The sequence below is a fragment of the Engystomops pustulosus genome, chromosome 1 (assembly GCF_040894005.1).
Source record: "Engystomops pustulosus chromosome 1, aEngPut4.maternal, whole genome shotgun sequence".
NCBI classification, from domain to species: Eukaryota; Metazoa; Chordata; class Amphibia; order Anura; family Leptodactylidae; genus Engystomops; species Engystomops pustulosus.
Genome location: NC_092411.1, coordinates 193,998,745 through 194,142,087, shown reverse-complemented (window position 1 = coordinate 194,142,087; position 143,343 = coordinate 193,998,745). Strand labels below are relative to the sequence as shown.

The 143,343-nt window shown below is 40.3% G+C and overlaps 3 protein-coding genes across 6 annotated transcripts; all 3 read right to left on the bottom strand.

Moving 5' to 3' along the window:
* Positions 1 to 16,212: 16,212 nt before the first annotated feature.
* EPGN (epithelial mitogen) lies at positions 16,213 to 29,928 on the bottom strand. Its single transcript, XM_072126612.1, has 5 exons — positions 29,822 to 29,928; positions 26,022 to 26,090; positions 24,834 to 24,942; positions 21,951 to 22,106; positions 16,213 to 16,626 (listed from the first exon to the last, which is right to left on the bottom strand). The coding sequence occupies exons 1-5, from the start codon at positions 29,856 to 29,858 to the stop codon at positions 16,557 to 16,559; spliced, it is 441 nt and encodes a 146-aa protein (XP_071982713.1). The 5' UTR covers positions 29,859 to 29,928; the 3' UTR covers positions 16,213 to 16,556.
* A 16,334-nt stretch (positions 29,929 to 46,262) lies between these two features.
* Positions 46,263 to 107,657, bottom strand: MTHFD2L (methylenetetrahydrofolate dehydrogenase (NADP+ dependent) 2 like). Of its 3 annotated transcripts, none has more exons than XM_072126609.1 (8): positions 107,408 to 107,657; positions 101,149 to 101,345; positions 95,358 to 95,480; positions 66,231 to 66,383; positions 64,644 to 64,751; positions 53,960 to 54,052; positions 49,062 to 49,187; positions 46,263 to 46,832 (listed from the first exon to the last, which is right to left on the bottom strand). In XM_072126609.1, exons 1-8 carry the CDS (start codon positions 107,518 to 107,520, stop codon positions 46,720 to 46,722), a joined length of 1,026 nt encoding a protein of 341 aa, XP_071982710.1. In that variant the 5' UTR covers positions 107,521 to 107,657; the 3' UTR covers positions 46,263 to 46,719. The 3 variants fall into 3 exon arrangements, with proteins under 3 accessions (XP_071982710.1, XP_071982711.1, XP_071982712.1); XM_072126610.1 differs by having other exon boundaries at positions 101,149 to 101,333; XM_072126611.1 differs by lacking the exon at positions 53,960 to 54,052.
* Positions 107,658 to 116,050: 8,393 nt separating this feature from the next.
* Positions 116,051 to 133,397, bottom strand: G3BP2 (G3BP stress granule assembly factor 2). 2 transcript variants are annotated; one of them, XM_072117102.1, is made up of 12 exons: positions 133,138 to 133,395; positions 128,879 to 128,997; positions 128,553 to 128,634; positions 126,007 to 126,180; positions 125,411 to 125,501; positions 124,146 to 124,248; positions 123,563 to 123,743; positions 121,891 to 121,992; positions 121,509 to 121,611; positions 121,126 to 121,254; positions 120,365 to 120,483; positions 116,051 to 118,906 (listed from the first exon to the last, which is right to left on the bottom strand). In XM_072117102.1, the coding sequence occupies exons 2-12, from the start codon at positions 128,971 to 128,973 to the stop codon at positions 118,637 to 118,639; spliced, it is 1,449 nt and encodes a 482-aa protein (XP_071973203.1). In that variant the 5' UTR covers positions 128,974 to 128,997; positions 133,138 to 133,395; the 3' UTR covers positions 116,051 to 118,636. The 2 variants fall into 2 exon arrangements, with proteins under 2 accessions (XP_071973203.1, XP_071973213.1); XM_072117112.1 differs by lacking the exon at positions 121,891 to 121,992 and having other exon boundaries at positions 133,138 to 133,397.
* Positions 133,398 to 143,343: the final 9,946 nt, after the last annotated feature.

The following is a 143,343-nucleotide window of genomic DNA, read 5'->3' as shown; positions in this document are numbered from 1 at the left end:
TTGATGTGATAGAAGGGAACTCATGGAAGGTGTTGCCTGTGTCTGAACCGACCTTGTGTACCAAATTGATGTGATAGAACAGCAAACTCTTCCTGTTCTTCCTGGCTTTTTGAGTTTTACATCTTGAAAATGACAGGGCCTGCAGCCAGGATCTTGCCTAACTGCGTAGACCGAAACGTTGCATTTTTGAATTGGATTGCCATTATAAACCTCCACTTGTAATAAATAAAAAATTTATCATGTTCAAATGAAAACGAACAAGGAGTGCCAAGTATTCTTTTTGAGAAAATTGTCGATGGTTTAGTAGCCTACTCGAGCACCCGAAAAACTACTCTCCTAGAGTGACGTGTATTATCTCTACAGGTCTCTGCGTAGACCGAAACGTTGCATTTTTGAATTGGATTGCCATTCTAAACCTCCACTTGTAATAAATAAAAAATTTATCATGTTCAAATGAAAACGAACAAGGAGTGCCAAGTATTCTTTTTGAGAAAATTTTCAATAAATACTTTAGACAGCCAAAAAAGGATTCAAATAATTATTTTGCTGGAGCGTGCTTATTCCAAAGCTTTGTCTATACAGCTCTTTTTTCCACGGCCAAAGCAACCATGAATCCTTAATGCTGGTAATAGAAGCATTAAATAGGTATTGTGACAGATTACATGGCCAGTAGTGGCAAAGACTGTAGGATTTCATCCCTTGGTCACCAAACCTCTAATGCAGTTTTCAGGTGTGATCCATCCATGCTGAAAATATATAGACAGGACTGGGTGAGTAGGGAAGACGTCATCATCAGTGACTGGAAAGTAGAATCATCCTTTCCCTGTTGTTTCCCTTCAGTATCTTTAGTGGATTCCACTGGTGGTTACATTCTCCCTCCTCAGAAGAAATATCTGGTCTGGGTCATCAGATTTAATCTCTGTGAGATTTAATATCCCTATAAGCTAGAATCTGCAATAGAGGATGTCTGGAGATCTAGAAGAAACGGAGATGATCCATGATAGGAAGGCTTTGGCCTGGGATCTGTGTCCTGGGGCAAAACACAGGAGAATAGATATTAGACACATTCTCAATAGGCAATGGGTTAGGACATAACCTCTGCCTAGTTTTCCTCCTCTTTCCACCTCTCATAGGGGTCTGTGACAGCCGCTCAGGAGAGGACGTCTAGTGAAAACACAAAGGACACATTAGTTTGAGGTAAAGATGTGTACAGACAAGCCATATGCAGCTAACATCACTGTATGAGGAGTTCTGCTGCCTGGATATGAGAGGATCGCTCTTCAATGCCATTCATCTAGAGCAGACTATGGAAAACATACATATAAGCAGAACTTAGACATTCTGGTATGAGTCTGTTCTGTATCATTATTTCATTATTTCACTATATATACAGATAATAGATACCCGCACATTTCACCAGATAGAAGCCGTGGGTACAGTGTATAAACACACAGACCATGCTCATTACTTACCAGAGGCCGAGTGCATGCTCATTCCTTTCCAGAGGCCGAGTGCATGTTCATTTTTTTTTTTCTGTGTAGACACACAGGACCTGAACTCTTCTCTAATACCTAAGAGAAAAAGAAATACAAGGGGTTGTGTGTGTGCTCCGGCCTTATATTGGTGGAGTCAGCCAAGACACTAATTGTTTAATTGTGTACTACGGCTTGTTAACCTGTTCTCTTCTGAGTTGTTCTTAGAGGAAGAATCCCATATGTGTGCTGCCGAACGGACGAAAAGGAAAGTAGTTATATTTTTTTATATAGGGGCAGTATTATAGTAGTTATATTCTTGTACATAGGGGCAGTATTATAATAGGTATATTATTGTACATATGGGCAGTATTATTGTAGTTATATTCTTGTACATAGGGGGCAGTATTATAATACATATATTCTTGTACATAGGGGGCAGTATTATAGTAGTTTTATTCTTGTACATAGGGATCAGTATTATTGTAGTTATATTCTTGTACATAGGGGGCAGTATTATAGAAGTTATATTCCTGTACATAGGGGGCAGTATTATAGTAGTTATATTCTTGTACATAGGGGACAGTATTATAGTAGTTATATTCCCGTACATAGGGGGCAGTATTATAATACATATATTCTTGTACATAGGGGGCAGTATTATAGTAGTTATATTCTTGTACACAGGGGGCAGTATTATAGTAGTTATATTCTTGTACATAGGGGGCAGTATTATAGTAGTTATGTTCTTGTACATAGGGGGCAGTATTATAGTAGTTATGTTCTTGTACATAGGGGGCAGTATTATAGTAGTTATATTCTTATACATAGGGGGCAGTATTATAGTAGTTGTACATAGGGGGCAGTATTATAGTAGTTATATTCTTGTACATAGGGGCAGTATTATAGTAGTTATATTCTTGTACATAGGAGCAGTATTATAGTAGTTATATTCTTGTTCATAGGGGGGCAGAATTATAATAGTTATATTCTTGTACATAGAGGCCAGTACAGGTGGTCCCCTACTTAAGAACAACCGACTTACGGACGACCCCTAGTTACAAATGACCCTCTGGATGTTGGTAATTTACTGTACTTTAGCCCTAGGCGACAATAAACAGCTATAACCTTATTTAATGTGTCTGTAATTAAGATTTATTGTCAATCCTGGTTCTGATCACAACCCAAAATTTTTAAAATCCAATTGTCACAGAGACCAAAAAAAAAAATTTGGTCGGGGTTACAATTATAAAATATACAGTTCCGACTTACATACAAATTCAAATTAGGAACAAACCTACAGACCCTATCTTGTACATAACCTGGGGACTGCCTGTATTAGTAGATATATGCTTGTACATAGGAGCAGTATTATAGTAGTTATATTCTTGTACATAGGGGGTAGTATTATAGTAGTTATATTCTTGTTCATAGGGATCAGTATTATAGTAATTATATTCTTGTACATAGGGGCAGTATTATAGTAGTTATATTCTTGTACATAGGAGGCAGTATTATAGTAGTTATATTCCTGTACATAGGGGGCAGTATTATAGTAGTTATATTCTTGTACATAGGGGGCAGTATTATAGTAGTTATATTCTTGTACATAGGGGGCAGTATTATAGTAGTTGTACATAGGGGGCAGTATTATAGTAGTTATATTCTTGTACATTGGGGGCAATTTTTATTAGTAAAAACAAACAAAAATTTACAATACATTCTTGTCAGAATGAAAAATAAAACAATTATTTAACAGAGATCAAACACATCAGCAAAATAATGAATTTAGAGTAACTTCAAATTAAAAAGTCCATCACTGGTAATAAGGAAAAAAAAGAAATAAACAGAATTCCATGACATATAATCCATCACTGTAGATTTATGTTCCTCCATAACTGAACATTCTGGCTCTTTTTCCTAAACTCTAATGATTGGATCCACCTCAGCTCTGATAGTATCTGCGTGACTGCGGTCATGGGCTGGAAGGACTCATTATGGACGGACACTCTGGTCCTGGTGTGCCAGTGGTAGTACTTGGTTACTGTGATGATCAGGTACATGGTCCCCCTGTCGATGCCGGCTACCTGTGGTGTCACCCCATAGATTACATCAGGGTAGGTCAGAGACTGCAGTCTTGGTATCCTAAGCCTGCGGGACACCTCCTGCCATATCCGTCTCCCTCCTTGGCACTCGGTAATGAAGTGCTGCATCGTCTCCTCCTGCTGACAACCCAAGGGGCACATACGGTCTGAGACACTTAAAAACTTTAAATTACCCCTAACAAAAAGCTTCCCGTGCAGTGATAGCCAAGCAATGTCGAATAGTTTTGCAGGGAGCCTAGGACTATTGAGGAGCTTCAGACTTTTCTGCAATGTGGCCATTGTGCAGTCCCTCAGAGCTGGCTGTAAAGTATAAAAGGTCCTACAGACACTCATATAAAGGTCCTTCCTGGTCTTACTCTCCAAATAGGTCTTATTTATTCTCCACTTTTTCACACACCTGAGACCATACTCCAGATACTGGGGGAGGAAGCCAGGAGTCCATCGGCCCCTCTTGAGACTGCCGCCTCACACCCAAGACTCTGCAAAAGGCAATATCCAGTCCCTGACACTACTTACCCACAGGAGACCATTATTTGAGTCCAGGCTACCGAAATTAACTTTCAGAAACATGGAGTCAAAAAATACCCTTGGATTTAACATATCCAGCCCACCCTCTCTCCTCTGCAGGTAGGTGATCCCTCTTTTTACTGGGTTCAACCTGTTCCCCCATAAAAGTTGGAAGAACAGGCTAAAGAGCCGAGCGGAGAAAGATTCTGGCAAAGGAAAGACGACAGAGACGTAGAGGAAGACAGGGACCAGGTAAGTCTTCATCAGAGTAACCCTTTCTCTATAGGTCAGCCTCCAGTTCTTCCATCGCTGAACCTTTGCATTTCCAGCTTCCAACTTCTCTTCCCAATTTAGCTTGGCATTATCTTCCCTCCCGAATTTAACCCCAAGAATCTTAATATGGGTGGAGGCCTTGGCGAACTGTGGCAGATCAAAGCCAGGAGCAGTATCCAATGTCCAGAAAGCTTGACTCTTCTCAAGGTTGACCAGAGACCTGGAGGCCTCTGAGTAACTTCTGATGGCTGCAGACAACATCTCCACCTCACGAGGTTCAGATATCACCACAGTCACATCATCCGCGTAGGCGACTACCTTCAAAGGCAAGCAATGGGGGACCGGCACCCCCTGAAAATCACACCGCTGCAGTGACGCAGAAACAAATCTATGGCAAACACATACAACAGTGGACTCAGGGGGCAGCCCTGTCGCACCCCGGCCTCTACTCCGAAAGTGTCCCCCTGCCAACCATTGATCAGAGGAAAGCTCTTCGCCTCTCTATATAAAGTTCTCAGCCAATCTATAAATTGTCCCGGAATACCGTACTTTGACAAAGTTGCCCATAGATAATCGTGATCAACCCTGTCAAAGGCTTTAGCCTGGTCCAGACCTACAACATATCTCCCACACCTCAGAGCTTTACATCTCTCAAACATCTCCCTTATCGAGATGACTGCTCCAGAGATGTTCCGCCCTCTTACTGTGCCGTACTGAGAGCCTGCCAACAGTGCCGGGGACAAACAGACTAACCTAGAAAACAGAATTTTTGCCAAAATCTTCCGGTCAACATTCAAGAGGGCGATCGGCCTCCAGTTCTTGATGTCACTAGGCTCCTTACCTTTGGACAGCAGAATAAGGGAGGACACTCTCATGGATGGAGGCATCAGGTGATTTTCTAGACAATTTGTAAATACATCCACAAGAATCGGGGCTAAGAGGTCTCTGAACTTCTTATAGAATTCACATGTTATCCCATCAGGACCTGGTGCCTTCTTCAGATGTAACTTATCAATGGCCTCTTTAACCTCCTCCTCTGTTATTCCTGCTGTCAAAGGAGAAAAGTCCAAATCTTTAGTGTCAGGACCTGGAGTTGCCTCCAAGAATTGAGCCATTTTCTCTTTATCCAAAACCTTCTTCTGAAATAACTCAGCATAGTAGGATCTCACCACCCCCAGGATACCCTCCCGAGATTCCTGTAAAACTCCCTGGGAGTCAGTGAGACCTGTGATCGATTTCTTGGCCACACGTTCCCGGCAATTTTCATACGGATCAGGAACCCCCAGAGTCCCGTAATCCCGTTCTACAACAAGAGACGTGTAGCGGCTGTACTGATACTGCTTTATTTCAGATTTCAGTCGGTCTATCTTTTGTTTGTCCCCCCCTCCCGCCGAATACAGTGACTCCAATTCTTTCCGCAGCTTGAGATACTGGCTGTACTTACTCTTACCCTTCTTCACTGACAGTCTCTTTAAGAGGGACCTGATCTCCTCCTTGACGTTCTCCCACCAGTCAGATATGTTGTCATAGAAGTCTACTCTCTGGAGCTGGTCCTGAAAAAGGGAGTGGATACAATTCTGGACATAGACATCATACAGGATGCTAGAATTGAGCCTCCATAACCCCCGACCAATGTCCGAGCGGTTAGAGGCTCCCATACAAAAAATAACGCCAGGTGATCAGAATATGGGACAACTCTCTCGCTCATCCCACTAACAGTCTCTGAGGGACTCACAAACGCCATATCTATCCTACTGCTCCTGTCAGCACAGGAGTAGGTGTACTTGGGTTTCCTGCCACCCAGGGTAAACACATCACATAGATCGGCCTGTGATATTATGCTCTTTAGGACTTTGGAGTCTCTGACCACTGCTCTGCCCGAGGATCTGTCACCCGATGTCAAAGTAACATTGAAATCACCTGCCATTATCACAGGGATAGAGGTAAAAAGATATTGTTTCACCTCATTGAACAGCTGGATTCTCTCCGTCACTGTCTGTGGGCCATAGATGTTGATCAGCCGGAGCCGCCTACCATGGATGGTCACCTCTAGCACCAGGCACCTCCCCATAGCGACCTCCGTCAGCCTGTGCACCGTCACGTCTGTGGTGTTAAACAGTATGGCGACCCCGGCGTACGGTTCCACAGCCAGTGACCAGTAAGAAGGACCAGACCGCCACTCACGCTCAGCCTCACGGAGATGCCCTAAGGTGGTCAGACGGGTCTCCTGCAGGAAGATGACATCCGCGTCAAGATATCTCAGGTGGTCATATACTGCGTGTCTGGTCCTTCTTACTTTAATACTGTTAACATTGCTAGAAGCAACTCTTAGAGAGAATCCAGCCATCATAAGGAAAAAGAAAAACAGAGCAGCGACCCCCATCATCATGAGTCAGAGTCAGATTCCCTCTGCCTACCACCAGTCTCCATGTCTGACAGGGGGTCTCCAGCTTCAGAAGAAGGGGGCTTCTTTTTTGTCGGAGGGTCTTCTGTATCCCCGTCACACTCATTATCGATGCGTTCTAACTCACGCTCAAAATCTCCATCTGACTCTGATAAGACATCATATCTATTGGAAAGGACCATGACCCCGGCATCACCACTGGCTTTTTTCATGGTCTTAGACCCTGCACCATACTCTGTCTCAGGCTTACGGGAGGATTTGTCTTTTTTCTTTCTTTTGTTCTTTTTGGCCTCCTCATATTCGGTAGTAGATGTTATAGAGGCTGCTGCCTGAGGCTGGTCCTGAGTGACAACCTCCATATTCTGCTGAGTGCGGACTGCTCTCTGAGGTTCTGGCGCAGTATCACCTGACCCCTGCTGTACCTGCTGCCTAGTTAGTATTTGACCTGACATCAAGGCCTCCTCCTCTAAGGCGTCTGCCTCCTGTACTATCTCGTCATCAGAGAAATCCCTGGCGATGTTATGCCAGGCCTCCGGGCAATCCTTGTGTGGGTGGCCCATCTCACCGCACAGATTACACTTGACTGTCTCGCAGTTGGCGCTGAGATGGCCGACCTCCCCACACAGGTTGCACTTTACTACTGTGCATACTTTGGCCACATGACCGATCTTACCGCATCTAAAACACTTTCTCGGCTGCCCGGGATAGAAGCAGACGCCTTTCTCTCTGCCTATGAAGAAGCTGTTGGGGAGGTGCAGGGTGATGTTATTATACTGGCGTAACTTCACCAGAACCTTCCACCCCCCAGTCCAGATACCATCGGCGTCTCTATTCTTGGTGAGGTCTGACACAAGATCACAATGGCGCCTGAGCCACACCAGAATATCCTGAGGGGGAACAGACTCGTTCCAGAAGATGACATTAACCACCACAGTACCTGGCCTGGATATGGGGACAAACGTGAACTTACACCAGCCCTCAGTGTCCCCGAACCGGGGGAGTTTATCCCAGAACCTGTCCAGACTAGACATGAGCTTAAAGCTGACATCATAGCCCTGTCTGTCTGGAAGGTTGATGACCGCCAGGATATCATCAGGCGTGAACCCCATCTGGCGGCACAGGAGATCCCGCACCACAAACCTCCTATCTGGGAGATCTTCCTTTGCGCCTCTGTTCTTAAAGCGCACCACGTTCCTCCTCTTAAACGCCTGCCCGGAGTATTGTGCACTGGAGGTAAAGGAGGGAGCGCCGCGGCTCCAGGCATTTCTAGGAGGCTCTTGACGGGGTTCACTCTGGCTATTAGGGTGATGGTCTAATCTAGGGGGATCTGACTTTTTTGGGGGGCTTGATGTTAGAGGGGGGAAATCACATACATCATCCTGTACAACCCCCTGCGCCCCATCCACCTCTATGCTATTATTAGATGGTTGCATATCCCAGACAGACTGAGGGTCCCCTCCATCCCCCAACCCCTCAGGTTCATCAGAATGTCCCCCAGTTTCGGTCACAGCAGCACAGATCTCCTGGGACAGTGCATTAGTCTGACACACAGAGGAAAATGCTTTGTCTTGCTGCTGCGCAGTCACTGCTGGGACTTGTTGTACCACATCCTCGTGCTCCTTCTCAGTGACTGCTGCAGAGGTCTGCGGCTGATCCTGCGACTGTCCCTTTTGGAAGGAGAAACTAGCAGGTTTCAGTACAGGTGTTGTAACACGGGGCGCATCTGGGATCTTGGGTCTGGGGTCACAGCTCTGCTTCTGCTGTGAGAAGCGCTCCCTATTCCGATATGTCTCAGCCAGGGGTCCCATCTTCTCCAGAACACAGTCCATGTCCCTCACCACCTGTGCCAGCTCTATGCTCAGTGAGTGCAGCTTGGTGTCATACAGTCTCTTACTCTCTGGATGTGCAGTTTTCAGGTTATACATACAGTCTATCTGCATCTGCAGCATTTCCTTATGGTGGCTAAGCTCCCCCATCCTCCTTACCAGTCCTGGGATCTCCTCTGCTAGCCTCAGCTCAGGCGCTCGCACGGTCTCCTTCCCCTGCTGTGCTGGTCGGGGTGCTGCTCCAGGTGGGTTTGGAGCACCCGTCTCCTTTGCTGCTCCAGTCTTCCTGCTTGCAGTGGCAGAGCTTGAGGCCTGTTCACACTGTGCAGGGACACTCAGCGGCTTAGCTGTAGATCTGGTGCGGCCTGTGCAGGCCATGCTGGACACCACATCCTTCTGCAGTAAATTCTCTTGCAGGGTTTGTCTCTCCAGGGATGTTCTTCTCTGTCTGGGTGCAGGAGTGGGGGGCTGTGCACCTGCTGCTCGTCCTGCACTCACCACCTGTGCTGCTCCATGCTGGCCGGGCCTGGGACTCACTTCCATCATTGCTGCTTCACTCACTTTGTTTTCTTGTATCTTCTTTACAACAACCATATTCTGTTGACTTTCTTCCTTACAAAAGACTCTGGGATTTCCATCCCTTGTAGAAATTGTATGGGAGTTTTCTCCCGGTGTAGGCCTGGAAGCCTGGGCCTTGCTTGGGGAATCTCCCCACCCAGGGTGGCCCCGCCCTGGGCTCGCTCCAGACATCAGGAGACTCAGGAGCTCACACTGCACACAACCTCTCAGCAAGGGGGCAGTATTATAGTAGTTATATTCTTGTACATTGGGGGCAGTATTCTAGTAGTTATATTCTTGTACATAGGGGGCAGTATTATAGTAGTTATATTCCTGTACATAGGGGGGAGTATTATAGTAGTTATATTCTTGTACATAGTGGGCAGTATTATTATAGTAGTTATATTCCTGTACATAGGGGGCAGTATTGTAGTAGTTATATTCTTGTACATAGGAACCAGTATTATAGTAGTTATATTCTTGTACATAGGGGGCAGTATTAAAGTAGTTATATTCTTTTCACCTCAGGCAGCAAAAAGGCAAGAATCCGCCCTGTGAAGCACATAAGTATGAATACCTGTCTTGCTGGGCACTGTACTGGGGTCTGTCAGAGCCCCTGCGTGCTGCCAGTTATTCACAATTATTACTTCTTGCATGGGTTCAGACAATTTCCATCATCATTATTATCATCTTGTTTGCGCACTGTATTGTAGTCAGCTCTGGAGTCTATTGTACAAATGCAGTATTATGCTGTAGTGGTTTCTGGGGGAATTTCTGCTGTACTGTGTTTTTTGGCGCATTTAGGGTTTCGGTTAATATTGCGGCCCCCTGAAGGCTAGTGGTATGACAGTGTGGCCCTCGGACAGAAACAGGTTATGCACCTCTGGTGTAGATTCAATAGTTTTTGGTGTAGGGAAATGCTAATGTTTCCGAATAACAAGATATTATTTCCAACTTTGTGGGATCAGGTTGGAAAAGGCCCTTTCCTGTTCCACCATTCACAACGCAAAGTCATCAGTACTTCAGCCCTAGTGAGTTTATATTTTGTGACACTTGAAAAAGGTCTACAGCTTACATTACAGCATGCATTCCTTTGCTCTACGTTAAAGGTTAACCATAACTTTACATGACAAACTTATCTAGAAAACATACAGCACATTATAAAATTGCCATAATTATAACCATAAATATTTTTCATTACAGTCATATCCATTCACTTTACAATATCATTTTCTACAAACAAACCAATAGGAGGCTGCTGATTTTGAAGGAATTTTACTGTAATAATGGTAAGCAGTGTCGATACGGTTATCTGAATTTAGGGCAATAAACAACATTGAAACTTGCAAATTAAGTTGCATCATTTTTTCTTAACAACTATATTGTATTGTGCTGCATGTTCTGTTACGGGATACGTTATCTTTATCACAGTGACATTCTGCAAGTGGCTCCCCTAAGGTTTAAATTAAATGAAGCAGGGGTATAACAGTCGCGGTTGCAGGATGTGTAGCCACGAGCAGGCCCGACTCTTTCCAGGGATATACAATCAATTCTATTTGTGTCATTGAGACACACATATAATTGATTATCAGAGCAATACATGTGCAGAAACGTATCCGCACATTGCCTATGCGCACTGTATGGCACGGCCAGTGTCGGACTGGCCCACCAGAGTACCAGAGGATCCACCGGTGGGCCCCTGGCTCAACCCAATACTCAAACCCAGAGGTCCAACAGAAAACACCACAATTTGGAGGTTGCAGGAGTATATTTCCTGGGGGATAATGAAGAGTGGGCCCCCAAATTGATTTTCTCTGGTGGGCCTACAGAAACCAGTCCGACACTGGGCACGGCTGTAGTGTAACATCACACCGCCATGTCATACACTGTGCGCAGGCAGAACGTGGGTATGTTTCTCTTCCTTTGTTGCTCTGATAATCAATTCAATGTGTGTCTCTCTGTGTGTTCTGTGATATGTCTCTGTCTGCTGGAGAAGACACGGGGAGCATGGGGAGATAAGTAAAGCGATTTTCTCCCCAGTCAGTTTATTATAAGGTTGTGAGGGAAGAATAATATCTCCTAGCCAGTATACTATAAGGGGGGGAGGGGGGGGATATCTCTTGGGCAGTATATTATAAGGGGGGATAGCAATATACCATAAGGGAGGGGGATGGACCCTGGGCACTATACTATAATGGGGGGGTGGGTGGGGGTAAAGAAAAATGACTAATGGGCAGCATATTATAAGGGGGGGATAAAGAAAAATGGCTCAATAGCAGTATATTATAAGGGGGGAAGGGGTTAATAAAAATGGCTCCAAGGCAGCATATATAAGGGAAGGTAAAGAACAGTGTATTATAAGGAGGGTCATGGCAGTATATTATAAGAAGGGGGGTGGCTCCTGGGCAGTATATTATAAGGGGTGGGGGTGAATGGCTCCTGTACAGTATATTTTAAGGGGGGTAAATAAAAATGGCTCCTGAGCTATGCATTATAAGGGGGGATGGCTCCTGGGTTGGCTCCTGGGCAGTGTATTATAGGGAGGGGGGATTCTGGACAGTATATTATAAGGCAGAGTCAAGTTTATATGGTATATCTGTGGAGTGTATATATGATATATGTGTATCCTGAAGTATTCTGTGCGGTTTGGTGCTGGCAGCGAATGTTTAGGTAAATGGGTCCCTGATTCTAAGTTCACATCGGGGCCCATTGGGGTCTTGTTACACCACTAAATTGGAGTGTCATTCCATGAACAAGTACTAATAGCACAGGGAGTGTGCAGCAACCTTGCAGTGTAAGTATAATGTCCATGCCAAAGCGTCCTTCTATCTGCAGTTGACAGAATAGGTGGCGTTAATTTGTTTGTGTTTCTTGTGTGTGAAATGTGGCTTTGGTTTCTCTGTGTTTGGATTTGTTGAGCCACACCATACTCTCTGCAGTTTAGCCCTGTCCAGCAAATACTACTATGGACAGCTGCTCCAGTCTGCTACTGGAGGGGTGTCCAGGTACTGCATTATATACCTTCCTAATTCCATCAGACCTCGCTGGTTATTCAGTCTTTCCTCTGCTATCCAGTGTTTTTGCCATTTTGATGTTAGCTATTCTGTGAATTTGACCTCTGCTACGCCTTCCGACCATTTCATTGTTATTCGATTCTTTGCCACCATTTTGTTTTTGACCCGGTTTGTCTGACTCCGCTTGTCTGTCTGTATCTGTTGTATCTCCTGTTGTGACCCCGCTTTCCCTGACTTGTGTTGGTTTTCTTTGTACCAGTGTGAACACTGGTCTATATCCAAATTCCTGTTACCTGTCTACTCCAACATCCAGCAGCTGTCAGACGAAGTAAGTCTTCCCTGTCACCTTTTAAGCGTCACTCAGGGACCACTAGTTAGGTTCCTGATGCAGGCAGGGCCATATCCCGCAAGGAGGTTGCAGGCAGTAGCGTAACAACAGCTACTGCTGCTATAGAGCCCTCCTGCTGTCCCTGTCTGCCCACCTCATCCGCGGCCGCCCGACTCATCCTCATTTGCGGTCACCAGGTCCGCCCACTGGTGCATGATGTCTATATGTATGTATACAAATAATAGAGCACAATTTTCATTATTTATTACACCTGTACGAGCTGTGATTTATGCGCCTTTTCCAGTGCAGGAGCGGTGCAATGCCATGTAGTGGGCCGGTGCTGGGTTTTTGTGCCTATAGCCTGCACACTGCCTATAACCTCTATGGCGCAATTCTACACCTGGTCAGACCTGGGGCAGGCGAATCCAGGCGACACTATGCATCACTGCCTCCTGCCTGGATTTATCAGGAGGCTGGAAAGTGTTGCGGGGAAATGACAGCATCATGTATTGGTGCAATTAACGCCAGCATATGATAAATAACCCCTATGTGTGTATACATTTTGATTGAGAAGCCAAACCGGCTCCTTAGAATCTCCAAACTCCATAGGTAGACTTAGAGCAATACAGTAAATCGCCTTTTTTTATTCCAATAATTGGGAAGATTAAATTAAAGGATAACAATTAAGGAAGTTGAAATAGTAAATCTTTATTATTTCTGAATTGATAAAAATGTGCAAACAGCAGGTGGTATTACACAGACAGAAAGGTATCACCAATGTTACAAGGTACAATAACTGTGTATGACCAAAATGTTCAAATATACAGATCAATAATTATACATAAATGATAGGGGAAATTGTTTTTTTAAAAAAAAAAAAAAAACAACAGTGCATAGGTACAGGGAGGGTGAGTTTGCCACCCATTACCCAGTGTGAAAGCTAGTGCCAAGTTTGGTTGTGGTTGTGCTGTTGCTGGGCAGGTTCCTTACAGTAAGATTCTCTAACCCATACATTGCCTACTATCAGAGAGTTTTACAAACATTGTGCAAGTTGCCTCTTTGTGTGTAAAAACTTGATTTCATTTCTTTTCTGTGTCTGGCTGGTTCACAACACCTTCCACCTTTCAGGATTGTAAACCACTGAAAGGAATAAGATCCTGGCACAGTCTGACTACTTTAGATAGTTTACTCAAAGTAGATAGCATAATGGGGCATATTTACTAAAGGTCCCCGGACTGCGATTCCGCCAGGTTTTCCCGAATATTTCCGTTTTGCACCGAATTGCCACGCGTGCGATCGTTGCCGGCTTGCACGCGACAGAAATGGGGGGGGGGGGAGCGCTTGCCCGTCGGACAACCCACGTATTTGGAAAAGCTGCGGAATTTAAAAAACTAAATGTGTCACAAGATCACGCACTCACATGCACCAGGAAGAAGAAGGTGAACTCCGGTGGACCTCGGCACGGAAGCGATACCTGCAGGAAATTGGACGCATGACCTTAGTGGCGCCGGACCCGAATCCTTGTCGGACAGTGCACCACGGGATTGCGACAGGACCGGTTAAGTAAATGTGCCCCAATGTGTTCATCCAATCTAAAAAAAAAAAACCCCAAAAAACGATTCTTCACCTTCCATCGAGTTATTCAAGGTTAGAAATCCAAATATTTACTACATGATGTTCAACATTTCCATAGTGGTGCTCAGCAGTAATATAACCTCTGTGACCATAAAGCATTTGTTTGTTAAAAATGAAGAGAGTACCGACAAAGATTATCTTTCACTTGGGCAAAAACCTAGTGCCCCATCTTTATTGTGTCATATTGGTGATCCCACTGGAACATTTTTTTAACATTTTTATTAATTTTTCACAAAAGATATTAACAATATCAAAACAAATAAGACAGACAAACAACATAGAGAAAATGACACAAAAATGTCTAGTCCCAATTATTCTACAGAGAAGGTTCCTAATAGATTTTAGCTAGAGAGAGAACATATAGTTTAGCAAGTTTATAAAGTGAAATAATTACACCTTGGTCTCCTAAGTTTAATTACTAAGACATCTAACTTTGTTTTGTAGTTTTGTAGTTATCTTTTCATATCTAAGTAAGTAGTGAGTCTCTCAATTATATTTTTCAGGAGTGGGGGGTTTTGCACTATTCCATTTTAATTTTGATGTAAACTCGGCACGGGTGGCTGCAAAAAGCGTTTATCTATAATCCATCTTACTTTTATTTGGATTACTTCCCCAGCCAGATTCAGTAATGCTACCTCAGGACTAGGGTTGATCCTAATTCCAGATATTTTAGACAAAATTGTGAAAATACTCTCCCAAAGATCCTTTATTCGGGGGCAAGACCACAGAACATGGTAGATGTCCGCCATCATCCCGCACCCTCTCCTACATTTATCACTATATGTATTTAATACTTTAGAGATTTATGAAGGCAAGGTATATGGTTAATACAGACTACTGCCCTACCTGATGAATACAGGTAGGGCAGTATAGTAAATTTGCATAGTAAATTTCTTGTTAAGGTAGCCTTCCCATTTTGTCATATAACTTAATTTATACCTTATTTTAGTGGTTATCAGCTCTGAATATATGATAGAAATATCCCACAGGGACATTGAACACTGGTTACCAGATTCCTGCTAGCCACAAAAGAAAGAACACATGATTCTTTTCATTTCTTTATTTGGTGTTAAGCTTCAAAAATTGTGTTTGCCAACACAGTTGCTTTGCTTTATTCAAAGTTACATTACAGAATGTAACAGTATGTCCAATTACCATAAAATAACTCCCTGTTTACAGCGGGAATCTCAAAACAAATCCCAATATCCCACTCGGAGGAAGACATCAAAATCCTGGAATTAACATTGCAATCCCAGCCTGGATTATAAACAATCCCATACTCTCAACATATATAACTAAAAATATTAATAAATGTACAAAAAATTGTTTCTATGGTTTATACCGTTATGATCGAAAGCTATAATATGAAGTAAGCAAGTAGAAAAACATAGAGGGTCATTTATTTTTTCTTTTTTTTTCTATTATACTTGTGATTTTTCCACTCGCCTAGCAAAGTTAGACACTTAAGAATTTTCCAGATGTGGACAAATAGTGCAACTTTGGCGGAAATCACTCTTAAAACATTATAAATAAACCTCCAGTACCTATCATATGTAGGAAAAACTTTAGAAGGGGTTGCAGAAAAGTTTGCGAATTTCCTGTTTTGTAACCTGATTTGCAGCATATAGCATATTGGACTACAAAATCTATAAAATTCAGTTTCAGACAATCAAACTTTATAGTTTTTTGTGTTTAGGTTTTCTTTAAAATACAACCGGCAACATAAGTATAAAACTAACAAAAACTAGAACGTTTTTTCACATAATTGATAACGTTATAGTCCCCCTCTGTCCCTTTTCCATCTTCGCATGTTCTGACACAATGGGGCTCATTTAATAAGGGCCCGCAGACCGCACTTTCGTCGGACATCCCAGCAATTTCCGTTTTGCGCCACTGGGACAGGGATTTAAAGCGCCGGCTTTCATGCGACACAAATCGGGGGCGGACCGTCGGACGATCCGACAGATTCGGACACACCGTGGGACTTAAAAATTGTGTCGCAAGCCAAGCACTTACATGCACCGGGAAGAAGAAGGTGAACTCTGGCAGACATGAGCGGGGAAGCGACACATTGGACAATGCACTTTAGGGATCTCCTCCGGACCGGGTAAATAAATGTGCACCAATATCCTTGGGCACAGTGACATATCAGTAGTAGAGTTTCCATTCCCATGCAGAGATCCAGCTAAGAGTCCTTATGGCAATGTCCATATACAGAAATGTTTTAAAGCCAGAAAGCTCTTGTAGGATCCTTTTTCATTTGAAAGTTGCCTTGTCAGATATTAAGTAGTATTTCAGTAGTCAGACCATGAGTAGAGATAAATAATTCCACAGTCTCTGGAGTAGAATATTTAATGAACATTTTACATGAATTCTGTGTATTCGAATGGCAAATCTCTCAATTTACGTATGTTTTCTTTGTTCCTTACGGAGTTTAAACATTGACTTGTGATAGTTGTTCTTCTGTATTACATGTTTCATTATTTTGACGAGACTTTTTGCATCTAGAGGAAAAAAAATTTAAAAAGGCAGTTAAATTGGGGTTCACTGAACTACACACTTGTGTCTTAGTCTGGTTGCACATGAATTTATCTGGTGTTTGCGCTAATAGTGTGTTGCGGCTGCACTATCTACGCCGTGGCACAGTCCTGTGCAAAGAAAGGGCAAAGGGCATGTCCAACAGAAATGTGGCTCACACGCCTTGAACTGAGCGCACCAGAAAAAATCTGCTGCACACGGATCCTGCACATCAGACGCTAACATTGTGCGCCACATTCATGAAAACCGACACATGAATGTGTTGCCCACTGCTCATTATTGAGGCAAACTGCACATGTTAAATCTGGGCCTATTCGTTTGATTGGTAGGCATTGAAATAACATTTAACACCCCATATCAAACATAGAGTCAAAACCCTACATTGAAGCAGTGCTCATTTAAAAGGACAGCACGGACTGGACCACTGTTTATCTAAGACAGCTGCCTGCTGGCACCTTGCAATAGTTAGGGAAAAGTGTGATCATAATTGCTGTTATGTCCAATTAGAACCTGGTTCAGTGTGGATTAACGGATTGGGATATCCTTTTTGCCCATAGTACACCATACATGGAGACAGAGCTTATTTCCCACTGATTAGCTCTGGTCCTGACAAGGGTAGTACCATAGACGGTACCGTACATATATGCACCCCACATCCCCCACCCTGATGCATTTCTTCCAGATAGTGGAGTCATCGGGGGGGTCATATGTTGATGTTACAGTGGTTAAAGTAAATTACCAGGTAGTGAAAACCCCATTACTGGGGTGGCCAGAGAGTTATTTTAAGGTGTAAGTTGTCTGCCTTATCTAAATCGGGGGTTGATCCATATCCAGGATCAAACAGTGTCAGAACCCTGTATCAGACAGTGCTAGGAACCTGGCTCAGAGGACTTCTATGTGATTCCTGTGCTGTCACTAAAAATAACAGGCGTCCAATTCCCAGGATATTTAAAATGACCGGATATGGTATCTTGGTACCGTCTCCGTCTTAAACATACCATTAAGTCATCTGCTTGAGTTTTAAATTCCTGCATTGTGCTAAAATTCATCATCACTCTAAGTACTTCACCCTGGGGATCCTCTTACAAAGGGGTAGTGGGTAACTACTTTCCCATCTCAGTAAAGAGTTAGTAGAATAAGGCTTGCGGTAGATGGCGATGGCCCTGGAACAGATTTGAATACGTGGGGCACTATGGCTTCCCAACACAGTGCCCCTGAGTTGGTGGTAGACCCTCCCATTAAACTGGAAGAAATTATGGGTTAAAGAAAATCTCCGAAGATCCAGGGCCAATTTTTTATGTGCCTGGAACAGTGTTTCTCTAGATTCCAGAAAGTGTTCTGCTCCCTCAAGGTGCGTGTCATGAGGTATTGAAGAATACAAAGCTTCAACATGTATGCTGGCTAGCAGCATATCCTTGTCTACGTTGACTCCCTCAACTTGTCTAAGCAAGGCTGTTGCATTCCTGATATAAGTTGGAAAAGATAACACAAAGGGTTTCAATACCTTGTCCACATAGATGCCTACATTCTGGTATAAGGAGTTTACTCCCAACACAATTGGTCTCCCCTATAATGGGTAACAATACAAGACATATTTCCTTATAGTTGGGGGAGTACATGACCACAACTTTCCCCCCTTTATCAAATGGTTTAATAACTATATAGATTTCCAATTCCAGGGTACATTATTCTAGATACAAGATTAACAAACCGATCCACACAAGACACCCCTCTTTTGATGGTATCTTAGTGCTACCCTGAGGTCTGTGAAAGGCCCTTGCCATTATTAAACTGCATACTGCTCGCTGTAAAGCAGCAGCAGTGTTGTTTTCTACTAGTTAACGGCCACATCCACTCAATGTTACTTACCTGCTCTCTTCTCAGCTATTTAGTCACCTGACTTTCTGACAGGAAGTGGAGGGGCATGAACACAGGTAAGAGCGGAAGAGGAGAGAGTTTAGTCTTTTTAAATATCCTGGGAATTGGACGCCTGTTATCTTTAGTGACAGCACAGGAATCACATAGAAGTCCTCTGAGTCAGGTTCCCAACACTGTGTGATATAGGGTTTTGACACAGTTTGATCCTGGGTGTTATATGTTATTTTACTGCACACTAATCAAATTAATAGTGTTTCATGATTTTGCTGTTTTAGTGCATAAAATCTAACTTTAAAAAGTATTTTAAAACGTAAAGTATCTCTAATGACTGTAATTTTTTTGTCATTACAATTTTATAAAAGGTACCACAAAATTAAAACATTTTCTAAGATTAATTGTTAACTCCTCGTAATACCTGCAATAAGATTAATACAGATCCCGTTCATTGGTTACCAGGTATATCACTAGTCTTTGGTTGAGTGACTGCATTTATTCCTACATGCTAGCCCAGTCTAAGGATATAAGAGATATAAGGAGTCCTGATGAAGCCTACGTGTTAGGCGATACGCGTTGGGCGTTTATTCTTTTGTTGGACGGCTTCTGGTAACACTTTTTCATGTATTAGTCATCTTTTATGTCTTTTTGTGGCAATTTACCCAGTCGATCTACTACTGATGTGTTGGATTTACATTAAATATTATTGATTCTTATTTATTTATTTATTCCATCATTTACTACAGGCGGTCCCCTACTTAAGGACACCCGACTTACAGACAACCCATAGTTACAGACAGACCCCTCTGACCTCTGGTGAAGCTTTCTGGATGCTTTACTATAGTCCCAGGCTGCAATAATCAGCTGTAAGGTGTCTGTAATGAAGCTTTATTGATAATCCTTGGACCCATTACAGCAAAAAATGTTTAAACCCCAATTGTCACTGGGGCCAAAATTCTTTTTGTCTGGTTCTACAATTATAAAATATACAGTTTCGACTTACATACAAATTCAACTTAAGAACAAACCTCCAGACCCTATCTTGTACGTAACCTGGGGACTGCCTGTATATATATTTTTGTCACAATGATGTATGTATTTATTTATTTATGCTACACTATTATTGACCTATTGCCTGTCTATTGGGGTTCTTTGTAACCCAGATCTGTGTTTTTAAGTGTTATTAAAACAATTTTTTTGCTCAATAAAATATACATTTATGTCCTATATGCATCATTCTTCTTTTCCTCAATGTACATTCATATCGGAAGCAGTTTTTTCTCGATATTACCCTTTGCATATTGCATATAACAGTTTTGTTTATCCTGTCAATAGAGGGGAAATCTGTCAATTTATTTACTAAGTCTAACCACTTAGCAACTATGTAATATGTTCAGTGTTCGGTTTATGGCTCATAATGTGTATTATTGTAAATCTCCTTTTGACCTTTACATGGACAGTTACTTCATAAGCAAATTCTGTCTGCCATAAATACTGTATTTTAATGACCTCAGAAAAATGTGTAGAAGATAAAATAGACAAGAATGAACTATGCCTTTTGGCTAAATGTTACAGCTGTATATATAAAGGAGAGCTGTGTAACACTGTAGTGCCCAACTAGTGATCTATTTACAGTCTAAGATAATAATTCCACCACAAATCAGAGCGTTTTTAATCTGGGAAAAGAGTAGCACCAACATAAGTATAAAGTTATTTTTGACAGCTTAAAAATAAATGGTTCCTGTTACGTGTAATGAAAAATTAAGGCCAAGGTTTACTGAACTGTTATCAGGTAGAATGCAGAAGTTACCGTATTAATGAAGGCAACTTTTATCTTGCATTTCTGAGATGCAAATCCAACGCCTCAACAGCCAAGTTTAATATGTTCCTTCCAATTTGTATGCCATACATTTGTATATTTTGGGTATGACCTGTATTTTTCCAACTTGGGGAGGACAGTATGCTATTATTTATCTTCTTAGGCTAACAAATGCAACGTTCTAACCAAACTAACCAATCAAATTTTGTATAAATCAATGTGACTAGTATTCTGCATTTTCCGCTCTGAGGGCTTTATGTTTGACTTTAAGTGCTGGTGAACTTGTATTATGCATTTTTCAGCAGTTTTCCCCTTTTCAGGCTATGGGGGAGATTTATCATTAGGCTGGATTTTGCGCAGATGTCTATGTGTTAGACTGGCAGGTTACCAACAGTCTGATTTATGGTGCCGTGGTTGTGCAGTGTTGAATGCCTTCCTATGTGACTATGAGCTGTGTGTGTTGTATGCAAATAGACTGCACCAGGCACGCGTATGTTCAACATCTGCTCAATTTCTGCCTTTTTGCGATGTTTTTGCACAGGAAACTCAAACATAAAATTCAGCAAAAACTTTTAAATTGTGCAAAAACTTTCCCCCGTAGTAGCAATGAAACCACATACACCACCTCCTATGTGATGTAGTTTTGTGATTAAATTTGCATTCTTTTGAAAATTTTCAGTTGATAAATGTGGTGTTGCACACACTGTGGTGTATTTTTTCTCACAAAAAAAACGCAAAAAAGATGTTTGCGCAAAAATTTGCAATAATTGTACTTAGGGGGAGATTTATCATTACTCCTATGTCTCTCATTCTTTGTTGTTACAATGATGTCTGCCATATACTGCAGTGGATGAGAATAAGTTCCATAATGCTACAGAACAAATCCCATGCGTAAACCGACAGGTAAAAAATAAAATGTTAACTTTCTGTTAACTCCTCCGGAATTTTATAGTATTTGGAGAAGCATATAAAAATAAGTTGCTTTTTTATTTCTTAGAAATCTAGTGCTTCAGCTACAGCCGTAATCTCGGTCTCTTGTGTGAACCTTTAAGCCAGTAGCATGAAACGCACTAATAAACATGTGCCACCAGGTTCATAACAGAGACTTGGGTCCTCACTGGAGCTGCAGTGCTAAATTAGTGCGGGAGTTTAAAGGTGGCAAGGAAAGTATGATATACATTTATTTAATGTGATTTTATTTTGTACAGCGTATTCCTCATGGGAACAAAGGATAGTCCAATATTTCTGATTCTCAGTTCCCCTGAAATTTTTCATTCATGGAGAATAGGTATACAACTCCACCGTTGTGCTTTATTATATTCATCTGTGTGTAAGACCACACCTTAAATATGGGATCCAGTTTTGAGCTCCACTTACCACAAAAGGATATAATATGGATGACCCTATTACTAAGTGAAATGATAGGTCTTTTTTATAAGACTTGTTTAGCCTTGATAGAGAATGCCTTGGAGATGTGGTATGAATGTGTATAAATGTGAGGTCAGTAGAAACATTCTGCAGGCAAGTTATTATTTTCCAAAAACTACTTTCTGTACACAAACTTTTGCAAATATTATAACAGGCTGATTTCAAACCTACCTTTCTTTCTTGTAGAACCAGATTAAGGCAATTAATCCGGTGATCAGCAATCCTGCTCCGAGCCAAATGGCAAATTGTGTTGCATCTGTTTCTTTTACATTTATTGCTGATAAAATTAGGTGTTCACACCTTTCTCCTGTGAATCCAAAGTCACACCTACATAAAAACATATGAAAGGGTTTATTTATATCCACATAGTTGCCTTCTCCGTTCTTCCTGCTCTATAACATGCTAGGATTCATGTACCTCTTATTAAATTTAGTGCACTGTGTTCCAGCACATTACAAATGAAGCCATAGAAATTAACAGTATTACATAACTTGCTCTCTGACATCCAGGAAAAGGATTTCATAATTCCCATTCACCAAAACTCTGCCTGGTGATTGGCAGAGCAGTAGAATCACTAAGAACTTCCTGCGCATTAGTCTAAATCATTAAAGGGGTGTTCTCATTTTATTAAATAAATGTTATTGTTACATGATACAAAGTTGTACAATTTTACAATATACCGTATATACTCGAGTATAAGCCGACCCAAGTATAAGTCGAGGCCCCTAATTTTACCACAAAAACCTTGTAAAACCTATATATTTTTTACTCGAGTATAAGCCGAGTTTGGGTTTTCAGCACATTTTTTTGTGCTAAAAAACTAGGCCTATGCTCGAGTATATAAGGTACTTTTCTTAGTGGCTTTCTAGATTTCTGCTTGCTGTGATTCTGTTGAAAGTTTCTATTTTTACTTCCTGTGAAGAAAAATCGATCCCTGGTCATGTGATGTCACACAGGTGCAGGTTAGTATCAGGGAGAGTAATCAGATCTGTGTGTGTTATAACAAGCCTCTTTCTTTGAATTCTAAAACAGCCCACATAAAGCTAATACCCAAAGAGGGGAAGGACTTGCTAAATCCAGAATCTTATCGCCCAATATCCCTCTCTTGCCATCACTGATAGACAAGGCTCTGGTGGGCTTTATCAAAGGGAGAGCGGCAGTAATCAATATTAGAAAGGTCCTGACAGTTTTAGAGTACAGTGCCGTCCACAGCCAGGAGAGCACCCAGTTCTAGTGCCATTATACGCCGAAAAAGCCTTTGACAACATCAGGCGGCCCTGGCTGCGGAGGGCACTGGAAAAATTTGGGTTTTAGGGGTATTTTTCTGCACATTCATCAGAAACTTATACAATGTACCAGTTTTCAAGCTACAAAAAGGTACGCAACAGGGCTGCCCATTATCTCCACTACTCTTTGACATAGCTCTAGAGCCACTGGCTAGAGTATTAGATGGTTAGGAACTAATCAGGGGAATCAAGGTCGGAGATAGTGAAGTTAAACTAGCTATGTTTGCCTCTCTGGTGTCTCAGAGAATTTACTCCAGGCACGGAAAGTGTCCTCTACAGATCTTGGAAAGAATGGGGTGTTAAGATAAAAATACTCACTAACTGGGTATGTCACATTCACATACCACCAATTACATCACTTTTTTAGGGAAAGGGTAGCTGATGAGACAAAAGAAGCCTCTGAAACATCCTTTACAACTTTGCTAGGGACCCCGCAGAGTGTACAATCCATTTCCTCTCTGTACATTGATATTAAATCTCAGATGCCATGTTTGGCCATTTTACAAATATCTTTATCTAACAATTTATTAGCAATTTGTAAATGTTTTTTTTTCTCTTGGGGTGTCTGTATGCAATAGGATGTGACACTCTGCAATTGGACAAAGTCAATAGCTTCTGGCCCTGGAGGCAGCATGGATCATCTGAATAATTTGACTCTACTACATAGTTTATATGTCAACCCTTTTACATGTGTTTATGAATGGAATTTATATAAGGTCATATTCATGTGACATAAAAAAAATCACATGGTTAAAGGGAACCTGTCACCAGGGACCTCATTTTCACTACACACAGGTTGCAGAAGCCCATCACTCCTGCAGTGCAAATCTGCCTTTCTGCCTTTTCTATGCATTTGCATTACTATATAATTGTGTGTTATAACTAACCTTGTACCCTGACAAAATCCTCTGTTAAGTAACAGAGGTTGGGCTTTGGTTTGGATGCATTTCAAACAACATGTGACTTGTCTGTGTTACTCACTCCTTAGCTCTTGGTCCCCAACTTTGTGCTCCTGTACAGCTCCACCTCCTGCTCCTTCAGAGGACACAGCCTGGTGAGCTGACAGCAGTGGGAGTGGGAGGAGCTGTACCCCTGGGACTACACAGATGATTCTGGCAGGGTGCAAGGTAAGTTATAACACACAATTATATTGTAATGAAAATGCTTAGAAAAGGCAGATAGGTATATTGCAATGTTACTATTATATTAGGATTAAAAACAGGTCTCTCTCTTCTGTTTCTTAAACAGCTGTGAGTGTTTACCCAACCCGCCTTTTCACTGGCTGTAGTATGCTATAAACACTATATTCAACCATCACGCTGAAAATAAAGGGGTTAATCCTCACTACCAGAGCTGTTTAACCAAACAAAGTGAGACTAGATGTGAGCTCAATCAGCCTCCATAAACATACACTGTACAGACTGGAATATGGCTCTCTATGGAATGGAGTAGATTGTTTTTTTTTATGAACTTTATAAATTCATTAATGAAGTATATTAGAAAAATATTCACCACAACCCCATACACACAATATAAATCTCTCAAATAATGGTTATGCTTTAATTTTAAATAGAGATAAAGGTATCATGGAAGAAGCTGCTTTGCTTCTGTGTGTATGGCTTTGGCTTTCTTTGCATTGAACCCAACAACAACAACAACAACAACTGCTAGGGCCATTGGATTGCTCATTGAAAAGAATTGTGTAGCTTTTTAGCAAATTACATCATACTGTATATAAGTATTTAATATGGTATATTGTATACAATACCTGCATATCGGCTCCCCAAGTGATTGATGAATAGTACAGTGACCATGAAGACAAAAGCTTTCATCATCTTCAGTGCACTTTGTCTCATACAGTTCACTCATAGAAGAATCTATAAAAATAAGCACACAACATAAAGTTATTAGAAAAGATGCCCAGAATTGTGTTATGGGGAACACAAGTATTTACTGAGGTGGAGGTGTCGGAGGTGCAGCAGATTCTCTTTAAATCAATACAGGGTAGGAAGTATGTAGTTGTATATGCTTGTAATTATCTTAAAGGGAACCCGTCACCACATTTTTCATAAATATAGCTAGTGACAGTTTCCCATGGAGCCCTATTAACTGAATGACACCGTTATTTTAGCTAAAAATTGTTTCCCTCAAATCCCCATAAAATCAATTTTGTTATCTTTCCTGGAAAACAATCAAATTTAGAACAAGCCAGGGGACTTATTCTGCTTGTTCGAGACCAGCAGCCCCTTAAATTCTCACTCCGTTTCACTTCCCTATGCCCTATGGCTCCTCAGTATTCAGAACTTCATGTCATGTGACTAGGATGATGTCATCTAAGGTCCTTTACCTACTAACATTTGCACAATCTACCCCATGTATATATCTGATCACATGAAATCACAGCATGCCTCCAAGGACTTCTATTCTACCCCTTGCCTCCCTGGAGACATGCTGTGGTTTCATGTTATCTGATATATACATGAAATAGATTATGCAAATGTTAGTGGATAAAGGACCTTAGATGACATCAACCTGGTCACATGACATGAAGTGCAGAATGATGTAACAAAGCTCTCTATTAATGTAACAGCAAGGCACTGACTTGACACAGTGGTTCTTACCCCTAATAATAAGTAAACATATGTCTGTATTTAAATATTGGCATATGGTCCGTAAGTACTCAATTCATGGTGGTAGAAGTGAGACCTGTCAATCAAGACTTGGGAGGCAGGGCAGTGCAAGAAGGATTGGATAAGCTGGACTTGATCACTATCAATGTACTCAGCTAAGGTGAGTTGCATATAAGATTTTTTAACATTGCAGTCATAAAAAGGAACCTTTTAGGGATAAGGGCAATGCTTTTTAATCATAGTTTTTTATGAAGTATATATTTTGGGTGGGTTAATTTGAAAGGCAGATTTCCTTTAAACTCTAATAAGAGTATAGTAAAAAGTACCTTGTGTTCTCTTGTTCTCATAAGGATCCATGGTGCCTGAAGGTTCTTCACTAAAAACAGTAACTACAGCTTAAAAGAAAAAAAAATATTCAGCTAATCAAAGGTACACTCACCAAAAAGAAACATTCTTATTATTTGCATGATGTATCTTTAATGGAGAAACAAGAAAAAGATGTGGCACTCACCATAAAACATTGGGGCAGATATATCGAGCACTGGTAAAATGAAAGCTGAGCTGTGATTGGTTGCCATGGGCAACTGGAAATATTCTGACTTTCAGACACTTGATAAATCTGCCCCATTATCTTCTTTATTTCATCCACGAGTTAAAAGTTTGACAAACGGGTCTTTCTCTAGGAGACTAGCGTGAAACGGCTGTCACCTGGAACCCCCTTTGTGTACCTCTACCCTACATGGCAGATAAAATAGAGAAGATCATTTTTTATGGTGCAGCTTTTCCTTGTTTCTCTCTTGAAGTTATACACTGGATTTAGCTGTCGACTGAGCACCACCAATTTTTGTCCATCTTATGACTCAATAGTATACAGTGATAAGAAGACATTGAATAGTGCCCCTTTTTCATTGCCTCGGACTTGGTTATATGTGCACATCTCCTAATCACAGCTCTATGTGAAGGCCAAACATAGACACAACGCCCACATCACTCCCACATACATCACTCCCACATAAATCACTCCCACATAAATCACTCCCACATACATCACTCCCACATACATTACTCCCACATACATCACTCCTACATACATCACCCCCACTGTTTATTAAAAAGATAGTTTAAGAAATATTGACATTTCTGCAGGTGCTGACAGATAACACTGAGGCTACAAAAGCGTCTCAATTTACAACCTGCAGTGCAAATGACTGTCATTATCTCTAGGCTAGAGTATTTATGACAGGATGATAGATCGAATGCCCTTCCTGAGAGTGGATAAAACTTGTTTAAGGTCCAGACTAATAACATAAAAGTCACTTAAAAATGCATGATAAATCTCTTTAAATATACAATAAGCATTGAGTTATCCTTTAAAAGAGATACAGGACGATTCTCCTATGTAATTTTTACAGAACAGATAGGTGAAACAATTAAAATGTATATGCAATGCATTCTGGTGAAAAGTTTAAGAGACTTCTGCAGACATTGGAGCACATTTACTAACAATAGTACAGTCTGTACCATGTGCAGTTTGCCTGTGTATAATGCAAATTGCTGGCGGATAATAATATATTTGCTCAGTGTACTGAGGCTCTACCGATATTCATGTTCAAACAAAGTTAATTTGTTCTATATACTAATATGACGTACATGTAAGTCAGGAAATGTGGTCTGTAGCCACATCCTGACGTACATCTACGCTTCAGCGATCGCCCGGGCTCCGTAGCAAAACCCATGGGATTGCTGCAGGAGCTCTGCTGTATATGAAAGCCAGGCTCCCACAGTAACAGCTAGGATTGCGATACCCTGTCTGTCCTAGATACACCACTGCTGGGGTCCTATTGTGCTTTCAGCACTATCAACACTATGCAGAATAGGCTGACTAAGGTAATATACTGCAATACATTAGTATTGCAGTATATTATATTCACCAAATGATCACTTGTTCATGTTCCATACTGGGACAAAGTAAAACAAAAGTTTTCAAAAAAAGTCCAAATAAAAAAATTTTTTTTGAAAAAATAATATAAGATCCCCTATTGCCCCATCACATCTAAAAATCACATTTGACATTAAAAAAGTGAAAATCACAACAAAACACTACATATTGGGTATCACCAAGTCCATAACAACCCATAGAATAAAATAAAATTGTTATTGAACCCCGTGAAAGTCATAAAAAATTCAAAAATCCACAAAAATGCTGATATTTTCACATCCAACCTCATAAAAAAAGAATAAAAAGTAAAACATTTACCACAACATGATACCAACAAAAAGTATAGCTTGTCCCACAAAAAACAAACCCTCAAACAGCTTCATATACAAAAAATAAACATGTTATGACTCTTATAATATGGCGATGCAAAACAAGCTAGTTTCTTAACATATGAGTTCTATATTCTGCAAAACAAGTCAACTGTAAAAAGGCTATATACATAAGGTATTGTCATAATCATGGTAACCTATAAAATAAAGATAACATGTTATTTAACAAAGAAAAAAAATAAAAACCCTAAACCAGAATTAATGATTTCCTTATCTCCACCAAGAAATTGTTAATAAAATTTAATCAATTAGCTATTGACCACCCCCCCCAAATGATGTACCTGAAAAGTGGATCTCATCCTGGAAATAATAAGCCCCCATATGTCCACATTCCAAAAAAATAAATATTTTATAAAATGTGACAATGCAACTGCTCTGGATGGCGCTTCTTCCATTCTAGGCCCGGAAGTGTGCCCATGCAGCAGTTTATCAACACATATAGGATATCGGCATACTCGGGAGAAATTGGGTATCAAACTTTGAGGAGCTTTTTGTCATTTAGTCCATTATGTATTTTTAATTTTTGAGCCAAAATTAATTTATTGTAAAAAATGTATTGTAATGTATTGTAAAAAATTACAAATTGTAAGTTCAACCTTCATTTTGTTTTTACCCCTGTAAAACACCTAAAGAGTTAACAAACGTCTCTTCTTAAAATTGGTTTCTCATACATTGAGGGGTGTAGCTTCTAAAATGGGGTAATTCATTTGGTTTTATTATTATTAGGCCTCTCAAAGTCACTTGAAAACTGAGAAGGTGCCTGTAAATATAGGTTTTGGAGATTTTCAAAAAAATTAAAAAAATTGCACCCATAATTCAAAGCCCCATAGCAACCTACAAAATAACAGGATGCATTAAAGGGGTATTCTCGTCTGGGCATTCACATTCAGTTTGATAAATCTGCCATATATAAACATTTCTTCAATTAGATGTTATTAAAAAAAATGTTCCTGTGTGAAGATAATTTCTCATAAATGTAGTCATGTTGTCCCTTAGAAACGAGATGGCTTCCTCGGATACGGCCACCTCTACTGGAGAGATTGCACAAATAAACAAAAAGGTTATTGTATATAAAATGTCCGGGAGTTACTGCAGGTCCCACAGCCGTCCTCTGGTAATGATTACTGAAGCCAGGTGGTCAGGCAGGACTCAATAGCTCATGTCTGGCCACTGCTGCCAGAATGTGAGGTGGTCGTAACCGAGGAAGCCATCTTGTTTCTAAGGGACAAAATGACTACATTTATGAGAAATTATCTTCACACAGGAACATTTTTTTTAATAACATCCAATTGAAGGAATGTTTATATATGGAAGATTAGTGAAACTGAATGTGAGTGCCCAGACGAGAATACCCCTTTAAAAACCATGCCAACATAATGTGGACGTTCAGAAATGTTAGATATGAAGTTATCCGGGTGCTATGACTATCTGCCTGAAAAGCAAAGAATTTAGAACTTTTGAGAAGTTCTAAATTGTTGACGAATTTCCAACTTTTTCATAATTAAGCGCAAAAGATATCATCCAAATATTTCCACTAATTTCAAGTTCAATGTGTGACGAGAAAACAATCTCAAAATGACCTGAGCATGTTATAGCATTTAAATGTTATGACCACTTAGTGACACAGGGCAGATTTAATAAATCCCCTAAAGGAGCTTAGTCCTTAAGGGGTTAAATTACAATAACCCCTAGTAGAGCTTTTCTATTATGTCTATGGATATATGAAAAAAATAATGTAATACAATAAAATACAGGACAGATGCTCTTTCATGCAATCAAAGTAAAAGTAGGAACCTACCAAATATCAGTAATAAGAAGATATTGCGAGAAGCCATTGTTTAAATCAGACCTGCTATCTTCTGTCTCCTCCCAAGTATTACACGCCGATGAGGTAAAGTGTCTCCGTTACACATGTTCCCTTATATACAAGGTGGAATGATGTAAACTCTCAGTCACAACATGGATGACCACCCACCACATAACTCCCTAGGGACATCAATTTGCCTATTTAAACGGCATGTGGGTGAAGTAAAACATGCCACAACATCACTTTCTTTTTTTAACACTTGGGATAGTACTGCCAATGGTATGCTGTGGGTTAGACATCAGTGTCATCATTAAAAACAGCCCACTCAGTGTTTGTGCTAATAATCTATATTACATATGAATTCCCTTGGGGCAGAAATGCTTCTTTCATATGTAATATACATTTTTGACATTCGAACGTGTAAGTCCGCTTAGTCAGCTTTGGGGGCTTGAAGATTCTATGACAGATAAAAGCCAGAAGAAAAAAATGTCAAATATGTGAATGATGTACCTTTTAAATGATGTAAGAAATCATAGTGTACTCTTTCCCGTGGAAAAAATTATTGAGGAAGCAATGAATAGGAATAATGAGATATATATATACAGGCAGTCCCCGGGTTACATACAAGATAGGGTCTGTAGGTTTGTTCTTAAGTTGAATTTGTATGTAAGTCGGAACTGTATACTTTATCATTGTAACCCCCAGCCAAATATTTATGGTCTCTGTGACAACTGTATTTTAAAAATGTTGGATTGTCATTAGAACCAGGATTAACAAGAAAGCTTCATTACAGACACCTGTGATAACTGTTACAGCTGTTTATTGTAGTCTAGGGCTAAAGTACAGTAAATTCCCAACATTCAGGTCCGTTTGTAACTAGGGATTGTATGTAAGTCAGGTGTTCTTAAGTAGGGGACCGCCAAGTGCACTTTTGGAATAAAAGAATTCCTTTTTCACAAGAACTTGGAGTGCCACCATTTTTTGATTTTTATATATGAAAGGATTTAACAAACCTGAAGGTTGAGCACCCGATTTTTCTTAACTGGTGCAGTTGAATTGTTATATATATTTTTTATATCTTTATTCTCTTTTTTTTTTTTTTATAAATCTTTTTATTAAATTTCCAAAGTAATCCAACTACATGTACCAGATTGTAGGGTCACGGAACCTATGAATGAAGAGAGGAGAAGACATGGAGGAAGGGAGGGTTACGCAATTGAGTTCTAAGTGGTTGTAGGATTCTTGAGTACAGCTTCTTCAGTGTGACATTGACATTCAATCCCATAGAGGTATGATATGAGAATTAAATGTAGGTGGGGGGCGGGGGGATGAACGGGTAAGAAGGAGGGAAAAGGAAGAGGATGGGTAGGGAGTTTGGCTCCGCTAGAATGGAAAAAAAACAACAATTTAGTCTGATGACTAGGTGATTCTAGAATGAAGACTTAGCATAGTTAACACCTAGTTGCACTTACACACAATACAAAAAGATCTCTTTTGACCGTTCACCTTTCGATCAATAGTAGTTCAAGGAAATCCAAATGTTGCTCTTTGACCGGAATCCATGATGAAAAGTCTATGGGGAAAACTTTGAGAATGTCCCAAGCTCTGGTGATTGGGTTGAGTTTTAATTGTGCATTTTTTTACCTCTGTGAAAAAGCTGTGGCCGGAAGGGAAAAGCCAGAGAAATAATATCTTCTGGCTTTGGAGGTGTTTGGTTAACGTACACAGCAGACATTTTTTTATTTGAAGGGGCCAGAGAGCCAATGGCCTCCAGCTTCCATTTTCCTGAGATCCTTTTCTGCTGTGAGAATATCAGGATTTCTAAGCAAGCCACAGACTATGTCATTTGGAGGATCATCAGGTACCAGAACAGGTCTCAGGATTTGATGTATGCACTCAAAAACAGTCCTTCAATTTGGAAGATAAAAAAGATATTTTATTAATATGTTATTAAAAATGGGATAAGTTCACAATAAATGGTGCTGGGCAGCAGCCAGATATACTACTACTACATAGCATAATGATATGGTACAACCAACGTAACACGCAGTGATCCAATGCAAATTGATAGCTGATCAAGTGATAAAGTGTAAGTGCTAAAGACAAGTAACAAAGTAGCATATACAATACACCTACAACCAGTCTGTCTCTGCAAATAACATGCTTCTGAAAGGTCACCCAGATGTTATTGCAGAGACCTTCACTATTAGTGTTACAGCACATATCGCAGATATCTATTAAATGATACTTTTACTTGGTTCAAATTTTGGTTTATCTAATCCTTCATAGTGGTATCTTGCAGTATGTCATGTGAGAAAGACTCATTAGTCCTTTAATACAAACTTTTTTGCATCTGCTCCTGTTCTCCTGGTCCTCAATTTGCAGGATAGCCATGTTAAAACCAACAACTCATGTGAACATGCTATGGGCCATAGTCGCATTAAAGTCCACTATGGCAGCTTGGTTCTGCTCAAAAGAGGCAAAAGTTTTGCCATCTGGTGGAATGGGCAGATTGCTTTGGTTGGTGGGATGCCAATACTTTTCTCCTCGGCTTACAGTAGGGTGGTTAGGATTGGGTATTAAAAAAAAGAAAAAAAGTTATGTATAAAATCATTCATCTTGAATGGTCCATGTAAATGGCCTGTAAATACAACAGTTATTCAATAAAATGTCAGTATTTCTTGTCTAGGGTGTAGAAATTATGCATATGAAAACTGGCAAGTAGCTCAGTTCTCTGTGTGGCTCCTGACTCCTACCAAAGGGCCTCACCTGAGAATGACATTAGGCAGAGGTGCATTAACGGTTTTCAATTACTATTACTATCACAGTAAATTAATGATAAATTAGAATATACACTTTAAATCATTGAGTCTAAAATATTATTACATGACATTAGTTGTAACTTCTCCTGGACTATGTCCTCCACTGAGCTCCTAAATTAAAAATACCCCTTACAACTGACCCTGCTGTGCTCCTTGCATATATCAAGAAAACACATTGTGCCCATGCATATACAAGCCACACTGTGACCTCTCAGTATTAAGAACACCCGACGATCAGACGATCCCTAGTTACAAACAGACCTCTGGATATTGGTAATTTACTGTACTTTAGCCATAGGCTACAATAAACAGCTGTAACAGTTATTAACCTCTTAACGCTCAGCGTCCGATCTGGACCCCAGAGTTATTTGCAAGAATTGCCGGTAAGATGGCGTCTGTGACGTCATCTTACTGGCACAGTGCCAGCCTATGCAAGTGTGATGCTTTTCTACTCCTGCCCTCAAAAAAAGTTCCTAAATTTTTAACAATAGGTGATACCAACCCCAAAATGGTAACAATGGAAAAATCATCTCATCCCGCAAAAAAAAATGGCATCACATGGCCCAAATAACGGAAAAGCGAAAATTTTATAGCCTTCAAAAGGGGCCAATGAGGAAACTAAAATCCTGGCAGCTGCAGCGCCCTCCTTCCCTTCTGCACCTCGCTGTGCGCCCATAAAACAAGTCACAGCCACATGTGGGGGGTCTTTGTACTCAGGAGAAATTGCAGAACAAATTGTATGGTGGGTTTTCTCTTTTTATATTTTGGAAATGTGTAAATTTTAGGGCTAAATGAACGTATAAGGGAACAATATGACCATTCTAAATTTCACCTCCATTTTGATTCAATTACTATGAAGATCTCAAGGGGTTAACAATCTTCGTAAAAACAGTTTCTGATAGCTTGAGGGGTGCAGATTTGAAAATGGGTTGGTTATATAGGGGGTTTTGATGCTAAATATGTAAAATTTCATTCAAAACTGTATTTATCCCCAAAATAGTCAATTCTGAAAATCCGGAAAAGCGACATTCTATTTGTAAGCCGCGTGACAAAATATCAAAATAAATTATCCAAACATTTCAGAAATTATGAAAATGTAAAGTAGACAAATGGGAAATGTTATTCAGCAACTTATTTCGAAAATGGCAAATTTTTCAAAAAATGTATCATATTTTCTTTTTTTTTGTAAATAAACGCAAAACTTATCAGCCAAAATTTACCACTAAAATGAAGTACAACATGTGGGGAAAAAACAATCTCAGAATCGTTTTGATAAGTAACAGTGTTCAAAAGTTATAACCATATAAAGCGAAGCAAGTCAGAATCTAAAAAATCGGGCTGAGCCTTAAGCTACAAAATGGCTGCGTCCTTAAGGGGTTAAAGATGTCTGCAGTTAAGCTTTATTGTTAATCCTAGTTCTTATGACAATCCAACATTTTTAAAATCCAATTGTCACAGAGACCAATAAAATTTGGCTGGGGTACAATTACAAAATATACAGTTCCGACTTACATACAAATTCAACTTAAGAACAAACCTACATAACCTAGTTTGTACGTAACCTGGGGACTGCCCTTATATACTATATATATATATATATATATATATATATATATATATATATTGTATACATATGTATCTATATATTTATACTGCCCTTGAATAAACAGATATAGTGCCCCCTAAATAAATATATAGTCTTAATGAAAGTTATGCATAACTTGAAGACATAGAAATAAGTTTGAAATTCTTGATACTTGTGATAACTGTGATAGCTTATAACTGATAGTAGGTATCCAATGGTGGCACTGTTACTACTGTGGGTGCACTGTTAACCCCTTCCCGACATTTGACGTAATAGTACTGCATCGCGGGAGGTGCGTTCCCGCAAAATGCAGTACTATTACGTCATGCTTCTGGCACCGGCTCCTAAACGGAGCTGGCGCCAGAAGCTGCAGGTGTCAGCTATATATTATAGCCGACACCTGCCTCTAACACCCGCGATCGGCGTGCAAGGGGCATTTCAGAAGAATCGGACCCCCCGCGGCGCTTACCGGGGGGGGTCCGCTGCTCCGATCTCACAGCCCCGGGACTGCCGGTGCCCGGGGCTGCGCGATCCTCCTTCCTCTAGCCGGGTCCGTGCCTTCTGACAGGACCCGGCTGTAACACACTGAGCATGCGCAGTGTATTACACTGTGTAATTACACTGTGTAATGTGAAGAAAAGCTTGAACAAGTGATCAGTGGATCACTTGTTCAAGCTAACCTGTAAAATTTAATAAAAATGTTAAAAACATTACATAAAATATTTTTTTAATAAAAATAATTAATTAAATAAAGTTAGAGTCCCCTAAACACAAATATTCCCTATACACATGCAATAAAGTGAAAAAAAACCACAAAACCCCACATATTTGATATCGCCGCGTCCGTAACAATCCGTACAATAACTCAGAAACATTATTGGGCCTGCTCGGTGAACGCCGTAAAAACAAAACCCAAAAAACACGCCAAAAATGTACATTTTTCATAAAATCTCTACACAAAAATGTTCTAAAAAGTGATCAAAAAAAGTTATGTGCGCTAAAATGGTACCACTGAAAAGAACAACTCAACACGTAAAAAATAAGCCCTAAACTAGCTCTGTCAACCAAAAAATATTAAAGTTACGTCTCCGAAAAGATGGCGATGCAAAAACAAATGAGATTTCCTCTATATTAGTTTTTATCCAGTAAAATTGTAAAAATAAATGAAAAACTATATAAATGAGGTATCACCGTAATCGTAGTGACCTATAGAATGAAGATAATATAATATTTTTAGTGTACGGTGTACGACCCCCAAAAAATACGAAAAGAAAGTAAACCAAAATTGACAATTTTCTTTTCACCCATACATTCAAGAGTTAATAAAATCTCATCAATAAGCTAATGACCCACTAAAATGAAGTATTTGTAAAGTGCATCTCATGTCACAGAAAATAAGCCCTTATATGTCCAAAATGCCAAAAAAATAAAGATTGTATAGCCAATAAAAATTGACAATGCATAATCTGCTCTGAATGGCGCAGCTCCCTTCGATGCCCTGGCGTGTGCCCATACAGCAGGTTACCACCACATATGGGGTATTATTATACACGGAAGAGATTGTGTATCAAATTTTGTGGAGCGTTTTGGTATTTTATCCACTGAGAATTTGTACATTTTTTGAAAAACATATTCATTTAGCCAAAAAAATTTTACTTTCAAAATTGCATCCGATTTTGTTTTAACCCCTGTAAAACAATTAAAGGGTTAACAAACTTCATAAAAGTTGTTTCACGTACGTTGAGGGGCATAGTTTCTATAATGGGGTAATTTATGGGGTTTACTTTTATTTAGGTCTCTCAAAGTGATTTGAAACCTGAGCAGGTCCCTCAATAGCAGGATTTTGCGTTTTTTATGAAAATGTGAAAAATCGCACCTAACGTTCAAAGGCCCATAACATCCTACAAAAATAAGAGTATGCATAAAAAACCATGTCCACATAAATTAGACATTTAGTGAATGTTAGTTATTACGTTTTTTTGCGGTTATGACTATGTATGGAAAAAGTAGAACATTTTGAAGTTCAAAAATAAAAAAAATTTCCAAATTTTCACCAAATATCTGATTTTCTCATAAATAAATGCAAAACATACCAGCAAAATTTTTCAAATAACCTGAAGTACGATGTGTCACGAGAAAACAATTTTAAAATCACTTGGATATGTTAAAGCGTTCCGAAGTTATAACCACTTATAGTGACACAGGGCAGATTTGAAAAAATGGCCCGTGTCAGGAAGGTGAAAAGTGGCTTCAGCGTTAAGGGGTTAATAGTTTGGCTGCTGTGGAGGAATTGTAACTATTTTGGTTGCTATGGGTGCATGATTATTACTTTCACTACTGTGGTGGCACTTTTGCCACTGACCCTGTTCATAAAGAAAGCCATTAACATCACTGCAGCAGTAGAAACATTGGACTAGTGAAAGAAAAATGGTTAATAAATATGTGTCATTACTAGAGATGAGCAAATTTCCTGCTGATTCACTGAAACAAAGTTTTCCTAAACTGACAATGTAAAAGCTGAAAAGCATGTAGAGAGAACAGACTGTAGGGACATTGAAACAATAGGAAGGGAGAGTCTTGTGGCTAGCTGGGTGTGTACTGGCCTGGGTGATCGATCACATAGTGGGTCACGCATTCACCTGGTACATTATTGTGATCTGGCAGTTCACTTTCTTTGCAGATCGCAATAATCTCCCAGTTCCTAATTGTTCATGGAGCGACAGTATATTGAGGGGTTTAACTTCCCTCTCAGTTATTGCAAAATATGGTAATAATATGGAAATGCAGTATATTGGTGTTCATTGTCCTAACCAGTTATTGCAAAATACAGTGTCATTGTTTCTAATTGTTCCTGGAAATACAGTATATTGTGGATCACCTTAACTTCCCTTTTACTTAAAAAATATGCACATTAGTTAAACACATTATATGAGTTTCTCTAGAGGAAACTGTTTACTAGTACATGTAAAAATATACAAAAATAACTGTTCTGCTTATAAAAAAAATGCAGCTGCGTGACTATTATCTACTAGGCTTGCATTACTATTGGCTACGGGGAGCTGCATGACTATGGGCTAGTGGGAGCTGTGAAACTATTGACTGCTGGGGTCTGCATGACTATCGGCTACTGTGTGACTATTAGCTAATGGGTCCTGCATGACTGTTGGCTACTGTGGGCTGCATGACTATTGGCCAATGGGGCCTTAGTCACTATTGGGTACTGGTGGCTGCGTGACTATTGGCAACTGGTGGCTGTATGACTTTTAGTTCATGGGAACTGCTTAAACTTTACACCACTAGTCTGTGTGAACAGTTATTATTTTATAATAAGAGCCCAGGTCATTCATGTACAAGGTAATCATATTTTACCCCTGTAACTTTGTGGGTTAGTACTGCTGCTGTCTTCTAATTTGTAAAGAAAATATAGAAGGTCAAACTACAAAAGAAGTCCCATATTAGACCTTAAACATGTTCACATGTATAATGATTTTGGTGTGTTACTGTTCTGTCTGTGATTTGCAAACAGACTTTCTCCTATGACCAAAGAATATTTAAGGCTTATTTATTGAAAGAAAATGCAATGAAAATGTGAAAATCAATATAACATGTTCACTACAATATGTATAATGTACATCTCCTCTCTAATTTCTGGTTACACATGTTGCAGATCACATTAGTTCTTTCGATCACAGATGCCTGACTACACATTGCATGACATATTATTTATACCATGATGACAATCTTCTTTCACCATGCACATACATACCTGATACACGGCCAGGTTTATTAAGTATAGCCATAGGGTACATATATATTAAATATTGTAATGCAGATATAGATACCTACAGGATATCATACCATGGTAATTTGTAATATTTAGGTGGGGCCAGAAAAGCAATCAATTTTCATGGAGGATTGGAATTCTCTTTAAAATTTATAGCTGTCATATTGTTTTCTTTACAAATCTAATAGATTGTTGGGGTCCTGTTGAAGCTCCTGACTTCAGCTGCTATTGCATGGCTGATATTGCATGGCTGTTGTGCTATATTAACAATGTCAGTAGCAGCATATTGGATATAGTAATACACAGTTTACCTTACCCTTATCTCCCGTTGCCATCTAACTACATTAAAGTGTTCTGTTAAGGCAGAGAGGCAGATGTCCGCATAGGGCTAAATTGCGCAGGGGGCCACATAAGAAGGGAGTCATTGTTGCAGGTCGTATTTAAAATGTTTGACAAACAAAAGCATTGTCCATACAGTGAACTTACAGACCATTTAAAGCCAATTGGACCTTTCTATATAATGGGGTATAGACTTATATCTGAGGATCTGGAATCATCACTAGCCACCTTCACCAATGATGTTGATTTTATACAAGCTCACACATATCTATAGATGCAAACCAAAAAAAATAAATAGAAAAGGGATGTTTTATGATTATGAACACAATAGTGTCCCTGATTGGAAACTTTATTGTAGTTACAACTCCTATAGAATGGGGACAAAATCCATTTTAAAGAAATGCCAGGATTCCATTCTTCTCATCATACAGACTTATCTAGAAGGGTGGACTACATCATCTGAACAGGAACCACCTGATACAACCATGTTATAACACCAATCGTACTCAAATAAACAATGAGAACTGTGTGTTTTAAGAAGACTTTTCGATCCTCTATTAGTATTGCTTCATTTAAGGTGTGTGTATATGTTTAAATGAACCACATGATACAAACACAGATTCCTCCAATACATATTAAGGGAGAAATACCAATAGGAAGGATAGTAAAAAAAAAATAAAACATTCTAGGCGGCATATTTCCAAAAATGGGACGGAGGAATCAGACAGGATTATGGGCAAAAAAGATACACGACCTGCAAAGAGAGTAGCTAAATATTGCCAATCTGATACTTGGGAAGATATAATTAAAAAAATAATGACACGGTACCCTTGTTCACCTAATTTGAACCCCATAGAGAACCTGTGGTCCCTCATAAAATGTAAGATCTACAGGAAAACAGTACACCTATCTCAACAGTGTCTGGGAGGCTGTGGTGGCTGCTGCATGCAACGTTGATCGTAAACAGATCAAGCAACTGACAGAATCTATGGATGCAAGGCTTTTGAGTGTCATCATGAAGAAAGATGGGTATACTTGTATTAGAAATTATTTATTTTTGGTTTTGTTTTTGAATGTCAGAAATGTTTATTTCTACATTTCCTGTTGTTATATTTGTTTACCTTGTGAAAATAAACGCATAAGTGAGATGGTTATATATTTGGTTTTTATTAAGTTGCCTAATAATCCTGCCCAGTAATAGTTACATATAAATAGATACCTCCTAAGGTAGACAAATCTAAAAAAAAACATACTCCAACTTCCAAAAATATTAAGTGTTGATATTTATGAGTCTTTTGAGTTGATTGAGTAGATAGTTGTGGTTCAATAATACAAAGAAATAGACTTGCCTAATAATTCTGCACAGACTATACTTATTAGAAGTAATTTATGTTTCTCTCCATTTATCTATTTATGGATTTAATTTATCTGATTTTACCAAGCAAGCCTTGATCAATGTGCTTGTTTAGATGTGACCTACTGCTTAATAACAATTAGTCAGCTTGCTTTATATGTTTGTGTGGAACATGTCTTTTAGTAAACCATAAGTAAGACTTTCTATTATGCCAAAAGGTGAAGCATTTTTCTACACTGACTACATGTTCATTATATGTTTTAATGGATCGCCAATAAAGAAGTCATGTATTTTTATTACAGAGGTGCCCCAGCGAATCTTTTTGCTTTTGTGGATTTATCCTGGCCGGATGCCAGTGTGCACTCCATTATCCTGTTATGGTGGAGATTTTAGTTTTTTTTTACTATAGCCTTAAATAAAAATGTGTTAAAAAAAAGAAGGGTCAACAAATTAATAAAAATGCCCAAAGCACTTTTTACATTTAAAAGTTAAATGTTAAAAGTTAAAAAGTGAAAATCACCCAACAAACCCCACATATTTAGTCTCACCGTGTCCATAGCGACCTGTACAATTAAAGTACTGTATATTCCGGCGTATAAGACAGAAAAATCTTCTGTCTTCTCTGGGGTCGTCTTATACGGCGGTAATCCCGACCGCCCGCTGTGTATTCACGGCGGCGGTCGGGTCGCGCTGCATGGAGAGGGCTCACAGGCTGAGCCCTCTCCATAGCCGGTAAGTCTTTGCTGCATATTGCAGCAAAGGCTTACCGGTAACACCCGCGATTGGTGCTAGCACCGATCGCGGGTGTTTTCACAGCGTTGGCTGCCGGCAAAGCTGCCGGCAAAGCTGCCGGCAGCCTCAAAAAGATAGCGGCGCATGGGCGATCCGTCTCCATGGTAGCCTCGGGTCTTCCGAAGACCGGAGGCTATTTCGTTTTAACCCCTTCATTACAATGTGCTGATAGCACATTGCAATGAATGAGGAAAACCCCATATACTGCCATACTGTAGTATAGCAGTATATGGTAGGATCGATGAGACAACCTAGGGTTAAAGTACCCTAGGGAGTCTGAAAAATAGTATAAATAAAAATAAAAAAAAGTTTTAAAAAAAAATTATAATAAAAAACCCTAAAATTTCAAATCACCCCCCTTTCCCTAGGACTGACATAAATATAAATAAACAGTAAAAATCATAAATACATCAGGTATCGATGCGTCCGAAAATGCCCAATCTATCAAAATATGATAACGGTTTTTCAATGTGTTTAACCCCGTAACGGAAAATAGCGCCCAAAGTCGAAAATGGCACGTTTTTTCCATTTTGAAAAATATAAAAAAATCTATAAAAAGTGATCAAAGGGTCGTACAGTCCTAAAAATGATATCATTGAAAATATTATCAAATTTCACAAAAAATTACACCACCCACAGCTCCGTACACCAAAGTATAAAAAAGTTATTAGCGCCAGAAGTTGGCAAAATCAAAAAAATTATTTTTGTACAGGAGGTTTTCATTTTTGTAAATGTATAAAAACATTATAAAACCTATACAAATTTGGTATCCCCGTAATCGTAACGACCCAAAGAATAAGTAGACATGTAATTTGGGGCGCTCAGTGAAAGACGTAATATCCAAGCCCACAAGAAAATGGCGCAAATGCTTTTTTTCACCATTTTCATTGCATTTGGAATTTTTTTCCCGCTTCTGAGTACATGGCATGGAATATTTAATAAAATAAAAATTTAAGGTACAGTATGGTAACATTTACAGTAAAATGGACGATGGTAATGTTGTTGTTGTATGCCTTATGTTTATGAGCGACAGTTTTCCTGCTATATACCTGCATGTCATAAGAATTTAAATTAAAAAAAGGACCATGTTAAATTCAAATCTGTTTTTTTTTTAATTTTTGTATGCGTTGGAAAAGGGGTAGTCTTATACGGCGAATATATCTTAAACTCTATATTTTAAACAGGAAAGTAGGGGGGTCGTCTTATACACCAAGTTGTCTTATACGCCAGAATATATGGTAACTCATTACTGAACACACACGTCATTAAAAAAAACGTCAAAAAAGTCATAAAAAGTTTTTTTAAAAGTTACCAAAAATTATCTTGTCACACAAAAAAGGCAATAAAAGTGATCAAAAAATGTATTTACTCCAAAATGGATCCAGTGTAAAGTACAACATGTCAAGATGGGTTTTCTCATTTTATCTTTTGTAAATGTGTGATTTTTATGGCTAGATGAACGTTTTACTGAGAAAATTAAACCATTCTAAATTTCACCTCTATTTTAAGTAACTATGAAGCTCTCAAAGGGTTAATGAGCTTTGTAATAGCTATTTTTAATAGTTTGAGGGGTACAGTTTTGAAAATGTGGTGATTCGTAGGAGTTTTCTAATATTATATATTCCAAAAATCATTATGAACAAAAATCTCCAAAAAAATTAAATACAGAAATTTCTGTGAAAATCAGGAAAATCGCTGTTCAAATTGTAAGCGATGTGATGTTATAATAAAATAAAAAACATTTAAAAAAAATTAAAACATAAAGCAGACATATGGGAAATGTTATTTAGTAACTAATTTGGGTGGTCTGTCTGAAAATGAGATGATTTAGAATTTTTAGAATTTTTTTAGAAAAATGTCATCTTTTTTATATATAAATGCAAAACATATCAACTAAAATTTAGCACTAGATACAGATAGTTCTTAATAATTATACATAAAGAAGTTAATCAAACCTATACCAATATACAAGGCAGTTATGGCATGGGACACTGAGTGCTCCTCTCAACTAAACAGGAAAATCCATTACACAACAAAGAGCACGAGAGGAATAACATGCACAAAAATGTGGAAAATTGATAAATAAACTTTATTAATCACAAATCATGATAAAACAAATGTGTAAAAGGTATGGCTAAAGGAGAGACCAAAATTTACATGAGCAGCAGCCATGGTACATGAGATCAGTAATGATAAAAGGCACAATAAGGTAACCAACCATTATTAAGTATGCCCATCTGGACCACAAGTAATATTAACCATATCAAATGCAATATAGTAACACTGAAGTAAAAAACGTAAGTGCATTATTCTAGAATGATGGTCCGGGTCCCTGTGACCATGGTTACCTGGCTTGCGAAATCCCCCAACACACGTTTCAACCCGCCGGTCTTTCTCAAGGGGTAATGTGACATACGCATGATCGGACATATAACTCGGACCTGACCAATGAGCGATCGGGAGCTGTCAATTGCGGCAATCCACCTGTGTGGTCGCCGCATGCTCAGTTGGCCCGCATCTCGCATCAAGCGGGTCTGGCAGTGACATCACAGAGGTGGTGTGGCCACCGAGTCATGTGATGGCAGTGCCACGCCCCCCGCCCAAGGACCCCAGGACGGGCAAACCCAGGGTAAAGTGCGAGAAACGCTGTGATACTCGGAGCGTAATAACAGGTAATGTAAGGGACCATCAAAGGAACGCCAAGAGTATGTGACCACTCCAAATAATCATATCATGGGCAAGAATTTCAGATGTAGGTCATATACTAAAACATGGTAAAGGTCATTAGTGTTATTAAATGCATGCAACCCTTCAATAAACATGTGTAACAGAGCACAGTATAAGTTGGTATTCGGAAAATAAACACTTGATAAATTATAATATGCATATATAAGCCTTGTTGCTTGAGAAAATATATTTATATATAAACAAGTTGGAATCATGGATATTATGATAAAAAATGTGACTAAAGGATGCCTGGAACTCAATGTGAAATAACCAATTGTTTCCAATGAACAAAAATATAAACTTGTAAGTGTGAATAATGATGAATGAAAAGCAAAACCATGTTGGGAAAAATGAGGTAAGCGTGTACATAGTTGTTGTGCGTGGGATTAAATATGCTGAAAATCATTGTAGTGCGTGTGAGGCATCGCAAGGAGGTGAATGTGCAAAAAGTGATAAACCAGTGCACCCCTCTGTTCACTCGGTCTCACTCCTCTCACTTTGTTCACTGCATGGTTTATCACTTTTTGCACATTCACTTCCTTGCAATGCCTCACACGCACTACAATGATTTTCAGCATATTTAATCCCACGCAGGTCTGGCTGAGGGGTCCAGTTTGTGTCCAAATTCTGCCACTCTTTGTGTAACCAGCTGCAAGTTAACCTGGACTTTTCTTCTGCCTACCACCCTCAGTCAAATGGTCAAGTAGAAAGGGTGAATCAGACTGTGGGCTGTTACCTCCCCCACTTTGTCTCAGCCCATCAAGAAAACTGGGCTGTTCTGCTACCATGGGCTGAGTTTTCCTATAACTCCCCGGACTCTGGGTCTGCCGGCGCAGCTCCATTCTTTGTGGTCTACAGACGAATCCCTTATTCTCCTCTTCCGCTGTCTACTCCATCCGATGTCCCTGCGGTAGAGGATCTGGTGCAGGACCTCAATTCAATTTGGGATCAGACCCGCCAGTCTCTTCTCCGAGCCACAGACCGCACCAAGACCCAGGCTGACAAGAAGTGTCGGACTCCTGTCTTCTTTCCAGGTGACAAGGTGTGGTGATCTTCTAGATATATCCGTCTGAAGATACCTTACTACAAGTTTGGTCCCTGATTCCTTGGTCCTTTTGAAGTAATCAAGAACATCAACCCAGAGCCTACCCAGAGCCTACAAACTCTGTCTTCCTCCATCTATCCGCATCCCGAACTCCTTCCATGTCTCCTTCCTGAAACCTGTCATCTTGAACCGCTTCTCTCAACATTCTCCTGCTCCTGACACTGACTCTACTGATACGAAGTTAAGGAGGCATTGGACATGAAGACCGTGAGAGCTAATCAGTTCTTCCTTATAGACTGGAATGGGTTCGGGCCTGTGGAGATCCTGGGAGATCCTGTGGAGAATATCTTGGATCGAAGTCTCCTCCAGGTGTTTCTTGGGACCAAGAAGAGGGGGAGGCCGAAGGAAGGGAGGGTACTGTCATGGGTTCCACCGCGATCCATGTCACGAATCGCAGGCACACCCGTACCCCTCTCTGTGGTGCTGTGCCCCCTGGCCCGCACTCACCTCTCCATGCTCCTGCTGGCCCTCGAAGCTTTAACTGGCCAGCGCACTGCTGATTGGCGCTGGTACTTCCTGGTTTCCCATAAAAACCAGCAGCTCCCATCACTCACTCATTAGCATGAGAGAAAGCTTCTTTGCTCCCTGCATTTGTTCCTTGTTCCCGTTCCTGTTTGCCTTGTATTCCTGTTGTGACCTCGGACCTGACCTGTTACTGTGCGTCTCTGCTGCCAGCCCTGACTTCCTGCCTGTCCCTGACCTCGAACCTGGTTCCTGATTCTGTACCTCGACCTTGGCTGTCACCGCGGGCTAGTCACACCTGTGGAACGACCTGGTGGCACCCTGCTGCAGCAAGTCCATCTTGCTTTGCGGCGGGCTCTGGTGAAGACCAGGTGCCACTTAGATTACGGTCCCAGTTGTCAGCTAGTACCATCTCATCACCTTCATTAACAACACGTGGTTCCTCCTTTGTGGTCATCACTCAATCATTAAGCAAATTTCATGCAGGAAAATGCCCCCTTGTCACACAGCAAAATGGGTAGAGCAGTCCTTGGAACAGAAATACTGACACAATGAAATGACCAGCCCAGAGACCTGATTTAAACCCTGTAGAAAACTTTTGGAAAACCCTTTGTGACAAGGGTTTTATGTTGATATACTGTCCATCAATGGAGATTGTAGTGATGTGTAGTGATGTGATGTAGTATGGGCCATGCAGGGTGGCAAGTTAAAAGATGCATATACTGTATTTCTAAGCTAAATACACAGTCATGTAGGTGTCTCACATTAAATTAAAACAATTAAATGGGTATTCCAGGAATCAGCATAATTCATATACAAATGGGTCCTTAAAATATAAGCTAATATGTAATTAGTTGTTAATTTGTTGTAAAATGTTGTTGACATACACTGTAATGAAGAATTTAAATGTTACTGGCCCTTTAATCAGTCAGTTGAACTTCTCTGTGCGGAGCAGACACAGGACAGAAGATGGCTGCTGGTCACATGTCCACATAACATATCCTGCACCTGCCTGGGCAGGTCATGTGATCATCACTATGTTTGTTGATCAGTTGGTCAGTTGGTTGCAGTGCATCCAGTATGGCCGTTGTTGTGGTTTGACATCATCTCAGTGAGGCAATGACAGTTACACATATCATTATTCCCGGAATACCCCTTTAAAAGCTTATTTCGAAACTGGAATTCAGTATAAGAGTTTTAGAGAGAAGAACGAGAAATAATGAGCAAACAAAGAACATGGGCACGGAGACTTCCCTTTACAAAATAATCTAGCCCCTCATCCAAAACATTTGCTTACGAGACAAACTTTTGGCTCGTTTGACACAGGGCAAATGAAAATAGCTTCCGGGAATTAACATTATGTTTGTCTTGATATCATTATTGCCCCTAACCAGTTGCCAAAGAATTGTAAAGTGAAATACATATGACAAAATAAATTAATACATCAGCAATTTATGGGGGTGGAACTTATTTTTATTTTTTATTTTTCCTTTTGCATAGGTTGCATATAGCTCAAAAAGTTAATATAATAAAGGTTTATCAGAAAATACTATTTTCAAATAATGCTTTCAAGAATGGACATATTTTATGACCAAGGAGCAAAATTGTCTTATTACTAAAATATTGCCAAAATAACAAATAACAGTGATTAAACTAATATATTTCTGCGTTTTCTATTTCTGTATATTGGCAGATGATGTGACAAGGAATGCAGGCACATAGATATAGGTACTAACAAACTTGTCAGGCCACATAACGGGTAAAATTATTGGCTTATAAGAACATAATCATCTCCTGGGAAAAGTTTGCTACTTATATAAAAATACGTATTTTGATTACTTATTTGCATTGTCTTTTAGTAAATGGTTTCTTGTTCTAATCTTGTTTTTCTTACACAAAAAAATCTAAGAGATATTCTTTTAATAAATTATTTTCTTGGCTGCCATTAGTGTGTTCTTCAGAAGCATTGCAACTGTCATGGGGCCCACGCCTCCAGGAACCGGTGTAATATAGCCTGCTTTTTCTTGGACCCCTGAAAGACACAAGAATAAAATAAGATGTTATTGTCAATCTCAATGGTTAAAATGTGTTGCTTTACTTGTCAAATTATACAAATCTTGACACAACCTCAACAGAACAAATAACAATAACTCAAGGTTACTAAGTGTTTTTTGGAGATGGCAAAACCAACTGAAATTTTATAGTTTTTCCAGGTCACAAATTATGTGTATTTGAGTCTAGACTCAAAGAAAAAGAAAAAATTATAAATATAATTATAATAAATATATAGTGAATAAATATAATTCACTCTTCCCACCCATGAGCCCGGAGAGAAAGATGTTAAGGACCTAGCTCATTTTCATCTCAAGGACCCAGACAGACTTTTCAGATCAGATTTTCAGATTTTTTGTGACATGTTTTACTTCACCTTAGTGGTATATTTAGGTTGAAATGTTTTGCATCTATTTATTTATGTGTGATGTATAGATAAGCCACACATCGTTAAGAAGTTAAATTTTGTTAACCATTTAAGCATCAAACATAAAATAAAACAAAATAGAAGTTCTATACAGAATTTTTAAATTTTGACAATAAAATGTTTATTTAGCCCTAAAATATATGTGTTCATGCAGCATAAAATGAGAAAACATCTGCAATCTCTCTCAAATATGGCAAACACATTATAAACTCTTAACAGAGCGCAGAAGGGAAGGAGCACCATCTCGCTTTTAAAGGGCAAATATTGCTGAAACAAATTTCATGTGGCTTTTGCTGAGCCTTTAACATAGGGGAACAAGAGAAACCCCTAAAATGACCCCATTTGAAAACTAAGCCCCTCAAGGAGTATGGTAATACTATTTTGGGGTGTCTTTACCCCATTGATTACATTTTATTAACTTTTTTTGGCAGGAATGCATAAAGAAAATCTCATCTGATACTGATATTTTACTATTATCTTTTCGTTTTATTTTTGTTGTATGAGTCAATACTATTATGGCGATTAGGCCATTTATGTAGCTTTTTTAGGTTTGAATAATTTTGCTGAAAAAAAAAGCATGACGTGACGGATGCGGTAATATATTATACGTATGTACTGTTTGTGATTTTCATTTAATTTTTATACATAGGAGTTTGGTCATTTATGGGTCATTTAGGGGACTTTTATTACTTTTTATTTTGATATATGATTCCAATATACTGATGTATGGCAGTGTATTACAGCAATAGCCTATGCAGATGCACAGACTGACATGCACAGTGACAGATCCTGTCTGTTAAAGAATTAAACAGCTAGGATTGCGGCTATCGCAATCACAGCTGTTACACAGGAGTCCCAGCTGTCAAGGTGACATCAGTGCAAGACGTAGATGGAAGTCCGGGGATGGGAATTACCCACTGATGTGGACGTGCATTTACGTCCCAGGTCGTTATGGGGTTAAAATAAAGAGAGGCCAGACACTGAGATTGATTCCCTGTCACATTATTTCTATTTTCTTGGGTTGGTTCTCTAGTGTGTCTATCATTCCACGTCGGAAATGATGTTTCCACAACATCCGTTTGTGGTGCATGTCTTGCTGCTCAGCCTGCCTGTACCATAATGGCGATCGGCATCGTCCGACCTCCAACCCGCATGCGCAGTCTGCATTTGGGACCATTTTTAATTTACAATGAATGTATATGTTGGATGTTTTTTTTAACAAATATTATACAATAAAATTCATTATTTTTAATGAAAAAAGTGGTAAAGTTCCCTTTGTATATGAGATGTTCATCCTATTCAAGTATCTAGGGCAGTGGTGGCGAACCTATGGCACGGGTGCCAGAGGTGGCACTCAGAGCGCTCTCTCTGGGCACCCAGGCCATCACCCAGCACAAAGGTCACCTGAATCAAGGAGGTGTGGACAGAGCTTGATTATCATTGTGGCCCATTCCAGACCTGTGATTCATCCTATTAAGGGGACTTAAGAGGGAAACTACAATAATGATACAAATTTCTGCTTCTTTCTCCTGTATTGGTGTCCTCGGGGCCTGTTACTTTAAATAGGCCTTTGTGAAAAATATATGGCTTTTGCGCGTAGTTTCGGCACTCGGTCCCTAAAAGGTTCACCATCACTGATCTGAGGTATTAAATTGGAAGGCATTTTAGCGTCAGTGCACCCGCGATGTGACCTGAGAGTGAGGGTTTGTCATAGCATGAAATAAACAGTATCAGTATATTACAAATATATATATTACATATTCAACAATGCAAATGGATTACCTTCAAAGTCCACATCTCCAACTAATATAGTTTTTCCAGTAACTGAATCTTCGATGTGATTAATGCCCACATCTATTATAGCAGCTCCCTCTTTAACCATGTCTGCTGTGATCAGTTTTGGAATACCTGGTAAAAAAACAAATTAGAATGATTGATATAAATACAGTAAATGGGTCTGGTACTGATCATGGTAATTAATGGAATTGTCCTTTCAGCACATAATTGTTTGTGTTAAGAAAAGTTATACAGTTTTACAATGAATTTTCTGTATAAATTTCTCACGGTTTACTTTCGCTTTACTTGCTGGCATTCAACAGGAACCTTCATTGTTTAGTTCCTGTGAATAAAAACCACTCCCTGGTCATGTGATGTCACAGGTGCACGGCTCCTTAGTATTACAGAGAGTAAATATATCTGTGTATTACAAAGAACCATGTACCACAACTAGCAGCTTTTAACGGCACCTTTCTAAGACGAAATTCACATGGATCTTCACCTAAAAGATCTGCACTTCCAATTCGGTGTAAATTATGGATTTTGAAGTAAGAGCTCTCCTTAAGGAGACTCCCAATTAAGGCCACCATGTAGGCGTGTGGAGTCGTATAGCCATGGATGCTCCACTAGGAGGATTCTTGGAAAATATACAGTTTTCCAGGATGGGATAAGGAAAACCACACCTCTTTTAGCTACCTTGTAAGGCAACTCCCATGACATCAAGGATGACCTTCAGGAAGCCATATGACATGATGCGGAATTAAAACCAAACCAGTATATCTATTCCAGAAGTTACAGACTCATAAATGAGATTGTATCGGGTGAATGATATCATTTATTTGGGATGAGGTGTTCAGAGGCATCATAAATCAGTCGGGTAAATGATATCATTTACATGGGAAGAGGTATTCAGAGGCAGGGAGAGTTTGATTTCAGTGTTTAACTCTACGCCTCCCTGGCTTTATACATCTAACGTACATCTCACTTCAAAGTTGATTTTCTGGATGATGATGTTACCACACTGGGTCATGAAACCAACATGACCTAGAAGCTGCTCAACTGCTTAAAATACACTGGTAGTGGTTTATTAGGTTAATTTCTGATGACAGGTTCCCTTTGAAGAGGACCTGTCACGAGGTTGTACCCAGCTGAACTACTAGAACCCTCAGGCACCGTTTTTTTTTTAAATCTCTCCTATTTACCTAGAAAAATATCCTCTAAAGTTAGGCAAATATGACTGTTCTTGTCTCATTTTCACATGATATGAGTCAAATTTAGTTGGAGGGCTAGTTTCAATTCAAAAGCCCCTTATATTTGGTTCTACAGAACCTTGAAACATGCTTTTTGTGTCACATTAAAGATTTGTAAGCTACAGAGCCAGAGATACAGGCAGCTAAATGCATAATTGGAAATGTAAGCTTCAGATAAAGATCCAGCTCCCACCTATTTTTTAACTGTAGCTCACAGAACCATATGCTTGATTATATCTGAAATATGAGATGATTTACTTTAATATGGAACAAAAAGCATGTTTCTAGGTACTATAGAACCAAAGCTAGGGACTACTGAAGCGACACTACCTCTGTAACCACTAAACTTGACTCATCTCATTTGAAAATGGGATGAGAAGAGTTATATTTTCCTGACTTTGGGGATTCTTCAATAGGTAAATAGATTGAAAATAGGAATTCTAGAAAGGACATTTCATATCCTAGCTGAGGGTTATAGTAGTTTGATGGGATAAAACCTGGTGACAGGTTCCCTTTAAATAATTACTTTGTTACCTCAAGTATATTATCTGTCACAAGTGTAGAAATACAATAAACATTGTTGGTTTCATTAAAGAACCTACATTTCGAGTTCATCCGACTTACAGCTTGGGCAGATCCTGGGAAAATGTTTCTAAAAGTACAGTATTTAAATATGTCTATGAGCCAAAGGCTTGTTCCAGTAAATGAACCTATAGGAAGAGCCATACTAGTGAAGTAGGACATTTAATATGATTATAAAACTGTGCTAATGTTCAGAAGGTTTACAATTAGGAATGATCATAAACTATATAAAGCTCTTTCTAATTATATGGAGATCACCACATTTATTATGGGATTTCTTTACATGTTTTACAAACTTAAATGTACAATTTACAAAAGTGTATACAATAAAGTAAATTCATTCTATGATTTACAGTAGATTGCAATATTGGAGTGTAGAAAAGTTCCCTTTTCTAATGTGATTAAGCACTTTTGGTATGTACTTTGGCAATGCCACTTTAAGATTCATGTCTGGCCAGATCGATAGGACCTGTACATAAGATATGTAGTAACGGGTGAGGCAGGACAGAGCTTATTAAAAGGGCCACTGCTCAGAGATATGCTAAGTGAGTGATCAAGTTCAGAGTGTGTTAGTGGAGTTCAGTTGCTGAACGGAAAGCGTCAGCAGTAGAAGATTACCACTGGAAAAACCTCATTACATCCGGAACCAACTTACAGCTAAGGCAGAATATTTATCATCACCACCATATTCATGCAAACAGACGTAGACCTTGAGAGAGAGGTCAGGAATACAAAAAGTTTTTTGGCATTACACCTCTCAATTTCCTTTGTGCCAGGCACAGAACACAGCATTTTGAATTTACAAACAAACTAGCTGTAGATCCTGGCTAAAATAGAATTGGTTAACAAAGAAATAATATAAATTTATCTATGCATCTATCTCTCCCTGTCTGTCACTCACTCTCCCTGTCTCTTAGTGACACTCCCTGTCTGTCTCACACTCACTGGCTGTCACTGTCACTCACTCACTCTCCCTGCCTGTCTCTCTGTCACCTACTCTCCATGCTTGTCTCTCACTCTCCCCATCTGTGTCTCTCATTATACTCATTAACTATAGTAACCAATCTAAGCTCAGAACTCATATTAATAACATGTGGCAAAATAGGAGCTGAGCTGCGATTGGTTGCTTATTGCCACAACACACAATGGCTCCTGTATATGGTGGTTATCATATTACCTCACATCTTACTTCACATCATACCCTTATACAAATCATGCCCTTATACAAATCCCTGGTCAGACCACACATGGAATATTGTGTACAGTTTTGGGCACCAGTGTATAAAAAGGATATAGTAGAGCTGGAACGGGTGCAGAGGAGAGCAACCAGGATTATTAGGGGAATGGGGGAACTAGAATACACTGGCAGATTAAAAAATTTGGGATTATTCAGTTTAGAAAAAAGACGACTGAGGGGAGACCTCATTACAATGTACAAATACCTGAACGGACAGTACAAGGATCTCTCCAAAGATCTTTTTATACCTCGGCCTGTGACCAGGACAAGGGGGCATCCTCTACGCCTAGAGGAGAGGCGATTTTACCATCAACATAGACAAAGGTTCTTTACTGTAAGAGCAGTGAGACTATGGAACTCTCTGCCGCAGGAGGTTGTTATGGCGGACTCTATGTACATGTTCAAGAGAGGCCTGGATGCCTTTCTGGAGAGAAAAAATATCACGGGTTATGGGGAAAAACATTTATTTAATTCTTAAAGGTTGGACTTGATGGACTTGCGTCTCCTTCCAGCCTTATATACTATGATACTATGATACCTCACACGTTGCATTATGTATGTGTTAACGCATGCGTTTTGATAAGCATCACAACAGTTGAGAAAAGGAGATTTGTCTAATTACATTGCTGTCAACATTGCATTTATGCATATATGTGCTAACACTTTGTTAACATATGTGTTAACATACTGTTAACACTTGTGTTTTGTTAATGCAATGTTGACAACAATGTAATTAGGCAAATCTCCTCTTCTCAGCTGTTGTGATGTATCTGAAAACCCATTAACGCAAACAAAACACAACATGTGAACACAGCCTAAGTTGTATTATAGTCATTGCCTATAGTAACCTATCAAAGTTCAGAGCTCATATTAATGACCTGTCGCAGAACAGCAGCCAATCACGGCTCAGCTTCCAACTGCATAGCAGCAGCAGAGAGTGGCTCCTGTATATGGTGTGTCAGGAAGCTCACTCGCAGGAGTTCAAACACAGGGTGTCCTACTCTATGGAGTACCAGAATTTAGCCCTTAAGCTCCACCCACTTCCGCAAGATGGTGTCCTAACATGGACAGGGTATAGACAGCGATCTAGTCTTCTAGTGAATAAAATCCTCAAACTTAACCAGAGCCACATGGCTGCTTCACTAATTTAAACCCAGGAGATTTTTGACCCCCACCCCTGGTTGTGATGTCACCGTGAGGGGAACTTTTTCTATCACCCCTCCCATCAGTGAGGTACTTTCTGGCTCTGGGGTTTTATCTCCAACCAAGGCTAGAGATGGGATTAAGCCTTGAGTGTTTATGCTAAATCTTAGTGTGGGAGGGACCTCCTAGTTTGCAAGGTCAGCAATGTGGTGAAGGCTTCCTAAAGAGGCCAACTGTCTATACAATAAATAGAAGCATGTTCATGGTCTACAGCACTGGCCAAACTGGATATACAATAAATAGAAGCATGGGGAGGGTCTACAACACTGACCAAACTGGATATACAATGAAAAAATGAATGGGGTAGGTCTACAACACTGACCAAACTGGATATTCAATAAATAGAAGCATGTTCAGGATCTACAATGCTGACCAAACTGGATTTGCAGGTTCTGGGGAAAAAAAAAATCAAAAAATTCTAAATGTTACATTTTATGTACCTACAATGGTACAATGAAATCATTTCTATACTAACTTGAGTCTCCAAAATGACCGTGGTACCAAAAACATGTCATGATTTAAAATTTAGTATCTTCTGTATGTAAAAACATCATCAAAAATACAGGCATTTCTTATTTTTGGTAAAGTGGGAAACCTACATACAAAAAGTTTTAAAAAAACACAGTATTTACCTGCTGCCACGATAATTATATCTGCTCTCTGAGTGTGTATCTTCAGAAGCTCTTTTGGGGTATACCTATGCGTGATTGTCACTGTCGCATCACCTTGAGGAAAGACAGAAATGGATTTTGAAATTGATGTCAATATCTATAAAGCTTCAATTATTACACAATATAAGTTCCTTAAGAGCATACAATAAAATATAATGTCACTTATATAAAGTTTCGTTTTCATGAACCGTAGTATTTTTAAGAATTCACAAATTACAATACAGAAAAATAATAATTTTGATGGTTATAGTAGCTGGTTATACAGCCTTGCTTTGTAAAATATAAGAATTGTAAGAATACGTAAGTATAAGCCTACCTGCACATGAATGAGTGTATTCTTAGACAACAAACAACAGACTTCATGCACCTTGACACATACAGTAATGTAGGGTGACCGGGCAGACACAGAAGCTGTACCCATTGGGATCACCACAGGAGCTTTACAATGACAGATAGCTGTGGCTACTGTTCTCGTGAATCTCAGCTGTTGAACCCTTATTGATATTGGAATATACATGGTTAGGAGAAGGAATGGGATCTTTGACCTCCAGCATCACCCACCCCACTCCTTCAAAACATTTGCTGTGAGAATGGAAGGGCTAATTGTTACTTCTATGAATGCCTATTAGAACGGGCCAGTGGAGTTATAAAAGTGATCAAATGCCCAAACACTCTAATGCAACTAAAATAAAAAAAGGTTACTTAATATTAATAACATAAATTAAATAAGGCCTCATGCACCTCGTGTGCATTGCGGATTGTCAACCATGGACAGTGTGCCCCTCAGCCAGCCTTTGTCCATAGGAAGTGACTGCCCCACCACAAAGACAGGCAGGAATATGACCTGTCCTATATTTTAAAGGCTATGAATTAGCCACAGTTTGTAGCCAAAAAGGAAGGTTGCATGCTTGGGGCCTAACATTAACAAAGAAATTTTTTGTTTTCTTATTAACCCATGTCTGACATGCGGCGTACTATAACTAGTACTGAGCCCTATCCATACAAAGTGGGTATATTTGCTGCAATATGCGGGCACCAGTCGTGGATGTTAATTATTTATATGCCTAAATTGCGGCAGCGCATATCCGCTACCATCTTGGATTTTCTTTAGGCTGTCATGGTAACTGGTCACAGGCCCTGTTATTCACGTGGGAGTGGCAATCAGTTAGACTTCAGGACTTTTCATTCTGCCTGATCTCTAAACGTCTGCCAGAAGCAGGCGATTAGAGATCAATAGCAAAACTGCCACATACTGCAATACAGAAACACCTGGGGGGGGGAGGTGTGGCTAAAAAAATGTAAAAAAATTTAAAACCATAAAAGTTCAAATAGCCTCTCTTTTGATTAAACTGATATAAAATATGTTTGCTAAACAAATCCTAAACATGTTAGGTATTGTAGAATCCCAAACGTTCTAATCTTTTAAAATATCAAATGATTGTCTCTGGTGGTGAACTGAGTAAATGAAAATAGTATCCAAATGTCCTAATCACCACTTTTATTTGGAATAAAAAGTGATCAAGAGATTATGCAGTCCCCAAAATGTTAGCAATGAAAACGTCATCTCATACCACGAAAGATAACACATTACATAAGTGTGTTTTCTGTAGTATGAAAAAGTTATTGTTGATAGAATATGGCTGAAATGAAGAATTTTTTTTAGTACACAAGATTTTAAGTTTTAAAAATGTGCTAAACCCTAATAAAACCTTTAGAAATTTTATATGATTGTAATGAACTAAAGAATAAAGGAGAGGTGTCATTTGCAGAGCACATTGAAAGCTGTAAAGAGTCCACAAGAAACCCCTTGATTGCCGCTGTCATATTTGTTGAGATCACAGCCCCCCCCCCTTCCCGATGTTATCTAGTGGCTCATTGTTATTAATCCTATGTAAAAATGCCATATACTGCAATACAGTAGTATCGTAGATTATCTAGGGCAATCAGACCATCTAGGGTTAAAGTACCTGAGAGGGTCCAAGAAAATAAAAAAAGAAAGGGAAATAGTAAAAACTATATAAACAGTAAAAATTACAAACATGTTAGATATCACCGCGCTCAAAATACCCCATCAAAATATGAAAACGGTTATTGCCGGCAGGGAACTACATACCGGAAAATATCCACCAAATGTCTGAGACGCAACTTTTAAACCATTTTACATAATAAAAAAATTTAATAAAAAGTGATCAAAAGTGATCAATAGATAGCATAGTCCTCCAAAATGTAGGAATGAAAACACCAGCTCATCTCGCAAAAAATGACACCTTACACAGTAAAGTAGATGTGCCATTTGGAGCGCACAGTGAAAGTTGTAAAAACCAATCCAACAAGAAAGTGACACAAATTAGTTTTTTCACCAAGCTCACCACATTTGGAATTTTTTTTACAGCATCCCTGACACGCAATGGAATAATAAATGATGTCACTGAGAAATAAAATTTGTTATGAAGAAAATAAGCCCTCATACAGCTCTATACATGGTAAAAACTTACATGGTATAGATTTTTTGAAGGTGGAAAGGCCACATACTTAAGGGGTTAATCTATTGCACTGTAGGAGCCAACAGCTACTTGGAAACACCACAGTCTTGTCCTATGATATTAAATTTCCTCCAATATTTAGTTCTATGGACTCATATACTGAGAGATACATAGAAGTATGGACTTAACCAAGACATTCTAAAGAACTACAAATATTTAACTAATACTATCATGTGAATGAGGTCTAAGAGTGAAAAGATTGTGTGTTAGCCATGATAGCATTATAATGGGAACATTTTAACTTGTCAGTACAAAGTTCACTTGGAACTACAGATATTTCATGCTTATTTCACAAGTTGCCAGTTTTATCATCACTCAGAATCACTCATTTTGAGGCAGATAGTTTTAGTGGCTGAAGAACATTTCCTATATGTCTGCTTTACATTTTCATAATTTTTGAAAAGTCTGGAAATTTTATGTTGATGTCATGCGGCTCAAACATTGGTTTTCCCTAATTTCAAGGAAATTTCAGAATTTACTTTTTTGGGGATTATTATTGTTTTTAATGAAATATGATAAAACCACATATATATTAACCCATTTTCAAATCTGCACCCCTAAAACTATCAGAAACAGATATTAGGAAGATTGTTAACCCCTTAAGATCTTCATAGTAATTAAATCAAAATAAAAGTGAAATTTTGAATGGTCCAATTTTGTCATTAATACGTCTATTTAGCCCTAAAATTTACATGTTCGCAAAAGATAAAAAGTGAAAACCCCTCTTAACATTTGTTATACAATTCTCCCGAGTGCGGAGACACCCCACATGTGGACCTAACTTGTTGAAGGGGCACACAACGAGACGCATCAGCCAGTTTTGCCATATAGAATATAGTGGTTTTTAGTTGGTTCATGGCAAGCTTTATTCAGCTATAAAATATTTGTTTTTCTGTTAATTTTGCAATGTGAGGGCATATTAATTATGGGATGAGATGCATTTTTACTGCTAATGTAATTTATTTTTTTACTTTTAGATTTTTGGCGTTCACCATATACCCTAAGTAATATGTTAAATTTATTCAATGGGTCAGTACTAGAGATGGCGAATTTGTTGAAATTCGGTTCGGCCTGATTCACTGAATTTTTCAAAAAAATGTTTTTTGACTCGAATTGAATCATGACAAATCACGTTAAAAAACAGGTATTTCCTGGCTGTAGAGAGACTGTAGGGTGTTGTAGAACATTGTGCCATGCTCAAATATGCATAGGGAGCGTGATTTGGTCTTCAAACAATGCTGTGTTTTAGTATGACACACACATGACAGCCGCCGCTCTTCAATTGCTTCACTCCTCAATTCCATGGGCACTTACAGAGGCCAACTTCAGCAAATAAGTGAAGCGGGAACGCAGCCTGACAAGGTAACGTCTGTGCCAGCTCGAAAGGACAGAGTTGAGGGCCAAGATCCCACTATAACATCAAAGAGTGCACTGACATCAGATGATTCCATAAATTACGACAGAACCTGTTCTGTTAAACGCTGATACATGTAGAAACCCCCGAAAAGAGTGGAGAGGGTGTCGGCAGTAATTTTGCATTGTCACTGATCATTTTGCCCTTCTTTTCATCCGTGAGTGTCCACTTTCAATCGATCAATAATCCATCATCAGTATTGCTAAAGCCAAAAACAAACAGGAGTGGATCCAAAACAGAGATGACCAGTAAATGGGATATTTACATGTCCTTTGTGTTCTGTATCCACTCCTGCTTTTGGCTTTCAATCCTGAGACTTTTCATTCCTTCTGAAAGATGAAATGAAGGGGAAAACCAAACATAGTGGCAATGTCATAGAGCGATGGAGGGTGAAAACAGAATTATGGAAATTACAGGATGTTCCAGGGAGACAGCGGTCAGGTGGCAGTAGCATGAGTAGGCTGCAGAGTGGCACATAAGGTCAGAGAGTGGCACAATGATACATTCGTTAGCTGGCAGCAACATTGGAGGCCAAATTCAGGCACAATGACGAAGTGTGGAGGTGGCAGCAACCTGGTAGGCCACAGAGTGGCACAATGACAAAGTGTGGAGATGGCAGCAGTAGAATGAGATCAGAGAGTGGCATGATGACAAATTCTTTAGGAGGCAGCGACGTGGTAAGCCACAGAGTGGCCTAATGATAGAGTGTTTAGGGGACGTCAGCAGCAGCAGGAGCCCACAGAGTGTCACAATGACAGAGTGTGGAGGTGGCAGCAACATGGAAAGCCACAGAGTGGCATAATGATAGAGTGTGGAGGTGGTGTCAAAAGCAGCAGGAGGAGCCACAGATTGTCACAATGAAAGAGTTTGGAGGTAGCAGCAACATGGAAAGCCTCAGAGTGGCACAATGCAGTGGCGTAACAACCACTGTAGCAGCCGTAGAGGTTGCTACAGGGCCCGTAAGGTTAAGGGGCCCGGGGACGCACGGACTCCGTGTGTCCCTGTAGTGTCGGTGCCTGCTGGATTGTGCCCCGGGCCCCTACCTCTGTGTCCACTCCTAAACCCGCCCCCTCTGTGAGCTGCCTGCCCCCTCCTTCCGTGAGCAGGCCGCCCACCCCCTGGCACAGGTGACCGACCGCCCCCCGGCACAAGTGACTTCCCCCCCCCCATACCCCTGCATGCTGGAGCCGACCGCTGACAGAGCGGACAGATGCTCCTCCTCCCCACTCTACAGCCCAGTCTACACCGCCCCCCCGGGCAAAACAAGCAACCGTCCGACTCACCAAACACCCACCCCGGCGGCCGAACAAGAAGCCGCCCGCACAATCCCCCGCGCGGCCGAACAAGCTGCCGCCCAACTCCCAACCCTCCCTCACAAGGTACGGCTAGGAGCCTTTTTCAAACATGGAATAAAGAAGAACATCTTGTTCACCTAATACTGGACGTCTTGGAGTGCTGCCTGTATTTGTGATTATATATTGCGCGTGCTGTTTGTATTTTCCTTGAGTAAATACTGTGTATATATGTATATACTGTGTATATGTGTATATATGCATCTACTGTATTTCTATACACACATATTTATATAAATATATATATGTGCACATTTAAATATATGCACATATATGATGTATGTGTGTTTTTGTATATGCTGTGTATATGGTATGTATGTATATGCTCTATATACTGAATGTGTGTGTGTATTTCCCGTATGTGTGTGTATATGCTGTATGTGTGTATATTCTGTATGAATATGCCGCATGTGTGTATATGGCGTTTTTATTCTGCATGCATGTGTATATATGGTCAGTGTATACTGTGTGTTTAATATATATATATATATATATATATATATATATATATATATATATATATATATATATATATTATATATAATGTGTATGCAGTATGTGTGATGTTTATATCCAGTATGTGTGTATATACTTTATGAGTTTGTATATACAGTGTAACAGAGTGCATAAATGTGTGTGTATAAGTGTATACTTGTATGTATATAGGTGTGAGTATATGAGTGTAGAAATTTATATGTGTGTATATAAGTATATAAATGTATGTATATATGAGTGTAGAAATGTGTCTAATTGTATAAGCATGTCTGTATAAGGGTACATTCACAAGAACGTGTGAGGGTCGTATATCTGGCTGCAAATTTGCTGCAAGATATACTTCCCTCATATTCGTCTATAGCGCCTGGGCTCGGTACGGTGAGCACAACGAGTACTCACTGTTTCGAGCCGTGGCCACAAAAGAAAGAGAGCGTATCTATGGCTGTAAGAACGACCATGCGGCTCTATTCTCTATGGAGAGGGGAGGGGTGAGCCGCTATCACCTCTCCTCCACTCCAGTGCGCCAGATATGTGCCTGCCATGCTATAGCTGGGCGCGCACACGTTTATGTGAATGCAGCCTAAATATGTATATATTTTTGGGGGCCCAGCCTTACGCCCCTGGCACAATGAGTGTGGAGGTGGCATCAGCAACAGCAGGAGCCCACAGAGTGTCACATTGAAAGAGTGTGGAGGTGGAAGCAACATGGAAGCGACAGAGTGGCACAATGATAGAGTGTGGAGGTGGCAGCAACCTGGAATTCCAGCCTCCATATGTTAGACCGCTTGTATGAACAGAGAAAAGCCATTAATTATTATTTGATGATGCACACGTCAATTTTGAAAATGGGGCAATTGTCTTCTTTCAGAAAATATTGGTCCCTGTCCCCAATGGGCCTCACAGTCTAATCAACCTACCAGTAAGTTTTTGGAGTGTGGGAGGAAACCGGAGGACCCGGAGGAAACCCACGCAGACACAGAGAGAACATACAAGGCTGTAGTGCTAACCACTGAGCCACCATACTGCCCATCAATCTCCCCATGATCTATCTCGTATAAAATTCTCCAAAATTAGTTTGTTTAAAGGAAGCCTCTTGCTGACTGTGACTGGTCATAAAATAGTTTTATTTTGGGGCCCCACTTTTAGTTTTGCCCAGGGCAATAATATATTTATAATATAATTTATTAATATAATATAATTTTTAATAATAGGCAATAATATATGTGGTTGCATAAGGGTTAGACGGATATCATCAGTTAAAAGCGATAGTTTAAGCTCCTTATCCATCACCATGATTCCCCTTATGTCTGCAGACCCTCTAATAGCTGCTGACAGGGGCTCTATACATAAAACAAACAGCAGTGGGGACAGCAGGCATCCCTGCCTAGTTCCATTATAAATCTGAAAGTGGGGCAATAACGAATGGGGCAGCTTGATAGTTGCAGAGTGATTGGTATATAGGCTCCTAATAGCATGCAAAAAGCGTCCCTTAGGCCCTAGTTCTGCAGGGTGCAAAACATGAATGGCTAGCCTGGGCGGTCAAACCCTTTTTCTGCGTCCAGACTCAAAAGTAGGGCCCCCCCTGTCGTTTTATGAAATACGTCAATTTGGTCTATAGTGCATCTCGTGTTATCCCCCCTTGTCTACATGGCACAAAACCCACCTGGTCTTTATGGATTAGTTGTGGGAGCCATGGGATCAGTCTGTTGGCCAGGATTTTGGTAAAGAGTTTATAGTCCGTATTCAGGAGCGCTATCGGTCTATAGTTAGAACTCTCAGGGTGGTCTTTATGAGGTTTAGGAATTAGGGTGATATAGGAGTCCGTCATATTTCCTAGAAGTGGGGAACTCTTCAGGAAAGAGTTGAACAGTGTAAGTACAGTATTTTTCGGACTATATGGCGCACCGGAGTATAAGGCGCACCATCAATAAATGCCTGCTAAAATGTCTAGGTTCATATATAAGGCGCACTGGCCTATAAGGCGCACCTGATTATAAGGATGTATGACCAGCAGGTGGCAGACCTGTGCACAGTTCAAGGCAGCTGTTGTCTGTCAGTACGGTTCATATATAAGGCACACTGGACTATAAGGCGCACCTTTGATTTCTGAGAAAATCAAAGGAATTTTTGGGCGTCTTATAGTCCGAAAAATACGGTAGGTGGGGGAGAAGAATGGCCTGGTATGTCTGATAATATAAATAAGTACGGCCATCCGGGCCATGTGCCTTACCCCCCAGTAGTCAGTAGCGTCTCTAGAGTGTCCACTATGACCTCCGCCTCAATGGGGGAATTTGGGCCCCAATCGCACTGGTAAGTGTGGGATATTACAGCCCTGCAGGAAGGCATCTAGGCGGGCATCTCTTGAGGTCTGGTCAACCGTTAGATGTTGGGTAGGTGATAGATTTAGAATAATATTTATGAAAATTGGGGAGGCACACATAAGGGAAGGGGGAGGGGTTCACAAGACATTACAATAAAACCAACAAAAAAATTAACTATAACCGAAATGCACCAGCAGGCACAGGGATCGGTGAGGGCATCGTCAATCCCGGGTGGGATCGAGGGCAAAAATCGCCCCTGTCACCCAGTTCTGAGGGAAGATGCCACTAACAAATTAGAAGAGAACAGTTTGTCGAAGTAAGTCTGTGGTAAAACTGGAGGTCCTAGATCAGTTAGTGATGGGTCTGAGTTGGACAATACTTTTCCCGGTCCCTACCCGTCCGGACTGCTGAAGCCCTAGTCCCAGTGAGATCGGTCAAGCATTATGGGGGTGGGCGAGCGGTTAGCCCCTCTGCAACTGCTCCTGTCTCAGTGTTTCAAAGTCGTCAAATAGCTGTACTCCGCATTCAATACTTAAGTGAAGGGCGGCATCTTCTCCTTTTCAAAGGTGTCCACTCGGGAAGGGGCGCAAGTGGTAGAGGAGAAATTTCCCAATCTGGGATGTCAGGGGTGTCAATTCCTAGGGTTTGCAGAAGTCAGGCAGTTCAGCATAGGTATGAAGTGGAAACGTTTGGCCGTTTTGTATGGCCAGGAGAGCAAATGGGAAGCCCCATCTATATGGTACATTGCAATCTCTTAGTTGCACCATAAATGCTTTCAGCTGGCAACGCATGTGCAAGGTGATCCAGGAGAGGTCTGCAAAGACCTGAATAAAGGTGCCCTTGTATGACAAAGAGTCCAGTTTTCGGACTTTTAGCATGATTTTCTCCTTCAGCTCATAGTCTGTCACACAGCAGATTATGTCTCTAGGTCTGGTAGCGGACCCTCTAGCTCCTAGTGCTCGATGGGCCCTGTCCATTTTGATTTTGTGCATCTCCGGTTCGCCCAGGATATTGTTAAAGATCATTTCCAAGACCTTTTTCACCTCTTCATGGCCTTTTGGCCCAGGAACTCCCCTAACTCTGATGTTATGCCCCAGTTATCTAGGTCCTCAATGTGTCGGCTCATGTCTCGTATGGCGTAGGTTTGATCTGCTACTGAGTCATGCAGCTGGGCTACATAAGATCTGGTATCATCATGGGCCAGCCTCAGACCCTCTTCGTTATCCACTAGGGACAGCAGGTCTTCCCTGACCGAGTTGAGCTCCGTCTAGAGTGTATCTTTAACTTCTTCCACTAAGTCCTTGAAGTCATTTTTAGTAGGTAGACTCAAACAGGTTTTGGAGTTCTGCAGCGAGGGGTGCAGCGATTGCTGATGATGAGGCTTCTGAGATCACTGGGCTACAAGGGGGAGCCCCAGGGGTCTTGCTCCATCATCAGGCCTATAAGGGAGGGGGTCATGCCCAGGTCCTCACTTGGAGAAGCTACCCAATTTTTTGGAGGGTCAGTGGGAGCATGCAGCTCATGAGCTGCTGTTGGGCCTCCTTTAGACACCCCTGGAGTAAGGGGGCGCGGGGGCTGTCATAGATGAGGTGCCGCATGGATCTGAACAACATTGTCTTAGTTTGTATGCCAATGACCTTCACCTATTCATGTCCCACACAAAATCATCCCTCCCTATGGGGCATTGAATTGAACAATGACTCTGGGGACTTTTCTGGCCTTCGCATAAATTGGGGTAAGCCCGGTCTTATGTATCTGACTAGTAAGGGGGCTTTTCAGATACATGATCTAGCAGTGGTAGATAGGTTTAAATGGGTATTGTTGTCACCAGACAACCATCAGAGACGCTGGATGTTAATATTTCCCCCTTGATGAGCCTTTTTAGAGAAAAGTTCACTGCCCCTTTCTGGGGTGGGCAAGATAAACTTGATCAAAATGCTGGTGCTTCCTAAATCATTTATGTTCTCCAGAAAGAATTGCTCCCTGCCCACAAGGAAGACAAGAAAGTATGAAAAGAAGCAAGTTACTTATCTCCTTTTAATGACATCCTGTAAAGACCCCAGAATGGTACAATAATGACCTGTCACAAATAAAAAAATTCTTCCTGATTGTCCCTGCCTAGTCCAGCTTCAACGATAGCTCTCACAATATTCATAAATAGGAAGGGTCCTCATTCTCTATTCATAAATAGGGAAGAATCTCCTGACAGGGTCCCATTAACATGAAGGGCACTGGTGGACTTTGTAGGTAATGAGATAGTGTTCTTAGTGTTCCGTCATTACTTTCCACTCTGGGACCACCACTGTCTTTGCCCTAACTACATGACTTAAGCTAGTAGCTTATGTCTCACAAAGCTTGCAATTCCATGCCCTTCTCCCTTCTCATACAGTCAGCACACCCACTTCCCATGTTCTCATACAGCCATGTCTTCCTCTTTCACTAGGGTACAGAGGAATAGGCTGTTGCAGAGATTCATAAGTTTTATATACTATACGTGTAATTCAATAAATTGACTCTTACCCCCAGGCCTCTCATGCCTTCCATCTGTGTGTAGTAGCATTGAAATTGGCATCCCAACATTCTTAGATCTTCCTGCAACTACCACATTTTTACCAAATGTTTTTATCCCTGAAAGACATAGAATTTTTAGTTTTAACTTTTAGGAAATTGTATGAGTAAGGGTTATTACACCCAGTCTGTGATCAGCCTGTAATCACAGATCGTACAGAGTCCAGTGTCATGGGCTGACAACACTGAAGGGATGGGATTCCCTGCATCATATCAAAATATAATGCAAGGAGCCCCTTCCTCCCTAATAAAGAGGAGCACTCACTCCATAATCAATTACAGTGTCAATAAATAAAGACTTTATCCACATTTGCAACCATTTTATTCATTGTTTCAGTTCATCTAAAATACACAATTCTTTTAAATCTCCACAACTTTGGTTATAATTACAAACCATATAATTAAAATATATACAAAAACTGCCTTGGACTGTTCAACAGGTATATTGGTAAATCTAACTGTGGGCCCAGATACGCGCTGCTCTGCCCTTGATACCATGAGTCTGTCCCCACCAACAGCTACTGACTCGGACCCAGGACTGCAACTCTATCTACATCATGGGGATCATCAATGTTCATCACTGTTCCTCTGCGGATACTGTGTGCAACAGAGGTTGGCAGGAGTTACATCATGTCATCGGGCCTGGCAGCAACACAGTGGCACATAGCAGAATAAATTGAGAGAAGAGAAGGTTCCACAATTTAAAAGGAAATCTACCAACAGTAAAGACACATATTCACTTACTTTTCTGCACATGTCTGCTGAAAATGATTCTTAACCTGAATAGGCTTGAATTCATCTAAATTTTTTGTTTTAAAATTAAGGTTACTGGGCTCAGGGGCTACTGTGTTTGTCTCAGTAGCCCCTGCTTGCTTCGTCTTCATTTAATTATTCACCACTGTTTGGGTGTTCAGTCCTTCCTCCTCCCCCCTCTTGTCATGTCGTAGAGTCAGTGATGTAAACCGCCACTTGGGAATTGCTACACATGCGCAGTTTACTGCTATGCAAATACATACAGATGTCACCGGCAGGACACGGAGAAGAAGGAGGAGGGAATGAATGCCTGGAGCGATGTGAATAATTACATGGAGACCGGGCAAGCAGGGGCTACTGCAACTTACGCAGGAGCCCCTGAGCCTAATTACCATGTTTGTAAAAGGTTTCATTAGACAAAATGCAATGATTTCAAGCTTATTCAACATAAGATCAATTTTCAGCAGGCACATGCTGATGGTGTAGCCGGAAAGCAAAATAGCTGAAGTCTTAATATAGCCACAAGTCTTAAAGGAAATCTACCATCATAATCAAGCACCTAATCCTATGTAGCACAGTAAGAGGTTATCAATACATTAAATAATATATCTGAGAAATTATCAAAAGAATTTCTATTTCATCAGATAATATATTTGTGCTGCAGAGTAAAACTTGAGAAAACATTTGTGCTTCAGACTAGTTAGTAGTGAACCAGCTATTTAACTTAAACTTCAAATCAGGCCTTTACATGAAATTCATTAATACATATAGATTGGCAGTATATACCTGTTCTCCTAATGATTTCCCAGACAGCTGCAGCAGTGGCGGGAATAATGGAGGACTGATCCAGGCAGAGTCTTCCTATATTTACTAAGTGAAAACCATCCACATCTTTTTCTGGAGCAATGGCATTACATATATCCCTCTCGTTGATATGCTCTAAAATGATAAGTGATTTATTAAGAAAAAACATATAACTTCTTTAAATGGGTTGTCCACGGCCATGCAAAAAAACATTGGTGGCTGGGAGGGGGCTGCTTAAAAATAATAAACATTTACTTACCTCCACGATTGCTTCCGCGTCCCGCGCTGTTGTCTCTCAGGTCCAAACAGCTACACGAAGGTGCAATGTGTTCAGCTTCCTGTCGGCATCGCGGGACACCGGGAGGAACCGTGGAGACAAGTAAATGTTTTTTTTTTACAATCTTAGACAACTGCTTTAATATGTTCTCTGTACTAAATATTTATGAAAGATATTTATACATTTAGAATAATAATAATCTTTTCATATCTGATTCAAAAAAAATAATAATCTTTTCATAGCTCCAGTGAAGCACCTTACAAATCACAGGGACATGTTCAGGCAAACATTGATCATTATAGAGTAATAAATTATAAATTCAACTTGTAGGAGTGAGGTCCCTGCTGAGGAAGAAAGGGTAACAAACAAGCTATGGTCCAAACATTCTTTATATGGTCCAATGTGCAGCTAACAGGGGAGGGAACAATAACTCCATGAAGGCCATGGGAGAGACCATTACTTAAATTGTAACTCTGTTTTGGCAGGGCCGGCGCCAGTACTGGGCTTACCTGGGCAAGTACCAGGACCTAGAGCTGCCAGGGGGCCCACATAGGCTCTACATAAGGAATCCATGGGGAGAGGGGTCTAATGAATCCATAGGGTGTGAGGGGGGCTTATATAAAATAACCATGAGGGGGCTGTTTGGTATGATAAACTAGGGAATATTTTAGGAAATAGGACACAGTTTTGGTTTCTGAATTTTTAATGCCGCCACATGAGTTCACTGCAAAGGGGCCTACTGAGGCTCTATCGCCCAGGAGCCTATTGAAGCCTGGAGCCGACCCTGTGTGTAAGCATAACACACTGCTACTATTTCTGTCCTGCAGATATGGGCACAGTGCAGTATTATTACAACTATGCTGCCTATGTAAGGGCACAGCATAATGCCACTACTCTTACCCTGTATATACAGGCACATTAGAGTGCAAAACAGTACAATGGATATGGTACAGCTAAGTTGTTCTATTGCTTAAACATTCAAGACTAAGGCCGCAAACAGAGGAAATGATGTGGTTCATATTGCACAGATGTCCCTAGGAACCACGGGGCCGCACCATAATGGGCAGTAATAGGACCCACTCCATTATTTTCGGCGCAGCCACTTGAGTTGCTCACCTTGCATTAGGACATGGTACACACATACAATGTTTGTTTTATGAGAAATTGGAGTTTTTAATGACACTTTTGGTGGTTCATACAACTTGCTGTTTAACTTTCTAACATGTTAGCAGATTTTTATATTTTGTATTAGATTCGCTACTTAAAATGTTTAAAAAATTCTCATTCTAATTCTGATGGGACTTGCCCATGTTCTTTATATGACTCTCCATGAGTGCCCATGGTTAGACAATTTACAGTAAGCTCTTTGAGCAAGCAGGAATAGAGAGCAATGGTTGTAAAATAGGCAGGGCAAACGACCAGGTCGTTATGTTATAACAACACATTATGTGCCGTTTACAGCATAATAAAGAAATGCACAAAAATTGTCAAACTCCTTTATGTTTAGCTAGTAACTTCTTTAACAATCACCCGTGTTTGTAAAAAGCTGGTAACTTTACATTCTTTTCATGCCAGAAAAATGCAGTCCTCAATACTAAAATGGGGCTTAAAGGAGAGGAGCGCGTTTATTGACAAGTAGTAACTAGATAACATCAGCACTTGGGTGGTGATGACATCGCATATAGTGAGTTTTGCAAAAATACAAACTCTCTTGTGTAAGAGCACATTAGAAGTCCTATTATTGCTCTCATGATTACTGAATACATCCTCTTATTGTGTAGTAGTGAGAGTAATTGGACATGTCACCTTGTCAGTTGATTTCATTCTTCATTTTATAGCATGTAAAGATAGTTATCCCTTTTTGTGGAACCACTTGTATGTGTGTCAGAAGGGTTGATAGGAAATGGAAGTTAAACATCATTTCTCAACTGCTTCAAGGAAATCTATCACCGGTATATGAGGTTTTTTAGCTAAAGGCACTTACTGGTCGGCTCTGTGCTGCTGATCCTGGAACATATCATGGTTAGGCACAAAAAACGTTGCTTTTGTCGAAAAATCTACTTTAGATAATATTAAAATGAAGCTCAGCCGCTACCTCCACGTCGTAGCTTACATTCGGCGGTTCGCTGAATTCTAATTATGCACACCTCCTCTTTCCATGGCTTCCTCCGAAAGCCGGTGACATCACCCGGCTTTCCGCACTTCTTGCACATGTGCATTATATATGGTTCTTACACAGCCGCTTGTCACGGGTGGTCCCTCGACCCACATCGCGGGTCGCGGGCTCACCCGTGCTGCCCTGCCCCCGCCAGCGTGCCACCAGCGCATCTCACCCGTCCCGGCTCCTGGCTCGCTCCCCTCCGCTGTGCGCACGCGTCCCCGACTGCTAGGGCGCGTGCGGCACCTTCTCCAAATTTAAAGGGCCAGCGCGCCATTAATTGGCGCTGGCCATATTGCCCAATTCTACATAAGCCTGCCTCTTCCTGTAACCCTTGCCAGATCTTTGTGCCTCATAGCCTAAGAGAAAGCTTCCAAGCGATTATTTCTGCGTTCCCATGTATTCCTGTGTGTTCCCGCTCCTGAGTCCTGTGTTGCCGTGTTATCCGAGTTCCTCCGTGTTGCTGTGTTCCGTGTGCCTGTGTTCCCACTCCCACCTGCCTGGACCTCCCGTTGCTGACCTAGGACTTGGACTTGACGTTGTATCTCTGCCGCCTGCCCTGACCCTGTGCCTGGACCTGACTACGAGATTGTCATCCGCTAAGGTACCTCGACCTCGGCTGCCACCGCGGGCTGGTCGCACCTGTGGAACGACCTGGTGGTATCCTGCTGCAGCAAGTCCAACCCGCTTTGCAGCGGGCTCTGGTGAAAACCAGGTGCCGCTTGGGCTCCGGTTCCAGGTGTCGGCTAGTTCCATCTCCCGCGATGGTCCAGAGGATCCACTGATCCTGACACCGCTGTAAGGAACAGCCAGTTGCACAAACGTTGTATATAAAGTGCATGCGCAAGAAGCCAGGTGAGGTCAGTCACTCTTGAAGGCAATGGAGGAGACCATCGAAAGAGGAGGTGTGCATGTAAGCTATGACGTGGAGGAAGCGCCTGAGCTTTATTTGAATATCATCTAAAGTTGAGTTTTTGACAAAAGCGTTTTTTGTGCCTAACCACGATATGTTTCAGGATCAGCAGCTCAGAGCCCACCAGTAAGCGCCTTTAGCTAAAAAAAACCCCCTCAAATACGGGTGATAGATTTCCTTTAAGAATGACAGAAATTTAATAAAAGTCTTGTTCTAAAAACAGAACTCAACAATTACCAGAAGGATAGACCACATTTTTGTATATGTCTGTGATAATAAAATACTTCTCTCAATAAAGATTATCATTGTAAATGAAAGCTAAGACCATTCTGTACAGTGGTATTTTATTATAAAAATTGCATCATTCTATACTACTCTACTACTCTACTCCATTCTATTCTATACTACTGTCCTATAGGATACAATGTAGAAAGAGGGGCAGAAATTGAGGCATGCAAGGATTAGGTCGGAAATGCTGCGAAGAGACAAAGATCAAGGGGATTTAGGGGTCCCAAACCCATGGTACTTCCATGCAGCCGGACTACAACATCTAAAGCGTTGGGGTAGGGACAGAGCCCGTACTTATCAGAAAAACTGCTGTATTACCATGAGGGGGGGAGGCCGCCCCTGTACCTGACGGAAATCAGGACTCAAGGTGCCAGATACCCACAATGTCTCTGATGCTGATGGTTTGGAGTAAAATTAAGTATATGCTAGGAGCGGAAGGCCATATCAGGTTCACTCCTCTATGGCATAACACTAACTTACTATAAATACAGAGCTTGACGGACTTTGCCTGCTTAAATCTTGTGAGCAACTTCAAACAGCGTTTGAGCTCCCACATGGCTTTTTCTATCTCTATTTACCGCTCTGGCATGGCTTACCAGCACAGATTAGGGAAACAGATCAGACATTACACTCCCACTTGATTCTTGATGAACTGGTGGCCTCTGGGTACACTAAGGGCTTAATCTCATTGGTCTATAAAAGGCTACTAAGCTCTTACAATAAAAAATTCCCATTGCATGTTAAAGCTAAATGGGAGGAGGAAATTGGCCCGTTAACTAATGAGCAGTGGTCAGTCCTGCCAGAGGGAACTCCCATTCATTCATTGTATGAGGCTCATAGGTTGTCTCAGTTATTTCTAATCCACAGTATATACAAAACTCCCAGTTGGAGCACAGCGCATTTACTGCATATGATATGGAAATGCGCATTTACTGCATATGATATGGAAATGCTGGAAATTGGTTATTTATTGGAAGTAAGTCCTGGCTCTGGTTCTTAAAATACAAAGCATAAACCTACTGGCTTCCATCATAGTTTACATTCTAGGTTCTCTGTTTAAAGAAGACTTTACAAATGCAGTCTCTATAAGTATGTTATAGCCCAAAGCGAATTGCTCAATTGGTTGTGCCCATCTGTGCCCATAGTGAAGGAGTATGTCTAGAATGAATACTATTAGAGAAAGTGGTGTATTGTAAGCGTATGGCTTTAAATAAATTAAAAAAGGTGTGGGGTTCTTGGGTGGATGATGCTAATTTTCCCTCATCTCTTCTGCAACACAAGCCATTGAATGCTATCAGCACATTGTAATGAATGGGGAGTAAAATCCACATATTCTGCCATCTCAGTGGATATATCTAGATACATTACGCCTAATATAACAACAGTATTAGGACATATTAGGAGTAAGATTAAAACATGGAAAAAATTACCTATCAATATGTTCGGCAGAATTGCCCTAATTAAAATGCAGTTACTTCCAAAAATTCTTTATGTATTATCTGCATCCCCAATGTGGATGCCCTTGTAGATCTTTAGGATCACCGAGAGTCTCTTTAGGGAACTGGTATGGAGGGGGAGAAAACCTCGTATTAAGTTGGAGATTATGATGCTCCCCTATGAAAAGGAAGATTATGGTCTACTGGATATGAAAGTTTACTTTTTAACAGTTTAAACAAAGTATATTCTGGTTTCAGCAGATTTACTTGCTAGGATATTGCGGGCAATATCTTAACATACTGGAAACTTTGGAGACTGGTATTTGGGATGGACAAAATAAAAGGAAAACTCAACCAACTCAACTCCTTATGTCTCAGGTGTGGAGAGAGATTAAGTCCCTCTGGAATTTGGTAGATATACTGCCATTAACCCATCTATGGAGGATTCAGAATTTGGGGATGCCCTAGGTTTTGGCCTTTCCGTGGATTAAAAAAGGGGTAATATATATCCATCAGGTAATCAGGAATGGTAAGATGAACTCTTTCTCCACCATCCAGGAAGAATTTGGGATTTCTCAGGTGTGTTACTTTCAGTATATACAACTGGCTCATTGGTGGTCTACCTCCAATAGGACTATAATGGAATGGGATAGACCACCGTCAGTGATAAATGTAATGTGGGCTTCAGTTAACAAAAAAATTAACTGCAAACATTTTTATAATACATTGGTAACATAAAGACACCATACGTACTCTAACAGAGTTGCAGAAAAATGGGTAGAGGAAGTGGGGGTATTGGAGGATCAGGTGTGGTCATAGACCTGTTGAGATACTTAAAATTCCTGCACACATATTGGCCCAGTTGTCTATACTCCAAAGAACATATTATACACCTAAAAGAATTTCAAAATTTTTGGGAGAAACTATTTGTTGTAAAAGATGTGGTTGGGAGAAGGTTTATGATGTGCATATCTTTTGGCTTTGCCCGTTTATTAAAAATTACTGGGAAGAAGTTATCGAGGTAATTAAGTGATATTCAAATCCCTTTGAACTTTATGGTTTGTGTGTTGGGAATTTGGCAAGCGGTTGATTGCTTGGATAAGGGGAAATATGTAGGCAAAAAATTGTTGTTTCTTGCTAGGTTTTGTATCATAAAGAAGTGGACCTCCCCGGATCCACCCACACTCATTTTTTGGAAACGAATAACCAACAAGACAGTTTTGGCCGAAGGCTTTGAAAATAGAGGAATGGGTCCCAAATCAAAACAAGCTTATTTTAAGTTATGGTCCAAATGATGGCGGGAGAGAGATCTGTCTGTGTTTTTCCCTGGGGGGGAGGGTGGCTGGTTTGTGAAGCAAAGGCCTTTGTAGGCCTTTCCCAGACAAAAAGATGAAAGCATTGGGATCTACATAGCCCTGCAGAGATTTACCAAAAGATCCACATCTAGTGGCTGACTTCTATGCAGTACTGAAAGGTACATCCTAATGAGATAAAAAGTCTAAAAGTTGGAAAATGTTGTAAACCATGTATCAAGGATCTGAGCGAGTGAAGGAATGAAGATTGCGGTGTAGAATGTTGTGCAACTATTTTAACTAAAGGTAACCATTAACAAATTGTAACATAAATACTTCTATGTCAAAGGTGTCTGTAGCCTTTAAGTGTGTGCGTTTGTGCCATCCTTATGTGCTTGTAAGAAGCTACATCTGGCATACAAAGAAGAAATTATATGTTTTCTTTAAGTTTTTAAGTAGCTAAATTAAGTGAGACCAAATTATATAGAGGGATCCTTTAATGAGAACCTTTAAGCGATCATTGGTGCAGTCATCCTCTGTTATTTACAGGTGACTACTTGAAAACTACTAGACTGTGTTATGAAAAACTATTTATCTCTGAGCTACTCAGCCTTTCCATTGCTTTAGGGTTCATTTTTATCCGCCTCCTCCTTTATACATTACATACTTGTAACAACAAATTTATATCTGATATCAGCACGGTCAAAGTACAGCTTGTACCTATTGATTTTACCATTATTTAATTCTTATTACTTTTCGTTAACAGTTTTTCTAAACAGTTTACTAAGAGTTTATCAACCACTTGCCTATGTATGACTTTATATGTGACAAGCATTTAAAACCAACCTGTCACCTGGAATGTCATTTTTAGCTGGTGACGGGTTTCAATAGCACATGCTATTCTGATTTTAAAAATGCTTATGTCAGCATTCTGAATCAGGGGGAAGGGGGTGGATGGCAGCTACAGCCTGTGTGCCTGTGTCTCCTCATGCATTCTTCCTCTACTCCACAGAATCCCCCTCCCCACACATGGCAGAGGAAGATGAACTGCAATTGTGATTGTGCTGTCTTTTGACAGATGAGATCACTCTGCACAACTCTTGATGTTGTAGGGAATCCCCGTTTTGATTGCTCATAGGAATTCCTCTTCTTTGATATCGGCAGCTGGAGATTCCCTAGCCAGAGGGGAATCCATCATCAGTCCATATATAGTCATTCCCTACGCAGGGCCGGATTAAGGGTGGTGGGGGCCCCTGGGCGCAAAATGGTGGGGGCCCTTCCAAAAATGTATTTGGAGGTATATAGCCTGCCAGCCCCCTGTAGTATGTAGCCTGCCAGCCCCCTATAGTACGTAGCCTGCCACCCCCCCCTGTAGTATGTAGCTTGCCAGACCCCTGTAGTATATAGCCCGCCAGACCCCTGTAGTATACATCCCCCAGCCTTCTGTAGAATTTAGCCACCAGTCCCTTGCAGAAAATAGCCACAAAATAATAAACTTCATACTCACCTCACCTTCCCTTCCAGTGATCCCACAATGCTGCAGGCTCTTACTCGATCTTCAGGCAGCTGCCGGGCCACTGAAGACACAGCTGCCATCAATGGGGGAGATCGCCGATGCACTGTTTTGGTGGCAGCATGTAGTGATCTGACGCCGACAGTGTGACGTTATCACTCGCCGCCAGCGTCCCATCAAAGCCTGCTGCCGCCAAAACAGTGCATCGGCGATCTCCTCCAGAGAAGACAGCTGTGTCTCACTGACACAGCTGACATCCTAGACCCCTATGTGCGATCCGGGCGGCCACGGGCCGCTGCGCTTTGCACACAGAGACAGCTGAGTCGCTGACTGTCAGAAACTGGTGGGGGCCCCTTCAAAAGTGAAAGTGGTGGGGGCCCCGGGGCTCGAGCCCCAGGAGCCCCTCCTTTAATCCGGCCCTGTCCCTATGTCAGGGAGGGTTCCCCCTGACACAAGGTTATTTATGATAACATGAATTGAATTTATACTAGACGGGAGTTTAACCCTCCAGTTTAGTAGTAACTAAGAGCTTCATTACAGTACAGTACTGCATTACAAACCTAATATACTGATGTATAGAGATGTATCTTCTAAGAGAGATCTCTATAAATCACTACATTTTTCCATCTTGTTTTAAGCCTATTATTAATACAGCTACCAGTAGGTATGACTGCAATGGCACAAGGGATGGTTAGAAATGTTAGAGGGGTCCACTCAATAGTAATTTTTAGGTTAGTTTATTTAAAGAACGTGTTTCTGTGGCGGTCCACCTACTTCATCAGATCCTTACGGAATAAAAGAGCTGCTGTCATGAGTGTCTAATATCTTTGAGTGTCGACATAAAAAAATAGTAGGTATTTTTTAGGTGTTTCTAATGTTTACAAAATGTGTAATTGCAGTGTAGTGCAAAAAAGACCTCCAAAATCTATAATGTGATCCTGTCATTTCATGTCTTAAAGGAAACCTACCACTTGTAGTGGCAGGTTTCCGATGGCAATACCGGGCACCAGCTCAGGGTGAGCTGGTGCCGGAGCTTATTTTAGTTAGTGTTTTAAACCGCGGTATCGCGGTTTAAAACCCTTTTTAAACGTTGTAGCCGGCGCAGGCAGGTACGCGCTCGGCGCTTACCGTGCGCGCGGCTACATAGGAAGTGAATGAGAGCCGCGTGCACGGTAAGCGCCGAGCGCGTACCTGCCTGCGCCGGCTACAACGTTTAAAAAGTGTTTTAAACCGCGATACCGCGGTTTAAAACACTAACTAAAATAAGCTCCGGCACCAGCTCACCCTGAGCTGGTGCCCGGTATTTCCATCGGAAACCTGCCATTACAAGTGGTAGGTTTCCTTTAAGTGAAGCCGAACTGTCAAGTAAATTATATAAATACCATTGATTTATAAAGTACAGGCAGTCCCCGGGTTACATACAAGAGTGCCAAACAAACAGTCGCATATTACAAACCATAAAGGTACCACATGAAGGCTAAAATTGTCTTAAAAGATTGAAAGCTGCTCAAAGAAACAAATTATATTGTTTATTTTTCATTTTTTAGTTTTTATTTTTATTTATAATTTTTCATTTTATTTTTCATTTTTTATTATAGAAAAACGTGTATTACAGGCAAAGGGCCCAATGACCTGAAAACACAAACCTCCTGGAATACTTACCCCTTGGTTGTAAACCTTAACACATATATGTTAATCAACAAATATAGATTTCATCTATCAAATATCGCGTCTTTTGTCTATATATAATCGCTATGTTCTATGCATGAATATGTTTTTAAATGTCTTAAATATTGGTCCTCAACTATTGTAATTGAATATTATATCGAGACAAGCAAATTAAATTAAATTGTTTTTTGTTAACAAGTTGTTTACAAATTCTTGTTACCAAATTGTTTACAAATTGTTTAAATCGTTTTTTGTTTACAAATTGTTTACAAATTCTTGGTAACAATCTGAGACAGTTTCTATTTTAGTGCCCACATTCTTTGCAAAAAATCTACATACAAGATAGGGTCCGGAGGTTTGTTCTTAAGTTGAATTTGTATGTAAGTCGAAACTGTATATTTTATAATTGAAGTTCTAGACAAATTTTTTTCTTTTGTCCCAGTGACAATTGGAGTTTCAAATTTTTTGCTGTAATTGGACCAATGATTATCAAGTCTCGGACTATATTAGCAGTCTCGGACTATAATAAAGCATCAAGAGAGCTTCACCAGAGGTCACAGTGGGCAGAGGGGTCCGTCTGTAACTATGGGTTTTCTGTAAGTCGGGTGTCCTTAAGTAGGGGGCCGCCTGTATAAGTATTAGGGTATTGTTTCCACAATCTTTGTCTCAGCATTTTTTTTATCACTCAAAAAGAGTATATAAAAATGGAAATAGGGGCGTGTCTTGGCTGTGGAGGAAGATGGCTGCACACTAACCTCGCTCCTGCCTGTACCCTGTCTGGCGGTCGATAAACATACGTATCCAGCGAACCCATTCCCCTGCACATGGGTGCAAAGCGAAGAGGGGGTGCCCGTACCCCTTCAGTGCAGCTTGGACGTACCTCTGCCAGAGGAATCAGCAAATACCTCACCAGCCTGGCATCGGTCGCGGCTCCTGCCCGGAGTCCTGACATGGCGGCAACTCCTGCACATGCACCGGAGGGTGCAGAAACGGAGTCTCCTCGGCAGAGGAAGCACACAACACACTCGTTGAGCGTCTAATCACTCATGATGCTGCTATATCCACCCACACCTACCAACTGCAATACCTAGCAGATCAGTTAGATGATGGTGAAAACAGAGGTCGTCACAATAACATCAGAGTGCGAGGCCTCCCAGAGACCGTGGAAACCCCTTTGCTGCACGACACTCTGCGTCAAATATTCAACTCCTTACTAGATGTGCCGGCAGATACGCCTCTGGAGTTAGACCGAGCTCATCGCTCATTACAGGCTCATCCTTCAGCGAGCGACCAACCTAGAGATGCTATATGCCGGGTGCACCACTACCAACTTAAGGATGCCATTATGTCTAAAGCGTGTCTAGCCGGTGACATTATCCATCAAGGAGCCCGCCTTCAGTTGCTGCCTGATCTATCCCGGTTAACCTTGCTCAAACGGAGGGCCCTCAAACCCCTGCTAGATCAAAGGGACATAAGCCCCCTCAAACCCCTACTCCATCAAAGGGACATATCATACACCTGGGGATTTCCGCTCCGCCTCAATCTATTTAATTTTTCTGGAGGACCACCTACCTGCTCCTCTGGTTTGAAAACTTTTTTGGACTGCCACATACAGGCACTATCCAAATTTAATTGTCTCCATAGCAGCCTCCACACGTCATCTTTATAGCTGCCTCCACACGTTGTCAATTCTATCATATACAAAGTGGGCGACTTCAACTGATAAGACCTTAATATCGCCCCTACATTGTAGGACCGCGTTCAAAATTTTATTAAGGGTGGGGGGATTCGGGTCTCTATCATGCTAGAGGCAGAAATGTTATTCATAGAAAAGTTTGGGGATGTATCCCCTGTTAGTGTAGGTGGATATGCCAACATATTTACCAGACACTGTCAGAGCCTCCTTCTTTCTCATACCCACCCATCGAGAGCCTATCAGAATACGCAGATTTTGGGGAGAAAGCTAATTTATTCAGTTTAGATTTTTCTTTATCTCTAACCTTTTCTACCTTTCTTTAATCTTTTGGGGTAGTGGTTGTCGCTCCCGCCCCGCCTTCTGCCTTCTGGCCCGCCATGGCCACGCTCCTCTTCCAGCTCCACACCTTTGTTAAGGGACTGCAGACCCTTGGGTACCTGCAGCCAGGGAGGCAATGGACGCACTTCCTCCACAAAGGGGCCGACGGAACTCCCGCATCCGAGCACCAGCCTACGGTCTGCCAAGCTCCTTAGCCCAAGTCCAAACCGCAGACACGCGTCTGTCCTCCATGCCCTACAACGCGTTCCAGCCCCTGCCTCCGCACTTCATCCACTGGGCCAGACTGACGGGAAGCTCGCACCAGATGACAGGAACACTAGCGGGGGGGCACGCATGTCAGCAGCGTTCCGTGGGCACCTCGACTCGGGGGACGGGAGCGGCAGGACGTCCACTCACATGCTCCTCCTCTCATTGTTACTTTATGTAACAGTGTTTCTTTTGCTTAACAGGCTTGACATCCTATCCATCAAAACTTAGTCTTGATGCAGCTTAATACTAAATATTTCTGTATAAATTCTTTATAGTTTTCCAGATCTCTGCTTGCTGTCAATCTATAAAAAGCTTCAATGTTTATTTCCCGAGAATAAAAAATGATCCAGGGTCATGTGATGTCACACAGGTGCACGGCTCGTTATAACACAGCCCTGATTACTCTTTCTGATATAACAAGCCGTGAACCTGTGTGACATCACGTGACTAGAGACAGATTTCCATCCACAGGAAGTAAACATAGTAGCTTCCTATTGAATCATTGAAAGCATGAAAAGACCTATGGGCACCAAAATGAAATAATTAGAGTGAGACTGCTGCTACTAAAGTCCTATAGAATGACAGCAAGCATAGATCTAGAAAACAGTGTGGAATCGATACAGATATGTATAACTTTTCATTACACAAACAATAAAATTTAGCAGCTGAAACTGGACAAGCTCTTTAACCCCTTAAGGACGTAGCCATTTTGTAGCTTAAGGCTCAGCCCCATTTTTTGTATATGGTTAGAACTTTTGAACAATGTTACTTATCAAAGCGATTCTTTCAGAGAGATTGTTTTTTCCCCACATCTTGTACTTTATTTTAGTGGTAAATTTTGGTTAGTTTTGAGTTTATTTACAAAAAAAGAAAAAAATTATGAATTTTTTTAAAAAAATTAGCCATTTTTTAAATTCTAAATCATTGTGTTTTCAGGCTGATAGATTTACCACCCAAATAAGTTGCTGAATACCATTTCCCATAAGTCTGCTTTGCATTTTCAGAATTTTTGAAATGTCTGGATAATTTATTTTGATGTCACGCGGCTTACAAATTGAATATTGCTTTTCCGTATTTTCAGAATTTACTTTTTTGGGGATAATTACTGTTTTGAGTGAAATTTTAAATATTTAGCATTAAACCCCCCCCTACATAATCACTTTTTATTTCATCTTTTGTGGGATTTAAAAGGTAAAAATCATATATATATATATTTTATTACATCAAAGAGATACAAAGACAAATACTATATATAATCATAACATATTTCATAAATGTATACATAACATACAATTACAAATCCAACATATAATAAAATGCATACACTAAACCTTTAAGTTAATTTCCATCCCTTCTCCGCAACTTTTCCACCCTATTCCCCATGCCCGCCCCATCCCAGCGACCCCCACACAAACACAAACAAAAAAAACAAGAAAAAACAAAAAAAACACCATCCTCTTTCTCTCTCTCCTACCCTACCCTCACCCCGTCTACAACTACATTTCCCCCAACATTAGCTTCTCTTCCTGACAGAAATATTTAGTTGTCCAAAACCATTTTGTCCTAAATTTTTTTAACCCCTCTCTTCCCCCTTCATATTTACAGAGCCTTTAGCCAATATACTATAATTGACCATTCTTTGCCAAGACGAAACTGACGGAATGTTATTTGACATCCACAGTTTAATTATGGAGAAACTAGAAAAAAATTATAATTTCTTTACCACATATCTCCACTCCTGAACAATCTCACTTTCTATTATACCCAAGGTACAGCTTTTCAGGTCAAATACAATCTCTATATCAAAAATTTTTCTAATTTCCTCTTCAATTCCCCTTCAGAAAATTCTCATCTTAGGGCAATACCAGAGTAGATTAACATCTTTCACTCCTTCCAAGCCGCATTTTTTACATTTATACTTCTGAGATGAGTATAATATGGCGTATAATATGCCCTAAGCATCAAAAAAAGTTGTGCAAGTCTGTGAGCCGGATATTTTAACACCCTATCTATATCTCTAATTGCATTAATCCAAAGCTGATCCTCCAAAATCCCTACTACACTCACAATTCTTTCTTTATTAAATACTTCCTCTCTTTCGTACCAACATCTCAAAAATACTTTGCTCTTGAGCTTAACTCCCAGCGATGATCTTAACAGTGCTAAGAGTACATTAACATTTATCTTGCTATTGCCATTTATTGCGTGCTATCAATAAGACAACTGGGTATAAGAAAAATACCCTTTTGCTGATCTCCCATATTCTGCTCAAATCTCCAGAAAGGATTTTAAATTCCCATCTGACAGTAATTGATTAATATATCTAACAACCTTCTCAAGCCAGAGTTCGGTCTTAATATCTGGAACTTCCCAATTTTTATTCCCCCAGATTGGGGTATACCTAGTAATTCCCTTGCATCTTATTCTAATCTTAAGGTCTTCGCCTATCCGCCTCATCAGTTCTATTGTCGGACAGTTTCTTCTTTTTCTCTGACTTTTCTACACATCAGCCTCAAGCATTCCAGAAGGCACTCCTCAAAGGTTCCTTATCCCAAAGAACTATATATTTGACCTGGGCAGCAATAAAATAAGACCGCATATCTGGCAAATTAAATCCTCCTTTCTCGTATTCACTATTTTATCACATAATTAATTAATTAATTTAGCGTTTTTTTAAAAAAAATTTAACCGTGTTCTTCGTATGGGTTCAATAATTATTTACTTTTATTCTACGGATTTTTACGGACATGGTGATACTATATATGTGGGTATCGTGTTATGATTTAGACCTTTTTGTGCATTATATGTCTCTTTAAATGTTTTGGGGCTTATGACATTTTTATTGATTTATTAATTTATTTTTTATTGAATAACTTTTTTTAAACTTTTTTATTTCTTGCACCATGGGACATGAACAAGCAATCATCTGAGTCAGCCTATGTACATGCATATGCCTTTAAGATGATGTCATAGATGCCATCATAATGGCACTGCCTGCAGGACCCCAGTGCTTCCATAGTAACGATCGGTGCCCCCTGAAAACGGCGTGGAGGGCAGAACGTGGGGCAGAGAACCCTGGCAGGCGAATTAAATGCCACAGCCGCGCTGACTACGGGTGTTACTCGGGGATGTCAGCGGTAGATTACTGCTGACATCCCACGACTCCTGATGCCAGTTCGGCTCCAGTGCAGAGACGAACTGGCATAGGGTCAGCATCGTACTAGTATAGTATGTGTTTGGTGTAAGTAGTTATGTAATTTGAAATATTTAAAGGACAAGCTGGCAATTTCATTTCGAGAACTGTATGACCGTTTGATCATATTTAAATTTAATTCTTATGGAGTTCAAGATGGCAAAAAAATACTGTGAAAACCCATCAAATTTTAACATTTTATGTTTTTTTTCTGGACGTGCTGTTAGGCTACTTAGGGTCTTAAACCTCTAGGCCAGTGATGGCGAACCTATGGCACGGGTGCCAGAGGTGGCACTCGGATCCCTCTCTGTGGGCACCCAGGCCATCACCCAGATCACCATTTAGGACTTAATACCTCCTCCTGCAGGCACAGGCAACCCAGTACATGCCACGTTCAGCGCTATTTTAGAGACTAGAAGTGCAGGAGGAGCAAGGAGGTGCTGACAGAGCTGTATTATGATTGTAGACCCTTCTCCGGACCTGTGAGTAATCCTGTTAAGGGACCTTAGAGGGAAACTACAATAATAATCCAAATTTTCTTTCTACTGTATTAATGTCCTCAGGACACCAATACGTGTGAAACCTGTGAGTTACTTTAGTTACTTTAAATTGGCATTTGGCACTTTGTGAAAAATATGTGGCTTTTGCTTGTAGTTTCGGCACTCAGTCCCCAAAAGGTTCGCCATCACTGCTCTAGGCTCATACAATATACCACAATACTTATGTAGCATGTAAGAGGCTGTGCAGAATGAGAGGCTGTCATGAGAACTGACAATGACTCCAGGCATCAATGGGGAAGGGCTCATTTGTGCCAAAATGGCATTGCCATGTGTCCCAACACTTCAAGACCACTGGCAAATCCCATAAAGAAAGAAGGTCTTGTCTTATTTTCTTCACTTCCATGAGCAATCTTTGCACTTTTAACTATATCATAATTTGACAGAATCAGCCACTGACTGAAGAGTTGATTACTATAAATTGCATTTCAGTGTATTCAGCTCTAAGCCTTTATCCAGTTATTTCTGAAGAAACTGTATCAGGACTGGAACTGATGACAGAAATGAACTATTTAAGGTGCAACCTTGATGGCATTAGTTATTCTAGCCAAGGAAAAGGGTATTTGTCCAGCGTCCAGGCAAAGAAAAATATTTTTTGTGTTGAATCATAAAATTTCCACTTTATTAATCAAAAAAGAATTAAAAACAATAGAGACGTCTCATAATAGAAAAGGGATCTGACGCGTTTCGGACTATACCTAGTCCTTAGTCGTAGCCTAGTTATTCTAGATGATAATGATGATAAGGTTCTCATTGCTTCATCTAAATCCCTTATTTCCGCTGCCAGACTGTGAAAGAAAAAGATACCTTAAAGGGAACCTACCACCACAAATCTACCTATAAAGGTAGATCGGGTGGTAGGTGGATCAATGGGAAGTGAGGATAGCCCTTTTAAGGGCTAATCCTCACTTCCCCACACTTTTTTAGTAACTTTTATCAGACTTTTATGCAAATTTTCTTATGCGGCTACTGGGGCGTGGAGTAGCCGCATCTGAGGTTACATGGTGCGGCTACTCCACGTCCCGGTAGCCTCTTTTCTCCTCCTACTCACCATCTTCGGCGCGCAGCTATGAGCAGCTGCTTTTCTGCGCATGCGCAGACTGCAGGATCGTCGAACGAGGGCGCACAGCTACAAGCAGCTGCGCGCCGAAGATGGTGAGTAGGAGGAGAAAAGAGGCTACCGGGCGTGGAGTAGCCGCGCCATGTAACCTCAGATGTGGCTACTCCACGCCCCAGTAGCCACATTAGAAAATTTGCATAAAAGTCTGATAAAAATTACTAAAAAAGTGCGGGGACGTGAGGATTAGCCCTTAAAAGGGCTATCCTCACGTCCCATTGATCCACCTACCACCCGATCTACCTTTATGGGTAGATTTGTGGTGGTAGGTTCCCTTTAAGGCAGGGCAAGATGAGTAGAGGCACTTGATTTTGTTCTGTCTGTATACCTGTATTCACTGTGCATACACATGATTTTCAGATCATGCTCACTGAAGCAAGGTATACAGACATCAGGTTCACTATGCGCAGGGTGTGGAAGCAGATCAAGGCTCCTTTAGATATTGGGTTCCAGGAAACATTGGCCATGGACACAGGTAAGGTAAAAAGTTTCAGCATTCTAAACCCCATCTGCATCAAGGCAGTTTTGCAGTCCCTAACAGGATCCCTTCACCTTGTTATCTTCTGTACAATTGGAGAAGTATAGGATTTCACCTTTTTTGTGCTGCCCAAGGATGGCCCAGAGATCCCAAATCTTTCTATATTTAACCACATTCACAAAATATTGGATGCTGCTTTTTAACTGGTTTTTATGTGTTCTGTATAGTATTGTAATAGGTACCATACATTACTTATAGTAATGTTTATTGGTGCCAAAAAAGCACTCATATAACTAAATCCCCAAAATAAAAATGTATAAGTTATGAGTTATTAGTTATTAAAGTTATGAGTCTCAGCAAGCAGTTTTGGCTTGTATTTGTACAAAACATATTTTCATATTCCTATTGTTCAAATATAATAAAATAAAAATTTCTTTAAATACTTTTTTTTTGGAATGTTTTCCCTAATTCTCTAAAATAAAATCGTTATTCCATATATTTTCATGGAACATATAAAAATTGCCCATACAAATCAGGATATCCAATAAGTAGTTAGATTTTTATGCTTATATTTCTTTAGTATCAATTGTATGATTTAAATGGTTTCCCCTCTTTTGCTGACACATGAAATCATGATCAGTTCCATCCCCAAGGAATTATTCTTACTAAAGTAAATCAGGACAAGCAGGCATGTGGCAACCAGTATCACACCTGCCATATGGTGAGATAAGTATCTTGCCTCAGACGACAGCTTACTGGTTCCTTAAGGGGGCTACACTCTATCTTGTCTGTTTAAGAATATGTCTGTTCTGAAGAACTGGAATGCACATACAGGATCCAATAAGGGGTTTCTGCTATGAGGAATTCAGGTGTGAGGATCTCAGCACACAGGATCACTACTGGATGATTAATTCTACTTTTCAGAAAGCTTTATGCAAAGTGGTAAAGTAATACTCAAATGGAATTCCATTTTCCTAAATGCCTGCTGGAATTAAACATTGACTCAAAATGTATAAGCACTCTTATGTTGTTAGAGCCTCAGCAATAACTCATGTCCCCAACTAGTAGATATCCTTCCCCCTTGGCCAGCTGCAGTTACCCAGACTGTAAGTGTTCTGTAGTATTTTAGGTAATTTGACTGGGCTATGACGCTCCAAAGCTTAAGATAGCAAATAAAATATTAGCTTTACATAGCTGCATTCCCATGCAAATCCATTAAAAAATAAATTCATGGTGTATTTTGTGCCTGTGCTTTAAGGTCATCATTACTCACTTATATGTTTAAATACCACAGACGTCACCCTAGCGATTAAATTAGCAGACACAGCTATCCCCATTCATAGCATATCAGTGGTAGTCAGTGATGGATTATACCAGGAGTGCACAACCTTTTCTGTCTCCAGACCTGCTTAGTAAGTTCAATGATTTCCACGGATGCCTCACAAAGCTATTGATTTCTATGGATGTTTTCACATTGGCTTTTTTTTTCCACAGATCCGTTCTCCGTGGAAAAAATTATGAAACATGTCCTATTTTTTTCATGGATGCAGATTATGTAAGGTAATAGAATTCTATGGGTCCGCAAAGAAACTGATGAAACATTCACTGATAAGACTGAAAAACCAGGTGTGATGTTTTCAAAGCAGTTTTTTTTTTGCGGACATGGAGACAAAAGATGCGCAACTGAAGCTGATGTCAATGTCAAAGAGCCCTAAGAGTCCATTGTAGCACCTTCCACTTTGTTTAAAATGTCGGGTCCAACAGCAATGGCAATGTACTGTTTATATACCTTTAATTGTTTTATTTTTAATAAAGAAAGAGGCTACCAAGGTGAGAGAGTAGCAAAGAATTGTGGGAATAAGAAAGGAGGAGTTAAGATTAAGTCAGAGCGTGGAGACTGGAGGGGTCAGTCATAGTCTGCAGTCGTGTAAAGCAGTCTGTAGTTGCAGTCAGAGTCAGTGTGAGCGAGGAGGGAGTAAAGTCAGTCAGCGGTAGCAGTCAGAGGGAACAGCAACCATTGAAGCATGTCCTAGAGGAGGCAGGCAGGAGGCCTGGGTCTCAGAAAGAGCTTAGAGAGGCCAAGCAGCACAGCAAGCAGAGGTTGTAACTGTAATAAGAGGAGTTCAATGCAGCTGAGGAACAAGCAAGAATCATATTGAGGAGGACAGCTCACCAAGGTGGCCGGCATCCCTACAGTTTAAGTTAAGTCAAAGTGTGCAAGTATTTATTTGGTGCCGCCATCATCGCAAGGCAAGTGAAATGCACCTCCTCCTCCATCCATCCCCTGGGAGCCAGCCCTAGGTGCGAAGGGTTCATAACAACATGCTGACCCACAACACCTATCTCCCAGGGCTGAAGTCAGCAGCCACTATCCCGACTGGCACGAACATTTCCATACAATCCCCCCCTTCCTTTATAGAGAAGCATAGTGGCGGCCTGTGGTCCCTCGACAGTACCCTCGACCTAAAGGGACGGGGCTCGACACTATCATTCCCAATAAAACATAAAGTAGTATTCTTACATAAGACAATATTTCAGAAGTTACTGCATTTGGCACTTATGCAAAAACAGGAACCACTTATGACCCAATTTCCACTTCAGAAAGGAAGAGATGGGGCTGCTTGCTATGCATAGAAGTTTAAGGGAATTATGGAATCAGCCAACCGATGCAACTCTTGCAAAGCCTACAATGAAAAGAGACACATGTGGTACACCCTCTTCTTCTTTTAGTGGTGTGGCACATTAAGTTATGAGACCCTGATACATGAGGTCTACATGTAGTGTTTGTTTTCAAGGTTCATCTTATGTTTATTTGCAACGTCCCTGCCAATGCGCATGGCAGAGGAGTAGTTGCGATATTTACTATCCAATACATATAGAGGTAATTGAACAGCGGTAGATTCTGCCTGGATAGGCAAGGGTTAAAGGAATGTTAATGTTATCATCCAATGATGTTCCACTATTGTAACTGGAGTGTGATTGGAGGAGGAGACCACCTGACTAGGGAGGAACTAAACCCTTAGTCAGGGGAGGAGTCAGTCTCTTCAGACCCCGCTCTCCACAGGGAGAGTTCCAGAAAAACTTGAGAGAGAGCAGATCTCTCAGGCCCAGCTCTCACCACAGGAAAAGCTACTAGGCCTCAGCTCTCACTACAGAGCTACAGGGTGTCAGTCCACCTTCAGGGCTGATACTGAACATACTCAGGATTAAAAGCTGCAGCCTCCAGCATTGGACACAGCTACATCCCAGCCTGCTCCTGCATCCAGGCTGGTGACACAACTCCTGAGGTTCCTCTCCAAGAGCACTCCAGTACTGCACTTGTACAGAATCGTTTGGCATGTTGTTACCGTTGGTTCGAATAAAAAACTGTAAGTTACTTTTATGCACAACATTGCCTCCGTCTGGTTCCTGCTACGGCTGTATCACCATCAAGGGCGCCCCATCTATCTACCAGGGACACACACTACAGACTCTAAGGGCTGCCCCAGGGAGAACCAGTACATCAGCCTCTCCCTTTATTTCATTTCTTGCCAACACCACCTGCTGGAGAACTGCCAGGCTGTAGGACAGCCCTCCGATCCCCACACCAAGCACCGTGACACTAGCGTGCCTAGGCCGCAACCGCCAGCCACTCCGGTATTCTGGGCCCCGGCTGCCTCCAGGCCACAAGAAAAGGTTAAACCCCGGTGGAAGATGTTCCATATTGATAATGTGGGTCTTTTGGACTATAATTTTCTTTCATCTTTTTGTAATTTTAAATTATGCACTCTTTTCTCAGATTTAACCAGTTCGCGACCGCCCGCCATGTATTCACGGCGGCGGTCGGGTTGCGCTTCATGGAGAGGGCTCACGGGCTGAGCCCTCTCCATAGCCGGTAAGTCTTTGCTGCATATTGCCGGTAACACCCGCAATCGGTGCTAGCACCGATCGCGGGTGCTTTCACAGCGATGGCTGCCGGCAAAGCTGCCGGCAGCCTCAAAAAGATAGCGGCCATCTTACCTGGGATCGCCCCCCCCCCGGTGACGTCATCGGGGGCGGCGATCCGTCTTCTTGGTAGCCTCGAGTCTTCGTTTTAACCCCTTCAATACAATGTGCTAATAGCACATTGTAATGAATGAGGAGGAAAATCCCCATATACTGCCATACTGTAGTATGGCAGTATATGATAGGATTGATCAGACAACCTAGGGTTAAAGTACCCTAGGGAGTCTGAAAAATAGTAAAAATAAAAATTAAAAAAAATTATAATAAAAAAACCAAAAATTTCGAATCACCCCCCTTTCCCTAGAACTGACATAAATATAAATAAACAGCAAAAATCATAAACACATTAGGTATCGACGCGTCCAAAAATGCCCGATCTATCAAAATATGATAACGGTTTTTCAATGCGTTTAACCCCATAACGGAAAATAGCGGCCAAAGTAAAAAATGGCACTTTTTTGCCATTTTGAAAAATATAAAAAAATCTATAAAAAGTGATCAAAAGGTCGTACAGTCCTAAAAATGATATCATTGAAAATATTATCAAATTTCGCACCACCCACAGCTCCGTACACCAAAGTATAAAAAAGTTATTAGCGCCAGAAGTTGACAAAATCAAAAAAATTATTTTTGTACAGGAGGTTTTAATTTTTGTAAATGTATGAAAACATTATAAAACCTATACAAATTTGGTATCTCCTTAATTGTACCGACCTAAAGAATAAAGTAGACATGTCATTTGAGGCGCGCAGTGAAAGACGTAATATCCAAGCCCACAAGAAAATGGCGCAAATGCGTTTTTTCACCATTTTCACTGCATTCGGAATTTTTTTCCTGCTTCCGAGTACATGGCATAGAATATTTAATACTATCACTATGAAGTGAAATTTGTTATGCAGAAAACAAGCCGTCACACAGCTCTTTACGTGTAAAAGTAAAAAAGTTATAGATTTTTGAAGGTGGGGAGTGAAAAATGGACATGAAAAAACAGGAAAGGGCCCGGTCCTTAACCGGTTAATCCAAGAATTCTAGGTAAGATATAAGTCATTTAATGCAGGACATTTATCATACGTCAGATGGAAGCCCTTCCCCCCTCAGCCGCACTGGATACATCAGGAGGCTCCAGCCCCCTGATAAATCCAACAATCAGCTGTGCTGGCATACAATTCTATGTCAGGCCATGTCAATTCACACCCCTCAATGCCCACTTGTCATAGAGGTGGTCTAAAGGGGGAAAATTATTGCAATTTCTGGCTGTTTACAAGGAATTATGATTATTTCAGGGCTTGTATAGGAAAAATTCAGGCCCAGATAAATCTCACCCACTGACTTAAAATACCATTTTTCAGACCAACACTACTGTGGTAGTTGGTAAGCCAAACAAGTCCCAAGATAAGACCTCAAATTCAAGAACCACCTTTTTTTCTTGTTCTGGAAAAGGGAGGGGGGCTTTTATGGGTCTGTGCACCCAAACTTTGTGTATTTTGTTTTGTGTAAAAAATCTAATAAAAATAAATATTAAAAAAAAAAAAAGATGAGCTCTTTCAAGTCGAATTTATATAACACAAGCACCTTTTCTGGTTTTGGGGGAAATAACTGTTGTTTGACTAGAATATTGTGCCCCATGTGCTCAGGTACTGTCTTATTTCTGCACACAGGTTGCAGCACATGGTGCAGATGCAGTTATTTTGAATAGTGAGAGGCTCAGGCCCCTCTGATTCACCACACTGCCAGATGCAGGACAATGTCAGTCCGTCACTACTCCTGACCTGCACCTAGTCTTTCTACCTGGCATAGGGGTCTACGGCTCTCACTGTCTAAAATAAGCTTTGACTGCCTGCAATGCAGGGCCGGGGCAAGGAGCAGGCAGCTGTGCCATTTTTCTGCTGTATAAGTTCTCACTTAACACAAAAACCACAGGACATGATGAGAGAGAGGGTTGTAAGCAGTGACCGGGGGACACTCGGCAAAGAGGGCACTTGTGCTTATACAGGCAGTCCCCGGGTTACATACAAGATAGGGTCTGTAGGTTTGTTCTTAAGTCGGAACTGTATATTTTATCACTGTAATCAAAGCCAGAACTTTTTTGGTCTCTGTGACAATTGGATTTTAAGACTAAAGCTTCATTACAGACACATTTGATAACTGTTACAGCTGATCATTGTAGCCTAGGACTAAAGTACAATAAATTACCAATATCCAGGGGTCTGTTTGTAACTAGGGGTCGTATGTAAGTTGAGTGTTCTTAAGTAGGGGACCGCCTGTATAGTGATTTGTTCACATAACGTGCCAGCTCCCTTATAACATCCGGGAGTCCCCTGATAAAAGGCAGACTTATTATTATTCAAGTTGTTTTGAGTATAATGGGAGGTTCCCATAAGGAATTTTGGTCCAGAGCCCAGAGAACTCCAGTTACATCACTGCCTTCACTTGATATTGGATTAGAAATGCAATTATTAATTTTCTTCCAAAGGTGTTTCTTGTCTCTTGGGCAAAATGTAAATACTGCATATTTTTATCTCCATGGTTTCGCAGTCAAAGTGCAGATAGTGTCATTCTCCAGCTGATATGTTCCATAGTAATAGGTTTTCCCACAGCAATCTGGACCAAGTGTGTGCAGCATCAAGTAATGTGGTTTTCTGCATTGTACCTGGCAAAACTGAAAAGCCAAGTTATAAGTATGTATAACCTTAGATGCAGATATTCTAACCTTAGATCAGGGGATTCAAACTCATTTTTACCAAGGGCTAAGTGAGCCTCAGCCCATCCTTATTTCTGAGCTTACACGAAAAACAGTCTTTAAATTATTTCATAATAAAAGATTTACACATTTTACTGAAAGTTGCTGCAGCATCCTCCCTAAACTTTGGAAATTTTCTCATCACAATTTGGTCAAATGGATAATTGTGCTTTCCACGTGTACTTTCTATGGGTACATGTAAACTTTAGGGCTGACATCAAAGGGCCGCTTGCATTGCTGCAATATTGCCAGTGTAAGTGTGGGGTGCCTAGTAGATATGTATGGAAGGCATGTAAGCTTTGTGTGCTAGGGCAGTTGCTGGGCATGGAGTAGGAGCTCCAATAAAGATTTTGTCCTGGCTGTTTTGGCACTTCATCTAAAAATCAGAATTAGATTTTTGTGTTTGACATTTTAAATAAACATTTTACGATAACTAGTCAAACTAGCTAAGAACTAATCTTGCTAAATCAAGTGAACTTTGCTGTCAGTTAAGCAGTTCATCTGACTGATGTCAGACATGTCAATCATGCCTCACAAGGCATCGTATGAGATTAGTTGAAGCTCTTCCTTGTCTACTCACTAGTTAAAGGGATTGTCCACTTTAAGCACATTACAGCAAATAAATAATATTGTTTGTGTAATGAAAAGTTATTACATTTTCCAAAATAATTTATGTAACAACTCCTCACAGTTTTCTAGATCTCTGCTTGTTTTCATTCTATAGGAAGATTCTATGTTTACTTCCGGTAAATAAACATCAGTCCATGGTAATGTGATGTCACACTGGTGTATGACTCGTTATTGTCACACAGCTTTGACTGCACTGCGTGCTATAACTAGACATGCACCTGTGTGACATCACATGACCATGGACCAGTGTATATATACATGAAGTAAAAGATAAAGGTTCCTGCTCCATGGCAGCAAGCAGACTAGCAGAGATTTTGAAAACCATGAAAAATTGATACAGAAAGTATAATGGAAAATTTTTAAACTTTTCATTACACAAACAATATCAATTATTTGCTGGAAGGTGCTTAAAATGGACAACTCCTTTAAGGTAAATTTTGCTGGGGTCCAGAGTGCCAGTCTTGCTGTCTCTCTGTTCTCCACCCGGTGTCCACCATGTCTGCCTCAGTGTCCTCCAAGCCTCTGGTGGGTCTACTCTCTGCTTATACAGACTTTGCTGATGTCTTTGCGGAAACAGAGACACTGCCACCACATCATGCTATATAGAGTTTTTTCCGGGCATGTTTCAGCCATGAGGTCGAGTATATCCATTGTCCGTACCCGAGACCACGGCTATGTCAGCCTATATCAAAGAGAATCCGCAACTCTTCGTCTCCTGTCGTTTCTGGATTCTTTTTTGTGGCCAAGAAAGATGGTTCGCTCTGCCCCTACATAGACTATCGTGGACTTAATAAAGTTACCGTGAAGAACCGCTACCCACTACCCTTGATCACGGAACTCTTTGACCGCCTCCGTGGAGCTAAAGTCTTCACTAAGTTGGACCTTCGGGTTGCATATAATCTCACCTGCATCCGTGAAGGGGATGAATGGAAGACTGCCTTCAACACTCGAGATGGGCACTTCGTGTATCTGGTCATGCCTTTTGGACTCTGCAATGCACCTGCTGTCTTTCAAGAATTTGTCAACAACAATTTCAGAGACTTGTTATATTCCTGTGCTGTGGTCTTTTTGGACAATATCCTGGTGTTCTCTACTGACCTGGAATCCCATCAGGCCCACGTGCAACAGGTTCTCAGAAGGGCCAATCGCTTACATGCAAAACTCGAGAAGTGCCAGTTCCACCAGAAGAGTCTTCCATTCCTCAGGTATATCATTTCTGACAAGGGCATACAGATGGATCCCACCAAGTTGTCTGCGGTTCTCCACTGGCCTCGCCCAGTTGGACTACGAGCTATACAGAGATTCCTGGGCTTCGCGACCAGCAGTTCATCTCTCCTCCTTTGTGTCACCTATTGTGGCATTAACAAAGAAAAATGCTGACCCTAAGCTCTGGCCTCCGGGGGCTGAAGAAGCATTTTCTGAATTGAAGTCTGCCTTTGCCTCTGCTTCTGTTCTAAGGCGGTCTGATATGGAGAAACCATTCCAGCTTGAGGTTGACGCTTCCTATGTAGGACCTGGAGCCGTCCTCTCCCAGAAAGGGCCAAATGGTCGAACGCTCACCTGTGGTTTTTCTCAAAGACTTTTTCTGCTGCGGAGAGGAACTACTCCATAGGTAATCGGGAGCTTCTGGCCATAAAACTTGCCTTGGAGGAGTGGCATTATCTGCCGGCGGGAGCTCCTCATCCGGTCTGGATCTGGTTAAGGTCTGCTTCTGCCACTGCCAATACTTAGTTGCCTGTGGACTCACATAGCCATGGACTTTATCACTGAACTGCCTTCTTCCTCTGGGAATTCCGTCATCTGTGTGGTAACTGACAGGTTCTCTAAGATGTCTCATTTTGTTCTGCCGTCAGCACCTCGTCTGGCCAGTCTGTTCTTCCTCCATATCTCCCAGCTACATGAACTCCCTCTGCACATTGGAGGAGATTTATCATTAAGCTTCTGAGGTAAAACTGTTCTAGTTGCCCATGGAAACCAATCAGAGCTCAGCTTTAATTTTATAAACAGCTGTGGGAAAATGAAAGCTGAGCTCTGATTGGTTGCCATGAGCAAGTAGAACAGTTCTGCTCTAAGAGACTTATGATAAATCTCCCTGGAGCTGGAAAAGGTACAACAAAGAGCCACAAATATGATAAGAGGTATGAAGGGTCTCAGTTACGAAGAAAGATTAAAAGAATTATGGTACACAAGATTCAGGAAGGGTCTAGATGCCTTTTTACATCAAAATAACATTGATGGTTATGTTATAATATAGAATAATTTCCCTTACATCCTTTTCCTGATTAAACTTGATGGATGGATGTACTTTTTCAACAGTAATAATAATCCTTTATTTATATAGCGCACACAGATTATGCAGCGCTGCACAAAGCATGTCAAATTGGTCCCTGCCCCCATGGGGCTCACAATCTAAACAAACTAACAGTATGTTTTGGAGTGTGGGAGGAAACCGGAGTACCCGGAGGAAACCCGTGCAAACACAGAGAAAACATACAAACTCTTTGCAGATGCTGATCTGGGAGGGATTCGAACCAAGGACCCCAGTGCTGCAAGGCAGAAGTGCTACTCACTCAGCCACCGTGCCGCCCAACAGTATTAATTATGTAATGCCCATGGATGGGGCCAGCACCAATCACGAGTGCTAACGGCGGTGGGTTTGAGCCAAACCCAGACCTTGTCCTGTACTTTGTCCCGTACTTTTGTAAGGGAGGAAAATTGTATTCATGTACTTATGCATACTATCAGTATTGGGACAAGGCATTGTGGTGCCCTAGGCACACAAAATAATTGCAGCAACCTCTCTTTTCTGGCAGAACCAAGGTGGAAAATTAAGTGGTGACCCCCCACACACACACCACAAATAAACATAACGCACACATAAATAAATCTTTGCAGTCACTATACCAGACATATAAATATATCTCTCAAATCACTATACCGCACACATAAATATATCCCTCCAGTTACTATACCGCACACAATAATTTATCCCTCCGGTCACTATGCTGCACACATAAATATATACTGTGCATATAATATAATATACCTCTAAAGTCACTATAACAAGCATATAACCATATAGGGGCTCATTTACTAAGGGTCCGCGGTCCGCACTATCGTCAGAATACCTGACGATTTCCGATGTGCCCCGTATTTAGAAAGGGATTTTGGTGTACGCGATCGGATTTTGGCGCATTGGTGCCGACTTTCACGCGACACAAATGGGGGGGGGGGCTAGTCGGACGATCCGCCGGATTCGGGCTACGAGCGGGGTTTAACAAAGCAATTTGTGTCGCAAGACATGCACTTACATGCATCTGGAGGAAGATGGTGAACTCCGGCGGACCTCAGCGGGGAAGTGACACATTCAGGAACTTAGTGAATGGGGGCATAACATTACAGGGGCACTCTGCTGTGCACATTACACTAACGGGGGCACTCTGCTGTGGATCTTGTTATTGATGAGGGGAGACTACTGACCATTTTATTATATAGCTGCATTTCACACCCTAAGCTTATACTCAAGTCAATACGTTTTCCCAGTTTTTTTGTGGTAAAATTAGGTACCTCAGCTTATACTCAGTTCGGCTTACTCTCAAATATATACGGTCCTACATATCAAGTTGAATGTCCTACATACCATATAACTCTTTCACTGAAGTTTATCGTAGACGTATATAGATTATAAAACGTAACATTTAATATTTATCTTTAAAAGTAAGTATCAAATAACATGAGAAAAATAACAAAACTCGGAAAATACTAACGATCCTGGATGATTATTTTAGTCTACACCCAGATCTTCCCAGCCTCAAGATGCTTGCCATCTTTTTCCACTCTATTGCCGAAATGAGGTAGATGCTCCCACCTAGTGGTTGCATTAAAGTACTACAGACAATGCTCCATATATTGTTCATGCCTCTAGTATCCTTCTCATATAGTCCCCATTCACACGGCTTGCCCTATGTTCAGTTACCAGGAGCTATAGTGTCATTACTCCATGAATAAATAATACTAAGGGCATCTTTGTGCCGCGCAGTTGTTTAGGTAATTGTCCTGCCACTGTCAGTAATAGCATAAGGGGCATTCCCCAAAGACAAACTATATGGCCCCCCGTATGAATGATAAGATTTTGATTATAATAATCACTCAAAATGCTAACATGCATTGGTACATATATATGTATAATTATCATAACAGTAGTTTCATCTTATCATCACTGCAGGAGGTTTGATAAATTACACTCTGTCGCCGGGTTACATACAAGATAGGTTCTTTAGGTTTGTTCTTAAGTTGAATTTGTATGCAAGTCAGAACTGGTTTATTTTATAATTGTAACCCCAGCCAATTTTTTTTGGCTTTCTGTGACAATTGGACTTTAAATCCTTTGAGTTGTCATAAGAACCAAGATTAACAATAAATCTTAATTGCAGACACCTTTTACAATTGCTACAGCTGATCATTGCAGCCTGGTAGTAAAGTGCAGTAAATTACCAACATCCAGAGGGCAGTTTGTAACTAGGGGTCGTCTGTAAGTCAGGGACCCCCTGTATAGTGGTATGTTTGATTGATAGCACTTACCTGGCAACGGCAATTGAACCAGGAGGCCACTGACATTTGAGTCCTTACTTAACTTGCTTATGACTTCCAGCAATTCTTCTTGAGAAACATGGCTGGGCTTAAGTATTACTTCACTGGAAATGCCTAAAATGAAAAGACTTATATGTATATACACATTGTGCAAGAAACAATGGTTTTCAACAAGATGAATGCGTTTTCATGACTCGAGTAACATAAAAAGAGAATAGGGCTTATATTGAGACTGTTCAACATCAGGTCTACAATGCAGAGATGTCAGCGTTGCCAAAAGATAGATACAAGAACGGTTTGTCAAAGCAAAAACATGTAGTGATTAGTTGACACTGCATGGATTTTATACATGGGTGTGGATAGCCTACAGTGAGATCTCCTTCACGCAAACTTCTGAAAACAACCATATGCTAGCCATACCATACAGTTTTCAAATAGGTAGCATCCGGCCACTTTCATTTCAATGAGCAATACGGTATTTATATGCCCGTATTGTCCACCTTACCATAATATACTATTTGACAGCACTCCATACATTATATGGATACATTACGGATACAGTGATATACTTGCACATACAGATGAAAAACGTCACATACATACGGATTCATACAGCACAGAAATACATGCCTGGAGAAAACCTATGTACCTGTGAAAGAGGCCCATTACTTCAGGAGGCAACTACAGATTTTAGCTTTGTCTGGGGGGATGAGAGCACTGTCTGGGATAAGCGCTATCTAGTAGAAGCACTGTCTTGAAGGGACCTTCTCTGTGAGGTGGGTTAGCAAAAAGCACTGTGGGGGAACTACAATGAGGGGGAGTAAGGAATTGAAGGGGGCATTGTATAGAGGGAGAACTATATACAGGAAAGAAGGAGGGGCTGCCATATGATGGATGTATAGACTGTATATCAGGGAGTTGCTGTAAATCATTAAATGGCTGTATATAAATGAGTGAAGTGAGATCTGTATAGCAGGAGGGCACATTCACAAATACAGAAAAATTACTTGAGAATGTTTGTGAGCCGAAATGTTGCCTGTGGGCATATGGACTAATATACATATATGGTTAACAGTGACTGTACTGTAAGGAACCATCGTGTCTTTAGGGGTTCAGTGTGAAGAAATGTAGGGGCGAAAGCTGCAGAAATGTGCCAGGACTAGTTGAGCAGTTCAAGGTCAGGATCGCTCAACCCCCTCCCCATCGACCACTAATCTGCAAACTTTTAACTTCTACTGGGGGCGTCATTTTGGAAAGGATTGTCAAAATTGCCCACCAGCATGTCAGTGGCGGCGCATGCATAGTCGCAATAATGTAAAGGCCGCTGGTGAATCAGCTGCATGATCAGTGGACATATCGGTGAATATACCCTATCATATTTAATTAGACTGTAGTCAGTTGTATTGTCTGCAGAGTGTATTATTATTAATTTTTTTCAATATACCATGTAGAGGTCACGGTAGAGGTTATGGCAGTGATGTCAAATCTTTTAGACACCGAGTGCCCAAACTACAACCAAAAACCACATATTTTTTGCAAAGTGCCATTGCGACAATTCAAGCAGTAACTTATTACTACCTGCTCTTTCACAGGATTAAATTGTATAGGCACTTCAGGACACCAATACAGTAAAGAAGAAGAAGTTTGGATTATCATTGTAACTCCTTCTAGGGTCCTGGGCTGCCTGGGACTGAAAGAGGCCTTGAGTCCTGTCTGCCAAACTCTACCCTGTGGTGATGGCATGGGTGCCAATATAGAGGGCTCTGAGTGCCACCTCTGGCACACGTGCCATAGGTTCACCACCACTGGGTTATGGTTTGGCAGTATTATTCAGTTATTATGCAGTGGTAATGGTAGTTTGTCACGGATGATCCCGCGATCCCTGTCTCGGATCACAGGCGTACCCATGTCTCTCTGTGTGCCCCCAGAGCCCAGCACTTCTTACTTCCCCTGGCTCCTGCAGCAGTCTCCGCTGCTCCCAGGGCTCGCTGCGCGCGTCCCCGTCTCCCAGAGCGCGAGGGCCAGCTCGCTGAGATTTAAAGGGCAAGCCGCCGATAATTGGCGGTGGCCTGATATAAATTCCTGCCCCTTCCTGTGACCCTTGCCGGATTTTTAAGCCTTCCCCTGTGATTCATGCGTTCCTGTGTGCCAGTCCGTTCCTGTGATTCCTGCGTTCCTGTGTGCCAGTCTGTTCCTGTGATTCCTGTGTTCCTGTGTGCCAGTCCATTCCTGTGTTCCTGATTCATGTGCCAGCTCCTGCGATTCCTGACTTGAGTCCTAGTGTGCCTTCCTGTGCTGTTTTCATGGCGGGATACCTGGTGGTATCCCGCCACAGCAAGTCCATCCCGCTTTGCGGCAGGCTCTGGTGAAGACCGGGTGCCACTGGAGTCTAAGGTCTAAGGTCCCAGGTGTTGGCTAGCATCATCTCCCGCGATGGTCAGGAGGGTCCACAGACTCCCAGCCCTGACATAGTGCTGGATTGGCAGTATTATTTGCTTATTCTGCAGTGGTAATGGTAGTGGTGTGGCAGTATTATTTAGTCATTCTGCAGTGTTAATGGCAGTGATTGTGGTTTGGCAGTATTATTAAGTGATTCTGCAGAGGTAATAGCAGTGGATGTGGTGTGGCAGTATTATTTTGTCATTCTGCAGTGGTAATGGCAGTGGTTGTAGTGTGGCAGTATTTAGTCATTCTGAAGTGGTAATGGTAGTGGTGTTGAAGTATTATTTAGTCATTCTACAACGGTAATGGTAGTGATTGTGGTTTGGCAGTATTATTCAGTCATTCTGCAGAGGTAATGGTAGTGGTTGTGGTGTGGGGGTATTATTCAGTGATAATGGTAGAGGTCATGGTTTGTTTGTATTATTCTATCATAGTGGTTATGATGTTGTGGTACTCTGGTTTATGTACAGCTGTACATTATTATTCCTTACATCATGGTGTTTGTTCAGTAACAATAGAGCAGTAATATAAATCATTGCATCTGGTGCAGAGATATCATTGGTAATATTGGTCTTTAAAAAGAGGATTATTATTTATAAATAATATGTTTGTGTCTGTATGTGAGTATCTGTTTGTAATATATACTGTTATACTGTATGGAGGTAGATTTTAAAAATAAATAGCAATGAGATTTCGTTTCATAAAGAAAATTAGTGACAATATCTAATATATAAAGCTGGATGTATGTGTGTATGTATGTATGTATGTATGTGTGCTAAAGGAATATGCACCATCGCGTTTTCAATCACCAAATTTTGCACAGTTGTTGTATATGACCCAGGGAGCGCCATAGACTCGGTTTTGAGCCAAAATTTTTACCCTGCAGTTTCCAAAACCCACTTATTAACCACCATAAACAGAAAATCCATTATCTGCTGATGCTGCTGTGGCAGTTGGAAGCTGAGCCTTGATTGGTTGCTATTCTGCCACAGGTCATTATTTTGAGCTCTGAGCTGTGATTGGTTAATATAGGCAATGAGCATAAGGTGCTTATGTGTGAGGTAAGATGAAGAGAGACAGAGAGACAGGCAGGCTGTGACATGGACCGACAGACAGGCTGTGACAGGGACCGACAGACAGGCTGTGACATGGACTGACAGACAGGCTGTGGCAGGGACCAACAGACAGGCTATGACATGTGCAACACCCTCGCCGATGCAAGGCAGAGGGGTTGTTGCGAATACGTCCCACCATGTAGCTTGCAGCCTGTGTAGGGTCTGATCAACCCCACAGCAGGTCACTACATAACACAGATGAGCACTGCAGTGCTAGAATCTGCCTGGCAAGGCAGGAGTTAATTCTAAATGTGATGTAATATGTGTCATCCAATCACATGTGTTACACCTTGTTTCTGTGAGCTGAGATGTAATTGGAGGAGTAGCCACCACCTGACCAGTGGGAGTAACAAAACCCCTGGTCAGGAAACTTCTACAGTTCTCTCTCAGAAGAAGAGTCCAGTGTGAGGAGAGAGTTTTGCTCTCTCAGATCAGAGTAGAGATAAGAGTCAGTGCAGCCAGCACAACAGACCAGAGCAGGAGAGCCTGGATGCCCTTGCATCCAGGCTGGAGATCTACCCCTGTGGCTCCCTCCAACTGCATCTCCAGCATTCTACCATTTGTCAAGGCACGTTGCTACTGTTCCTGTCGGTTTCAATAAATAACTGTAAGTTATTTTTGTTCAACGTCTGCCTCTGTCTGGTCCCTGCTACTACGGCTGTCACCATCATGGGCACCCTGTCCACCACACAGAGACTCATACTCCAGACACCAAAGGGTTGCCCCAGGGAGAACCGCTATAGCAGCCTCTCCCTCATCATTTCTTGCCAACACCATCCTTCTGGAGACCTGCCAGGCTGTAGGACAGCCCTCCGGTTCCCCATACCAAGCACCATGACACTAGCGTGCCTAGGCTGCCGGGACTGACTGGCAGACAGGCTGTGACAGGGACCGACAGACAGGCCATGGCAGGGACTGACAGACAGGCTGTGGCAGGGACCAACAGACAGGCTGTGACAAGGACCGCTGTGACAGGGACTAAATGACAGGCTGTGACAGGAACTGACTGACAGACAGGTGTCAGGCTTGTGGGTTGTGGATCCACTGGACCACTGCAGACGATGACTCAAGCCACTACCTGGGACCGGAGGTACCTGTGGTACCCGGTTTCACCAGAGCCCGTCGCAAAGCGGGTTAGACAAGCTGCGGCGTGGTACCACCAGGTCGTTCCTCAGGCGTGACTTGTCTGCAGTGGCGGCCAAAGGTTGAGGTACAAGAACGGCAATCAATCTCGTGGTCAAAGTCCAGGCACAGTGTCAGGGCAGGCGGCAGAGATGCAAGGAGGCGGGGATGCGCGCGCCGTGCTGCCGGAGTCGGCGTGGGAACGGGACGGGGTAAGTAAGAAGCCGGGGGACCGGGGCAGTCGTGAAGTGTGACAGGCTGTGACAGGGACTGACTGACAGACAGGCTGTGGCAGGGACTGACAGACAGACTGTGACAGGACAGGCAGACAGGCTGTAACAGGGACTGACAGTCAGTGACAGAATATTTTTATTTCTATTTTGTTATAGCTAAGAGCATTTATTTACTATCCCAGCCAACATCGGGAGCTACAGCTAGTACAGTATATAATTATTTTGGTGGGGTTTGGTGGGGATTGAGGCCAAAACTTGACTTTTGCTATGAGCCCCATGATTTCTTTGTATGTCCCTGACACACGTGATTTTTAATAAAGGTAGTAACAAGTAAAGAAAGGTAGAGAAACCAGTGCACCAACTACTAGAGGATGATAATCGTTAATGTGCATGGAAAGTAAGTCCTGACCATACACCATACAACAATGTAAAAGAAGAAAAGTTATTTGGCACTCCAGCAAAGATGTTTAAAATCAAACTTCTATATTCATGTAATCCAAATGTAAGGACATCTTCTCCATACAATTACTACCCTATTTGAAATAAGATTCTAGTTTCACGTTTTGACGCTCTTATTTATGACCTGGATCATTACACAACATTGGGTACATGCTGCAAAGTTTGTGCCAATAACGGAATAGTCAGTGGCGTAACTAGAAGCTGATGGGCCCCAGTGCAAAGACTGTGCCAGGCCCCCGACTATAATGTATGATTTATAGTAATAGTATTCTCATATGGGAAAGTGATCCCATAAGGGCCCCTAAACCTCTTGGGCCCGGGTGCGACTGCAACCTCTTCACCCCCTCAAGTTACGCCCCTGGAAACAGTAGACAAAGCCTATTACAGTAATTACCAATAAACTGTCATTACCTACTGTAGTTGCAGCTTTAATCTTGTTCTTCACATAGGTAAGACTTGCAGGATTGTCACCCACTAGAATAACACTTAGATGGGGCCTTTTGTTCCCAAGTGATAGCCAGGATTCAACATCTTTCTGGACTTCTTTCCTAATGTCTTTGGCAAGTTCATTTCCTGAGATAACATGTGCTTTGGACCTGTAAAATGTTCTGGAATTTAAAGGGAATATGTCATGGCGATTTGGGACACTATATGAACACACATACAGTATGGGCTGCATATAAAAAAAACACTTCATTATCATATTAACCTAAGTCTGCTGCCTGTGTGGTAGTTCAGATGAGCCAGAGCAGTACACTTCAGCTTTAGTGCCCATGTGCATTACGGCCATTACAACTTATCCAGCTTCATAGCGCGGCACAAACATCAGGAGTGAAGTGGCTCATCGGACTAAACTCTAAGTAACCATAACTGTATATTTCTTCAACCCAGCCACAGGCAGAGATTGTATAGGTATGATATATCAATATATATTTTACATACACTATAGTCTTTAAAACAAAAGAAAAAACCCTCATTTAATTAGAGAAGTGTAAACATTAAAGATGCAGTATCACTTGAATCACTGAAATCATCTAGTGGTGCTAAGAGTAGGATTCCTGATATTCTGATTTTAGAAACCACTTGTATAGAAGTAGTAAAAAGCCAGAAGACCCAAGACTACATTCATGTATCTGTGCAAATGTCTGTTTTACATGGCTGAGATTTATCCCTGTGGCATCCATTTTTCATGGATGCTCATAGTCATAGACTACAGTCTATTGGTCCTTTGTGAATAATATACCAAACCATTAATTGATCTGCTTTTTAACAGATCCAGTAAATGCAATACATTGGATATAGCTGTATGATGTACAGTTTTTCCAGTCATGTAAATAAGGCCTGATTTTAAATTGTTTTATTATTATTATTATTATTATTATTATTACTACTACTACTACTACTACAGTATTTTTCGGACTATTTGCTCTAGGAAGAGCAAATATTTATTGCTCTGTAATTTGAGTTCAAATGTATTTAGACATAAATATTATTATCAATGTGCACCAAAATACTAGATCTGTGTGCCTTGCCAGACTCTCCTCTATGCACCACTATGTAATGCACCTAATATATTATTATACCCAATTGTTAGGTACAAATAACTGATATATCATTTATAATAAGACTCAGGGCAACAAATCTATTAAACAATAGGCACCGTTACAATAGATTTGGTGAATCTTGTGACGATACTGACATAATTTTTTATGTTAAAAGCTTATTAAGAATTGAAAACTTAACAAATGCAAAATAAAGTACTTTTATGAAATATTGTACAAAATGCTAACCAGAGCTTTGCAATGTGAACTGAAAATGAACTGGAGAGACAAAGACTGGAGACTGGAGAACTTAAAATCTGCATACCTTGTATAACTCGGAACACTGATATTATCAGAAAAGTCCTCTAACAATTAGCTGATATAAGACTATTTACATCGACAAGTGTTCAGTTAACCCAAACGTTAATTAAAGGGTTTTTTCTGACCATACAGGAGAGAGGAGAAATAATGGATCGGTGAAGTTGCCCTATAGTGAATAGGACATCCAGGGTCATTTGTCCTATAATATGCTCCTGAAGTATAATAGAAATCAGTGGAGTGTGAAATGAGTTTTATCCTCAGATCATTTATCCTCCATCCTGTGGATAGGGAATAAAAGGATTTATTGAGCAAACCTATTTAATTCTCTATCTGTGTAATGCACAAACATGCTGGATCATTCACAGTGAGAAAGGCTAATAAATGGCTAGTGACTACCAATAAAAGTCCTTAATAGGGTCCTTGAAGATGACAACCAAACAACCCTAATCCTTTTGGTAGGATATCCGTTATTGTATTCTGATGGAGAAATAATGTATTCCTTCTGGAGTCACGATATCTCTCGTTTACCTTCATTTTATCAAATACTACTTTGGAATTTTACAGTAGCATTACATAGAAATACATGGAGAAACAGTGTTATTCATTACAGCAGGTTTGGCTCAAATATCCAATTCTTTTCTGATCAAGCAATTTTCATTAATGACCACAATCATATAGCTGGACTGCTCACATAAATCATGAACCAGAAGGGGGAAGAAGATAAACCTTATCTAGTCTGGGTAGCCGTACAATTTTAATGGTTATTTTCTCACACAACACATATAAACTGACAGCTTACATGTAGTCAAAATACAAAAAGAATTACCGTATATTCCGGCGTATAAGACGACCTGGTGTATAAGACGACCCCCCTACTTTCCTGTTTAAAATATAGAGTTTAAGATATATTCGCCGTATAAGACTACCCCTTTTCCAACGCATACAAAACACCGGTAAAAATATAAAAAAAAACAGATTTGAATTTAACATGGTCCTTTTTTAAATGTAAATTCTTATGACATGCAGGTATATAGCAGGAAAACTGTCGCTCATAAACATAAGGCATACAACAACAACATTACCATCGTCCATTTTACTGTAAATGTTACCATACTGTACCTTAAATTTTTATTTTATTAAATATTCCATGCCATGTACTCAGAAGCAGGAAAAAAATTCCAAATGCAATGAAAATGGTGAAAAAACGCATTTGCGCCATTTTCTTGTGGGCTTGGATATTACGTCTTTCACTGAGCGCCCCAAATGACATGTCTACTTTATTCTTTGGGTCGGTACGATTAAGGGGATACCAAATTTGTATAGGTTTTATAATGTTTTTATACATTTACAAAAATGAAAACCTCCTGTACAAAAATAATTTTTTTGATTTTGCCAAATTCTGGCGCTAATAACTTTTTTATACTTTCTTGTATGGAGCTGTGGGTGGTGTCATTTTTTGCGAAATTTGATAATATTTTCAATGATATCATTTTTAGGACTGTACAACCTTTTGATCACTTTTTATAGATTTTTTTATATTTTTCAAAATGGCAAAAAAGTGCCATTTTCGACTTTGGGCGCTATTTTCCGTTACAGGGTTAAATGCATTGAAAAACCGTTATCATATTTTGATAGATCGGGCATTTTCGGACGCGTCGATACCTAATGTGTTTATGACTTTTACTGTTTATTTATATTTATGTCAGTTCTAGGGAAAGGGGGGTGATTTGAAATTTTAGTTTTTTTTATTATTATTATTTTTTTTTTAACTTTTTTTTATTTTTATTTATACTATTTTTCAGACTCCCTAGGGTACTTTAACCCTAGGTTGTCTGATCGATCCTACCATATACTGCCATACTACAGTATGGCAGTATATGGGGATATTACTCCTCATTCATTACAATGTGCTATCAGCACAATGTAATGAAGGGGTTAAAACGAAATAGCCACGGGTCTTCGGAAGACCCGAGGCTACCATGGAGACGGATCGCCGCCCCCGATGACGTCACAGGGAGCGGCGATCCCAGGTAAGATGGCGCCGCCCATGCGCCGCTATCTTTTTGAGGCTGCCGGCAGCTTTGCCGGCAGCCCACGCTGTGAAAATACCCACGATCGGTGCTAGCCCAGATCGCGGGTGTTACCGGTAAGCCTCTGCTGCAATATGCAGCAAAGACTTACCGGCTATGGAGAGGGCTCAGCGTGTGAGCCCTCTCCATGCACCGGGAGCCGACCGCCGCCGTGAATACACGGCGGGCGGTCGGGATTACCGGCGTATAAGACGACCCCAGAGAAGACAAAAGATTTTTCTGTCTTCAAAAGTCGTCTTATACGCCGGAATATACGGTGTTAAATGCAAGATTTCTAACTATATACAGTGTCCTATTAAACATATGAGCCCTAAAAAAGGTTAAATGACTCCTGTACATGGCTCAGCTTCTGTGCAGTACATACAGAATTATATGTGTCTCCAGCTAGATCCCCCTACCTTGAATTACGTTGTATCCATTGCCTTTTTTTTTATTCTCTTTTTTTATTGAACATTTATATGCGTGTGACACATATCTGTGATGTTTATATGCTGTATGTGTAATGTGTGTATTGTGTATATTTATGCTGGATATGGCACTTTATGTGTGTATATGTGGTGTGTATATGCTCTTTATGTGTGTGAGTATGAGTGAAGAACTGTATGTTTATGTGTATAGGTATATAAATGTGTGTGTATATATGAGTGTAATATGTAAATATTTAAGGGGGCCCCATTCAGAAATCAGCAATGGGGTCCTGCATGTCCTTAAAGGGGTTGGCCACTTATAGCAAACTTTAAAAGTGACTCTGTAAAGTTTGCAGTGAGGAGCCATGGGTCATATGACCTCTTGGACAAGTCTCTGGTGAATGTAGGGGGCTGTGCAGTCATTGCTGTTTGCAACCACTCCAACAACTGATTTTGAAGGGATTATTACAGAAAAGACATGCATACAGTAATGTCAGTACAGCCCCCTCCTTAGGCCGGGTCAGCAGGACAAAGGTCATCACAAGAAGTACTGAGTTCTTCTACCTAAGGGTCACGTGACCCATGGCACCTAACAGCAAGACTCTATTAGGGTTTTTTTACTTACCCTGTTAAAGTTTGCTAAAAGTGGCCAACTGCTTTAAGGCAGAAATAAAATTCAATAATGTAGTGGCCAAAATATTACTAGGTGCAAAAGATGTTAATGTTATGATGTAATTAGAATTTAGGTGGAGGGACACCAAAAGAGAATTCCACACTAACAGGTGACCATTTACGGTCATTCTCCTCCTGTGATGTTTATAATGTGATGATCATAAAAAAGTGCCATTTTTAGGTCTGTGTAAATAGATAAAGAAAAGGTCACATGAAAGTCAAAGTTGCTTACCTCTACCCTGCAAATGAAAAATCATTATCTCCTGTGATATCACAATTCGTATTTAAATAGTGTCTCAAAATGACCTCAGATGACCCTTTAATATAGATGATTATTATTGATTAAAAGATTCCATTTGACTGCAGTAATAGGCTCCAATAGAGCAAAAAATGGAAATTATTCTACAGTTTAATCAAAGATGATAAAACTGGATTGCCAATAGAATTACTTTATCACTAAATATATAATTATTGTGTCTCAGGATTTATTATCCAACTAATGTATACAATTTATTGCTACTAAAAATATCTGAATGTTACTCCCTATGTATGGGCAGCAGACTGACCCAAATATACATTATGTTCGGTTTACCTTCAATTCTGAATAAATGGTAAGTGCTGTTTTATATGTGTTTGTAGGTACCATGCATATGAACACCTACATGGCCTCCATTTATATAGCTACAAAGGGCATTCTACACTTGGTTTAAGTTAATTGTAGTAAACGGAATAAGCTACAAATAGCTATATAATATTCAATAAAACAAAGGAAAGGGTGTAAATGACGAGAGTGCCATATGGAGAGGCTGTGCCTTTTCTACATCTTTGGCTCTGCAGTCATCATTTTAAACTAGTGGAGTGTGAAGGGGAAGCTGCAGCTGCAATAAACATTATAAGCCCTAATCTATGACTGAAAGACAAAGCGATGTAATATAAAAAAAAATGAACAGAAAAAACATGCAAGACAACAGCAAACAAAGTATGTAAAAAATTATATATACGGTACATATAGAATTTATATGGACAAGTCATCTAGAAATATACTGTATAGCATGTTCCATTCTGTGAGGGAATATAGTTTATATAAAATAAATAATGAAGTGATTCTAAATAATCAAAAGCAAAAGTTTGTTGTATTAAATCAAAATATAAACAGGAAAAAAATTATATCAGCTGTAAATTTAGACTAAACAGGAAAAATGTATGTGTTTATTTGGACTAATACAGAAAAAATGACATAGTAAGCTATGCACACAAGTAATATAGCTATTTCTAGGAATATAAATGGATAATCTCCAAAAATAATAGAATTATATGAAAGTTATCTGGATCACCTGCCTTTGTTTCATCTGTAAAAAGCACCTTATATGTATGTGACCAATAAACTCAAAAATGTGCAACTGAATGATAACATATTTTAACATTACAAAGAAACCTTGAACATTGAGAAGTATATAAAAAAATATACAATATACATATATATTACAATATACATAAAAGTAAACTTAACTTCATTATGCAACATAGCAATAGACATTATAATGTATCAGTATATGGGTCATTAAATACTGATATATGCATTCTAGCACTCCCTGAACATGTGATATAGTATATCAAAGGATATTAAATATGCTCTCACCTAAAACAGCTCCTGTCTATGTAGAAGCCCCTTCTCCATTTGGTCATGTTGAATTTTGCAGTTCCATATATTGTCCTCTTAAGGATATAAATGCTGTTTATTATAGAAGCCATTAGCTCAGTGTGCAATAATAGGATACACTGAGGAGAAGAGCATAAATGAGCAAATGATGGTCCAGATTATCACCCCTGCAGCAGCAAAACCCTCATGAGCATCATTTGCAGTACAGTCAATGGTACCTTCAAGGACCCCAGGCTGATGAAGAATGAAGCAATGACTGAATGAAAACTCCACCTCCCTATACCAGGGATTGGATGATGAGTGCACCTGTACAAAGACTAACTGCAGCAATACACATGGACTGATAGAAAGGTGAAACATTTTTATAAAATGTTCTTTTCTAATTATCCATATTACTTAATTATTTAAAAATAATTCATGCTGGTTGTCATCTGCCATTTTTTATTACATTGTTAGCTGAGGGAAATGTTGCAAAAAGAGGTAACAAAAAATAACACTACTTACCAGTCTCATAGAAGAGCAAAGGTTCTCAGAGCAAAGGTCTCTTTGTTTCTGACCTATGTGCATGGACCTGTTCCCTGATATAGTATCTCTGGGGTGGAATGGCCTTACACTGGTTATCCCAATTCTCTAGTCAAGCAAATGGGACATGCTTGGCTAGGCCTTTGAAGGACCATAGCAGCCACATGGTCAGCCTCTATGGTTTGCTCTTGTTACCATCAATAGTTTATCCACATCTTACCTGCATAAAATATTTCCAGTGATCAAACAATCAACAAAAGAGAAGCTGCAAAAGAAGAGAGACAAGACACGCAGCTGGTATATATGGTCTCCCTCCGACATCTCCCCAAATATAAGAAAGGTGTCATGGCATCTGTACCGACATCTTATTTTTCTAGAGAGCAGTACATGCCATGGCAAAAACAGAAATAGTCAGCTCACCTGAAGCTGGTCTCCGGTGTATATCTTGAGCACGGATACTCCATCTTACGAGCACATTCACAATAGAAAAGATACAATCCAGCACCATAATCCATAAGTGGGAAAGCCTTGCTGCTTGTTTGTGTCCGGTTATCCTTCCCTGTCCCATGGCTCACCACTAATAAAGAAGAAACGGATTAAAAAACTTTCAATTCTTTAATTTGAACTTGATAAAAACATAGTACCAGGATACAAAGAACACAGCGAATCAACTCAATCCTACACATTTCATGGCAGGATAAGGGCAGTCTATCCGAAACGCGTAGGCTTGAGTTGATTCACTGTGTTGTCTGTATCCTGGTACTATGTATTTATCAAGTTTTAATTAAAGAATTGGATTTTTTTTATCCATTTCCACTGGTGGATTCTATCTTTTGGAGTTGGATTGTATCTTTTCTACAGTACATTCCATGAGCCATCTAATGTGTATTGAGAAAAGCTCTATTTATTTCTCATGGATTAATCATCAGAGCTTCATCATCTATTCCCAATCAATCTCTCACAGTGTAGAGTAGACGGGTGGGAGAAGTTTGAAGTTTTGAAAAAAAAATAAAAAATTGTCAGACTGTGCCTAATTCAATCAAACCCCTAATAAATTGTCCCACTTAGGTGTTTGAGATGGATATGCGTGTCACTAAGAGCTAAATAGAACGTTCGCAAGTCTCCCTGCAAATTCCTCACAATATGGTACTAGCTGCACTACTAGTGCCAGCAAGCCCAGCCACAAGCAAACAAAAAAAAAATAACAAGGGCTGTTGGGTTCTTGTACACTCACTCCTGCCTAACAGTAAGCTAATATAACACCCTAACGCTATCCCTGCAGCAGCAGCAGCTCTCTCCCTAACGACATCCAGACAGAGAATGACGCGAGCAGCGCGGGCAGGAGCTAGTCTATTCCAGGGTCACCTGATCTGGCCAGCCAACCACTGCTATCGACGTGTAAGGGTACCACGTCATGCTGGGTGGAGTGCAGAGTCTCCTGGCTTGTGATTGGCTCTGTTTCTGGCCGACAAAAATCAAAATGGCGGGCGATGCCATTTTCTCGAGCTGGCGAAGTATTCGTCCGAGCAACGAGCAGTTACGAGTACGCTAATGCTCGAACGAGCATCAAGCTCGGACGAGTGTGTTCGCTCATCTCTAATGCTGAGTCCTCTTCATACAAGGGTGGGGGCTGTTGCATATTGCAGCAAACTCCCACCGCTAATAACTGCGGCCGGTGCTTGACCGATCGCGGCTATTAACCTTTCCGTTGCCGCCGGCAAAGTCGGCCAGTGGCTCATTGTAATGAATGACCTGCAAAAATGCCATATATTGCAATACAGAAGTATTGCAGTATATGGTAGGAACGATCTGACCATCTAGGGTTAATGTACCCTAGATGGTCTAAGAAATAGTGAAAAAAAAAAAGTTTAAAAAATAAAAAAAATTTATAAAATATAAAAAATTAAAATCACCCCCCTTTCCCTAGAACTGATATAAAACATAATAAACAGTAAAAATCACAGACACATTAGGTATCGCCGCGTCCCAAAATGCCCGATCTATCAAAATATAAAAACGGTTATTGACGGCGGTGACCTCCGAGATGGGAAATGGTGCCCAAATGTCCGAAATGCGACTTTTACACCTTTTTACATCACATAAAAGATGGAATAAAAAGTGATCAAAATGTCGCACAGACCTCAAAATGGTAGCAATGAAAACGTCGGCGCATTTTGCAAAAAATGACACCTCACACAGCTCTGTGCGCCAAAGTATGAAAAACGTATTAGCTTCAGAAGATGGCAAAAATTTTCTTTTCTTTTTTGTACACATTTGTTTAATTTATGAAAATGTATTAAAACGCAATAAAACCTGTAAAAATATAGTATCACCGCGATTGTACCGAATCAAAGAATAAAGCTGAGGTATTATTTGGAGGGCACAGTCAAAGTCTTAAAAACTGAGCCCACAAGAACGTGACATTTGGGATTTTTTTTCCAGCTTCGCAGTACACGGCATGTTAAAATAAATAACATTGAGGGAAAGTAAAATTTGATACGCACAAAATAAGCCCTCACACAGGTCTGTACACGTAAAAATGAAAAAGTTATGGATTTTTGAAGGTGGAGAGCGAGAAATGAGCGAAAAAACCCTGCGTCCTTAAGGGGTTAAAATGTGGTGGTGTTCCAACAGTATAAAAGCCAGGGCCCCGTGGTAGCTTTAAAGGAAATCTACCATCAAAATCAAGCATGATAAACCAGGGACACTTATTCATAGATCCAGATACTGTGACTGGTAAACTTATGAGTTACTCAAGAACAACTTTAAGATTATGCTTAGGAGTCTGAAAGGCTACTGGGGTGGCTCCAAGAGCCCCTCCGTGCTGTAGATTCATCAGCTGTTTCCACCTCCCCTTTAAAAACCATCTTGACACTTTCCCCTCCAGCTGCCTGATTTAATCTCACTGCACCACAGTTCGTTTCAGCAAACATTAGGAGCGGGAAGTGCTCCATTGATACTGTAACAGCCCATGGCGCTACAGCACAGAGCCTCTGGGAACAACCCCTGTAGCCTTTTCAGGGTCATTACTAGAATTGTAAAAGTTGATTTTAGCAAATATAAGAAAATAACCACAGTCACAGTCCCTGGAACCATGAGTAAGGTCCCTGGTTTATCCACACTCGATTTCCATGGAAGATTTCAGCCACTCGTTAGAGGAAATAATTATTGTCAAAAGATACATACTTAGCTATTATCCTTTCTGAGTTATCCTTTTGCTTTGATTGTGAGATTGGGTTTAGGTTGAAAAACTACAATTTCCAAAAGCTTTTCTCTGAAGACACCATTTGTATTGGAAAAAAAAAAAATAATAATAATAATGGCCATGTTCATACCTGTCTTCAGCAGATTCATTACACATTTCATTATTAATAGCTAATATTAACCCCTTATCACCGACACTAGTTTTCAGCTCAATGACCAGACTCGATTTTTCAAATCTGACAAGTCTCACGATAATTGGTTATAACTTCGGAACGTTTTAACATATCCGGGTGATTTTGAGAATGTTTTCTCGTGATACATTGTACTTCATGTTAGTTATAAAATTTAAGTGATAAGTTTTGCATTTCGTTCTGAAAAAAAGTGAAAATTTGGCAAAAGTTTGTAAAAATTCTTCATTTTCCAAGTTTGAAATGTTCTGGTTTCCAGACAAGATGTAAAACTACCCAAAAAGTTTGATAATTAACATTTACAGAATATCTGCTTTATGTTGGGATGATATTTTATGCTTCCGGCCATTTTTCTAGGATGTTATGAGGTGCAGAACTTTAGGTGCGATTTTTCTTATTTTCATGAAAATTGCCAAAACTCACATTTTGAGGGACAATTCAGCTTTCAAGTGACTTTGAGAGGCCTAAATAATAGTAAAACCCCATAAATTACCCCACTACAGAAACTTCACCCCTCAACGTATGTAAAACAACTTCTATTAAGTCTATTAACCCTTTAAGTGTTTCACATGGGTTAAAAAATATGGACCTGCGATTTAGAAACTATAGAATTTTTTTGGAACATACATAGATTTAGGCCAAAACTGAAATTTTCAGAATAAATTAAATGATGAAACGCACGCAACGCTTGATGCCCAATTCCTCCCGAGTGTACTGATACCCCATATAGAATGAATGGAGGCGCCATTCACAGCAGATTTGTATTGTCACATTGTACGACCTATAAATTTTTATTTTTTTTGGTAATGCGAACATATGAGGCTTATTCTTTATGGGATGAGATACAATGTATAAATAACTTATTTTGGGAGTCTAAAGCTTATTCTTGAGATTTTATTAACTATTTCAAGGAGGACACAAACAAAATCATCAATTTTTATTTTGGATTGTTAGCATTTTTTTTTCCCCGCTCACCGTAACATAAAAATAATATTTTATCTTTATTCTCTGGTTCACTACGATTGCGGTGTTACCTCATTTATATAGTTTTCTTATTTTTGCTTAATTTTCCTGAGCAAAACCAATATTGGAGAAAATCGCATTGTTTTTACTATTGACAAATTTTTAGGGCCATAACTTCTGTATTTTTCTGTTGTCAGACCTGGTTGAGGGCTTATTTTTTGCGAAAAGAGTTGTTTTTTTCAGTCGTATCATATTAGGTACCGTAACTTTTTTTGATCACTTTTTAGAACATTTTTTGTGATGGTGTTTGATGAAAAATTGTATATTATGGGAAGTTTTCCGAGTTTTTTTTTTACGTAGTTCACCGAGCGGGTTCAATATTGATTTAGATTTATTGTACAGATTAATACGGACGTGGTGATACCAAATATGTATGTGTTTTTGTGTTTTATTTACTGTATATGCATTTTATGTGTTACTGGGGAGATTATGGGACTTTTATTTTATTTATTTATTTAATTATATTATAAAAAGTTTTAATTTTTTTTTTTAAACTTTTTTACATTTTCTACTTCTTGGCTTGAATAAGCGATCATCCGATCGCTTATTCAAGCCTTTACACTGCAATACACTTGTATTGCAGTGTATAGTGTAAGTAACTGAGCATGCCGCGCATGCTCAGTTACTTACAGCCGGGTCCTGCCAGGAAGGCAGGACCCGGTGAGAAGAGGAGCCGACAGCCTCGGGTCACTCGTCGGGACCCGGGGCAGCGGCAGGAGAGATCGGATCCCCCGGTAAGCACACCGGGGGGGTCCGATCCACGGGGGACACATGCTTGACCGCGGCGTGTAAGGGGTTAAACACCAGGGATCGGAGTTTTTCCGATCCTGGGTGTTAATGCAGGGTCTGGGCTGTGATATCACAGCCCGACACCGGCACTATACTGACCCGATGTCCCGAAATCTTCTTCTGACGCGGCGCCGTAGAAAGGCGTCGCGTCAGAAGAAGTACCCTTAATGACCGCCGTAGATTCCCGATAGGGCGGTCATTAAGGGGTTAAAGGAGTACATTACAGCACATTAATGTTATTCTTTTTAGGCTAAAGAGTTATGCAATTATCCAATGTACTTTCTGTATCAATTTTCTAGAGCTCTGCTTGCTGTGATTCTATGTAAAAGAATCTATGTTTACTCCCAGTGGACAGGAATCTGACCATGTCACACAGGTGCACGTTCTGATTGGAGTAAACATAGAAGCTTTCCATAGAATGGCACGAAGCAGAGATCTAGAAAACTGTAAGGAATTGATAAAGAAAGTATATTGGAAACCTGTATAACTTTTTATCATGAAAACAATAAAAATTTCCTGATATGGGAACACCCCTTTAACCCCTTAAGGACGCAGCCATTTTGCAGCTTAAGGCTCAGTCCCATTTTTTGGATTCTGACCTGCGTCTCTTTATATGGTTATAACTTTTGAACACTTTTACTTATCAAAGCAATTCTGAGATTGTTTTTTTCCCCACATGTTGTACTTCATTTTAGTGGTAATTTTTAGCTTATAAGTTTTGCGTTTATTTACAAAAACAAAAGAAAAAATTATGAATTTTTTTGAAAAATTTGCCATTTTCGAAATTCTAAATCATCGCATTTTCAGGCAGATAGATTTACCACCTAAATAAGTTGCTGAATAACATTTCCCATATGTCTGCTTTACATTTTCATAATTTTTTAAATGTCTGGATAATTTATTTTGACGACACGCGGCTAACAAATAGATTATCCCTTTTCTGTATTTTCAGAATTTACTATTTTGGGGATAAATACTGTTTGAAATTAAATTTTACATATTTATTATTAAAACCACCCTATATAATCAACCGATATTCAAATCTGCAACCCTCAAGCTATCAGAAGCAGCTTTTAGGAAGATTGTTAACCCCTTGAGATCTTCATAGTAATTGAATCAAAATGGAGGTGAAATTTAGAATGGTTAAATTCTGTCAGCTATACCTTCATTAAGCCCTAAAATTTACACATTTCCAAAAGATAAAAATAGATAACCCACCATACAATTTGTACTGCAGTTTGTTCTACAATTTGTTCTGTATAGCCTAATCATGTTATCTTTATTCTATGGGTCGATACGATTACGGGTATACCAGACATGAATATTTTTTCTTAGGGTTTTATTTGGCAAATTTAGTAAAACATAATGTGGGGAAAAATCTATCATTTGTGCATCGCCGTCTTCCAAGTGGCATAACATTGTTACGTTTTTTGGCTACAGAGCTGGTTGATGGCTTGTTTTTTGTGGGACATGTTGTACTTTGCAACAGTATCATTCTGGAGTACATATGTTTTGTTGATTACTTTTTATTGCATTTTTAGTGGGATTCAATAGGTAAGAATCATAATTTTTGGCGGGTTTTTAAAGTTGTTTTTTTTAGGCGTTCATCGTAGGGATTCAATAGTTATTTAGTTTTATTCTACAGATTGTTACGGACGCGGTGATACTATATATGTGGGGTTTGTGTTAGGATTTAGACTTTTTTGAGCGTTCTATGTCTCTTTATATGTTTTGGGGCTTATGGGCATTTTTAGTGATTTAAAAAGTAATTTTTTAAAAAAAAAAACATTTTTTTTACATTTTTTACTTGATCCACCATGGGACATGAATAAGCAATCATCTGATTGCTTGTTCATGGTAATATTCTGCAATACTTATGTATTGCAGCGTATTAGCAATGTCAGCCTATGCACATGCATAGGCTTACACTTTGCCTTTAAGATGACAAGACCTTGGTGGTGGTTTAGAATTGGAGCGAATGGCACTTCTTCAGATTAAAGGGGTTTTCCAACAAAAGAAAATTCTCACATATCTAATCCATAATGATGTTAACACAATAAAGATTTAACCCCTTACTTTACCACATTACACTGAGCAGCCAGAAGAGTGATAGTAGCTAAAACAGCAATAACACAGAGTAAAGTCTCAGGGTGTGGGCGGGGCCTCTAAGCAGTCACATAACTGTATTATCCATCTTGTTTTGTGGGCTGATAATGTGGTTACATTATCAGGGTACAAGGTGTGAAAATGTATACACTTTCATTTGGCTTCTGACATTGTACTAACACACTGACACAGAGAGATCAGACAGATCAGAGATGCACGAGATCCATTAGATGCCTTTAACAGTCAGCTCGGCTACATCAAGTTTGCAGCTTCTCTCTCCTCACAAGTGAATTAGTGAATGTGCCAGTGATCTCCAGTGCTAGGACTGCAGGGGGCTGAAATCTCATCTGCACGATCTCACACAAAAATCAAGATGGCCACCACCCGACCCAAAGTCTGAAGTTACAAGGTCAGATCTAGGGGCAACTGAAATTGTGTACAGCAAGACTGATAGACAGGTTGGATTATATCTGTGAAATGCTGGATTTCTGTTAATAACAGTGAATTAGAATGTTTTATTTTGATGTGCTGAGTACATATAAGAAACTTGTCTAAGTGGCAATACCCCTTTAAGTGACTGCAATTTTTTTGCAATTCATTTATGCACATACAGCCATGTATCATGATGCCAGGGTAGCAGGATTTTGGTGAAAACTGGACACAACTAAAATGTTTATTAACAGAGGAGTACAACATGCAAAGATTGGTTAACACTGGAGTAAAAGATGAAAGAACAACAAAACAAGAAAAACGTCAATAGCCTTACACACTGAATCAGGGAGATCAGTCATGCTGTAGACATCAGTAGTTTATTGTCAAATGTTTTAGTTTCAACACATTCAAAATATGGAAACTGAAGTAAAAATACTATCCAAAAGGACTATAGATTCTACTGGCATAATGTCTAACACATTACAGCAATAAAGATGGAAAAGAAATATATATTAACCACTGCTTCTACAGCTAGGTCCTACTACGCCAATTGTGCTGAAACAGAAGTGCAACGATGATAGGTTACTACAATAAACCAACTGCCCAACACGATGAAAGGGGAAATGCGGCCATGTTGGATGAGGTACACTTACTGAAAGATTAAGACAAAAAAAAACACTTATATGTACACAGTAAAGTAGGTGAATAGTCACCAAGTAAACATTTCAGATGTATAAGGTTTATTCAAGGTATTCAAATATGAAGCAGACTTGAAAGCTTAATGGCTCTGATGCTCCTCTAGTACGGTAGGTTATATCCCGTTCCATTTGCCATTAGACAGTTCTTGTTGTGACACGGGTTAAACATTCAAAAGGAAAAAAAAAACTAAACCAAAAAAAACACAACACAGGAATAAGAATGGAGAAAAAACAAAAAGAACAAAATAGAATAGAACCGCTGGCAAAACTTCTCCACGGATACATTGGAATGACAAGAAAAACCAGTCCAAGCTTTGCTGTATACTAGGGAATTCAAGTACAATACTTCCAGGTAACAGATTGCAAATGTAAAACTTTTATAAACACAAAATATATATATGCATATATAAAATTATAACCATGAGAAATCTGTGTCCCAGAAATGTATGAAATAGTGCAAGACTTGCCATCAAAAACAGAAGACCTCACGTGATAAAAGAAAACGGGAGGGTAAAAAAAACAAAACAAAACTGACATATGCAAGAGTCTGATTCTGCCTAGTGGACTGGAGAAATACTTTGTGCACAATCATTAGAGGCTCAGCAAACAGTTGCATAAGTCAAAAGCAGCATGTTACTCCATGTGCATTTTACTGGTACGGATGTTCAATGCTTCCTGCGCTTCTAGAGGCAGCTGTAAGTGTTCACACTTTCACCTTCAAAGTCATCAACAAATGCGACTACGACAGGCTGGTATCTTCTGCTACATTGGTCAGTTCATGGAATGTACGGGTATAGGCAGGCGGCTGTTACAAAAACTTTACAATCCTGCACTTTCGGCTTTAAGACGTGTGCATCAAATATTAAAGGAGCAAAGGGGAAAAATGACAACGGAATTTTAGGACAGTTTTTTTCAAAAATTGTGCAAAGGGAAAAAAAAAAAGTGGTGAAAAAAATTTAAAAAAAACAATCGTTTAGAAAATGACCCTGTATTAGAATATAAAGTGCATACACTTAGAGCTGCTTTACGGTTATAGGAGCGGACGTCATTCCTCTGCTTCCAAGTCCAATAGTATATGAAGCGGTTAACAGAAGAGTTCAACTGGACACTTGCAGGGCACCATTTTACAGATTATCCACTTTAGATGCACTTCTGGGAGTTTAGGGCTTCAAACACAGAGACCTGACCATTAGTCCTTCTTACACATACTGTAGCCCCCACTATTGGTAACTGTATACCAATGGTAGCTATGGTGTGATCGACACACAAAGCAAAGGGAAAAAAAAAAAAAAAAAAATCTACTGATGTACACATACTGCAGTTTGGTTAGGCAGATTCTTGAATGTACTGAAGCAGTTTGGCTTTGCAGCACAGTAAATCATTCACTGTACAAAATCACCAGCAAGGACTGGAATGATGTATTCATAGAAGGCACCATCATGCTTATTACATTACCAGAGAACTAAATACAATTGAGTACACTTTGTTATGTCGTCTCACTGTACAAAGCTGAAAAGGGGAAAAAAAAAAGGGGGGGGGGCCTTGTCATGGCAGGCTGGAGCCACGGGAACAGCCTGCCATCTTATAGCACGCATGGGCAAGTGCCAGAACCTGTAGTCATGAAACATCTCTGACTACTTCTGATCACACCCTCTGAAGTCTGGTTAGTGTAAAATTCACAATTAAATGAAACTCCAGAGGACTAACTTTTGATATGCACAGTGCAGGTTCTTGGTGGCGACAGGCCAAATACCATAACTTGAATCTGACTCTGTGTTCGTAGTAGAAGCTCTTTTGTGGGTCTGGAGGGTAATTAACCGTTAGATCCTTCATTGACACAGGTAACTAAGGGGGCAGATGGGAAGGAGAGACACCCTGCACTACATTTGTTTCCAAAAAAGAAACCATAATACTTGCAAAGTGCAACAGAACTCTAATAGGACATGGGCCTCGAGTGTCCTTGGAAATATTTGCAGTGCTAATTGTCATCTCAGTCACCAAATTGGGTGAAGAAATTAACATTTGAAAGTTTGTTGAAAAACGGCAAAAAAAAAATAAGAATCTTCATCTCAATTGAAAACTGCAAACAAAAAGATGTTTCCACATCAAAGAACTTATGGGGGGAGGGGAGAAAGTGTAGGGGAAAAAAAAAAGGCTGTGTCACATTCCAAAGCTAAAAATTAACAAGAATGCAAACACGACGAACAATGTACCACTGTAGGTTGGACTTTGTTAATGACTGATTTTCAGCGACGTTGGCCAGTGAAACGGCCTTCCATGGGTGCTGTTCCTCTCCCTGTATTCAGCTTTTGTGCCATCCCACCTCGAAGAGGAGGCCCTCTGTTATCTCTATCGCGCATCATTCCTCCACCAATGATTCCGCGTGGGCCCCCTCCACCACGATCATTGCGACGTACATCTCTGCGGTCATCTACACCTCGGGTTTCTCTTTCACGGGCTGCCCTGGTTTTCTTCTCTTCAACATTCAGACGCACTTCACCCCGGAACATAATTGGCTAGAAAAAGTAAATAAGAGGGGTAAATTGTAGTTTACACATATGGAAGAAAAGGTCTTCTCTGCTACAGTCTACAAATGTCAAAGGCTCAGTCTGAAGGAAAGGAAAGTTGTAGGATAGAGATTAACACCTTCTTGACCGAGGACGAACTATATCGTCCTCGTGCTGCGAAGGGTGCATGGAGAGAGCTTGCAAACTGAGCTCTCTCCATACACAGCGGGTGACGGCTGTATAACACAGCTGACACCCGTCTGTTACTGCTGCGGTCAGTGCTGGCACCGATCGCGGCAGTTCAAATCTGACCACGGCACCCAAGTTACCTTTACATGGGCACCGCCATCTTAAATGGCCGATCGCTGCCCCCTGTGACGTCATGGGAGGGCGGCGATCAGTTGGCATGGCAGCCTACAGTCTCATTGAGACTCATAGGCTTCCTATGTGCAATGATCTCTAATAGCCAGCAGATGGCAGGCTATTAAAAATCATATTTGTAGCAAAAATTTAAAACAGAGAATGTACAGGGGTGACTATACAATTAATTATAGAACCTGTACAGATAGTTGCACCAACGAGTAGGTGCCCCACATATTATTGAAATCTACATAACCTATGGTACCCCTCAGAAGGAGGGGAAAGATATGAGGCAAAAATAGAGTCAAAAAGGTTATAAAAGTAACAAAATTTTATTATGCTCATGCCTTAGGCATGAGCATTGCTATGCCATTACAAATGTGCATGAGATTATGCCATCATTAGACTTGCATTTTATGCACACCAGCCCATTTAAATGGTTCAACCCTTTGTGCAATTTGCTGTGTCCGGGTATGACTGCATATCTTTTCCCCTCCTTCTGAGGGGTACCATATGTTATATTAAATAATATATGATATAATATTATATAATAATATTATATATACTGCAATACAGGACCCTTACCAATCGGAAAAAAAAAATTGTAAAAAAATTTAAAAGTTTAAATCACCCCCCCCCCCTTCTCTAAATCACATGTAAAAGCAAATAAACAGTAATAATCATAAACATGTTTGGTATCATCATGTCCCAAAATGTCCGATCAAAATATAATAACAAATTTTTTCCTGGCGTTTAACACCGTAACGGGAAATAGCGCCTAAAGTCGAAATACATTAAAAAAAAAAAAAAAAAAAAAAAAGATTTGCTTATTTTATCTTAACAGTTCACCTATTAGAAACAATCATGCAATTCTTCTGAAAAGTGTCCCATAGTTGAGATAAATCACATCAAGAATGTACACTGGAGAAAATACACTTAAAACATTCCAACCCCAAAAATAAGCTCTAGAATGATTTTTCATCATTTTGGAGTTGAAATGGGCACACTTCAAATTGTTATACCTTCTGAACCATGACACCTTGAAACACAGGGAAGAATTCTTAACCATAAATAATTAGCAAAATATTTTTTATTATGTATACATACTTTTGCAAGCAAAATCCGTTGAACGGGCTCAGAATCATCGAACACAACAAAACCAAAATTGGGAAGTTTCCCTCCAACACCTTTGGTATTAATGCGGAGTTCCATTACATTTCCATAACCTGTAAAAGATCAATTATATTGTGTTCAAGACAGTTAAAAAAAAAAAAAAAAAGAAGAAGAAGTGGGCTGAAGCTAAAAACTGCATTCTACACGAATAAAACAAATAAATGCATTAATCTCTAAAATAATGTTGCAGGCTAGTGGCATCAGTAAGAGCCATAATCCAATACTTGGTACACAACCAGATTCTGCGACACCGTTCTACCTGCATTAAGGCTCATCCACACATCAGTTCCATTTGTGATTTCCAAAGATAGCATACTGACCGCTATGTGTATGATTAAACTGCTGTGCTAGATCAGGAGGCACTGGCCTAGGCTACAGGTAATGCAAAAGGCCAGGGAAGGAGTGCCACACATTGGCCAACGCCACTTTCACATAGAATAATGGGGTAAATATTAGCATTCCCCCCCCCCCCCCACATTCGATGAACCAGTCTCCAATAGAAGTCAACTGAAGAACTGACGATACTTTTGTACAGATGGCTGCATGGAGGAAAAAAAAAAAAAAAAACAGATGCAGATGTGTGAATAAACCTTTAGATTGCAGTAGACAGAGTGTTCGGTCACACGCTCTGCAATTAAAATTTGCTTTGCAACGTTAGTATAAATTCCTCTTTAAAATAACTTAAAGATACTCACTCATAAAAAATTCCTTCAGTTCACTTTCATCAATATCATGAGGTAAGTTCCCAACAAAGAGTTGGTGACTGTCAGGATAGCGGAACATGCGTCTGTTATCGGTCTCCCCCTGTTCTGTGTCACCTCGACCTGTTAAGCAAGATGACTTGATCACTACCACCATTACATTTAATGGTTTTCCCATATTAAACACGGCAGATTAACCGGCTTAATTCCCCAAACTGAAGTCTAATTTCAGGCAGAAGCTGAAAACTCAGTTTTATATTGACCCTTATTTTAATAGAAGAGAACACATCCAGTGCCAAAATTATAGCATAAGTCTTAGAAGAACATTTGCTACATGGTTATATCTTGCTATGGTATATACCGCTTTTAACAATTACCTGATCTTGGGCCCCTTGGCTGAAATACTGGGCGCTCTCTTGGACGCTGTTCCCGTGTACGAAGTGGCTGGACTTGAGTTTCAGGTTTACTTTCAGCACGTGTCTGCATATAACCAAAAGATGAAAAGTTCTGTTAGTTGCGCAAGTTAACAGCAAGATGCAGGTGACCCAAATCATCTGATAAACGCAGGAATACCATGTACCATCAACAATGGAAATAGAACTTTAAAGTAGAAGTTCACATTTTTTCCATACTTCCTCTCTATAAATTGTAGGTATGTAAAAAAATTCAAGCAATTATGACTATGCCAATGGGAAAGTCTGTTAAACATTGAAGTCTATAGAACAGATAACCTACAAAACCAAACCACAGATCAATTACCTGTGAGGCAGCAGCTTTAATTACATGGGGTGGAATTCCCGATGATGGGACAGTCCCACTGGGAGGCAGGTTTTTACTGGTCACTGATGCCCACGAAAAAGCCTACAGAAACGATGAATGCTAAAGCTTAGAAAACTGTACACCAAATTCTATATGGATCAGTGACAAAAAAAAAAACAAAAAACATATTTTGGGCAAAACTAAAACAAAATCTGTAATTACTGCATTAAAACTCTCCACAGGGAAAAAAAAAAAAAAGAAAAAAAAAATTGATGACCAAAGAAACTACTTACCTAAGTAAATCCAGGAGGTAGATTCCCAATGGCAGCTTCATCCAGGAATCAAGATAGGTCTCCTTGTGCATCTGCGATGTTGGGGAAGCTAGCAGCGCAACTCCACTTGTGCAGTAGCTCCCATTCCCCCACCACTTTCAGGGCACAGCAGAAGGCAATGTGCATGCATGGGTCCAAGTCAGCAGGTTTCCCCAATATCGAGGATGGGCAAGGAGGCATCTCTGCCGAGCTACTTTAGGCGTGTAACTGGCAGTAATAGGCATAAAAGCATGTTTTTTTTGTTTGTTTAAACAGCAAAGGAAGCCTACCAGGACAAATAAAAACACTTTGTGGAGGACGCTGCCATGGAGAATCTACCACTGGATCTACTTTGGTAAGAAAGTTCCACATGGTAGATTTCCTTTAAGCGAGATCTACCCAGGAACAAGGATGAAGAATATTAGCCTCCCTGCCAAACAGAATGTAGAAACTCTGCATTTTTTTCAGTCCTATATAGAAAACTGTAGTAGCATCGAGAGTGCTGTGAAAAACATCTGATTTACATTCCTAATAAGGCAAAAGGTTTCTTCTTCTGACTGCCTGCGGTTTGTTCTTCTGTTTGGAGCTTGCTACTCAAGTCCGCAGAACTGGGTGGATCCACACTTTCAATGTGAAATTTCCTTTCAACATAGCAATTGTGAATATGTATTAAGATTCAAAGAAGAACAAACTGGATTTTAGTTTCTTCAGCTTATTACTTTTGTGAAGCCTGGATAAAGTGGACCATTTAAGGACATACAATATTAAGTGTTCCTTATTTTGGTTAATCATGTGAATAGGACACTTGATTAGCAAGTGTCTAGCTACTAGGATGTTGTCCACCCATGTGGAGGAAGTGTTAAATCTAGGCCACCATTAAAAAGCAGGGCAGAATAATCTATTAAACTTAGGTCTCATGCAATATGGAAGGCAAACATGGGAAAGTGATCCCTGTTCTAAACCCGTTTCAGCCGGGAGGGGAGCTGCGGATGCACACGGCTCAAGCAATACATCTACATAGGAAATGAGCAGCAGCTAAGCAAAGCAGGGTAGGAATAGGACCTGCTCTATAATTTAAGGTGTGGCTGCACAACACAGTCAAGGTGCAGTGAGATAGGATGCTTCACTGCAGTGTCCATGCAATGGAATTATGAATTAGCAGCAGTTTTTGCTGCTATCTAATGGCCCCCAAAAGCAGTGGTGTGCATGAGGCCTTAGGGCCAGTTTCAGCCAACAATAATTACTTTCATCATGAAGTCAGAGTCACTGGGATAGGAAGCACACAATGACAACAAATATACTCATCTTAAAGAGAAAAAAAAAAAAAAAAAAAAAAGGAAAGTACAAACTGGTAAGACAACCTTAGGGGGCTCTTGTGGGAGAGCAACAGGCTCAGTGGGAGGTGGGGTCGGAGATTTCTCTTCAAGTTCCTCTATATTCTTTTCTTCTTGCTCAGGTTTTATCTCCTCATTCTTCACTTCTGGTTCTAGCTCTGGCTCAGGCTCAATGATCGGTTCTTCCAAGGACTCTTCTACTCCATTGCTGAGATGCAAAAACAAAAAGAAAATTTTAGGACAAGGGGGAAAAAAAACAAACAAAAAAAAAAAAAACACGAGGTGCGAGAGATTAATCAAAAATGTATAAACTGATTATGCCAAATCATTATTATATTAACCTGTTCAAACCAAAAATAGTAAATTGGTTAAGAGTGGTAGAAATGCCAACTGCTGTCTCGTTAACTTTAAGAGCTCCAATAAAAGTGAATGGAAAGTGCCAGTTATAAATCCAAAACACAGGGGTGAGGGGTAATATGAAATGGGAACAAATATTTTTTGCCACATTTATGTCTAATGGGAACACCCCTTTAAGATCATTAATTCAAGGTTTTTAAGCAATTATAGAATGGATCTAGACAGGCCATAAACATGAAAATGGCAGACTTACGAAACTGGGTGGATATCATAATATGTGCTACTTGTATTCTCTTGCACTGGTTCAGGAGATGGCTGTCTCTCCTCTTGTTCTTCTTCCACTTCCTCTTCAGATTCTGTTCAATAGAATAAAAATTGTATGTTAATATTTAATGCCTCATACGAAAAAAAAAAAAAAAATAGTTTAAAGACGACCTGTCACAATCTGACTTATACAGAGATTAGCATATCATTCTGTAGTGGCTGCAACACAGATTCATGGGCACTTTCTGAATTTTCTTTCTAGCCCTCACGGTTGTGGAGATATCCGTCCTGGTATCTGACTATTGTAACCGATGTTCTGGAGGAGCTGCCACTGGAGGCGTGTGCCAAATGTCTCTCATACTGTCCAATCAGCAGCAGGCATTGTCAGGAAAGCTACTATGAACAGTATTGAGCTGCAATTTCTCTATGCTCATAGCGGTTGCATTCACACCCATTCCGCAAACAAAATGCAGTGTTACTCCAAAAGCAATGTTAACTTAAAGGGGTATTCTCGTCTGGACATTCACATTTAGTTTCATTAATCTTCCATGTATAAACATTTCTTCAATTGGATGTTGTTAAAAAAAATGTTCCTGTGTGAAGATAATTTCACATAAATGTAGCCATATTGACCCTTAGAAACGAGATAGCTTCCTCGGTTACGACCACCTTACACTTTAGCAGCAGTGGCCAGACATGTGCTATTGAGTCCTGCCTGACCTCTTGGATTAAGCGATCATTACCACAGGACGGCAGTGGGACATGCAGTAACTCCTGGACATTTCATATACAAAACACCCTTTGTGTCTTTGTGCAATCCCTCCAGCAGAGGTGGCCGTATATATGACTACATTTATGGGAAATTATCTTCACACAGGAACATTATTTTAATAACATCTAATTGAAGAAATGTTTATATATGGCAGATTTATCAAACTGCACAGACGAGAATACCCCTTTAAACGTGATGTAAATGTATTAACATTTCATTTGCGCAATCATAACATTTTCACTTACATCTCATTTGCCGCCCCAGATACTGGGATGAATATCTCTAACAGTGGGGACTAGAAAGAATCCCTACAGAATGGTGTGCTAATCTTCACACGTCTGAGGTGGTGAAGGGTCCTATTTAATAGCCAATTGTATTGTGACAAGATAATAGGTTAATTTATGAATCTATGCAGAATAAAAAGAGCACAAAAAAAAAACATATAAATCTCCCAATTATGTCCCCATTAGCCATTAACTTGCCTTCATCCATTTCTGCTTCAGAATCACCAAACACTTCATCCTCATAGCGAAAGATGTCATTGTGAACGTAGAATTTATTTGGTACAGATCCCTACAAAAACATAAAAAGTAGGTCTGAGCTTAAACACAAAACCCCAAATTAGAACGCTACCATCATACATTAACACACAGGTATAGAAAGAAACATTCTGCAGGACAAACACACTTGAAGGGTATTCACTACTTGACACAAGATTATGTTCAAGTCCAAAGCCGACTGAAGAGATGTACATGTTAAAAAGGTTTCCAAGAACACTAGGGGAATTAACATAGTAACTTGCCTGATCCAGACACTGCCTGGGGTTTTCGTTACATGTCTATAATATTGACTCACAGGTAGTCTCTTCAGGTTTTTTGTCATACAATACTTCCTATGCTGCAGTGGTAACCTCTAATAACTACAACGTAGCAAACAAGACACTGAATTCTACAGTTTGTGTAAAGTTCAGAAATACAAAGACTGCTTTTCATGCACATTTTTGAGGTTTATGCATAAACTTGATTGGACAACTATTTTGGGTTGGTTTAGAGCCGAATGAAGTGGGTGAGACACTTACTTCTGGAGCAAGGACAAAGGTTTGCATGAATTTTCTCATTGGTTGACCATTGTTGGAAAGTTCCCCCATAACTTGAACAACTACTCCATCACTCAACGTAGCATGTGCATCAACATGACGGATCTTGGTGCGGCATTCACTGAACTGCAGGGACATCACCTTCTTGTGTATTTCCTAAATTCACAGCACAATAAAACAAAAAGGCAATAACTACTACATTAAAACATTTATTACAGCTTTACTTTATAGAAAGAAAAAAGGTTAAACACGGTTTGATACTACAGCTATCCTTCTCAGAACACATCTTTGCAAAATTCTCTGTATATACTGCAACATAATATATACCCTGTGTATGTGTATATAGCCTGTGTATGGCGACATTGTATCCCAATTATCATATTCACTTTCTTTTTTATAAAATGTTTTGTGTTGGGGCCTTTTGGGACATTTTACTAATTTAATTACTATTTTTTAGCTTATTTTAAGCTACTGTAATGCTGCATGAACAAGTTATCATCTATTCATACTAATGCACTGCAATAACCATGTATTGCAGTGCATTAGGAATGTCAGCCTATGCACTTGGATAGACTGACAGGCAGACTGTTCGTTCCAGTCAGGGGCTGGATTGAGCAGGCACATGCCAAGGACAGACCCAGGACCTTCATTAGGTCCCCCGCTGTCCAGAGCAGACAGCAGTCCACAATGGCATTGGGAGGTGCTGATAGTACAGGGAGAATTGACTGCGGGATTGAACAGGTTAAACAGTGTTTTAAACAACTGTTAGTGCAGGGGCCTGCTGTCAAATGATAGCTGGACATTGCCCTTACCCGCACCGGGGACCCGTGTACATCTTGGGCTAGGGTGATGGAGAAACCAGACCGCCTAGCCTAAAGCCCCTTAGTTATCAGAGAAATTTGTATGGGTGGTCACTAAGGGGTTTAACTTCCACAAATGAAGAAAAATAGAGGCAAACCAAAACGTATAGTAAACAAGGAAAGACATGTGCCTTCAGTGACTTTAAAAACACTTTTGTAAAATTCCGTCTTGTAATGGAATCAAAGCACACTGGGGCGGCCCGCAACAGATTGCATATGGGTTGCTATGGGTTTTGTTTTTTTGTTTTTTTTAACTAGCCAAATGCATGCGTTTAATCACTTTCACAGCTGCTTACACTTGCAGAAATGAAGAAAAACAGATTTAAACCAGTGAAATGCATGGTAAACATACAAAAACCCATGCTTTTTCAGTGCATTTACAAACAGTCCAAGAATGCAACATGTGACAGCACCCTTGTGTCAAGTTCACACGGTGCATTGCGTTTTTTGCTGCATTTCAAAGGCTTCAGCCTTTATCTCATGCCAAGTTTACATTGCGTTTTAGCAAATGCAGTGGAAATGCAATGTAACCTCAGCATGTGATCACGGTTCAAGCCTTTGGAATGCATTGAAAATGCAACAAAAAATGTGACGCAACACATCATGTAAACGCGGCTCCATAGAGCTACCCAAAAGATGACAGTTTCTGGACTCAAATGTTCAATAGTGACAGGACTCCCAATTTAGCAATCACTGAGGATTCCAGCCACAAGACCCTCCCACCAGTCAGTGTTATCCACTATTCTGTGGAAAGACAATATCGACAACTATTTAGCACACTTCCTTTTTATTGGCGACAACACGACTCTTTTAGTTTCACAACAGAGAAAATTCACCAGGAATAGACAGTTCCCTCTGTGTGCAAATACGACCTTCTCATTATCTCGACAGCATTCTCTGTATGAAACAACCCTATAGAAGGAGATTTATCAGAAGTGTCTGAGAAGAACTGTTTGTTTATGGCCATGTCTGCTTCTTTTGGCACCAGAGAGCCCAGCCTGCCATTGCAACAGTGTTTTTATCTGCACCTTTCATGTTTATTGGAGAGTGAATGAAGATCTAATCTCCTGTAGACTCCAATTCTCTGTCCATCCACCTTTTTTCCCCACACCTGGCAGTAGTCATTAATTTGTCTTGGATGTATAAATATTAGACTTAAGATCTTACTAGACCTTGAGACCTGAGGTGCATTATCCTAAATGCAGAGAATAAGTACACTGAAATATACCTGCATTAAACCCGAAGTGAACTTAGGTACTAATCCATTACCGATTCAAAATGCTACTTCTGGCAAGAACAATCATGATTTCTCTATTCTTACATCACAGCTATTGCACCAATATTCTCACTGGTGATATCTCTCTCTAAAATCTTTAGTTTGTCCCTCATATTCCAAATGTAACCAAATAACCCATCTGTTCAGAATCTACAACATGTAATAACTGCTCTGCTCACTCACCCTGTGTCTCCATCTCCCCTCCTATATGCACTCTTGTTGTAATGCATGTGATCCCCTTACTGAATGTACAATGGTATGGAATATAATAATATTAATTTGTTCTAGTTGCTCATGGCAACCAGAGGTTAGTTATCATTTTCCCATGAAAAGAAGTGTAACCGCAAAGAGCTGAGAATTCTATCATTCTTTAGCAATAGTTAAGGACATACCGCCTGACCATACACGGCTTCTTGAGGCTTTCCACTCGCATCCAATCCTCCATGCACATAAGAAGAGTTTCTTCCATAGAACCTGTTTAAAAGACAAATGTAAATTTTACATACACAAGTTATCGTGGACCAGTGGCTTGGGCTCAGCTACTGAAGCTCTCACACTTATGTTCATGGAATTCAGTACTGAGGCTAGGTCACCAATATAAAATGTAGGACTATCCCTTTAAAGTTATCCACCATAACATGCAGGCATTACATAATTTTCTGAAGACCAGCATCAAATGCCCACAAAACCAAAAATGTAATAAAACAAGATGGTCTACCTGTGCAAAAAGTCTGGCGCTTTATTCAGGAGGGTGTAGTATTGTCTAACAAACTCCCGCCCTACAAGCAGGGGACTTGGCTTCTCCATCACCATTTCTTTGGTACAGGAAAGGATATACTAAAATGAACAAAAACACATTTGAGGAAGATGTTTAGTCATTTTATACACTGAGGCATTAGGTAATAAAATGGCGTATGTTACAAGTTGCACCCAGTTTACCAATGTGACATCATAATGGGAAGCGTTAAGCATTTCCAACACACATACCCAACGTGCATTACAGCCCCCATAGCCCAAGGACACAGTTTTCTGTTGCAACATGTCAGGGGGCTGTGTCTCTTTAGTTAATTTTAATTCAGCAGCTATTAAGAGTAGGTATAAAAAATGCTGTACTTTCTATAAAAAGGAAGGTAGTTGGCATGATGATTACAGCAGAGCAATGGATAAATGGCAATCCATAGCAGCATAGTGTATTTAGACGGGGAGACTAACAGTAAGAAATCACTCCGTGCAGCCAATAATCTGCTACTCCAATAAAAGATTTACTGCTAATGCCATGTTACTTTTGTAATGTAAACATCACTGAACTGTTTGGCAATGTATGATACATAAGACTCAATCTACTACAGATTTTAAATGTATATACACTAGACATTTTTTGCAGGTTATATTTTACTTTTGAAAAATGGTGTTCATATGGAATTAACCTAAAACTTTACCTCCCAATTATAGTGGGTCATATGGACTCTCTGAATGGCTGGACCATTATATAAGCTCTTTTACCTCTTGTCACCCCCTCATCCGCTGTAAGCTCTTGTGAGAAGGGCCCTCACTCCTATTGTTCAACATGACTGTTTGTACTCTAATGTAATATATTTGTATATGTCCCCTATGATTTGTAAAGTGAACTTGATGACGCTATATAAAGATTTAACTGAATCCATCAATAATACAATGTAGAGCATGTTATATTGGGGAAGTTCTTTAAAACGAACATGAATTTCTCTATGGATGCAATTCTGTTTTCTTCTAACCTCCTCCTTACCACAGTCCATCAGAGCTGTGCCCGTTTGTTTGCAGGGATGTTGTGCTGCTATAAACATGTGCACGGCTTAGACGGTCAGTGGTGCTGGAGACCCAGAGGAGGCACGTATAGGCGTTGATTTGCATGTCACATTGTACAGGATATAACATTAAAAAAATAATTGTAATGTGCACAGGATGAGATGCACTTTTAAGGTACATCATTTTGGGCATTGTAGCAAATTAATTCGATTTTATTAACGGAAGAAATGTAAATCATCAATTCTTGTTTAAGATTTTTATATAGCTTATTTTTTATATAATTTACAGAACTTATTTTTAGTTGACATAGCTCATTTTTTGCAAGATCACCTTTTAAAACATTTCTTTTTTTTATTAAGGGCTTTAATGTGAAAAAAAACATCTTTCAAAAAGTTATTCAGGGTTGTTTTATTACGGGGTTCACTGTGTGGGTCAAAGAAAGATTCTCTTAAATTGTACAGATTGTTGCAGATGCTTATTTAAAAAGCTCACACATTTTACTATTTTCCTATCACAGAGGTGTTAGCACTGATCCTAAGCTTAACATAACCAAGCTGAAGCAGGACTCCATGTCTCGCTGTAGAATCCTGACAGAGTGGTCATTACGGTATTAGTCACACTCAACATCTCAGTCCATTTTGGGCTGCTCAGTGTTCGGGCCAGACTTCCCATTATTAAGTTCTGTATGTATTAGAAAGGTAGCCTATTACAACCTGTAAGTATTAGAGGGGTATAAACAACACACAAAAATTACTTGGGTTTAAGGTGATATATATATAAAAAAAAAATAAATCTTTTATGGCATATAGCAGAGGAGTGCAGCTGTCCGTTTTAGGGATAAATAACCTATCACAGGTGGTACCTTATGCAAGATGGCTAAGAAACGCATTGAGATTACCTGCAATTCCTGAACCTATTAACATTTCTACATAGTAATAGTGAAACCTGTTCTCATCAGAAGGCTCTGGCTCCAAAGAGATCTGAGAATGCTATCCTGGCTGAAGGTAAGCCAATTTCCTTGTTAAACATTCTGCATCGCCACTTTACCACCGCTATACTCTGCTTGTAAATGGGATGGGCCTACAAAACTGAAACTCAACTGTGAGCAGGATGAGAGGAAGCAGTAGGTAGTGCTCACTTGTAGTGAATATGAGAGACGAAAATATTAAAAGATCACTTACAAGAGATATTACTTGGTGTAACCAATTACTACCGGTATATGGTTATAATTAAATATATAGTATATCATATAGTACTTATAAGTTATGATATATTACACTAAATTATCTTTTAATTCCTATCTTTCCCTACCTGTATGTAATTGGGACAATAAATTTGGTGTAGCAGATTAAAATTCATGTACAAGTATAAATACCCATTCAGTGCAGGTTGCGCTCGCTTTCTGTATGGAGTTTGTATGCTTGGACTTACCAAAGGTTTCCATTCAAATCAATGGGAGCACCAACAAATAGTCGGGTAAGCAGCCTTGGTTATTTTCAGAGATCCTATTGAACACTAATGGGTTCAATGACTAAATTAATTTTAAACCTTTTTTCATGTGGTGTGATTAGTATTCGTTCTGTATGTGTACAGAATGCAATGTGTTTACATTTTACAACATGGTTATCACATGGATCACCCAAAATGTATTAGAATCTACCATCCAAATCTATGAATGATAGACCAGGGACACTTACTCATAATTCCAAGCACTGCAACTGTGATAATCTTCTACAGTCTTTTGTTCTGTTTTTTTACTCAGGTTATTAGGTGGGGAAAAACCTTCCTATCTGCAGTCATTAGTATGTGACTGGTGGGGGTTCAGCAGCAATAATGTGACAGGGTCCAATCACTGCATGACAGTTCTGGTCCTATACACTGAAGCTCTAGTCCTGTATTTTGAATGCATAGGCAATATGGCCCTTACATAGATACTAAGGGGGGGGGAGCATTTATCATATACAGCTCTACATGTGCATGGTGTATGACAAAGTCCCCGACCATATGCCAAAGGAAATACATCAAGAGGAAGATGCCTCATCATGTATCTGCCATGGCACACTGCTGGGCAAAGCCTGGCATGGAATTGTGTTGAACGCCTTTGAACTGCTGTGGCTAATACACGTGGCCAACACAACCCCACTGCCCACTCTGCCACGAGCTGCACTCTTTCACACCAAAATGGTGCTTTGCACGAGAAATTCAGATTATTTCAGAACTTCCTGCGAAAGTTTTCTGGCATACAAAAGTGAGAAGCCTCCCCCAAAGGCTTTGTATGAACTTTTCTGTGGGATATGTGACTCAAATGTAAGAGGCAATACAGCCTGTAGCGGTGGCTCCAAGGGCATGAGACAGTGGTGGTAAACCTATGGCACGGGTGCCAGAGTCGGCACTCCAAGCTTTTTCTGTGGGCACCCGGGCCATCGCCCCAGCACTCCAGACAGAACTCAAATAATTTTCCTGCAGTTTCAAACATCTTAAAAGATGCTGCTTTCAGTGATAAAGTGATACTAACTTGGCTACTAGGGACTGAGAAGAGGGAGAATGTGTAGGCAGGGCCAAATTATCCTTGGAGGACACTGGAAAGAAGCTACAATGATGCAAATGTTCCCTCTTCCTTTCTATTGTGTTGGTGTCCCCAGGAGGCCAATATGATTGAACATTGTTGAAGAACAGGGAGCAATAAGTTACGGCTTTCATTTTTGGTTGGCACCTTGCGATAAACGTGTGGGGGGGGGGGTTTGCTGTTTGGGCACCCGTTCACTAAAAGGTTCGCCATCACTGGGCTAGTAGATGTGGCCGTCACAGCTTCTTGGGCATAGGAACAACCAACTTTAGACAGAGGTAGCGGGTGATGAATACACAGCCACTGATCCAAGGTCTGCAGACATCTTCCTAGGTAATACGTGTACAATGTATGGATGTATTTACTGATAACCCATTCCTATCTGCTCCGGAGTGGTCCATGGCAGTCACCCAGCTTTCCTCACTGTGGAGAAGGGGGGATTCCATGCTACCTATATAGCAGCTCCACCACATCACTAATAACCTTCACCGCCGCCAGGAGACACGACACACAGTTACGTCCAGCTCATCGGCCGTACAAAGGCACAACTCCCAGATACGCACCGAGCGTGCGCTCCGCCACAATGGCCGCCACACGGGAAATGACCCAATGTCGCACTCACTCACCTCAAGCAGTGCCTATGCCCAGATGCAGAAGGAGCCTCTGGCCCCGTCTGATGCTAGAAACACGTTGTTATTGTTGTGTTCACCCTCGACCTACGGGCGTCAGCTTCAAGGCGGGGAATATGGTGTCGTGACCGTGACGTCACCAAAGTGACGCAGCGTTCGGTCAGTTACGCGGCCTCCGTGAGATCAGGACCCAGCAGCCTTCGCGCGTCTACGTGCTTTCCAGGCGCACGGTAACGAAGGATACCACGCCTCTCTGCATCGTCATTGCGCACCGGGGCGGAGCTACATCCTCATGCTGCACGCTGGTTGTTGGTTTTTTTTTTGATAAACTTTATTGAATACAAATAATATACAACAAAGAAAATAACAATGGTGAGATAAACACATGAAAGTTATAAGCAGAACACTCTGTTACCAATGTTTCTCAAAAAATAAGAGAGGGTCTGAGGAATACTGTTACAATTTTTTTTATTATAATAAATAATGGATATTATTTATTGTATAAAGTTACTAATTATAACAATATTCCTAAATATATACGTATCTGGTGGCTGGCTATTCAATCCAAGAAGTGTGTATGCATCTTTTCAGGATTCATATACACTTGCAGCATAGTAACTTAGTGATGGGCCGCTCGTAAACCAACCGGCTCTAAGATCCGCCTCTTTCACGTGAACGATGGGAGCCTCAGTGAGCCAATGTCTCATCTAACTTGGCCCCTAATCGGCTCACCACGTCCCCTTTGACCCCATAAAATCAAGATAAAAGTTGTGTCGGGTAACTGTCTAGACTGAGGCTCCCTATTATCTATTTAAAGGGAACCTGTCACCAGGAGACAGAAGGTCTCTGAAGATGTCATTGACAAACTGTGTGAAATAAGCCCTCACACAGAGCTGTACATGTAAAAATGTAAAAGTTGTGGATTTATGAAGGTGGAGAGCGAGAAATGAGGTAAAAAAAAACCTGCGTCCTTAAAGTGAACCTGTCACCAGGAGACCCATTTTTAGCACTCCCCCAGTCCCCACAGAGCATAGTAAATACACTGCCACTGCCAAAGTGTTTTTGTATTAAAAATTGGTTTTACAGAAAAAAAGATATGTTATATTGTACCTCTCATTAGCATCTGCTGTGTGACTAGGCAGTTTCCCACTGGGAGGAGCTGGAAAGGAGCAGTCCCCCCCCCACCCTTGGGAAACAGCTTCTCCATGTGACCTTTTCAAATATATGAAAACACCCATCACATGGCTTAGCGATGCCCCCTGCTCCTCTACAGCCAATCCCGAGTGTGGGGAGTTATTCAAATATTTGAAAAGGTCACATGTTTCCCAAGGGGGGGGGGGCTGCTCCTTTCCAGCCCCATCCCAGGGGACAACTGCTTAGTCACACAGCAGATGCTAATGAAAGGTACAATATAACATATCTTTTTTTCTGTAAAACCTATTTTTTATACAAAAACACCTTGGCAGTATATGTACTATGCTCTGTGGGGACTGGGGGAGTGCTAAAAATGGGTCTCCTGGTGACAGGTTTCCATTAATAGGGAGCCGTTCAGGAGCTAACCCTAATGATCTAGTGATGGGAATTACGTCTCTTCTTAGTGAGCTGGCTCATTAGGCTTCCCTCACTAAGAAAAGCCAGCTCTTTTGACTACTGAAGGCTCCCTATTAAATATATAATAGGGAGCCGCAGGCCAGTCACTCACCTGACACCACACCACTTTTAACCCAATTTGAACGGGTTAAAGGGGGCGTGGTGAGCCGTTTAGGGGCAGGGTTAAGTAAGCTAACGGCTCACTGAGGTGAGCCAGCTCACGTCATTCACGAACAAGAGCTGTCTCTTTGTACCGGTTCGTTCAAACGATCCATCACTCTAATGATGCCCTTGTACCTAGAAATCTACAGATGGAACCCAACACAATCCTCATGCTCATGCTCAGATCACAGTGATTTACACCTCCCAACGTTTGAGCTAGAGAAAGAAGAAGAAATAGGCACACTTGTCTGCGCTTGAGCTGGTGGCTGCACGTGCTGGGTTCTGAAGCCAGAGCTGCCGGCTCTGCATGCATACTCTATGCAGGGCGCGGACGAGTGTGTGCAACTACCAGGAGCTGAAGCTCTCCGGGCAGCAGAATCGAAAGAAGCTACTGTGGGCGTGGAGTAGCTGTGCCGTGTAGCTTCAGCTCCGGCTACTCCACACCCCAGTACCTCTTTCACTCATTTGCATATTAGGGCAATAAGAGATTTATAAACTCATTCGGGCACTGAAGGATTAGCCCTAAAAAGGGCTCCAATGGCATTTATTAGAGGAACCTGCCACCGGATCTACCGTGATGGTAGGTTTGCTTTAACCCCTTCAGGACTCCCCTATTTTGGTCTTCAGTACACAGCCACAATTTTTTAAAATCTGCCTTGTGTCACCATAAGTGGTTATAGCTTTAGAACGCTTTAACATATCCAGGGAATTTCGAGATTGTTTTCTCGTGATATTGTACTTGTATCAAATTAGTTGGATACGATTTTTTGTGTTTAGTTATAAAAAAAAAGGAAATTTGTTTACCACCAAGTAAACCATGCACTCTGACATGTACCCCCTCTGGTTGTATCCACTCTTCTTTAAGATTCTTGTACCCTTGTTTTTAAGAAAAAAAGTAAATGAACCTGAGGGGCTCCAGGCTCCTTTAACATCAATGAAGCCTGGAGCCCCTCAGGCTCATTTGCATTATTTTAAAGGGAACCTGTCATTAGAAATTGGCCTAATAAACTGCTATTAGCATATTGTCAGGTAGTATAAAACCTTCTAGTTTATGTTTCTTTCGTGGCCCAGTGTGGTGGCATCACCAAGAAAATCAACTTTGAAGTGAACTGTAAATTGGTTATATAAAGTCAAGGGGGTGGAGAGTTTAATACTGGAGTCAAAGTTAGGAGCTCTGAATGCCTTCTCCTCATTCATTGGACGCCATGCAACAGACTTCTAGAGATCTGGTTTCTTTCTAGGTGCAGAACCATCAATTACAGTGAAGGGGGTGTTCTGCAGAAGAGACAGCTTAATTTCAGTGTTAAAATCTCTGCCTCCTTTTTATACAACTATTTAGATCACACTTCAAAGTTGATTTTCTGAATGATGCTACTACACTGTGATCATGAAAGAAATACAATCTGGAATGTGTTCAGCTGCTTGTCAACATACTGGTAGTGGTTTATTAGGTCAATTTCTAATGGCAGTATGATAGATATCATATTTCTCTCCAGACGCCATCTTGTTCACCCAGACGCCATCTTGTACACTGTCATCCATTTCATGATTCATACACCATCTTGTATAATCTGCCTGATAGTCCTTGACTCCTATTAGTATAGTTTATCCTTCAGCCTGTTTCTTCTGTCTCTGCTTATTTTGATGACTGAGAAGCCTTCAGAGTCTTCTTCTACATTTTGTAGCTGGGATAGTGATAACATTCTGTTTCCTTGGAAACCAGTGATTAGTATAAGAAACGATATGTAGAGTTCATGAGCATGTATTGGGAAAGGGGAGTTGTTCAAAGTATATTCAAGCTAGCCTACTGTATAGCAGTTCAGCATTTTATCAACGTTTCACGCCCTCTGCAAAGAATTTTTCTGTTTTCTATATACACGACTGTGTGTTTGGAATAAAGGGTGATTTGAGTGCAGTTTATGACCTGTCTGTGTCTTTTCTGTGCTACATATTCCAGTGCTGGGAACAAAGGCCTATACATTTTGAGATCATCTTACAATTGTAGAAGGATTGTTGGAGCCCTGGATAAAAATCTTTAACAACAGCTTCCCTTTAAAAACCATTTTTTGTAAAACAAAACAGGACATAAGAAGCTAAAAGAGGAGCAGATCCTGCCAGAGGAGGAACACATCAGAATGTCAGTGTGCTTGAGTTACAATTTTTTGGGAAAATTGCCAAAACTTTCAGTTGACTGTGATAGGTCTAAATAATAGCAAGACTCATAAATTACCCAATTATAGAAACTACACCTTTAAACGTATGAAAAAGCCCTTTTAGGAAGTTTGTTAACCCATTTGGTGTTTTATAAGGGTTAAAACAAAATGGAGGTGTGGTCTACAAATTGTAATATTTTTGAACAATACATTTATTTTGTGCCAAAAATAAAACATTCACAATGGATTAAATGACAAAAAGCTCCACAAAGTTTGATACCCAATTTCTCCCGAGTGTCCTGATACCCCATATGTGGTAGTAACTGCTGTATGGGCACACGGCCGGGCAAAGAATGGAAGGAGGCGCCATCCAGAGCACATTTGCATTGTCAAATTGAACAGGCCATCATTTTTTTCTATATGTTGCTGAAACCCGTAGAGGAGGAGTAGGGATAGGGACCGGCGCTCAACCATCCAATGAATTCTTTTCCATATATAGGGGCTTATTTTTGCCACGTCAGGTGCACTTTGTTGTACATAATTTTGGGTCATCTATAGCTAATAGATGAGATTTTCATAACTCTTTGTTGGTGAAGGAAATGAAAATCATCAATTTTTGGTAAGATTTTTTTCTTTTTTTGACTGTTCAACATACCATAAAAATTATGTTATTTTTTATTTTATGGGTTGCCACGATAACAGAAATTTATATGCTCATTTATATGTTTTTTTCCTAATTTTACTTAATAAAACAACATTTTTGTAAATTTAAGCAATCACCATCTTTTCAATGGCATAACGTTTTTATTTTTTAGCTTACAAATCTGGTTATGGGCTTATTTTTTGCAAGAACAGTTGTTCTTTTAGCAGTCTTTTTTTATCACTTTTTAGAGCATTTTTGTAAGTGTATGAATAAAAAATTATCTTTTTACGCAAAGGTTTCCAAGTTTTATTTTTACGGCATTCATCATTGTTTTATTAAACAGATTGTTACAGAGGCACCAATACCAAATATGTGGGGGGGGGAGGGGTATGTGTATTTGTGGGTTTTTTTTGGTTTATTAAGTGTTTGTATGGGTGACATATTAGGGTCTTATATTTTATTTATTTATTTTTAATTTTATTTTAAGGTTTTAAACTTTTTTTTACAATACACTGCTCTATGATACTCACGCATGCACAGACAGTTCATAGTCAGACCTGAAAGGGGTCTGACTGCCGGGGAAATCAGCAGCCCAGGGGCACTTGATGAAGATCAGATCCCCGGTATTCTTTAACCCCTTAAGGACGCAGCCTGTTTGCAGGTTAAGGCTCGCAACTTTTTTTGGAAATTTGACCAGTGTCTCTTCCTGTGGTAATAACTTTTCAACGCTTTAAGATATCTCTGTGATTTTGAGATTGTTTTCTCGTGAGACATTGTAGTTTATGTTAGTAGTGTCATTTCGGTGATCCGTTCCTTTTTTGGGGGTAAAAATTCAAAAATTTAGGAAAAATTTGAAAAAAATTACTATTTTCAAAGTTTCAAATGTTATAATTTTTAGACAAAAAGTGATACCACAAATTTTTTTTGATAGAAACCTTTTGCCATTGGTCTTCTTTTTATATCCATAATTTGTTTTACGTTTCCATTATTTTTATGGATGTGAGAAGGTTTGAAGTTTTAGTAGCAACTTCTCAGATTTTCTTGAAATTTGAAAAATGCGAACTTTTTGGTGATCAATTCAGTTTGGAAGTGCCGTATAAAGGCTTATGTACTATATACTCCCACAAGTAACACCATTTTATGAACCTAACATCTCAACCTATTCAAATCAGCATTTAAGAAGTCTGTTAACCCTTTAATTATTTTTCCGGAAGCATATGAAAATGGAGTGGAAATTTTGAAATTTCAATTTTTGATTTCAATCTTTCCAATTTAGCCCTAAAACGGATACATTCAGAAGGAATTTGAGGTAAATATATATTCCTAATTTCTTGCCCTGCTTCTTCCGAGTACGGCAATACCAGACATGTGGATGTCAGCTGCTGTTTCCCCGCACATCGATGTCCAGAACAGAGTTAGCGATACCGGGAATTTGGAAGGCCAATTTGGCTGCAAATATTTTGTGGTGCCACAGTGTAATTGAAGAGCCCCTGAAGTAAAAGTACAATAGAAAACTGTAACAGCCACACACGCCAGACCACGATGGGCTAGCAGGGGCGAGTTCTTTTAGGATTCTGAGGGTGTGTAGTTTAGGGGATATTAGGCCCAGATAGATAAGCACATGTTCCACAGTCTCTTTGAACAGTTTATTCTCAGCAGTGTGAACACTTCAGTCAGCAATTACAGTAATAATAATCCAAGACAAGTTCTAGGGGCAGTGACTTCAGTACCTGATGTATGAGGCTGAGGTGTCTCTGTGCTCCAGTGTCCTCCCTCTGCACATATCTCAGGATCCTCTGTAGCTTCTGCAGTTACATATACTCATTCTCTCTGTCCTGTACAGAAATATCTTGTGCTCCCAGCTCTTTCTAATGTGCAATCTCTTCCCAGCTTTACTGAGGTGCCTTCTGCTGCTACAGGTTGGTGCACTACAACCCAGACACAGGACCTGCTCTGCACTACAACAACTCAGACACTCGGCCTGGTCTGCACTACAACAACTCAGACACTCGGCCTGGTCTGCACTGGTCTCTGCAAAATGTAACAATATTGTGTGATGTCACTACAGCTTTGTTTACTTAACTCTATAGTTGCTGTGTAGTAGTGTGATCCACATGTGTATGTGCACAGTGTAGCTGTGTTTGTGAGGCAGGGATGTAGAGATGATGATACCCCTGTTTTCACTGGGTTACACTCTTCCCCTCTGAATTTAATGTCGTCCTCGACATCAGTGAGTTACACTGGTGAAGACAGGGTTGGTTGGAACTAGTCCTCCCAGTTTTGTTCCTGGTATAGGGTTGTTACCCCTGGTAAGGCTTCCTCTGGGTAGTGGACGTCTACACTTCCAGTGGTCCAGTTGGTAAACTGGTTTAAGGCATGTGAACCAGGTTTCCACCGCGGTAGGTGTATATTGCTTGACCTGTCCTTTTTGTGAGGTGACAAAGGAGGTGATGACCTGACATATTATGTAGGTTTAAACAGGTTACAGCAGAAATCAATAACATCCTATTCTATAAATTCTAATTAACATTCTTGATGAATTTCCTGCTTAAAGGAGAAAAAGAATGTTAAAGATGAAATAAACAGTGCATGAATATATATAACAGTTTCTGGAGATCTTGTTGGGTTGGTCTGTTGTTCCTTGAAGCTTGAAACCTAAGCTAACACTAACTAAGTGATAAAACATTTGTATGTCCTTAGTCCATCAAAAAAAAATATGAGAGAAAGGATTCAGAAATCAGTGTTCAAAAAGGTTCTGAAAAACAAGTGGCTGGTAGGTACCACTCAGGTTGTAATTCCTGGGTAACAGGTAATGAAACTTGTTTTAATTGAACAGTTCTTGGTACGGCACTTGGCTCACCCAATGTGTCATAGGTTAAAGTAAGAGGTCTTCTTCTTTCTCTTGTAGAAGATCTGGTTACAGTCTCAGGTATTGGATCATCAGCATCAACTTCTGGAATCGGTTCAAGTTCAGGTTCCTGATCTGTTTCCGCTTCTGGTTCAACTGTAGTTGGTTCTGGTACGATTTCAGTACTTCCAGGAGTTTCTTCACAAGATGTTTGTGGTGTAAACTCTGAGGCTTCGGGGTTTAATGTATTTCTGTTTTGAGGATAACCGCTCCTAGTAGGCATTCTCAAGATGTAAGTATTATCTTCTTCATCTGAGCTATCTAAGTAATTTTCTTCAGGTTCTTCAAGTGGTTCTTCAAGTTGAGGTCTTCTTGAAGGTTTAGGTTGGTTCCTTAATTCAAGATTGAATTTATCTGGTGGTAGGTAGTCACAAGGCAATAACAAGTTTCGGTGTAGGATTCTTGTTTTATTGTTGTTTCCTGCTTCTGGCTTCACTTCATATACAGGACTATCTTTACTCCTTCTTCTGACAACAACGTAGATTTTGTCTTCCCAGTAAGAACGAAGTTTACCAGGTCCCCCTTTTTCAAGTAGATTTCTCACTAACACTCTGTTTCCAGGTAACAATTCAGCGCCATGACATTTCCTATCATAGTGGTCTTTGTTTTTATGTTGTCCTTCAGTGGCAACTTTTGAAGCTATTTTATAGGCTTCAGTCATGCGTTGTTTCCAAGCACGAACATAGTCAGGGTAGGTCTTGTAAGTGTCTGAAACTGGTGAATCAAACATAATGTCTATTGGAAGACGGGGTGATCTGCCAAATAGAAGATAAAAGGGTGAATATCCTGTGGCTTCACTTTTGGTACAATTGTAGGCATGCACCATCTTAGACAGTGACTTTTTCCAATCTCTTTTCTCTTCTGAGGTAAGAGTTCTCAACATGGATAGTAGAGTTCTGTTGAATCTTTCCACTTGGCCATTTCCTTCTGGATGATATGGGGTGGTATGTGATTTCTGAATTCTACAGTATCTTCCAAGGTGATGAAAGAGCTGATTTTCAAACTCTCTACCTTGATCATGGTGGAGCTTGGTTGGAAAGCCAAACTTGAGGGAAAAATCATTGAAGATTTTCTCGGCAGCTGTTCTCCCAGACTTATTAGTAGTTGCATAAGCCTGTGCAAACTTAGTGAAATGATCCATGACAACAAGGATGTATTCATAACCTCCTTTACATTGTTCTAGATGTAAGAAGTCAATGGACACCATCTCAAACGGGTAAGTTGTTGTGATGTTTCCCATGGGTGCTCTGATAGGTTTATGAGGGCGTTTGTCTTTTAAACAACCACATTCCTTGGTCACATATCTTTCAATGTCTTTCTGCATATAAGGCCAAAAGAATCTTTCTCGAATTAGGTTAGTTGTTCTTTCAACTCCTAAATGACCCATGTCTTCATGGAGTTCTCTAAACACTGTATGGTGGTAGACTCGTGGTAACACAAGTTGTGAATTGGGTCCTCTCTTTCGATGTAGAATCCCATCTGAAGTCAAATAAAGCTTAGGCCACTCCTTCAATAAAGTATTGATAGCAGGTGACTCGGCTTCTCTCTCTCTTTTGCTTGGAAGTCTATCTTGACTTAAATAATGAAGTACTCTTCCAATAACTCTGTCTTCTTTCTGAGCCTTTCTGATTGTCTCTTTGGACAACTGACGAATAGAAACAGTAGAGTCCAGTTCCTGATCCTTTACAGTTATTTCCACGGCAAGAGGACACCAGGTGGGCATGTACTCCTCTTGTTGTATTTGAATGGCTTGGACAGTACTCACAATGTCTTCCATTCCCACTTCTTCTGAACATTGTTGCATGTAGTCATCTGGTTCAAGTGGCATTCTTGACAAGACATCTGCATCTGTGTTAGACTTGCCTGGACGATATTTAATACTGAAATTAAAGTCTGCTAGTTCAGCAACCCATCTTTGACCAGTTGCATTTAGTTTTGCTGTGGTTAGGACATAAGTCAAAGGATTGTTGTCTGTGTAGACCACAAATTCTGGACTGTAGTATAAGAAGTCTCTGAATCTTTCACAGATGGCCCACTTCATAGCTAGGAATTCTAACTTCCCAGAATGTAAATGGTAGTTTTTCTCAGCTGGTGTTAAAGTTCTTGACCCATAACCAATAACTCTTAGTTTTCCATCTTGTCTTTGGTACAGGACGGCTCCAAGTCCTACTTGAGAAGCATCACAATGTAGGATAAATGAAGTGTTAAAGTCAGGATATCCCATAACTGGTGGTTGGATCAAACAGTCAACTAGTTCCTCTAGCACTTCTTGGTGATGAGAAGTCCAGTTGATAGGTTGTTCGGCAGAAGCAGATATTCTTCCTTTAGTTTTAGGTCTGCTTTGTTTCTTTTTCTTGTCCTCTGGTGTCACAGCACTAGAGGTGGAGTTTCCTGACAAGAGAGTATATAAAGGAGATGCAATCTTGGAAAAGTTCTGAATGTAAGTTCGGTAGTAGGAAAGGAAACCTAGAACCTTTCTTAGTTCTCCTACTGTAGATGGAGGTTTGTCTTTCAATGCTTTCACTGGAGCAATTTCTTTTGAATCCATTGTATAACCTTCTCCGGATACAATCTTTCCAAGATATCTGACCTTTCTCTTGAAGAGTTCACATTTTTTGGGTGTCAACTTTACTCCATGTTGTTGATAACGTTGTAGAACAGTTCTTATGTGTTCCACATGATCAGCGAAGGTCTTACTGTGGACGAGGTTATCATCCAAATAAGGCTGGCAGATATCATCTCTCAAT

Coding starts and splice junctions, on each gene's coding strand:
- EPGN (XM_072126612.1), bottom strand. CDS start 29,858: ATGGCTTCTCGCAATATCTTCTTATTACTGATATTTG. Junction 26,091..29,821: donor CTTCTTATTACTGATATTTG/GTAGGTTCCTAC, acceptor TTTTCTTTTAAG/CTGTAGTTACTGTTTTTAGT. Junction 16,627..21,950: donor TGGTTCTACAAGAAAGAAAG/GTAGGTTTGAAA, acceptor TTTTTCCTCTAG/ATGCAAAAAGTCTCGTCAAA.
- MTHFD2L (XM_072126609.1), bottom strand. CDS start 107,520: ATGGCTTCTATAATAAACAGCATTTATATCCTTAAGAGGACAATATAT. Junction 66,384..95,357: donor GGTTCAATTGCCGTTGCCAG/GTAAGTGCTATC, acceptor TTATCATTTTAG/AGCATATCAACGAGAGGGAT. Junction 46,833..49,061: donor TGGAGATGTGGACTTTGAAG/GTAATCCATTTG, acceptor TGTGTCTTTCAG/GGGTCCAAGAAAAAGCAGGC.
- G3BP2 (XM_072117102.1), bottom strand. CDS start 128,973: ATGGTGATGGAGAAGCCAAGTCCCCTGCTTGTAGGGCGGGAGTTTGTT. Junction 126,181..128,552: donor AAGCCGTGTATGGTCAGGCG/GTATGTCCTTAA, acceptor CTGTGAATTTAG/GAAATACACAAGAAGGTGAT. Junction 118,907..120,364: donor AACGGATTTTGCTTGCAAAA/GTATGTATACAT, acceptor TACTTTTTCTAG/CCAATTATGTTCCGGGGTGA.